Source organism: Malania oleifera, chromosome 6 (genome assembly GCF_029873635.1).
Source record: "Malania oleifera isolate guangnan ecotype guangnan chromosome 6, ASM2987363v1, whole genome shotgun sequence".
NCBI lineage: Eukaryota > Viridiplantae > Streptophyta > Magnoliopsida > Santalales > Ximeniaceae > Malania > Malania oleifera.
In genome coordinates this window covers 5,214,614-5,358,792 of record NC_080422.1, presented here as the reverse complement: position 1 = coordinate 5,358,792, position 144,179 = coordinate 5,214,614, and the positions used below count along the sequence as shown (strand labels likewise).

The following is a 144,179-nucleotide window of genomic DNA, read 5'->3' as shown; positions in this document are numbered from 1 at the left end:
TGTAAAGAGACAGGATAGTAATTCAAACATAATTTTTTTTTCCCCTTTTTGTTGGATTCTTTTTCATCTTCTTGTAGTTATTCTTTCTCTGTATAATTCATCTGTTACAACTTAAAAAAAAAAAAAAAAACTGCCACTCTCCTAAACTGTCTAGCCACGGAAGCTCATTATCTATTCAAATGATCTCAATAGATCTACCTTCAACATAGCCAACTAGATGACATTACACACAATTCAATTTCAATCCAGACAAGGGTAATAACTGGATTGAAATTAGTGAGTCAAAAACCACAAATTGAAAGGAAGATAGAAAAAGACTCAGAAGTCGTCATTCCTAAAATCCAAAAATACAAGTAACACAGGAGCCACTACAGAGATAGGGACACCTCCACTAGTTTCCTGCTGTTAATTTACCATTGTTACAGAAGCCAGGTGGCCTGAAAAAGATGTGAAAATGCAGCTGCGGGCTGAGCAACAGCGGCAGTTGACACCATGATATTGAAGGAGGCATGAATCCCCTTGTGACACAATGTAAGATCCAAAACCTTAAAAAGAACCATGCCCCTGACCTTGGGATGGGTTTAAGGCGCTAGAGGATGGCCTGAGATGAAGGGACTCGCGGAATAGCCCTAAAATCTGGCTATAGTGCATACGGATAATAAAAAAAAAATTAATCTAATCATGCAAACCCTATTTACGTGATTAGGATTATACCTAAGAGATATGTCTGGTTTGATCCCGAATCTGCAAGTACCAAAACAAGCTCTTGAAGACAACCAGGAATCTTCTACTGTATTCCTTGAACACACCTTGCTCCTGAGAGAGTTGGCTTATAAGCGGCTGCTAGGGTTTTCTTCTCTCACAAAAACGTCTGCCTTTGTGAGAGTTTTTTTCGTCTCTCCTAGCTGCTGAATGGAATGTGTGTATATAGGCTACAGCAGGGACCTCTGAGCAAATATGACTAGGGCTCCCCATGTAATTAAGAATTCCTAATTCGACTCAAATTTATCCTTAATTACGTTAATTATAATTCATACCACTAAATAATTATAATTGCACTCCCTATTATATTCAAAATTAAATTTCGAACTAATATTATTAAATGCTTATTTATCTCTCCACGTAAAGATTACAAATACCCGTCTATTAAATTGAATTACTGACAATTTAATTAATTGACATATTAATTCCCTGAGACTTTCCACTTAACTTATTTGATGTGTGGATTCAAAATCCACCTGCAGGGTTTGACACAATCAAAACTTATAAGTTTCCTCAAGGGGGTATCATCAATCCCAATACCAAGACGTGGATTCCATCAATAATTAATGTTCACCATACACATAATGTCATCACCCAACTCACTGAGTATTTTGACCCATAAAGAATTTCACTCTTCTATGAATCAAAGTAATAAACACTATATGCACGTGTCCAATAATCATATCAGGATTAAGAGCATAAGCACTCATAATAACCAAGAGGTATTCATTGTTTTATATAATCAGTATAAAAACAATTACCTCAAGACGGTCCTGCTCAATACACACAAGGTGTACTAGCACAAGGAGTTGGAACTATACCATTCTCAATAGTCAAGACAAACCTATTAAAATCTTGTGCTACAGTCCTACCAATGGTGTGTCCAATTTCATTTAAGACTGTGAACAATAAACTTATATTCTATAAGAACAGATGATCTAATCTTCTGTGTATAAGTCATACTCTACACACTAGATCACCTACTATATAGAATAAAAGACACACATGCATAATCACTAAATAAATAATGTCAGGCAAATATTGCTCGCAAAGATTCTCTTTAAAATAGAATAACTAAAGTTATTAATAAATACTAAAACCGATTACATAAAGCATGTCTTTCAGTATAAATACCTAACATGAGATTGGTCCACAAGTAGAGGGAGTAGAAGAGAGTGATAGAGAGATCTTGGTTTTGATGGCTATGATGCCCCTGATAAAGGAAGCCATACGGCCCATACCTCACATAAAGAACATATCCATGGAAGTATAGAATCTCAATCATATTTTCCTTGTTTATTCACTAGTTAACATAGTAAAGCCATTCAAACCACTACCCACCTTTACAAACTTGTTCTAATATTTACTAATACCAAGTGTTCAGTTCCACATTCATAAAAATCTCATCTTCCATCTTATGGTATGCCAAACTGATAACTATTTTTCAACTACGACTGCAGATATTCCAGCATGAAATGTTTTAGGTCTGAAAAGGATTTCTAAGGAAAATGTTCTACATGCCAACTAACAAGGTAATCCTTTTCTTTACCACAAGAACATAATAAAAATAGCTAATGAATGAAACATATCACCATTACAAACTTATTCTAATATTCACTTATACCAGGCGTTCAGTTCCACATTCATAAAAATCTTGTCTTCTATCTTATGGTATGCCAAATTGATGATATATTTTGACTACAACTGTAAATGTTCCAGCATGAAATGTTTTAGGTCTGAAAAAAATTTCTAAGGAAAAGGTTCTACATTGAAATAATTTCTAAGAACAAAGTAAAAACGATTTTTATTGATAAAAAAGATAACTTGATTAAGGGCAAAGGTCAATGTACACATGAGGTATGCACCAATAGGAAGAGAGGACAGGCCCAAAAGGAAGGTACTGAAAGCTATCTCTAGAAATAGTTTCTGCTAAAACGAAGTGAGCCTGCATAGAAAACTATTTCATCACCCAACCTATATGTTAGAAAAATCGAAAATTGTAAGGGAACTACAACTCAGAACGAACTCCTATCATAAGGAGAAATTGATAATAAAAACTAAGTTACAGTAAAACATACCAATGTTTGGTCCTTTCGGGTAGAGCTGACGAACTCCCTGCTCCTCCAAGCTTGGAAGCACATCATCAGTCTAAATTAAAGATCCACAAGGTGTAATAATCATAGATCAAAGAAGACAATACAAATTGGACAAATGCAATTATTTTAAAAAAATCTTATTTGTATATGTACTAAAAATAAATTTCAGCACTCATATTTCAAAATGCTAAATTTATTTTAAGTGATCTTTACTCAAAAAGAAAAAATTGTTTAAAAACACAATTCAACATAAACCTGTCTATATTTTCACTAACATTCAGAATTTTCAAACTTATTTTTCATGCCAAGTAGAGATTCAAAAAATAAGAAAACAAACATAGGGAGAGAGAGAGAGAGAGAGAAGGAATATTGGGAAATCTCACCGTGTAACTGCCACCAAAGAGGACATAGGTGCCTTCAATAGGAGGTGGTGGCTCTGGTGCAGATTTGGGGTTATCAATGTAATCCTTGTATAGTTTATAGTACGGAGGGGGAGGTGGGTATGTAGCCGTTGCTGCCATTACTAAAGTCCTCTCCAACCAACAAAACAAAACCTAAACCTCAAATTTCAAGAAAACAAGACAATTCAGGTAACAGAACAATTTGATACTAGTGCTCTTCATTCAACAAGTGTTTACAAATTCTACAAAGCCCTAATGGCCTGTTTGGTTCCTAAGTAAAAAATGTAACTAGACATGCAGAGACATGTATACTGGTCAGGTTCCCATGTGTTGCACAGGTTTGAAATTATTTTATAGATTTAAATGACCCTATGGCAAAGTTCATTATAATGGTAAAATATAATATGCCTGAAGTTGGTATATCTTTAAGTATGATCTTTACTACTAGGCACTCAAACCTTGCTACATCTGATTATTATAAACTAATCCTATTTTCATTATGACATTTTTGTGTCCCTGGTGCAGCAGGGCTATCTTGGGATGCAATTGGCAAGCGAAAATTGATTTCTTTTTGGGTAATTGAAATTGAAAATAAACTCCATCAAGAAAAGCTTTTTCACAATAATTTAGAGGCCAAATCCAGAAGACAATAAATTGACTAGAAGGCAGTATTTTGCAGCATAATGTATTTTATCCAAATTAAAACTGTTAAAATAAAGCATATTTAAGTTAGTTATCCCCAAATCAAGATCATAATAATAGGAAGATAGGGTTAACCAATTTATTTGCTGATGACCTATTAATCCTGGCTCAAGGTGACCTTAATTCTGCCATCAGCATTAAGAGTACCCCACATATAGTCTATTAGCGAACTGGTCAGAAGTGTAAACCCTGAAAAATCTGAAGTTTTCTGTTCTGGGATCTCTGAAGATGTGAAAAAAGATATATTGCACAATGAATTTTTCTCAAGGTGGACTCCCTGTAAAATACTTGGGACTCCCTTTGGTAACAAAGAGAAAATCAAGAGCAGATTGTGTTAGTGGAAAGGGTTCAGCTAGAATCCACACATGGACTCATAAGTATATTTCATATGCTGGTAGATTGCAATTAATTGAATCCATGTTGCAAAACACATGGATACTGGATGGGTAATGATTCAAATTCCCAGAGTTCTAAAGTAAAATTGGGAAAATGTGTGTAACCCTTCGAAAGAAGGAGACCTTGGTATCAAATTGTTATCAGAGTGGAGAACAGTCTCAGCAATTAAACTTTTCTGGGTTTTATGCTTTTCAAAGTATTTCCTTTGGGTGATTTGTATTCATGCTTATAAGCTTAAGGGGAGGAGTCTATGGGAAGAAAAAGCTTCAACAGAGAGCTCATGGACATGGAGGCAAATCCTCAGAACCAGACCTCAAGGTTTTTTTTTTTTTTTTTTAATCAGTAAAGAGAAATTACATTAAAAATAGGCATCAAGAGGATGCCATCCAAGTACAAAGGAGAACAACAGGAGAGAAACATCCCTTACAGAAAGCTGTCAAGAAAATCAAGGATTACAAAGGGATCCCTTCCAACCGGCCAATAATGCCAGCTACAGATCATAGCCATCCGTTGGTCCATGACAGACTGAATAGGAGAGTAGTTCCTTCGAAGCCTCTTCTTTTCCTTTCTCTCAGCACCACCCAAAAAATAGCAAGGGGGATGAGGGAGAGAGATCTTCCTTCCTCATTTGATCTGATCCCTTTCGAAGCCCACAACTAATCTTCCACCATAGCTGCAGTGACCCACTTCTGATTTACGAAGGAGATGGCTAAGTTCCACAATTTCTTAGTCCATGAAAAATGCAGAAGGACGTGACTAACTGATTCCTCCTACATGAAACATAAAAAGCATCTATTGTCAAGAGAGAGACTTTTTTTCTGAAGATTGCCAATGGTAAGGATTCTTCCAAGAGTAGTGAAAAAGACAACCTTTGAAGGGGCTTCCATTTTCAAAATCCTCCTCTTAGCTGAGAAACAAGGGTGTTTTAGAAAGAGCTGACAGTGAAGGTGTTAGTGCTGCTCAAAGCCCATTTGTACTCATTTGAATTAGCCTGACAATGTGTCTTATAAAGGCTGCTGAAAAAAATCTGTAAGAAAATCAAATTCCCAATTGAAAGCATTCCTATTCATAGGAATATCCCAAACAATCTCTTCACTAGTGAGTTCCATGTGTTTGCAAATAAGGGCATCTTTGTCATGTGCAAATCTGAGGATGGAAAGGAAAGAGGATCTGAGTTGGAACTTGCCACATCAAATGTCATGCCCGAAGAATCCTCTCCATTGCCCACTGAAAGTAGATAAGACGGAAGAAAATCTCCAGTCCTTTCCTAAAATATCTCCAAAAACCTGTATGGTGAGCTTCCTCGAGGCTTTTGGGGTTCAACCATTGTGATGGAGGCCATACTTGACAGCAATAACATCCCTCCAGAAGTAATTTTTCTCTATCATGAATCTCCAAAGCCATTTCCTTAAAAGGGCCTTATTAAAGACAAGAAGAGATATGAGGTCAAGGCTGCCCTTTGTAAAGGTTGTTTAACCACTCCCATTTAACAAGATGATATTTGAAAAACTGTTTCACCAAAAAAATCTTCTTTGGATGCCCTCCAATTCTCTTGGCAACTGTGCAAGGGATGGGGAAAAGAGACATCAGTGAACCAGGAGTTGGATAGAGCACTTTTAATGAGAGTGAGTTTTCCACCTTTTGACAAAAAGTTCCTTTTCCAACCAGTGAGTTTCTTTTCAAACCTACTGACAATGGGATATTTTGAGCCATAATATTGCAATTATTTTGCACGATAATTCACATCAACTACAGGTTTGCTCACTTGTAATTGATGAAATTAGGCTGTGAAGAGAAAAAGCATGTTTAAATCTGGGTCTTAAGAAATAACTGTGATTTCCCTTTATTGTTTGTGTTTCTTGGAGTTTGAACTGGTTATAAAATGTCTGGCACTTGTGTGATCGTGAAACACAGTTTAATGCTTAATTTGCCAGTGTATTTTATTTTATTTCATTGTCCACAAATACAGTTTACCATTTTATTTTCTTCTCTTCACATTAAAATGGCAGCAAAATAGTGAAAATGGAAATTGGAGCCCCTTGCAACATTTCAGGAAATTGGAGGCTTCCCCTGCGCATATGCCCCAACAAATTGGGAGGAATCTTGGCTAATGGCAGCATGGAAAGGGGAAGCATGTGCAATCGGTTTCTTTTTTGGGGGGGGGGGGGGGGGGGGGGGGCGGGGGGTGGGCGTGGGTGGATTCAGCTGGAGGGGGAGAAAAGGAGAGGGGAGCAGCAGATTCATTTCGATTTTTTATGTTTGTAGACTCCTCCAGCCGAACAGCAGTGCCCACTCCATCTTCTTCCTTCATTCTTTCATTTTTTATTTCATTTTGGGTGGTCCTTGCTGGTTCGCAGACTCCTCCAGCCGAACAGCAGCGTTCACCCCTTCTTCTTCCTTCATTCTTTTATTTTTGAGTTTAATTTGGTTTCAATCTGGCCATGGATTCACTATACAGCAGCTGCCAAGAGTCTCCTTGCTGTTCATAGACTCCTCCAGCCGAACAGCAACCTGAGAGAATAGCAGCAATCCGAAGGCCCTTTCTGCAGATTTCTTCCAGCAGAACAGCTGCACCCAAGAGTTCCCTTTCTGCGCAGAAAACATACAGCACAGCAACACAGCAGCAGCACCAAGCCCCTGCTGTTCACAACACAGCAGCAGCATACAGCAGCACCAAGGCCTTCTGTTCGCAGCACAGCAGCTGCCGAGAGACACTCTTCGTTGCAGTTTGCTTCCAGAAAAACAGCGACAAACCAAGTCCTCTTTATTGCATCTCCCCTGGCTGAATCCGAACCCCATTTAATTTTCCAATTCTTGCTTTGATAGTTTCATTTTCTGCAATTCCTTGGTGATTATACTTAAGACTCATGATTGTGGATTCTGCTGGAATTAGTTCAAGATTTATTGTTTTTGTTCTTGTTGCAATTGCTGATTTAAGTTGTGTTTGTGGGCTGTTTTGAAACTCAAAGAGAATGGAACCTAACTTAGTTTCAAAGTACAGACAAGGTGTTTGAAAAAATGCTCCTCAGAGCATAAGCATTATAATTTGCTGTTTATTGTTGAGAATAGGTGGATTAGATGATGTTGGTGATCATGGTATAGATCCTTGAGTAAAGATAGCCATAATTCATTCAACACACGTCCGCAAATTCCTCCAATTTATGGAAAAGAGTAATGTTAGTGCCAAGGTGTATTGGAGCATAAATCTTAATTAGGTACATAGCTATTTTCCAATTCTACATTGAGTTCATTAACACGCTGCATTTAAATTTCTTTTAGCTCACTTAGTATACATTTTACCATTCATACAAAAGAAGAACAAACCATTTTTGGTTATGCCCAAAAACCCATTTTCATTGTAAATAACATTGTAATTAGTAGTAGTACATAATTCTCCTTTATTTTTTATAGTAGTTAAATTTGGGATTTAAGCAACCCATTCCTTGAGGAAATGACTTGGAGACTCCCCTAATACTACTTGGTGACACTCTTATACTTGGGAATTATTCTCTAATGTTTTTCAAGTGAATCAAGTTTTTAGCACCATTGCCGAGGAACGGTTAGCTTAATTCAAATTTTCCTATTATCTTTTCTTTTGATTCCTTTCTTTAGTCTTCCTTGTTTAAATTTCGTGTTGCACTCATTGTGGGTATGATATTCTTGCCCTGTGACTCTTCCGTGTGTTATTCACTTGCTTGTTTTCATCATTATTATTAGTATTTTCTTATTTTTCTTCTATTATTCCAATTTTTTCTGCCTAAGTTGTTTTGAATCATTTTTTATTTTTGGCACTCATGTTTGATGTCGTGAGCTAGGGATGACACAAATAGGTTGTATCGCATGAATCATAGTACAAGTAGTAGTGTGTCAAGTGTTGAATTGAATTCTAGCCTTAATTTTGGTTCTGAGACTGATTTAGAAAATCCTTTTTTTTTTTTGTGGATGTCATGGTTGAACAAGCTCCTAGGACACTTATAGGATTACCTACAACCCACACGAACCACACAACCATCTTGCATCATATTTCCTAAGAATGCATAGAATTTTAATACTAAGCATGGTATGATGTCTATGATACCTCAGTTTCTTGGAATGGAATCTGAAAATCCATATCAGCACTTAATTGATTTGGAACTTGCTTGCACTACATTCATGAATAGGGGTGTCACTGATGAGATGATTAGATTGCGTCTTTTTCCTTTTTCGTTGAAAGACAAGAATAAGGCGTGGTTTAATTCTCTGAGGCCAAATTCTATTGCTAGCTGGTCTGACATGCGAAAAGAGTTTCTGCATAAGTTTTTTCCCTTACAAAGAACTCAATCTTTGCTGGAACAAATCAGCCAATTCATGCAGAGAACTTATGAGACCTTTCATGCAAGCTGGGAAAGATTTAAAGAGTTAGTCAGCATGTGTCCTCATCATGGGTTTAAGTCATGGCGATTGGTGAATTATTTAATACATTGCTTTTGTTGACCTTATTGGTCACACCCGGTTTTGATTATGACAAATACTCATAATATCTAATGGGTATTTGAAGTTATGTGCAGGAACTTAAATTGGCAAATCATAATGCACAAAGAGAAAGTGAAGATGAAGACCCGTTTTACGATTATATTGTATTTCATTTATATGCAAAGGGTCTGTAATAGTAAATAGGAGTTGGTTTGTAAATAGCTCACACACATCACATGCATGATATAATACGTAAGCTCAAACAAACCATAAACTAAAAGTGACCTTAGAATGACCTTAGGGTTTACCCTTCGGTCGACTGAAATTCGACCGACACCGGACTTTTTCGATGTCTATTAATTGGACATAAATGACCCTAGGACACTCACCTTTGCACCTATGTATGTTAGACACTTGATTAGGGTTTGTGTGATTCAAAACAGGACCGAAATGCACACATTATGCACTTTCGGTCAACCGACCTTGGCAGTTCATTCTGCCCCAATCGACCGAAACAGGCCTTGGTCAACAGTTGACCAAAGTCCTGGTCGACCGAACCAGTAAAGTTCAAATCTCCCGGTCGACTGAAACCCCCTGAGGTCAACAAACTGACCATCTGGCCGACTGAGCCAAAAATGAATACCAACTACCTGGTCGACCGAGGGTCCTCGGGAGAAATCCCAACTATCTGGTCGACCGAACCAGTCAGTTCAAAATGACCTGGTTGATCGAACCTTGGTAAAATGAAAAATCGCCCTTTGGATAGGCCTTTCGGTCGACCGACCATACAGTTCATTTCTTGCCCGATCGACCGAACCATATGAACTATGGTCGACCGAAATGGTTCTAGTCGGCTAGATCTCTCGGGTTGCCCTGATTTTTACAGCGGTTAAACATTTTTTAAATAGGGTTAAAACATTTGAAATGTCATTAAATTTTCCTAATAATTCCTAATAGGTCCCCAACGGTCATAAATCATAGGGTGTCTATATATACCCCTTCATTTGGGAGAATTAGGAACTTGATTAGCAAACTAACATCCACAATTTTCTCTCAAGCAAAGTATATCCTACTACTCATACTCTTTCTAAAACCACTCAAGCTTACCTCCTTCATTTCTCTATATCATATGTAAGCGTATTGAGTGATATTATTTAAAGGTTTGCTCTCTCATTTGTTGAGTGTTTGAATCGATTTTTTACGAGAGCATAACCTAAGTATTCTTAGGAGGCTTTGCTAATAAGTCTACCCTAAGAAGACTTGTGTTGAACTTCCGAGTGTTGCATTCTCATTGCAATAACTTAGGAAGTTTGTATTTGTTTTTGGCTTGCAAAAATATTTTCAAACTTACTCAAATATCTTGTGGTATTCATATTGACATTTTTGTGAAAAGATATTTGTGTTTGTTATATTAATCTTTGTGGCAATATTTATTCAAGTATATATCATTTGCTGAATACAAAGATTGCATAGCTTTTGCAAACCAAGCATATACATTATATTCGTGATTGAGACATCCTATTGATTGACATACTTGAATCTCGCTCGATATTCTGTGTGAATACGTTTGATTGAATATTTTGAAATACACAGATTGTTCTTGACGCTCTCACGTACGCATTACACTGATAGAAAATACATTTGAGAGTTGAACTATTTAGACCACACTGAGCTTACATATTAAATCATTTGTGGTGTATGTGATTGAACGCATTTGGGTACAAATCTACTTTACGTGAAAGCACTTTTATATTATACCATTTGATTGCAAATCTGAGTGATTCCAGGCGTGGCCTGAGGGGGCGGTAATCCAACCCGGTAAGGATTGTTGTAAAGGTTGAGGTCAGCCGTGTGCTAATTGACCTGATTTGTATAGGTGCCGCTCCACCCGATTAAGTGAGCAAGTTATAGTGGTAATCCTTGTGCTTGTTAGCCAAGGCGAGGACATAGGCAATTGGCCGAACCTCGATAACATATCTGCGTGTCACCCTCTCTTTACTGCTTCCTGGTGCTTGTGTGATTGATTAAATTGCTTTATTTAATTTCTGGTATACATTTACTTTACTTGCACTGGATTGACCATAGGGTTGTGAATATACTGGTGTTAGGAGATTGACCTAGGGATTAAATTTTAAAAAATACCAATTCACCCCCCCCCCCCTCTCTTGGGATCACGGTAAAGCTAACAGCTTTGACCCTTGAATCGAAGCAATTCGTTCATACAACGTGTACTGGGGATTTCTTTAATAAGGAGTCTGACGAAGCACTCGGTTTTCTTGATTATTTAGCTGAAAATGCTCAGCAGTAGACTATAAGGATCAACAGGAAACCAATTGCAACTTAACCATTGAGAGCAAAAACTGGCGGAGGGCGATATGAATTGAAAGATGCCATTGATGTTCAGGCACGTCTTAACCGATGGCCTCGATACAACCTGATCAATTTGCTTACCACACCTAAGTATGATAACAGCTTTCACTTGTCTAACGTCTTCATTCTCAACTGAATGCCTCTATGACTTCTTGTACACTTGCGGGGTTGGGTTAAGCTTGAGCTGGAAATTTACCCTTCTCCAAAGTGTTCAGAGTAGTCGTCATTTTGCTAAGCGTGCCTCTGATTTCACTGATGGCCTAAGAATTCTAAATTGTGGTTGCATTTTGGCTTGCCATAAATTGCTGAAAAGTGGCGGCCATCTAAGCAACTGTATCATCTAGTGATTTCTTAGGAGTTTGAAAAGGCTGATGATATTGAGCCACGGGGAACTGCTAAAAATGACTCTGAGGAGGTGCAGTTGGCTGACTTGATTGTCCTTGATCATTTCTCCATGAAAAATTAGGGTGATTCCACCATGCGGGAGTATAAGTGTTTGATAATGGTGGATTCTGATGTCGACCCACCCAACTTACACTTTGAGGTTGCTCTATACCATTCTCCTGATACATTAGCAAAGCAAGGCATTCCAAAATTTTATAACTTGTATTAGCACACACTTCTTGAGCTTTATTTACTACCTACACTTTTTCTGACTCCATAAGATCCAACCTTTCTAGTGATAGCAGCCAAACGTGCCTGAAAATCAATGTCATCTTACAATTCATATTGCCCTCCACCAATTATTGCTCTCAATGGTTGAGCTACAATTGGTTTCCTATCAATCCTTATAGTCCACTGCTGAGCATTTTTAGCTAAATAATCAAGAAAACCGAGTGCTTCATCAGGCTCCTTATTAAAGAAATCTCCAGTACACATTGTATGAACAAATTGTTTCGATTCAGGAGTCAAAGCAATGTAAAAATAATTCACTAATAGCCATGACTCGAACCCATGATGAGGACATATGCTAACTAACGCCTTATGTTCGGTTGCCCGAAGTGGTAAAAAGTCAATACTTTGACTTGGCTTGGGTGACCGGTCCAAATTTGAACTAAAATTCCAAGGTCGACCGAACCTTGAATGCTGACACTTTTTACCAGCCCCGGCCACCCGAACTTATATTTCAAAATCACCCCGGGCGACCGAATTGTAAGGTTCGGCAAACTAAACCACTCACCAAGCGACCGAAAGCACGAATGATTGGGAAATCGCCTTGACTTCAGCCAACCGGTTCTCCCCATAGTCACCCGAACCCAAAAACAGCTCTGTCTATTCAAGCAACTGGCCCTAAGGACCGGGCGACCGAAACTCTCGGGTTGCCAAAAAATAACCACAGTAATTGGGGTTAAAACTTAATTAAACCTTTTCCAAAATTCCAAATGAGTCCCCAACGGTTATATTTTGTGGAGTTCCTATATATACCACTTCATTTTCCCTAATTAGCAGGAGATTAACAAATATATTAAGGAAAAACCCTCTCAAATTCTTATACTTCCATTTGCCAATACAACATTTTTTCAAGCCTAATTTTTCATACTCTCTCTCATATTCTTTGCTAAAATCATTTTGAAATAGAGAGTATCATTTTATTAAACTCCTCACTTGCAAATTAATTGCAAGTTGTAGGGAAATTGATTATTACAATTGTGTGTGTTATCTTACATCATTTCCCTTGGCATATACTCTCAAACAAATACATATTTGATAAAATCTTCTTTGAGAGTTCTGCTAGTGTGATTATTCCCATAGTATTTCATATATAAATATTGATTGGAAAAATCATTTCTTTACTTCTGAGTCTTGACATCCTAATTGCAAGACTTGAAAGCTTGCATATTATCTCAGATATTTTCTTTGCAAGTTTTTTTAACCCAAGATATCTATTGTGGTTGTCATTTAAAAATATCTTTGAGATATTTAATTTGGGTTGTTTAGATTCTTTGATTGCTTACATTGTGAATATATCTTCTAGAATCAAAGACCTCACTCACTCACACATATACATAGATATATATACATATCTTGTTGTGAGTAGATACATTGTTACCAAATCTCACTTGAGCATTAATTCTCTATCATACTTGAATGCATTGGTTGTATTGTGCTTATTGTGGTACATATCTGCTTAGTGTAAGAAGCATCTTGATTGTACACAAATTTTATATTATCTGATTATATTCCAAGCGTGGCCTGAGGGGGTGTTGATCTAACCTGTAAGGATCGGTTGTAATTCAGGCGTGGCCTAAGGCAGGTCTTCTCCGCCCCTTAAGGAGAGGTTGTAAAGGTTGGGCTTAGCCCTGTTAATCTGACCCGAGGTATTCCCTTGCCTAGTGAGGAGAGGGAGGTTGTAAACGGTGTCGCTCCACCCGCAAGTGAGCAACTTAGTGGAATCCTCTTACTTGTTAGCTTGACGCGGGGACGTAGGCAAATTTAGCTGAACCCTGATAACATTTCTTGTGCCTGATTTTAATTTCCGTAATTCATTTTCTGCACTGGAATGTTTATGTTTTTATTATTGTGAATGATTGAGAAATATTGAGATTGCTTTAATTGTTTAAATATTTGCTCAATTATTTACCAGTATGATTGGGATTGGATAGACAGACCCTAGGTTGCGTAATACTATCGTCATATGGTTTAACCTAGGCATAAATTTTTAAACACCCATTTCACCCCCCCTCTTAGGAATACACCAATTCCAACATTCCCTTCTCCCCCCCCCCCCCCCTTCTTTTCCCAAAAAAACCGATTGCACATGCTTCCCCTTTCCATGCTGCCATTAGCCAAGATTCCTCCCAATTTGTTGGGGCATATGCGCAGGGAAGCCTCCAATTTCCTGAAATGTTGCAAAAGCCCCCATTTCCTGAAATGTTGCAAGGGGCTCCAATTTCCAATTTCACAATTTTGCTGCCATTTTAATGTAAAGAGAAAAAAATAAAATGGTAAACTATATTTGTGGACAATGAAATAAAATAAAATACACGGGCAAATTAAGCACTAAACTGTGTTTTAAGATCACACAAGCGCCAAACATTTTATAACCAGTTCAAACTCTAAGAAACACCAACAATAAAGGGAAATCACAGTTATTTCTTAAGACCTAAATTTAAACATGTTTTTTCTCTTCACAGCCTAATTTCATCAATTACAAGTGAGCAAAATAGTGATTGATGTGAAATATTACAATGGGATCCCAATACCCTTATCCATAAACTTGGCTCCTAAAGGGAGGCCAAGATAGGAAATAGGGAAGGCTCCAAGCTTACAACCAAGGATACTTGCAAGTAAAGGACCACGATCGCAAGTCCCCATTGGAATTATTTCACTTTCGCCCAAATTCACTTTTAAGTCCGAAACCACTTCGAAACCAAGGAGGATGCATCTTAAATTAAGAATTTGCTCTAACTCATCCTCACAAAAGATGATACTATCATCTGCAAAAAGGAGGTGGGTGATTTCAATAGAGTCATTGGGCCTTCCAATGCTAGGTCCCCTAAGAAGATTGCCTTCATTTGCATTAGTTATCATAAGATTCAACACTTCAATGACCATGATAAATAAAAAGGGGGAAAAGGGGTCACCTTGTCTTAGACCATGAGATCATATGAAGAAACCAGAGGGCAGCCATCCACCAAAACCAAAAAAGATGAGGTTAAGATACATTGACAGGTCCATCAACGCCAAGATTCCCCAAAACCCATTCTTCTAAGAATGTACAAAAGAAAGCTCCAATTAGCATGGTCAAAAGCCTTCTCCATATCCAACTTGCACACCACTCCTTTCCCACCCTTCATGTGGGCATCAACAACTTCATGGGCAATCAAAGCAACATCCATGATTTGCCTACTTGCAATGAAGGCTTGCTAGTGCTTTCCAACAACTTCCAAAATTGCACGTTTGAGCTAGACGGTCGGGACTTTGGATTATAAAGGCAAACAATTAAGGTAACTGAGAAAAATTTTTTGACTTTGCAAGCCCCTAGGTTCTTAGGAATCAAGGAGATAAAATTTGAGTTGATCTTAGACACAAAATTGCCAATTCTATGGCAATCTTCAAAAACCCCAAAGATATCCTACTTGAGAAAGTCCCAGCTCCTCTGGTTCAAAGCATATTAAGCCATCAAAATCTGGGGCTTTATCCCCATTGCAACTCTTAAGGGCTCAAACAATTTCCTCCATCGTGCTATGGAGAGGCTTAGGTTTCTAAACATAATAACATCAACTATTGGTCTCCATGACTCTGGTTCGGTGTACAAGGCTTTCAAAGAGCTGTAAATGCCATTCTTGATTTCTACCTCATCCACCAACATCTCCCTCCACTTCTACTTTGGTAATCATATTAAATCTATGGTGAAAATTAGCTGCACGATGGAAGAAATTGGGTATTTCTATTCCCCTCAACCAAACACCTCTAGATTTTTGCCTCCAAGCCATTTCTTCTAAAGTGATGACATGGGCAAGATCTTTTTTAGGGCTATCCTTTTGAATCTGTTTTTGGCATTGAGAACCTCAGATTTCCTTGTCATCCAACTCGTTCTTGTTGTCAAGAAACTCCTTTTTCCTTAGAGTGATGTTGCCAAAAACTTTTTTGTTCCCCCATTTCAATTTTTATTTGAGCAATTTCAGCTTTAAGGCAACCACAAAGCTGGACTTCTCTTCAATTTGCAGCTCAAACCACCATTTTTTGACTTGCTCATCAAACCCATCATGTTTAAACCATATGTTCTCAAAATGGAAAGGGGTTGGCTCCCATGTGATTCCCCCCGTGTTAATGAGGGTTGGAAAGTGGTATACGAGAAGGAGTGGAAGCAAGGATTGAGTAATCTTCAGGAAGTGTTCCTCCTAATCATAGGAAATTAAGAATCGATCAATTCCTGAGTGAGACTGTAACGCCCCAGTCCCAACTTACGGCCCGGGTGTTACTGTAGTAACGTCTGTGTACCTGATCTACTTCTCAACAGATATATATGCAATGGAAAACATAAACACCCATCAAACTATTACCAGAGTTCTAAATGCCTGATAGATACATACAGCTATTCCAACATCCATATACAATATTGCATGATACTCGACACATCCTCGAGTCTTACAACATTTTACAAGTTCTAAAAACCTATAACATAACCTACAAAATCGAGCTCGTGGAGACGCTCACTCAAAAACAGATCGCTGCCCTGCCCTAGTCCTTGCTAATCTCAACCTCGATAAGGACCTGAAAAGACAGTTTGTATGATAGGGTGGGACACCTCTCAGTAAGGGACGATTAAGCTAATAATAGTGCGTGGCTAGCATGCTTTAAGTGTTTAATAAAAACATAAACATATATAATCATCGTTTCCGTAATTGTAAAATACGTAGCCCATTTTCATCATATGAACAGCCCCATAGTATATAACAACAACTACTTAAATGTACAGATATGTAGGATAGAACACGCCCTCAAACTCTATACCATGTATAAATCCCCACAATCGGGGTTGACCGCCCCTACTGTCTCAATACAGCCTGAGTACACGATCAAGGGCAAACTCACACTAAGACCACCCCTACTGTCTCAATACAGCCTGGGTTCATATAGATCAAAAATATGGTGCCCTCACTGGCAATGAATCCGTGCCTACACCATCAGTCCCCAGGGTTCCTAAAGCATATCATGCAATTTAAGCAATTTAAACACTCTTTTGAAATCATTTCATAAAACACATCATCACGTGAAATCCGGCTCGTAGCCGTCAAATAAACTTCCTGCATTTTCACAATAGTTCTAGTATTTCACAACATCAACACCTACCACACAGTTTTCCACATTCGAAAACAACCCAAAAGTAAATATAAATAGTTAATATCACAATACAAGTTCTAAATAACGAAAACAACATTTCCAACTAGTGAAAAGGTCCAGAATGACAAGTACAATATTCTAAAAATATAACATTTGAATTTGACCGGTTGGTTTTGAAAAAAAATCCAGTTTACCGAACTGAGGCCCGGAAACCCTAAAACCGTCATAACTTGATATCTAAAAGTTATTTCAACATTTCAATCGATTCATATAGTATAAATCACTATATTAACATAACCCCCTTACTTGCGTGAGAATCGGAGTCTGAAATGACCTAGAACTCAAGCCCTAGCTTTCCGAACCCCGAACCTAAACGGTTCAAAACAATAGCACGAAAACCCCGAAACCTAATACTCGAAGAACAACACTTCAGTATAATCTCGTATACTACAGATCTACTAGACCAAAAGCAAAAACCGACCCTTACCTCGATTTTTGGGAAAAACTTGAAAATCTCCGAAATGAAATTGTGATCCGTAGAACCTGTAGAGATTCCTTCCCAAATCTACATAGCGACGTCGGATCGTCGATTCCAGAAACACACAGCCCGAAAATCTTAGAGAGAGAGAGAGAGAGAGAGAGAGAGAGAGAAAGAGAATGAGAGTATATAAAGAAAAGCCTAACTTAGCCTATAAGTAATCAAAATAAATATCTCCTCCAAGATATTTATATATAAATATCTCAAAATATCTCCTTTCAAAATATCTTCTCCAAAATATCTCCTCCAAAATATCTCTTTATTTATTTATTTATTATATAAATATATATATATTTCCGATCAGGTTACTACAGAAACATCAAGTTTGACCACATGAAAGGACCTCCAATTTGTGGGGAGTCAATGAGAGGGTAAGCATTGATGAAATTATGGAAATCCTGCATGCAAATAGATTCAGAAGAAGTCTCATTCCTTTCATAAGGATAACGGATCAAGTTGAAATCACCCCCAATGACCTGCGGATTATCCCATTTGTTTTTAATTTTTGCCAATTCTTTCCATGAAAGATGTCTGGAAGGCCCTTCAGCTGGGCCCTAGACAGCAATAAAGTTCCAAAAGGAATTATCTTCCAAATTCTCAAACAGACAAGAGACCAAGAAGGCATCGATGGATCGTTCCAGCAATTCCACAACCAAATCATTCCAAATAATGTGAACACCTCCCGCATTATCCGTCGCACTCAGCACAACCCATTTACAATTCTTAATGCCCCTATCCGTGGAATTCACCTTTGTTTCCTAAAAACAAATAACATCCCCTTTCCAGTCATTGAGAAATGATCGGATCACTGATCTTGTTTTATCATTAGGTCCCCTCACATTCCATGAGATTAATTTCCTCAACATGGGATTAGCCAACCAACCCGGCTGCTTCCAGCCTCTGCCGAATCAGAGTGTCGTCCCAGCTAGTCATAGTTTACCAAGCATTCCAATCTCTTCAATCCCCTACTTGTTCCTTTCAAGCAGCTGCTACCTTGCTGTTTTTTTCCTAGAAATAGTGCTTTCCTCTCTTCTTTTCTTCTCTATTTCCACAAATAATTGCCTCGCTCTTTCCTCAAAGCCACTGAAAGATATCCTGATAGTTCTACTCACCAAATTCACTTTGCAAAGCACCCAGTTAGACACCTACAGATTGAAATTGGTGCTATCAAGTCCTTCAAACTCCTTCAAAGAGGGAGAGTAGAGATTGTAATCAGCAACCAAAGGGTCTAAGGCTGCTGCAAGGATGATAGCCAGAGTATCCACCTTAGAAACTTGATTGAGAGGCACACAAGAGTGGTCATCAGCCAGGACAGGGCAGTCCTGCTCCATTGAGCCTTGCTGGACCTGCTGAGAGTAAGAAGACCCAAAGAATACCTGCTGCGAGTCCAAAGAAACAAAATGGCCACCACAGGAGGGGAAAAGGGTGAAATAAGCAGACTTAACAAGTGAAGCGGGGGAGGGGAGGGGGATTTGGAAAGTGGGAGGCTGAATGAGAAACCACATGGGCTTGAACAAGAGGGGCTCACAGCAAGACTAGCTCCCAACTCCTTGATGCTTGTGCAAAGTAAGATACAAACAGAGTTGAGCTCAAAAGATTCGGATGGAAGAGCCTGGGCAGCCTCATGGAGTACAGGCGCGAAGGATGGAGTGTCTCCACACATCTTGTCCACCAACTTTGACTGTGACTTGGTGACGGAAACCTTGATGCATCCCGCGCAGTGATGGCACGCGCACTCTCCTACTGGGTTAGACAAAAATGCAGCTCTACTGGGAACAACAGGGTGGCTCAAACAATACAGCATGAATATCTTACGATAGGCCGGATGGCTTGGGATCATTTTATGACCTAACTCCTCCCCAGCAAAGCAGAACTTAAAAACTGGCCTTTCATCCCAAATGGCGATGACCCTCCAACTTCCTCCATTAATTTCGGTAAGGGAAAGGAACTTTCCAAAACAATTCTCTTTAAGTTGGAGCAGCAAAGACCTCCTCGACCTCAAGTGTTGAAGCCAAGAGGAAGGCCTAACACCGAGTGAACTCTTGAAATCATCTAGGACAGCCACGAGCCATTTGGTTTCACCCACGTCAAGAAAATAGAGAACCGCCTACATTTGCAATTTTCAATAACCCTGAGTAGGTTGACCTTCTTGCCATCCAGAGCAAGCTCGAAGGACTTCCTTTCAATGATGATAGCCAACCTGCCACAGACAATCTCTCATCCATAGCTCGGGTTTCAACCCCATATAACTTCACAAAACTAGCAGATATAAACGAATGGGTTGCTCCTGAATCAAATAAAACGACAGCTCTATTCGAAAGCAGTAACATAGTACCTGTCACCACATTCCCAGTGTGTTTCGCATTTGCTGGAATAAGTGAATATACCCTCGCAGGAGCCGTGGTTGCCTGGTAGTTCCCCTAAGGCATCTGATTACTTCCATGGTTCTGGCTCTGTGCAAGCGTATCTCTCCTCGATGCCTAACAGCTCCGTGACATGTGGCCCAGCTTGCCACAGTTGTAGCAGTTACCCTAGAACGGCTGACATTCGCCATCGTGCCATTTACGGCACTTGGCGCACGGTGCGGAGGATGGATCCCCCTGATAACTCTGCCGCTCGGTGTTCTGCCAATAACCTGAACTGTAATTTATTTTCTTCTTCCACTGTCCCTGTCGAGGACCAATCTGAGAACCAGAAGATACCGGCCTCTTCCCCTGATCCTGCACCACCTCATCTCCCCAAAGGTCGGTCTCAACTATGGTGGCTTTATCCACCAAAACAGAGAACTCACAGATCTACAGCATCCCCATAAGACGGCGGATGTCTTTCCTCAGACCCCTCTAAAACCTCCGAGCCTTCTTGTACTCATTCGGGACCAAGTACAGCGCAAACCGAGATAACTCGATAAATCTCGCGGCATACCTTTGTAGCGTCAGAGTTCCCTGCGTCAGGCCCGAGAACTCATCGGCCTTCACATCCCGAGTGGAGACCGAAAAGTATCTCTCAAAAAATACCACCTTGAAGCGGCCCCACGTCATACCAAATGGACCAGCTCTCTGCTTCTCAAGCAAACTCACTACAATCCACCAACGCCCTACCTCCCTAGTCAGTTGGAAGGTAGCGTACAAAACCTTCTGCCTCTCAGTGCAGTGGAGGACTTCCAAAATCCTCTCAGTCTTCTTGACCCAATCCTTCGCCACAATCGGATCGGGTTCTCCTGTAAATGTCGGAGGGTGCATGCATGTGAACCTCTCGATGGTACACCCTGTATCAGTAGGAGAGCATTCGCGTCTCCTAACACTCCGCCCGATCTCTCGGATAACCTGCCTCACCAAACCACGAGACACAGAAGGAGACTCATCGCTCGCCGTCTCCTCGAAGCCACTTTCCAAGTTATTATCCTTAGGCTTCATTCTGAAAACAATAGGAATCGGTTAGAATTCCTATATTGTACACAGTTAACACAATCATTAGAACTAATCATGTCAACTACTACTCTCACGGCCTAGGTCTGTCCTACCACACCGACACGAAAATCATAAATGGTTTGCCGTGATCTTTCTGAAATCGTCAATCCAGGAAGAACATAGAACACCGCCAACAAGTTCCTGTCTAGCAACAACACAAACCTCAACTTACTCTACCCATTTCTACATCCTATACTCTGGTATGTACACATAAATACACCTAACCAACTCTACAAGACCTAACAACCTGGTTAGCTCTAAGACCAAGTTGTCATGCCCCGAACCCGCAGGTGGGTCCCAAGTGTGAAAATAGTAACCTAACATGTCTCTGTATCAATTAAAACATACATGATACAATACAATAAGAGGGTCCGACCCCATGGGGTATACAGATGCCCTATACACATACACATACACATTCATACTCATCAAATACGCAGTGGAAAATGTTTCATCTATCCATATAACATACCATACCAGAGTCTACACCACACTAGGATATACAAACCCATACAACACTACGATATAAAATCTCATAATTACAATACATACTCCGGGTGTCTACAAAATCTATCACGACAACCCAGTTACAAAACTCGTACCTAATCAAACACTAAATGTAGCTAAACGACACCCCCACTTCTGAATGCTACGATACTAGTTTCGGCTACCCGAAAAACCTGAAAACATTTGTACGTACATTCGGGGTGAGACACCTCTCAGTAAGGAAGAAAACAGATTATATCAGTATGTGACATACCAGTGTTATTTTACGTAAAACATAACACCATACAATACGATACAATTCGAAAACATCTCCATACAGTTCCAGTATTTTCACAAATTCATTCCAGTACATATGATACCCAAACATACGGTTAGTGTAGTCACACTAATACACAACTACTCTATGAAACTCGAAGCTTCATAGCAGTTACGTTACCAATACGGTGTAACTCACACCCATCGGTGACCAGCCGGAACATACTGGTGATATTTCACACCCTCGGATATAGAGTAGGACACTCTCGCCCACGGTTTTGACACTGGTACATGGCACAGTGTACGGTAATTAGCCGCCACATAACTATTTCAGCGTACGGTAATTAGCCGCCACTAACCGATTTCACAAAACCTTGAATCATTTTGGAGCTCACACTCCTATACATATCAGCGTACAATAATTAGCCGTCACATAGCTGTTTTACAAAATACGTGGAACAATTACATACAACCATACATTCCACACTTATTTGGTTTACGGCAAATCATATCGTTTTCCAATTCAAGCATACAGTTTTATACAAATATGGATAACAATCATCTCAATAATACAGTTTAAACAAAGCAAACAGTTTTCCAAACAAAGCAGAGATGATACCCAAAATCCCCAAATTTTTCCGAAATCTATAACCCGAAAATCCCGTATTTTACCCGATAGATTTCCCAAAATAAGTTACCAAAACATACATACGATCGTAACCTACAGATTTACCGATCCCGATTTTAAAAAGTAACTGATATAAATTGAATCTCCTTACCTTAACCCGAATTCCAACTACGAACTCTACGGTCCCCAAAACTACAAATCGGGACTCCAAAACCTATAAACCACAGTACAATACATGCTTACAACTCATATTACTATACATATTCGAATCAGAAAAGAAAACCGAGCCTTATTACGATTTTGGCCCGAAACCCGAAACTACTCGAAACGAGTTTCCGATCCGCTAGAAACGTAGAGAATCATTCCTTGATCCCCGCAGTAACGTCAAATTTATGAATCAGGCGACAAACGGCGAAGAAATCGAGAGAGAGAGAGAGAGCTTAGAGTTCTAGAGAGAGAGTAAGAGGATATTTAGCTAACTTAGCTTGGAAGCAACTCATTTGGATATTTATAGCCCTTTGACTCGGCCGCCATCATCGACGAATTGGCGTCCTCTTCGACGAGTCCGCCATTACCACCGCCTCGTCAACGAGTCCGAGGTTCCAGATTTTCCAAAATCCCTCAAGATCTCCTCATCAACGAGACACTGAATTTCGTCGCCAAGAACAAAAGGGACTTCGTCGACGAACTCTGACTTCATAGACGAAGCTTGCCCAAATTACCACTTTACCCTTCTTTCGAATACTTAATCCACATATTACGGTTCGGGTTCTTACACTCAATGATCTTGTAAAGAGAATTAACATTTCCATTTCCAACAACAAAATCCACATGTCGCCAAAAATTATTTCATCCATTTCTAATCCATCTCCAAATCCCTGCAAGATCCCTTAACTTCGACTATGAGTCACCAATTCCACTTCCAAAGAGAGCCTTGTTGAAACTAACATGATATTTAATGCCTATGCCCCCCCACCATCACCTCTTCCCCACCCCCCCCCCCCCCTTCAAAAAAAAAATAAATAAATAAATAAATAATTGACATTGTTGAGCAACTCCCATTTGACCAAGTCATACTTGAAATCATCTTTGATGTTTTTCCTTCTAAGAATATTTTTTGAATATCTACTAGTCTCTAAGTTCCCATTACGTCCAACCCTCCCTTCTCTTGAGTCCTAATTTCGAAAACTTTCTTAAGCTTTTACAGTTTTTCCCCCAAAAAAATCCATATATATATAAACACACGCACACACACATACATGCATATATATATATTAGGAGGAAAAAACTGAAGAAGATGCTCAAACCAAAACGTCACAATTTTAACTCACCAAAACCACCTCTCCAAAAGTAAAATATGACAGCATGGACATGCCTTCTTTAGACCTATGATATTGCACACAAGCTTTGAGCATTGGATGTTACATTTAGAATACATGCAAAGTGCAAGCATGAGACTAGTCATATTTATTTATTTATTTACTTATTTGATGGCAGAGCTAAATTCCCTCAAGGAGACTGCTGTGGAAGACAGAAAGAGCTCAGCATATGTCCCTTCAAGCTATTCCTTGATTTTGAACACTTGAGAGATAGCAAGAGAGAAAAAGCAATCAAAATTGACCACAAAACCCAACAATCATCAGTCATGAAGCAACCTCCCTCTACATGAATTGTTGCAATTCGCAACTTTCAACTTGCAGCTACAAAAATCAAGCAATGATCTCAAGTGAAAACAAATTCTAGAGAAAAGTGAAAACAAAGACAGATTATAAAAACCGAAGTATTGAAATTATATCTCAAGCTCATAATTAATACAATTTTAATCCATAATATCTCCTGAAATGCTGGAAACTAAGATCAAGGAATCCACAAAGACATGGAGAATAAGATCGAGACTGGCTAGAATTTTGGTAATCGGCGCATTAAGGACCTCTCCTCAAAGGGTGCAATCACTTGTATTTTAAAGTATTCGATGCAACATTAAAATCAATGTTTTTTAATAAAATACAACAACGATAGTTCCCATTCTATACAAATCAAATATATGTCAACCACAATAACATTGTTATGTCGTGTTCAGCTTGCATAATGGAATGGAATGAAAATTTGAATGGAGTATACAATGAAATCAAGTGATAAATTTGATTCCATTCCACTCCTATGTACTTGGTGATGTCGAATAATGGATTGTCACTCCAAATATTAACTGGAGGGTGCTTATCTGAGTGGTCCATGAAGAATTGTGGTAACTTTTGAGATGAAAAACAAAACAAAGCTCTTGGGAGGTGTTGGTGGCCTCCGGGAGATCTCTCCAATGCCTAAGATTATTGTTCTAGAGAATTGAGGAAAGGAAGGACTCTTGGGAGGATATTCCTCTCATAACCTAGTTTCTTCCTTGTGTTTTATTCCTATAGGGACGCACACCTGTCATGTGAACATTGGCCTCCCACCCCAAATGCGAATGCTTATTCATGAGCCTTTAACCGATCATATTTGGAAGTTTCGAGTACATGGACCCGTATGTGGTCACAATTGCCTTGGATATGGCTAATGGATGGTTTTTCCTTGCCTTGGTTTGGGCACGGCCGACCTGCCCAGAGCAGCTCTGAATCTTATGCGACCTACACGTGGCAAACCTATCAAGAGCAGGTTTGGAGTTTACATGACCTGCACGCAGCCAACCTACCCATAATGGGTATGTACCTCACATGACATGCATGCGGACACCAAAGCAAGTCTACAACTCATGTGATTTGCACGTGGGGGACCTGCATGGCTAACTTACCCAGAGCAAGTTCAGCCCCACATGGCCGTCACGAGCCAAGCTTATTCGGGGCATTATGCTTGCTTGTGACCACTTGTCTCGTGCGTTTGTGATGAGTTTTCATCATGTAAATACTATTGTACAGTTATTTTTCAAAGATAGTTTTTCCCTAGGCTAAAAAAAGGGGTATGACTCCTCGGTCATATTGATGTTTCCTAGTGCTAGAGTGAGAATAGCATAGAAAGCTCTTTAGGGAAGGGTGAGTGTTCTTCAACTTGTAAAACTCACTAACTATTGTAAACATGTTTAGGCTACTTGCCTCCCTCACTAGACACACATTGTTAACAGAGGTGTTAATAATGAATAACGTTACTTCAATGTTTACTGCTTAAGTACCATTGTTTTCATAAGTTGCTTATTGTTTCCACTTGTATTTGCTTGAATGACAATGAAAGTGTTTTGTTGGTGAATTGTAGTAAACACTAGGCTAACTAGTTAAACAAGAGGGCTTCGCTAGCGCCGCATGGCCCTTTCACAAAGGTGTGAAATATTCAGCCCGTGACACATGGTATCAGAGGTCGACTTGTTGCTATGTGAATTCATTTGCCTTCGTTTTGGGATTGGTAAAGTTTTGGTAAGTGACCATGCCAACCAATGCCCATAGAATTAATGCGCTAGGAGCACAGGCTGAGTCGTCAACCAACAAAGTGTCCGAAGTAAGGGCCCAACTGAGGGAACATGTTGATTAATTGGAGGGATCCTAAAGAGATCAGTAAAGTTCGATGGTGGAGTTGTCGGAGGACTTCCATCACACTATAGAGAAAGGGTAATGGTTCACACCAAGCACCAAAAGGTAGGTAGGGTGAATGTTGCATGCTCTGGTAGTTAACACTGCGGAGAAAGGGAAATGGTTTACGCCAAGCGCCTAGGAGAGTATGCAAGGTGTCATGCCAAGCACCAAAAGGTAGGCAAGGTGAATGCTGCACGCTTTGGTAAGTTAATATTGAGGAGAAAGGGTAATGGTTTACGCTAAGAACCCAAGAGGGTATGCATGGTGCCATGCCAAGTGCCCAAGAGGGGTAGGCAGGGTGGTATGCCAAGCGCCAAAAGGTAGGCAGGATGAACGTTGCACACTCTGATAGGTTAACCATGCAGAAAAAGGAAATGGCATTCCTGAGGGAGACTAAGGCAACGCCGATACCTTTTGTTGGTTCCTTGCGTCTAATGAGAGATCACCCTCGCATGGTGCAAGTCGTTGCAAGGAAAGGATACGATGAGAAGTTCCTTTCAGCCATGCAACTCAAGAAGGGATTGAGAAGGGGTGAACAAACGTATCTCGCCACGATGGTGGTGAAGGAAGAAGTAGCCAAAGAGTTGGTACCTACGATCATCCAAATTGTGTTGGATGTGTAGAAAGATAAGTGCTCTTTTGCTCAGCGGAGGATCAAATTCCTTGGTCATGTGATTGAATAAGGTCATATCAGGATAGATATGAAGAAGGTGAGAGCAATTCAAGAATGGAAGATCCCAGACAGTGAAGGAGTTGCGTTCCTTTCTTGGTCTTGCCAACTATTACAAGAAGTTCGTAGAGGGGTGCTCAAGGAGAACTGCTCCTTTGACAGAACTACTGAAGAAGGGTCAGAGGTGGAACTAGACAGAGAAGTGTCAGGGAGCCTTTGATGACTTGAAGGATGTCATGATGAGAGATCCAGTTCTTACTCTTCCAGACATCATGAAACCCTTCGAGGTGCAAACAGATGCATCGGACTATGCCCTTATAGGAGTCTTGTTATAGCAAGGACATCCTGTGGCATATGAGAGACGTAAGCTTAGTGAAGCGGAACAAAAGTACACAGCTCAATAGAAAGAAATGCTAGCGGTGATACATTGTCTCTGCATGTGGCGACATTACTTACTTGGGTCAAGGTTTGTGGTGAAAACGGATAAATCGGGTGTTAGCCACTTCTTTCACACATCTGAAGTTGACGCCCAAGCAATGCCAGTGGCAAGAATTTTTGGCAGAATTTGATTTCTCATTTGAGCACAAGGCAGGGAGCCAGAACCATGTTGCTGATGCACTGAGTAGGAAGGCCAAGCTAGCAACCTTACAAATGCTAACACACTTGACAGTGAGTACTTGTTACCATGACAATGCAGGAGAGTATCAAGGACAATTTATCCAAACATCCAATTTCGCAGAACCTCATAAAGCTGACAGAAGAGGGGCAAGCACGTTAGTTCTAGAAGGAATATGGATTGCTGATGACTCAAGGTAACTAGCTCTTTGTACCACGAGCTGGAGATATGAGGAAGACGCTGCTGAGAGAGTGTCATGATATCATGTGGGTCGAACATCCAGGATGATAGCGCACTCTAGCATTAATAAAGCAGAGGTATTATTGGTCACACATGCGTAATGATGTGGTTGATTATATCTCGACTTGTCTCACCTGCCAACAAGACAAGGTGGAGCAGAAGAAGATTGCAAGGCTACTAGAGCCCCTTCCAGTACCTTCCAGACCATGGGAAAGTGTCTCACTAGACTTCATCACCAACCTGCCCAGAGTGGGAGATGCAGGGTCTATACTTATGGTTATACACAGGTTTACAAAGTATGGTACGTTCATACCCACACCAAAGTACTGTTCGGCAAAAGAGACGGCACAACTATCCTTCAAAAATATGGTGAAGTATTGGAGTGTTCCCCAAGATATTGTTAGTGACTGAGACTCAGGATTCATCGGCAACTTCTGGATAGAACTTTTCAAAATCCTCGATTCATAACTTGACATCTTTTCTAGCTACCATCCACAAACAAACGGACAAACGAAGAGATTCAACGGGCTACTAGAAGAATACTTGCGCCATTTCGTCAACGCCAACTAGAAGGAATTGGGTGCAACTACTTGCTGTGGCTCAATTCTGTTTCAATGGCCAAAAAAGCCCAAAAATAAATAAGAGTCCTTTTGAACTTGTTATAGGCCTGCAGCTGCTGTTATCTCACACGGTGGACACGTCGTACAAAGGAAAAAATCCCATAGCATACATCTTCACCAAAGAATGGAGACAGAATGCAGAGATTGCCCAAGACAACCTGGAGAAAGCTTCTAAGTGGATGAAGAAGTGGACAAATCAAGGGAAAAACCGCAGCACTTCAACATAGATGACTTGATGCTTGTTAAGCTCAATCCTAAACATATTAGGTCACTACGGGGACGAGATAGGAGACTAGTTCATAAATATGAAGGACCAGTCCCCATATTGGCAGAATTGGTAAGGGGCTCTTACAAAATTAGCCCTTCGGCTTGAATGAAAGTGCATTCTGTGTTTCACGTCAGCTGCCTCAAGTTGTTCAACGCCAACATCGAAGATCCAAGCAAAAGTCAGTCAACTAGAACAAAATTGAAGACAATGCAACCCAACAAACGAGAGGTTGAAGACATCCTTGCAGACAAAGAGTTCACATCCCCAAGGAAGAAGCAGCAGGAGTTGTTAGTGAAGTGGAAAGGCGTTGGTGACCAAAAAATCAGTGGGGCTTCTGCAGAAGATATGCAACCATTCATGGACAAAGTTCAAGTGTACCTAGTGTCAAAATCTATGAGGACGTCGATCGCATAAGTAGGAGAGCATCACGAGCCAAGCTTGTTCAAGGCATTATGCTTTCCTGTGATCGCTTGTCTCATGCTCCATCATGTAAATACTAGTGTAGGGTTATTTTTCGGAAATAATTTTCCCCTAGGCAAAAAAGGGGAGTATGAATCCTCGGCCATTTTGATGTTTCCTAGTGCTAGAGTGAGAATAGCGTAGAAAGCTCTTTAGGGGAGGATGAGTGTTCATCAAATTATAAAACTCACTAGCTATTGTAAACATGTTTAGCCTACTTGCCTCATCTCGCTAGACACACATTGTTAATGGAGGTGTTAATAATGAATTACATTACTTCAATGTTTACTGCTTAAGTGTCATTGCTTTTATAAGTTGATTTTTTTTTTTTTTTTTATCGAAAAGGTAAATATATTAATCAAATTGAATATTTACAAGTACACTGGGCATACCCAGGCATAGGGGCAATATAACAACCCCCTCACAAAAACATCTCAAATACTAAGGTTTCATCAAGCTAGAAAGCTTACATCATAACACTATCTCCATAGCCACATATTATAGATACAAAAAAATTCATAATACAAAAGGAACTACAAAGAGTACAATCCAAATCTATCATAGACCACTCTATAGGTATGTATCTGGATTACCCCAACCAACTCCTTTGGATAATGACTTTGTCTTCAAACCTCTTCCTATTCCTGAAATGCCAAATGAAGTAAACCGTTGAGGCCAATCCAATTTTCTTTGCAACCGATTTAATTCCCTTACCCTTCGCCTCCTTATGTAGCCATTTTGTCGCTGCTTCCAAGGAAGACATAGCCCTTGCTAATCCTAACCAGCTCCTTATACAATTCCATACACTAGCAAAGAACTCACATTTAAAATAAATATGGTCAATTGTCTCATTCATATCATTACATAATACACATTTGGAATCATCAACAAACCCCACTAAGTTGTCACAAGTGGGAAGCTTTCCTTTAATACAAGCCACAAAGTGAAAGCGTGTTTAGTGGTACTTCTAGCTTTCCACACCACATTATACCACGACACCCTATCAGCTTTAGTTCTCCAGAAATTGTAACATTGTGCCAAGCCTTTGCATTCCAATTCCCATCCTTCTATCATCCTTTCTGCCATACCAACCTGGTTACCCCATTTCATCAAGATCTGATCCTTTATAACTATCATTTTCTTAAATAGTGGGGAGTCATCATGTTTAGAAGAAGAGTCCCACAAGTTAGCACCTCTCAAATACACATGGTGGATCCATCTCGACCAAAGGGAATCTTTTTTAGCTTGAACATTCCACATAGCTTTAGTAAGAAGTGTCATGTTCCAAGCTTTTAGATCAAGCCAAGGACCCCTAGGCCACCTTCCTCTTTTGGTAAGCATACCTCCTTCCAAGCCACTAATGGTTTTCTTCAACCACCCCAAAGGAATGCTCTACATATCTTAACTATGTGCTCCACGACATTATTAGGTATGGGGAATATCGCCAGCCAAAAACATTCAATACCCTAGATAATGGAATTAATGATCTACAGCTTACCTGCATAAGATAATGTATGCCCAGGCCAACTCTTAAACAGATTTGCAATTCTATTGATCAGAGGGGAGTAGTGGCTAGAATTCAATCTGGAGGCAGCTAACGGTATTCCCAGATATCGAAATGGAAAGTCCCCAACTCTGAACCCTGTGATCTGCAATATTCCTTCCAGCTCCAACTCCTTTACTCCAGCATGGTATAGATTTGACTTGAGGCAATTAGCAGCCAGTCCAGAGCAATTCAAGAATTCCTTTAAAGCCCACTAATTTACAATCCCCTCATGAGAAAAGGATAAGATCATCAGCAAAGACCAAGTGGGTAATTTTGAGGGCTTCACATTTAGGGTGAAACTTAAAATCTGAGTTAGCCTCCAGCCTCCTTAACAACCTTGATAAGTATTCTAGGCAAATCACAAACAGCATTGGAGAGAGAGGATCACCTTGTCGCAAACCCTTTCTACCTTTAAAGAACCCATGAAACCTTCCATTTAATGAAATGGAAAATGAGGTCGTGGTGACATATTCCATGATCCAATTAATCATTAAAACTGGAAAATTTAACTTTACCAGCATTTGTCTCAAAAAGCTCCAAGAAATAGAATCATAAGCTTTTTTTAGGTCAACCTTCAACATACATCTCGGGGATATCCACTTTCTTGCATATTTCCTCACTAACTCTTGTACCAAATATATATTTTCAACCATACTTCTATTCTCCACAAATGCTGATTGAGCTGGGCTGATAATCTCATTAAGGCCAGGCTTGATTCTCGAAGCAATAATCATGGCAATTACTTTATACATAACATTACAGCAGGATATGGATCTATAGTCCCCCACAGATGATGCATGGCTGGATTTTGGGATTAATGCAATCGCTGTGAGGTTTAGTTGTTTCAGTAATTTGCCAGTAGCAAAAAATTCCTTCATTGCATTAATGAAATCTTTGCTAACAATATTCCATGACTTCTTAAGGAAACGTGCAGTATAACCATCCGGCCCTGGTGATTTATCATCTCCAATATCAAAAAGAGCCCTCTTCACCTCTTCATCAGATATGGGAGATATCATAGTCTGCTTATGGGTGTCCTTCAGTATGGCATCACAAGTAATGACATCATCTTTAATATCAGACCTCATAGAATCAGTTCCCAGAAGCTGAGTATAAAATTCCAAGAATTCATCAACTACCTGTGATATGGAATTTGTCTGTTCCCCATAGCCTTTAGTAACAGATGAAATATGGTTCCTGCATAAGTTCCTTCTCAGTAAACCATGGAAGTAGGAAGTACCTCTATCACTCTCCCTTAGGAATTTAAACTTTGCCAACTGAGAGCAAAACATTTGATTCGCCTCAACAAGCCTAAGAGTTTCCAGTTTCTTCTCCTTTAGCTCCATTTGAAGATCATTATCTGATGGAGAGTCATGAAATTTCTTCTGTAACTCCAACAAATCAGATTCAGCTCTCTCAGCTCTGGAGGATATATGCGAGAAGTGAGTAGCATTCATAGTCTTTAATGGCCTCTTTAATAATTTCAGTTTCTTCACAAATCTGAACAGAGCACAGCCCCATATCTGCACATCCCAACCCTCCTTAATTACTTCCTGAAATCTATAATGGGTACTCCACATATTAAAGAACTTAAAAGGCTTCCTTCCCAAAGGTTCCACCATAAACAGTGATACAATGCAGACAGAATGGTCAGATACACTATCAGGAAACTGGAAGTCAGTGTGAGCATTAACCCATTCTGATGCCATCTTTGATTGACAACCGCTCGATCAAGTTTACACCACACTCTTCCATTCATCCAGGTTGAACAACAACCTGAGGAATTCAGATCAGTGAGCCCTGCGGTTAAAAAGCATTTGCGTTTTTTGTTTCATATATAGAAACTGGCAGGCCATTCTCCTTCTCATCAGAGGGACATTACACATTTAAAGTTCCCCAAGAGAAGCCAAGGTCTTGGATAACTCCCCTCAGTCTGTACAATGTCCTGCCACAGTGGTTTTCTAGCCTGGATAGAATTGAAGCCATATACAAACCTCACATTAAAACAGTTAGCAGAAATCAAACACACAATAGAACAATGCAGCACCTGGGCATTCATTCCAATGACCTGCAACAAGACTTTGAGAGGGTTCCAAACCACCAATATTCTGCCCCCCTGGTGATACTCAAAATTGTTAACCTACTTCCAGTTTTTAAACTTCTTCCTCATCAGTTCTTCCATGTTTTCTGTTGATAGTTTAGTCTCCAGTAAACCAACCAAATCCAAATTGTTTTTCCTAATGAGGTTAGCAACCCCATTTTGCTTCAGGGGTTTGTTCAGACCCCTGATGTTCCAACTGGCAATCTTCATTTGGATTTAGTAAGGGCCTTTAACCCCTTACCAAACACCAAAGGATTGTATTGTGCACCTTTCCCTTTTTTCTTCTTTGTGACTGGGATGAAGCCATCAGTCTTTTCTTTCCCCATTGTGATCTGTTTCTGTTTCCGTTTCTGTTGTGCCATCTGATTGTGATCTTTCATTTCAGCTCTTTTGCCCTGTTCATTCACCTCATCAGAACCATCATCCGGGATCCTCACATCACTTCCTCCTCTTTCAGTACTCTCTGCTTCCCCATTCCCTTTTTTCTTATCTACCCTGCCTCACTGCACCTCCTCATTTTTGGGGTTACCTTCAATATTAGCTTTAGATCTCAGCTGATCATCAGAAATATTAAACATGATAGGGTTTTCACCACTATTAGTGATTTTTTCAGACACCATCAGATCACCCTTAGAGGCAACATCCCCAACCCTAGCCTCCTCAATATCTTCAGAGGGATCCTCTTCAACAGAATCTGAAATGCCAACATCTGTATCAGGCCTTCCATTACGACACTTAGTATCTCCAGTTTGGAGCCCTTTGCTGCTGCAGTTACCCTCATCCATCATATTGTTATCAACCCTTACTTCCTTACTCTCCCTTTCCATCTGCACATGCTTTTTGGGTTTATACTGAGGCCCTGCAAATTTTTTTAGCTCACAAAAGGCATCAGAGTGACCAATAGCCATGCATTTGGAACAAAACCTTGGTAATCCTTCATCACCTCATTGTCTGTTTCAGTTTCATCTGGAAGCATAACTCTTACACTGTATTTAATTTCTTTAGCAATATCCACTTCCACCATTGCCCTAGCATAAGATATTCTAGCCCTGTTAGTTGTGAGTTTATCCATACATAGGGGCCTTCCAATCTGAGAACAAATTCTTCCTATTGCATGTGGGTGCCACAGCTCAAAAGGAAGGTCTTTCAATTCGACCCAAACTGGCACTACAGTTCTCTGCTCTATTCCAAATTGAAAAAATCTGGGCATTCTCTTAAGAATAAGAATTCTTCCATACACATTATAAGGCCCATTCATGAGGACCTCGTTAAGATCTTCTTCTCTGAGGAATTTGAAAACTATCCAGCCCTTATCATGTTGTGCAGAAACTACTTTGACATTCCATGAACTCATCAAATTTTTAAGCGCCACCTTACCAGGAAATTTTCCAGTTAAGTACCCCACTAAATGCTTGTTTACAATTCCATCAAAGCTATACATTTCAGCTTCTGAAATTCTAACTTTATCTTCACAGGCATTGAACACTGGTTAGAGGTCCACAGTGGGCAGGATCCCTATTGTTTGCAAACAATTCTGACCAAGGGACCTTTTTATTATTTCTTATAATCATTTCACCTTCATGGTTATCAGGCTTCTTCAGACCACTCACCTCAGAAACAGGGGGGTTTTGATCAAGATCTTTGCTAGATACAGGAATCTGAGCACATGCTCGAGCCATGGCCACAGCATTACTAGTACCCATTGAATCCACTTCATCTGACTCAGAAGCTACGTCATCAGCCAACTAAATCCTCTTTCCATTCCCCTCCCCACGACTCTTCTCTTCAACACATCAAAAGGAGTCTGTATCTGATGAACCCATTACCTCCATCAGGACTCTGTTTACCATGAGTGAACTCCCAGTCCTTCCCTCTTGTGTAACCTCTACACCTGTTCCATGAGTCTGATTAACCCGCATGCCCCTCAGTTCTCGCAGAGGCTCAAGCATCATCCCAGATGATTCCAACTCACTCGAAGGAGTCTTGGCCCTCTGCGAAGCCATTTTCGAAAGCCTTTCGAATTCTGACACAATTTCCCCATGATTCTTTTTATTCCACTCATTCCAGTTTCCACCTTTGATTACTATAAATTTCAATGCTAGGTCCCTCTCTTCCTTCCTCTCATCTTCTCGGGAAGCCTTAGCTGCAACCCTAGAGTTATTGCGATGACCCATAGTTTCACAGAACCATTCAAAATTCAAAATAACACATGGGCGGGAAAATGAGGGAAGTAAATCCTCAAGACTCCCGAATCGATTTAGGCGTTAAAATCCTTCTTTAATTAGTCAAGAGACTTCAAAAATTGCAACAATGACCAGATTAAACCTCAAGAACCAGCAGATTCCTGAATCTTGAAGCTTCACGAAGGGACATTCTCGTTCCACTTTCTCGAGTATAGCAAATCTGCACTAACCGTTTGTAGTGAATCCACTGCCTTGGGTTAATCCTCAACAAGCTAGGCTGGCTAGTTAAACAATAGGGGCTTTAGCTAGTGTCGCACGGTCCTCTCACAAAGGTGTGAAATATTCATCTCATGACACCTGCACATGGCTAACCTGTCCAGAGCAAGTTCGTATTCCACGTGGTGACCCGCCTAAAGCAAGTCCACACCCATGTGGGCGACCTGCCTAGAGCAAATTTACACCCCAATCACCTACACGACTTGCCCGGAGTCGGTCTACACCCTATGTGACCTACATGACCTGCTTGGAGCAGGTCCACACCCCATGTGACCTTGTAATGGTCCTAGGCCCAATTCTAATAAGGTATTGTCGGCTTTGGCTCACTGGTCTCGCAAGTTTGTCCTATAAAAGGTGTTTCACTTAGTTGGAACCCAAACCCTCCTTACAAACCCAAGATCTCCCTAGTACACATCCGATGTGGGATCGTGCCAAGCTCACCCATCCAATCTTTGACATCCTCGTAAGCGTGATTTTCCTAATACATATCCGATGTGAGACCATGACAAGCTCTACCTTCTGATTTCTGACGTCCTCGTCAATGTGATTTCCCTAGTATGCATCCGATTTGAGACCATGACAGGCTCTCACATCTGATCTCTGACGTCCTCGTCAAAGTGATTTACGCCTCTTTATAGGATCCACTCACATGATAGTACCCCTAGGTGGCTCTGATACCAAATGTAACGGTCCTGAGCCCAACTCCAGTGAGGTATTGTCCGCTTTGAACCACTGGTCTCGCATGTTTGTATTATAAAAGGCGTCTCACACTTAGTTAGAACCCAAACCCTCCTTATAAGCCTAAGATCTCCCTAGTACACATCTGATACGAGACCATGACAGACGTGCACGTGGCCGCCCTACCAAAGGGACATCTCATGTGACCTACACATAGCCAACCTACTTAGAATAGGTCTGCACTCCTCATGACTGCACACACTTGCCAAAGGCTTTGATGAGTTCTATTCCCAATAGTACTAAATAATATATATATATATATATATATGTAATGTTTAAAAGAAAATCACACTTATAGTAATAGAAAATGTGGTTAGTGTTAACAAAATCGCAGCAACTATGTTTTTAAGAACAAATCTATTGTGAACAACATAAATTATGTAACGCACCAATAATTCATCCTACACATCAAAAACAACATCATATGATAGAACCCCCTCGGGGTTCCTAGGTGGTAAGGTTAGGACCTTGTCTAACACATGGTCGAGGGTTTGAGCCTGCTGCCCCTGAGATCATACTCAAGAATTTACTAGGATGTTAGTGGTGGGGTGATGGGGTCCACTAAACATCCCTGGGTTTGGTGCCCACCATGAGGTCCAATGTGGCATCGTGGTGGTCTGGAGTTCCCGGGTCATCAAAAAAAAAAAAAGACATCATATGATAGATTATCATTTTATATAGCAAAAAAAATCATACAATGAACATTTTCAGAAATAGTCAGAATAGAAAACATAAAACCGTCTTATCAAAATATAATATAAAAAGGAATAAATATGATCAGTTGGTCCAAAATTCAATCCTGCTCTTTAATAAAATTTATGCATAAATATCAGTTTTTACCTCCTTCTGCCTATCCTCTCAGTTCACAAATTCAGACTTTAGTAGAGTGCCCGACTAGACTTTCAGCTCAGACAAAGTAGGGCCACAACTGCTCCATAAGTGATAAAGAATTTGAAGGCTCTTTTTCCGAAAAAAAAAGTGGAGAACGAAGAAGAAGATGATGACGGATTCAAGTCCCAAACTCAGTTTACCTGAGACAAAGTTAGGGAATTTAGGGCAACCGATCTGCTAAATGCTGAATCAAACCGACACGAACCAATTCCTCAAAATCTCATCCATAACGCAATTGAGAGCTATGAACAGTCAGAACTCGTGAATTCAGAATCATAACATAGCATGCTCGGCGGGCTCGCAGCACAGCAGGTTTCTGTTCACTCTGCAAGCCAGTCAAGAAGAGCCTGCAAACCAATCAAGGCTCATTTCTCATTCGTTTTGTCCATAATTCATAATTAAAATTAAATATCCGTAGTATCCCTAAAAAAAATTTAAAACTAATAATTTATTTTTAAAAATGATTTTGTCATTTTTAATTGTCATGTACACTATTTTTTATAAAGTTTCTAAAATATAATAATTAAATAAAATAATTATATTTTATTATTTCTTATAATATTTTAAATTTAAATTTTTTATATTTTTTTAATCATATTCTTTAATTTTTATTTGATTAAGGACAAAGATGAGAATTTTTGTTCAACTAATATTTTATTTTGTTTTAATTTTCAAAATATATAAGTTGCTTAAAAAAATTCTCTTTTCTTTTTTTTTATTTTTTTATTTTCATAATTTTTAAAAGTAACATTAAACAATCCCAACATGTAGTACATAGGAACGGAATAGAATTATCTTATTCTATTCCATTTTAAATTTTATTAGTGTATGAGCATTAATTTTTATTTCATACAACAAAAAAAAGATAATTAGGTATAACATGTGTCACAAAAAGACTTTACCTTATTCATAGAATAAGTTTTATTAATTATACTTTTTTAAATGCAAGGGAATGATTTAAAAAATATGAATCCCCATGTATATGATAAATGATTTAATATGTTAGACTTAACAATTATGTTAATAAAAGTGGTATTTTATAATTAAATAGATTAATTAAGACATCTTAGTATCACATTTATAAGTTAAATGGGTGGTCAGTAAATGCTTGGGTCGGTAGATCTTTCAATCTTTTTTTTTTTTTAAATGAAAGAAAGAAAGAAATACATTTTTATTGTGTTTGTATTCAATATTGAAAATTACAAAAAAAAAAAAAAAAAGAGATTGTTCAACTAAGAACTAAGAAAAATAAAATATTAAATAGCAAATAAACTTAAAATTTTTATTAGATGCTACATATTTTATTTTTTTTCCTTTACTTTTTTTTATAAAAATATCTTCTAAGAAAGTAATTCAAGATTGAGAAAATAGATTAACGTGAAATTTTTTAACAAAAATCAATATAAGCTTGAGTCGTGACTTGTCCAAATTCACTCAATTGTATCGAAGATGTGAAATTGATGTTTAAGGTCAAGGATCCCTTGAAAAACTTGACCATTTCATTAATTATGTATATAGGCAATTAAAAAGGTAATTCAAGATGGAGAAATTAAATTTTTAAGAAGAAAGAAACTTTATATGCTAACTTATTTATTAATTGTTGAATCAATTGATATAAAAAATGAAAATTTTATAATGGGTAGGTGGCAATGTTTTTATCCTCTAGTTTATTGCCATTTGGGTGAACTGCTTACCCAGGTTAAAATTCCAGGTCTAAAAAAATAAGAAGAGGGAAACTTTCACACAATCTAGGGATCCCGAAGCCGTGAATGAGTGACTATTGTTCTCCATTGGTTCAGAGATTTAGGTTTGGTTTGAATCAATGATTTCATTTAGGGAAAGAAAAAAGATGAGGAAACTCATTTTTCATTATATTTTCCTTCTATATTAAGGTTTTGTTTTGAGTTTGGAAAATACTAATGATTTTACGTTTAGTTACTAAGGAAAATCAAAAAGAAAATAAGAAATATACCAAATATATGAACAATATTTTGATTATATACCACTACGAGCGCAATGGAAAGGCATCGGCACGTAAGAAAAAGTATTTGGGGTTTAATTCCAGATAGATATACTCACGGAGTCAGTGGTACCTCTCGATGATGAGAGTTTACTCTATGAGCCAACAGGAACCGTGGATGGTAAGAATTCGCTCTGTGAGCCAGCGGGAACCGTGGATGGTGAAAGTTCTCTGTAAGCCAACGGGGACCGTGGATGGTAATGGAGATGTGACCCGGGGGTCAGGTTGGCTAAGCGTCCAATTGATGCATGGAAGTCGTGTCCGCATCTGAACTTTACTCTGATTAGCGAGACCTGAGGGCAGAGGACGTTGATCTGTAGGTTTGGTGCCACACCAGGGGGTCCGAAGGGCTCGTTGGTGACTGGAGTTCCTATGTAATCAAATATATATATATTAATTCTATTCAGTATTAATAATTGAATTTTTCAAATTTTTAATCATATTAAAATAGTTTTTTATTTTCAATAGTGCTTAAAATAGAAGAAAGATATAATGAAAAATGAATTTCCTCCTCTTTTTCTTTTCCTTTCCTTTTCCAAGTAAAATTTTTGATTCAAACACACCCTAAATACTATTGAAAATAAAAATTTGTCTTAATATGATTAAAAATATGAAAAAATCAAATATTAATGATATAGGTAATCAAAATTTTGTTCATAGATTTGGCGTACTTTTTATTCATTTTTTTTTTTTTTACCTTTCCTGATAACCAAATACAAAAATGTGAATTTCTTGAAAATTTTCTTTCCTTTAATTTTCTTAATATTTTTTGAGCTCCAAACCGAACCTTAAGAAAATAGAAGAAATTTTGGAATCCTGTAAGCCCCCAAAAATTATATTGACGTGGAACATTTTTGGCAGTGAATAAAAATTTTAAGGTCACATTGTGAAATTCTTTTCTCTAGTGTTAGAACTTAATTATTGTTATATTTTAAAAAAATTGAAGACAAAATACAAACAAAATAACCAAAAAAATATGGTTGTTCGAAAGTTTTGGCCACTTGGGAACTCCTTCAACGTTTATCGTAGTTTATACCCAATATTTTTTGCCATTGTACATGTGAAGATCAATTTGACAGTTCAATTTCTATTAGTGGCGAATTTAGAAATTTTAATCAAAAAGGGAAAAATTTATGTATATGTGCAAGAAAAATAAAAATAAAAAATAGAAAAATATGGAAAACATAATTTACATGGAATAAATAATTTTACTTTAGTAAGAATAAATTTTCTTATTAGGTGAAATCTTCTATTTGGAAATTTTTTATCGCATTAAGGAATTTACTTAACCACCCTCACTTCGTAGTGTTACTATGAGGGCATGGCCATATTTTTAACTTGGGGAATTTTGTAATTTAGTATAAATCCTATTGTTTTTTAAAATTCCCCCACCAAAGTGAACTTGAGTCCACCCCTTGGTTTCTATTTAGAATCCTTGGAACTCAATTATCTAAAAAATAAATTGTGAATATATATATATATATATATATATATTTCTATTTTTTAGTTTTTCAAAGAATTATAAAAATTTTAATATATTTTTAAACAAGATTTTTATTAAAAAGGTAGAAAATAAATAATTGTTTGTATGAGAAAAATAAATTTTCATTTTTTGTTTTTAGATTTCAAAATAAATAAAAAAAGATAATATGTTTTTTAATTTTTTAAAATTTATATAAAGTTCTTGAAATTTTGGAACTTGAATTTTGATTGGTGTGGATTTGAAAGAAACTACATAAATAATCCACACAAATTAAATTCCAATGTGAATTTCAAGCTCGTGTACATAAAGTAAGAGTTAGAAATTTAGAAAAATAATAAAAAAAATATTTTTTAAATTTTTCTATTTAAATTTAAAAAATTTTAAAATAAGTTGACATTTTTGCAATTTAAAAAAAAACTAAAAAATAAAAAATAAAATTATTTCATAAGCAAATGATGAGTTTATTATTGTTTATTTATTTCATACAAACATGTCTTCAAACAACAATATAATTCTAATTTTACACATGACCAATTCCTTGAATTAAAAATTTAAGTCCATAGAAACAAACATTCCCCATCTCCAAAGTCCCTTCACCTGAAAAAATAAGGGCTTATTTGGATCAAAGATTGTGGTTAGGAAAAGGAAAGGAAATGAACAAGAAAAAAACTCATTTTCTACTATATTTTTCTATTATACCAAATACTACTAAAAATGAAAATTTATTTTTAAATGGTTAAAAATTAAATCAAATATAAATGATTCATATAAACATATTTTTATTCATTGATTTGGTATATTTTTTGTTTTATTTCTTACTTTCCTTGATAACCAAATGTGATGACCCCAAAAATATGTATACTTAATATAGTAATATAATATGTATAGGAGCAGGATAATAATAATAATAATAATAATAATAATAATAATAATAATAATAATAATAATAATAATATAAAAATGATATTTTTATTAAAAGCTCATTCTCGTTTCCAATTTTTCACGCACCATTTTAAGAAAATAATAAAATAATAAAAATTTATATAATATATATATATATACATATATAATCCACACATTTTGTTTTTTAGTTTTTCCCCAAGTTTTCCTCATAGCCCCCCTCTTGACTTTTTGAGTCCTATCTCGTTTTTTATAATGACAAATACGAGGTATTTAATGTTTATCAAATCTATGTACAGGTTCATACTAGTAAGATCATTTGTTGGCATGCGAAGACTTGAAGAATAAAGACCCAGAAGATTCAATTATTGTAATTTATATTATGATTAATTCGGGTCTGTAATAGTAATATAGGAAAGGTCTGTAATAATCTGTATATCATGCATTTACGAACTACAAACTCAAAGGCCTTAGACAAGACTTCGGTCGACCGACGCCAGGTTTTTCGGGTTAAGTTAAAAAAGCCTAAAAACCTTAGAAAAAATCTTAGGTCATATAGTTACACGTAAGAAGTCCCCAATATCACATATATTATCAGGGGAATTAATAGAGGGATTATTCTGTGAGGCTTCAAGCGACCAAACTGTGGTGTTCAGAACACCTCGGGCGACCGAACCTTTGACCAGTCAGCGGACTGACCTGATGTAACACCCTGGCCAGATATACGGCCCCAGAGTGCTACTACACCTATATAATACACTTGCCTCTAATAAACATACATATACAACCCGCCTTAAATAGGGACATATAAAAGTTTCATTCTGAATTGTAATCTCATGCACAGCAGAAAACATTAACATTCATATGGAATCTATAAGACAAACCATACTTAAAACATAACCTGTTCTTACAATTCCCAAAAAGACGTTCTGAACTAAGTCTATTACATATACAAAACACTTACGTAAGCTAAACACAATACGACCCTCCAAGTCCCTCTATCAACTAGGACTCACGTCCTACAAGACTTGAAAGAAAGGTTGTATGTTGGGGTGAGACACTTCTCAGTAAGGTGGAAGATATTACATCAGTGTGTGACCATACATATTCAAACTAGTAGAAAGCAATTACATATATATAGCATATTCTCAACACTGTAATATAGGAGATATATAGACATAATTCCTACAATAGATGGTTTAGCATCATAACAAACGAGAGTTCCCGAGGTTAGGGTAGGGTACAGGCCCATACATTGTACAATCCCTCCGCCTAGTACTCAAACCTGTGACATTGCCCATTTTAGTTTTTAAATCATGTATATACATATTTAGAACATCGTCCAACTTAGAAACAATAATAATTATGCCAGTACTACCCCATGGCGCGGGTTGTGCGATTTACTATAGTCCGACGGAATCCACCTGGTCCATTAATCCACTAGTGGCACATTCCAACCCAACCAACTATCTCGATACCCACACTGAAAATTAGATGTGTGGCTGCACTGTATCCAGAATATAGCAATGGAACCGTGCATAAGCTTTTTAAGGCTCTCATATAACATTGAGCTTTTTAAGGCTCTCATGGTAATAAGCTGTAGTCCCAATATCATATATACAATTTATGATAAAACAAAATTAACTTGTTTCCAATTAATAAATCACTTGTACAATTTCAGTATTTTCATAAACTCATTCATTCATACTATAGTATAAACTGGTGCACACATTCTCGATTTAACCCTTTTAACATACAATGCTCAGTATATAACTGACACTTATTTTCCATATTTTCAGATAGCAGAATAGAACTCCAGTTCCTATAGTTCATATACGTATTTAAACAGATTCACATATTCCATTTTATATCATATGTCACACTCGTTTGGACAAAATCCGCGCTATAGTACATAACTCAACAAATAGCATTCAAACGGAAAACAAAAAGGGGTCCAAGCATCTCCTACGTAAGTTTAGTGCAAGTAAAGAAGTTTTGAAAAGTTTGGAGATCATACGCCAAAACCCTCATTTTTACCAAAACCGTAAAATCAAAAAACTGACATTTTTACTCGATAAAACTTTGCAAATATGCAGTCAATATGTGCATATAAACATAAGCTAACTTTTTAGCAGTTTAGTTTTCTATAAGGACTGATGTAAACAAATCCTCTTACCTATTTTTCTGACTACTGAAACACGAGCTACCTGGCTCCAAAATAACAAACCGAGTTCTCAAATCCTAAAAACCAAAGAACAATACTTTATTACAATCTTATTTACTACAGATCTACCGAACCAAAAACAAACTTAGACCCTTACCTCAATTTTGGGATAAAACCCGGAATTCCTCAAAACGAAGATCCAATCCGCTATATAATCGTAGAGATTTTCCCCCTGATGCATGTAGTAATGTTGGATCATGGATTCGGGTGACGAACAACGAAGGATCGAAGAGAAAAAGAGAGAGAGAGAGAGAGAGAGAGAGAGAGAGTTCGTTGGTTCTAGAGAGAGAGAGTTCGCCAGTTCTAGAGAGAGAGAGAGAGTTTTGAGTTTCTTAACCATGAAGCACCTAAAAATGATATTAATAAACCCCTTGACTCAGTCAAACTCGTCGACGAATGGTGCCTTCGTTGACGAGCCACAGAAGGCCTCTTCCTTCGTCGACGAACCCTTATCTGATATTTTTCCTGTCAGTCAGGATCTCTTCATCGCCGAGGCTCTAAATTTTGGCGACGAAGCACAAAAGGGCCTTCATCGACAAGAACCTTGGCTTCGTCGACAAACCCTGCCAAAATTACCTTTTTACCCTTTTTTAATTTATTTCCTTATTTTATTGGTTCGGATCTCTACAATCTCTCATCCTTATAAAAATTTCGTCCTCGAAATTTATTAACTGTTTCTAAGTTTAACCTTACCTCACAACTCAGTTCTACAGAAGAGTCGGGAGTCACCCACATAGTGGCTCCGGCCCAAGTTTATTACACACCCTCACATATGGCAGAGGAATACCGTGGTTACAATGTGATGCTTCGGGAGATTACAATACATACAAAACTCTCTCGAAGACCATATCTAAAATAATTTGAACCACCTATTCTACCATATATACATACCTTCTTACTTACTTGTCTAACTCTAACTATCTCCGAATAACTGAGTGTACCTCTGGCTTATCTCTGACTCTAATTCCCATAAAACTTCCTCAACTGCGTGATTACGTCATAATATCTTCACTAACAGTATCTCCTTAGTCCATAACTACTGCACCTTTTGATCTAATATATATACCAGAACTTCTTTGTATGCTAATGCATCATTGATCTCTAGAGGCTCATAACTCAACACGTGCGAAGGATCTTGCACGTACTTCCTTAACAGTGACACGTGAAATACGTCATGAACTCTAGATAGTGCTGGGGGTAATGTCACTTGATAAGCAATCAGACCTATCCTTATAGGATCTCAAATGGTCCAATGTACCGAGGGCTTAGTTTCCCTTTATTCCCAAACCTCATTACTCTTTTCATCGGAGCAATCTTCAAGAATACCATATCTCTTACTTTGAACTCTAGTTCTCATCAACAAGCATCTGCATAACTCTTTTGCCGACTTTGAGCTACCCTGATTCTCTCTCTAATCAACTCGACCTTTGTAGAGGTCCGCTAAATCAATTCTGATCCTAGTATCTATCGCTCGCCTACTTAATCCCAGTATAACAGAGATCGACACCAACAACCATACAATGCCTCATATGGTACCATCTCTATACTATCCTGGTAACTGTTATTATACGCAAATTCCACAAGCGGTAGATACCGTATCCAACTGTCCCCAAAATCTAGTACGCATGCCCGCAGCATATTTTCTAACGTCTGAATAGTCGTCTCAGATTGTCCATCTGTTTTCGGGTGAAAGGACGTACTGAATGTGAGTTGCGATCCCAAGGCATCCTATAGACTCTTCCAGAATCGAGAAGTAAAGCGTGGGTCTCAATCTGAAACGATAAAAATCGGGATACCATGGAGTCATATAATCTCTTGCACATATAGCTCTGCCAGCCTATTCAGAGAATAGCTGACTCTGATTAGAATGAAATGTGCAGTCTTTGTCAGTCGATCTACCACAACCTATACAACATTCTGCCCATGCACCACCGTAGGTAACCCTGATATGAAATCCATTGAGATATATTCCATTTCCACTTGGGAATGTCAAGTGGCTGAAGGGGTCTTGCTGGCCTCTAGTGCTCTGCCTTGAACTGCTGATAAGTTAGGCACTGCTTTACAAAATGGGCAATCTCTCTTTTCATGTTCGACCACCAAAAAGATTCCCTAAGGTTTCGGTACATCTGCGTACTTTCAGGATGTATAGTGTACAACGAATGATGTGCCTCCTCTAGAATGACTCATTTAATCTTGGCATCATTTGGTACACAGACTCTACTAAAGAATCTCAATATCCCATCATTAGAGATATTGAAATCCGGCTTTAAACCACTCTATACCCCTTCCATAACCTATACCAGCTCTTCATCTTCCTTCTGAACTTTTAGATCCTTTCTTGTAAGGTCGACTGTACCACCAAGCTAGCAAGAAGAGCCTGGTGATTTCCCTCCACAACCTCTAAGCTTAACCTTTCCAGGTCCATACAGATCTAATGTTGAACTCCCACTGCTGATACTGACACATCAACGGACTTCCGCTAGGTACCCTTGGCATCCCTCTAAGAGCCTCCTAACTTGCATAGTTGAAAGGATCCGTGGTGTTAAATGCACACACAACCCTAAGAACTTGAATTCCTGCTCCCCTGGCGGTCTAAATACCACCTCTCTCTTATGGATATCGATACTGGCATAACTTGTAGAGACCTAGATAATTTTCATAATTTAATAATAGGGGAAGGAGAGAAAAAGAATTAAAATTGGGGAATTAAACAGGGTCTTGTCGACGAACACAAGGGATTTGTCGACGAGCACATATGTGGGTCTCGTCAACGGGGATGTGTCTCGTCGACAAGAAAATACTAAGAGGCTATTTTCCCTTCTCTGAATTTTGTCGATGAGAAACAAATGTTCGTCGACGAACTTCCTTCATAACCTCGTCGACGAGGTGATGTGGCTAGTCGACAAATGTCAGTGTATAAATAGCCCTAAACTCATATTTCAGTGCAGAAACTTGCAAACCTCACTTTCTTTTACTACATTTTCATCCTCCACCCCTTCTCTCTAAGTTTCTTGGCCGGATTCTCATCGGTTCGATGTTCTGAGGCCACCACGACACTCCTAGAAAAGTTCTCTTCAATCTACTAGAGTGGATTTTTGGTGAGGCTAGCTTGAATTCCATCCCAGATTCGGGGTAAGGCTTTCTATTCAATATTTGACTTTTCCGCTATTGTAGAAAATGTTATAGTCGAAAAAATACTGAATTTCTGTTGTGGGAGATGTTGTTTTCAGGGTGTTGAACGAGGAACCTTGCAGGTGCAGGATTGGTATATTTTAGGGGCTTTTCAGGAATCAAGTTAGGGGATAAACTAAGCTAGTTGTTTTTATGAAAATATATGTATAATCTTTCAACATTTAATTTCAAGAAAATAAATATATATTAGCATTATGTTTGGGGAAATACTGTAGTAAATGACGATATGTTTTAAATATGTGTAATACCCATTTTGTGTGGCATGAGTAGAATTTATTATGGATTACTGTTTCTGAGAAAATGTTAAATGATACAAAGTTTTACTATGATATACTAGTGTACAGGTTGAAAGTTTTTATATGGTATATCGGCGTACGGGCCGAGAATTTTATATAATATACTGACATACGGGCTGAGGATGTTCTCACATGATATGTCGGCATACAAACCGAGCTTTTTATATGATATGCCAGCGTACGGGCTGAGCCTTTTATTTGGTATGTGTTACGGCGTACGGGCCGTGATTAATAAAATACGAAATGTCGGCGTAAGGGCCGATGATTTTCATACTATGCTATGAAATGTGATATGATAATATTGATTTGACTATCGTAAGGGCCGATGATTTTCATACTACGCAATGAAATGTGATATAATAATATTGATTTGACTATTATTATTTTGGAATAACAATGTATCACAATTTGAAATATGTTATATGTTATAAGAACCTGGTTGGCTTGGTTTAGGCTTACACGAGCACGATACTGTAGCTATGTGATCATGATCATTATGATGTTAGTGTTATAGTTGTCGTACGGAGCAGCGTGAGGATAGATATTCGATGCGGTTTATTGAAGTGTTGGCGTCCCTGGTGTACGGACCAAGTCTGGCAGACCCATCATACTTACAGACTTTTTTTTTGACTTGGTAGTGGTCGACCAGCCATTGTCAGGTCCCGCCTTCGGGCCACACAACCCAGTCATGTGGGGGTAAGACATGACACCAGCCAACTAACCTTCTAGGTTTGTTTTTTTATTACTATTATATGAGATGAATTATGTTTATGGAAATCCAACATGTTCTATCATGATATGATTATATATGTTTTTCCCATATATGATGCAGACAGTTTCACTAAAAATGTTTATATATTGTTATATGTATAACACGGAAATACTCATGTTGCCACACATTGGTATTAGTTTATTTCCCTTAATGAGAGGTGTCTCATCCCAAATTATATGAACATTTTAGGAGCCCCAAATAGGAGAATAGATAAAGCTCTGCAATGCTAGAGTTCATTAATCCTATCCTATCTGAAGGGTAAGTACTTGCTAGGGTCAGATGGATTTTGGGTGGCGACTCTAGGACTATTTTGGATACATTGAGATGTGTGTATCTATATGACGATTTTAGTAAACCCTGGTATTGTGTTGAATGGTAATATGAGATGTATATGATTTTATGTTTCTTACGGCTTAAGCTTCCGTGTTGTATTTCTGATGTATTCCTAATACCCACGGGTTCAAGTTGATTATGATCTGCTAGGTTTTTTATATCAGTTTTTATTATCATGGAAAAAAAAATGGTAAAATAAGCAGGTCGTTACATAACTGAAAAATAACCAGTCCATTCCTAGGATAATATCGAAGCCATGCATGTCAAATAGAATAAGGCTCACTAGTAGTACCCTTTCTTGAATTTCTACTGGAAAGTCACGGACTACTTTACTACATATGACTGCAGACCCAGATGATGTAGCCACTACCAGTTCATGATCTAGTTGTTGAACCTCTAATCCACACAATTTAACGAATCCTCGAGAGATAAAAGAATGTGTTGCCCCTGAATCGAATAATATAACAGTTTTATAAGAAAGCATGTAAATGGTACCTCTGACTACATCACCGGCATTCTCTGTGTCGCCTGGAATCAGGGAATACACTCTAACCTAGGTTGTACCCCCCTATTGACCACCATGCTGCGCTTGCGTACCTCCTGTGTATGGTTGTTATGGGGCTCTGTTGTTCCCCTGCATGCGACAATTTTTCACCAGATGTCCCTATTCACCACATCGCAAACAAGCCCCTATAGTCCTCCAACACTACCCAGAGTGCTCCTTACCATACGTAGGGCAACCACGATAGGATGTGGTGCTCTGAGAAGTACCACTATTGTTCTTCTTCTAGTTGCCCTGCCTTGCACCAGAAGAAGAACTGGGAGGCGCTGGCCTCTTTTTCGAAACTTGGACCTCTACGTCCTCTAATAGACTCTCCTCTGCTACAGTGGCCTTGTCTAACAGTGTAGCAAAGTCCTGCAATTGCAAAATCGTTGTCTGCCAAACCTTTGGATCTCCTTCTTTAGACCCTTCTAAAACTTCCAAACCTTCGCCACATCCGGTATCATGAATGGAGCAAATCGGGATAACTCCTAGAATCTGGCAGCGTACTGCTGCACTGTCAGCGACTCCTGTGTCAAACTCATGAATTCCTCTATCTTCGTGTTTCTGACCGTGGCCGGAAGATACCGTTCAAAGAATAATTCTTTGAAATAAACCCACGTCATTGCTACTGGTATCGGTCGATGCTCCTCCATTTTATTTACCGAAACCCACCATCTCTCTGCCTCCCCTGACAACTTGAATATGCAAAGGTTACTTTCTGCTTCTCTATGTAGTTTAGAACATCCAAAATCTTCTCAATCTTCTGGATCCAATTCTCAGCTCGAATCGAATCTACACTTCCTATGAAAACAGAAGGCTTCAGTCTAGTGAACTGGTCGATGGAGCATCCTATCTCAATTGTGGGACAGTCGTGCCCTTTATTCGTTCGCACCACCTTAGCTATAAACTGTTGTGCGAAATCCCGCAATATACTCGTGGAGTCACAGCTAGCCTCAGTGCCGGCTCCCTCACTACTACTGCTTCCAACGTTGGCAGTAATATCCCTGGACTCCATACCGAAGAAGCAATTAAGAAAATCAATAAGAAGCTTAATAACCTAAGTATCAACTAGTACTACAATACTATAGACTCATTTCCCTAAATTCACATTCCTAATATTGACATACTCCAATGATTTAACATGCTCATTCTAACTCAAGTTTGGCCCCTTCACTCGGAAACAAAACCGTCGATGGATTGCTGCGATTTTCTAAACCTTTCGATTGATCTAGAAAAACACAAAATTCTGTCAATGGATTTCTGTCTCTAGGTATACTAAGCAAAACTCAAATGTCTTATCGTGAACCATATTATACTTTCGGCTAGCTAAGGGCTCTGATACCAACTATAATGCCTTGGCTCGATATACAACCCCAGAGTGCTACTATACCTGTATAATACACCTGCCTCTAATAAACATACATATACAACCTGCCTTGAATAGGGACATACGGGAATTTCATTCTAAACTGTAATCTCATGCATAGCGGAAAACATAAACATTCACATGGAATCTATAAGGCAAACCATACTTAAAACATAATCTGTTCTTACAACCCCTAAAAAGATGTTCTGAACTAAGTCGATTACATATACAAAATACTTAAATAAGTTAAACACAATACGACCCTCCAAGTCCCTCTATCAACTAGGACAGACGTCCTACGGGACCTGAAAGAAAGGTTGTATGTTGGGGTGAGACACTTCTCAGTAAGGTGGAAGATATTACATCAGTGTGTGACTATAAATATTCAAACTAGTAGAAAGTAGTTACATATATATAGCATATTCTCAACACTGTAATATAGGAGATATATAGACATAATTCCTATAATAGATGGTTTAGCATCATAACAAGCAAGAGTTCCCGAGGTTAGGGTGAGGTACATGCCCATACACTGTACAATCCCTCCGCTTGATACTCAAACCTGTGACATTGCCCATTTTAGTTTTTAAATCATGTATATGCATATTTAGAAAATCGTACAGCTTAGAAACAATAATAACTATGCCAATACTGCCCCGTGGCGCGAGTTGTGCGATTTACTATAGTCCGACTGAATCCACCTGGTCCATTAATCCACTAGTGGCACACTCCAATCCAACCAACTATCTCGATACCCACACTAAAAATCATATGTGTGGTTGCACTGTATCCAGAATATAGCAACGGAACTGCGCTTAAGCTTTTTAAGGCTCTTATATAACATTGAGCTTTTTAAGGCTCTTATAGTAACAAGCTGCGGTCCCATTATCATATATACAATTTACGATAAAACCAAATTAACTTGTTTCCAATTCATAAATCACCTGTAAAGTTCCAGTATTTTCACAAACTCATTCATTCATACTATGGTATAAACTGGCGCACACATTCTCGGTTTAACCCTTTTAACATACAAAGCTCCGTATATAACTGGCACCTATTTTCCACATTTTCATATAGTAAAATGTAACTCCAGTTCCTATAGTTCATATACGTATATAAACAAATTCACATATTCCATTTCATATCATATGTCACACTCGTTTGGTCAAAATCCGCTATATAGTATATAACTTGAAAAATAGCATTTAAACGGAAAACAAAAAGGGTCCAAGCACCTCCTACATAAGTTTAGTGCAAGTAAAGAAGTTTTGAAAAGTTTGGAGATCATATGCCAAAACCCTCATTTTTACTAAAACCATAAAACTGAAAAACCAATATTTTTACCTGGGTAAAACTTTGTAAATAAGTAGTCAATACGTGCATATAAACATAAGCTAACTTTTTAGCAGTTTAGTTTTCTATAAAGACTGATGTAAACAAATCCCCTTACCTATTTTCTAACTACTGAAACACGAGCTACCCGACTCCAAAACAACGAACCGAATTCTCAAAACCTAAAAACCAAAGAACAATACTTTATTACAATCTTATTTACTACAGATCTACCGAACCAAAAACGAACTTAGACCCTTACCTCGATTTTGGGATAAAACTAGGAAATCCTCAAAACGAAGATACAATTAGGGGTGGCAAAACGGTTCATAACCCGTTGGGTCACCCGGACCCGTCCATTTTAAACGGGCTCGGGTTTAAGAAAGTCAATCCGTTTAATAAACGGGCGGGTCACGGGTTGACCCGTTTATAAACGGATCAACCGGGTTCGAGCCGGGTCACCCATTGGGTGACCCGTTTATTTTGCTCATATTCCTATATATATATTATACATTAACTTTACTCCACGAAACCCTAAATTTCCTTGTGGTCGAAGCCGCCTCCCGCTGGCTATCACTACCTTCGTTCCTTCTGCTTCGTCGCGTGGGAGATTGGCGGCCATCTTCATCAATCATCGCAGTTGCAGAGTTGCAGTATCCTTCCCTCTCCCACAAAATCCCAACCCCGACTCCACGGGTCCGCCTCTCTCTCGCAAATAACCTCCTCTCATGCGGCATATCCTCTCGCCTCTTAAGCCCTCGACTCTTGCAATTTCAACCTCGTAGCCTCACAGGTCAGTTTGAACTTTGACTTCGCAGTTCTCCACTCATGTTTGGTCTGATCTGCCAGAACAAATCTGGTCATTCTTGGTGCTCGCTGCCGTCTTCGTCCCAGTTTCCGTCTCCGTCTCCAGCTGACTCGTGGTCATTCAGGCTTACTGGCTTAATGGTATACTGATTTTGTTTGAATCTGATAAGTGAGGAAGCCGAGAGAGAGAGAGAGAGAGAGAAAGAGAGAGAGAGAAAGAGAGAGAGAGATGCGACAAGTGAGGAAGCTTAATTCCCCTTCAACCATGAGAGAGAGAGAGAGATGTGCTGTAATTTGGGGCTTTAATTTTTTAAATAAATAAGAGAGAGATGTGCTGTAATTTGGGGTTTTAAAATTTTAAAATAATATATTTTTTTAAATGGGTAACCCGCGACCCGCCCGTTTATTAAACGGGCGGGTTAGGGTTTATATGATTGGCACCCATTTAACCTCGACCTGTTAAAGACCCGATCCGTTTACGACCCAGCCCGTTGGCGACCCGCCCAAACCCGGCCCACTCGCCCGTTTTGCCACCCCTAGATACAATCCACTATAATCGCAGAGATTTTCCCCTTGATCCACGTAGTAACGTCGGATCATGGATTCAGGTGACGAACAACGAAGGATTGAAAAGAGAGAGAGAGAGAGAGAGAGAGAGAGAGAGAGAGAGAGAGAGAGAGAGTTTTGAGTTTCTTAACCATGAAGCAACTTAAAATGATATTTATAGACCCCTTGACTTGGTCAAACTTGTCGATGAATGGTGCCTTCATCGATGAGCCACAGAAGGCTCTTCGTCAATGAACCTCTTCCTTCGTTGACGAACCCTCATCCGATATTTTTCCTGTCGGTAAAGATCTCTTCATCGCTAAGGCTCTGAATTTCGGTGACGAAGCATAGAAAAGCCTTCATCGACGAGAACCTTGGCTTCGTTGACGAAGCTTACCAAAATTACCTTTTACCCTTTTTCTTATTTATTTCCTCATTTTATGGGTTTGGGTCTCTACACCTTACTTCAAGAGATCGAACCCAAAAGGACTTCACCATCCATGGTCAACCGAACTTGTACCCTGTACCTTTCTAACAACTCAAGCACCTGAGCTTTACGTTCAAAATACCCTCGGGCGATTGAACATATGAGTTCGATAAACCAAACTCAGGACCAGGTGACCGAACGTCGGACAGAATGAAAATCGCCTTTGGTCAGCAAACCGAGCCATAATTTAGGCACCCGCAATTCAAAAATCACTTTTTCTGTTGTGTCTGTTTCGAGTGAACGAATCGAGGGTCAAGCACCTGAAACTTTTGGGCTGTCTTAATTTTTACCGTGGTTATTTTAACTTAAACAGGGTTAATTTTTCCTAAATGGTTTTTAAATAAATTTAATAATACCCTACATATCCCCAACGGTTATAATTTTAACCTTCTCTATATATAGGGGTTCATTTGCTTGGATTAGCAAGCAATTAGTACATTGATTAGGGAAAAAATCCTTTGAAATTTCCTAAGCCCTATACACTCATATACTACCATTCATTTGAGAAATCTAGCTTTGTGAGTGTCTTATCCATTGTGTTCTATTGCTAGAAATCCTCATTTGTTCATTACTTTGTTGATTTTTGGATTGAGGGTTGAACTTAGTTTTCCCTCCAGATTTAATTTAATAAATCTTTTGAGTGGGAAAACTTAGAGCTCGTGGGTCTTTGCACTCATATTGCAAGACACCTTAGCTCATATTTTTATGTGTGCAAAAATATTTTTACGAGCCTATTTTTGAATATCTCTTTGTGCTTTGATATTAAGAAAATATTTTTGAGATATTCTGATTATTCTTGGTACAAATCATTGAAACACTAAACTGTGATTGAAATATTAATCTTTACATAGTTTCAAAGATTAGTTTGTTGATACACTCTTGTACTTGTATTGAGAAAGTCATTACTTAGAGCGTTGATTGCACATATACACCATTGAGCTTATTGTTCTTACATTATTGGTGTGCATTAATTATACTATGCTAAATTGTTGTACAAATTTGCTTATGTTAGAAGCACTTTTCATTGTACAAAAATTATATTGATTATTGTATTCCAGGCGTGGGCTTGAAGAGGGAGATTAGCCCTGTTGAATAGTCCTAAATTAGTTTAGACCCAGTTGGGAAAGTTAGGTGCACCATCCTGGTAAGGTGCGGATATAGGTTAAGGTCAGCCCCATTAATTGACCTGATTGTAATCGGTGTCACCCTACCCGTTAAGTGAGCCATAGTAGAATCCTCAAGCTTGCGAGATAGAGGCGAGGATGTAGGCAGTATTGGTCAAATCCCGATAACATATCGTGTGTGCACTTTACATTTTCGCTATTTATATTCCTGCACATGTATGTTATAGTGTGAATGTTGCGTATGATTTAATTTCCGCATCTTATATTTATCTATGCATTTGGAATTGCATAGATAGACTCTAGGTCGTGTATATACTACTGCTGGATAGTTTAACCTAAGAAAAAAGTTTAAATTTCCAATTCACCTCCCCTCTTGAGAATACACCAAAGTCACCAATTGGTATCAGAGTCTCATAACATTGACTTAAATGTTTTTGTTAAAGATCAGGATGACTCACATTGGTGTATCCCCATTCGGAGAGGGACGATCACCTTCAAGTCCTCCATTGTTTTGTGGTGTTAACTACACCCGTTAAAAAATTTGAATGAGCATTTTTATAAAATCTATGGACTGGAGGGCCTGACAGGTGATTGATAAAGAAATTCGTATGCCAATTGAAAATGATAATAGTATAATGCATGCAAATTCATATGCCATGGATTTATTATATTGTGCTTTAGATTCTCCTATTTTTCATGAAATTATGGCATGTAAAAATGTGAGAAAGATCTGGGTTGAACTCGAAAAGAAGTATGGAGAGACCCAGAAAAAGGAGACCACCACTTCAGAAATGTCAAGCTCAAAGGAACTAGAAGTGGTAAATCACGAGGTGATTGCGTTAACAGAAAAAGGAGGTATATAATTCTCACTCTAGCTCAATTGATGATTCTTGTGCCAAATCCTGTGATATGTCAAATGCTGAATCATGTGTTGAATATCATGATAAATCTGTTGATGATGCATGCAATGATTTATGTGAAAATTATAGTGTTAATTCTTATGATGAATCATGTGCTTAATGGAATAATGAAAGCATGTTGTCGTATGAAAAACTAGAAAAGACTTTATTGAAAATGAATAAATTTCTAGTTAAGTTATCTAAGTAGAAAAATATTTTTAAGAATGGAAATAAGAAGGTGACAACACAGTTCAAAAAATTGAAAGAATATCATGTTGTCTTAGAAAAGAAAACGATTGAGAAGATATTGAAAAGTGTCTACTTGGAAGGAAGTGAAAAGAAGATCCATAATAAACCCTTAGGAATCAAAAATAAAAATCACTTTAAAAAGGGCTTAGGCTTGATTGATAATGCCCATAGTCATTCAACTGCCTTATCAAATGAAAATAGGAGATGTAAGCAAAATTCTTTACATGCATATAATACTTGCTCATCCAAAAGTACTAGAGGCTTACAAAAAGAAGTGAAATGGACAATCAGCGAAGCAAACCCCGTAGGACCTAAGGAAAAAAGGATTTAAATTAAATTGATCAAACTAATTAATTTTTCCTTAGACCCCAGGATTAGATTTAGGGGTTAGTAATGTCAATAGACTAGTGAGGTGGTTTTGGCCTACCATCTCCTTCATAGGAAATCTTTACCATACCACGATCACATCAGATAAAAATCCATCATCTGATTGGTTTATATCCTTTCTCCAAAAAATTGTAATCATATTCAAAGCATACATTCCAATCTCCAAAGAGCATTGATAAAAAATATTCATATTCTCCTATATGCTCTATGACCAAGCCTGGACATGATTACTATCACGAAAATATTTTGGAAGATGTCCAGTGTCTCCTAAATACTCTTCTAAACTTAATGAAAATGTTATTATTTAAGAGTATTTTTCAAAATTCCCCTTTACTTGCTCTTAAACTTTATATAAAATCATTTAGAGCTTCATCCTCATGAATTAAGTTAAATGGCTAAAATGATTGATATAGGGTTCAATCTAGATGATATAACGAAATTCATAGAAACCTATGCATGAACCTTAAAATTCAAAGCCATTTGAACTTATGTCTCTCACTCATTAGGATTCATAATGAAAAGAGGTAATGTAGGCTTAGTTCACTTAAAGAAATATCATTGTGACTTTTTGGTCTGATAAGCCTAAGAACTCAAAGCCAAGCTAAAATCATTGAAAATATTATAACTCTTGGTTATTGAACTTGAAGATGAAAGAAAGACATAAAATGAGTCAAGTGCATAACTCAGGGGGAGCATTTGTCTTTCATGGTTATAAATTGAAATGCTCTCTTGATATCATATCATTTATACTCATATATTTTTCTGAACAGCATTACAAATTGCTATCCATAATGCATTAAACAATTGAATCTTTTTTATGGATGATTTATATATTACATCATTTTTTTTAGCTACCTGATTGCATGCTTGTGTTGAATGTCTTCTGCATGGCGGATGTAGTGATGTGTATTGCATGTTGGTAGTAGATATAGCTTCTTGTGTGCCTTGAACTGAATTATAAATTGCTTATTTGAACCTATCAGGTACAAGTTTTATGGGAAAAACGTCCAATTTACAGACGACATGCTGCTGAAATTTCGGTAGATTTTTCCCAAAGTAAAACCTTGTACAATGATGATTATGTTAAAATAAATTATAAAAATATTTTTGAAAAGATGAGTGAAAACTAATTGAATATTAAACTTTATCCTTGCATAATCATCGAACTTTTAGGGGAGCCCAGCTCCATCCCTATAGAAAGAACTTAAAAGACTCAAATGCATCACTTCGCTTTTTGAAATATTGAGGGTCTTCTAGAAACCTTGAGCATAATATCTAGCTTTCATGGTTTTATGATTGTGATATGGATTACTCTTGGTAATGAGCATTATAGAATGCCTTAATATCAATTTCCGATGCACTTGTTGCCTATAGGGACAACTATACTGATAAGGATAAATATAGTTGATTACTAATTAGTATGGTTGGTTTAAAGTTTCAAAATGATGGCTTATACTACTAGGCATAATGAAATAATTTTTTATCTGGTATAAGCAATTTATTGCATCTAATTTAGAATTCAAATTGATAGGGGGAGCATATAAAATTAAAATGCCAATCATATTATGCTCACGAACTTCTTAGCTTAGATCTGTCATTGAATCAAGTGTGGCATGTGCTTGAATAAAATGATTATATTGAAAATCTTAAGTTGAAATATGTAATTTCACCACAGTCATCCATTTTTGTCATATGATCTTGTTTTTATCTTCGAATATATCTTTAAGTTGCATATGGTTGTATTTTTCTGGTCATGAGATGTTTTATACTTAAATATTCATCAGAAAAATTCTGTTTGCATGTGCTATAAATTAAAGTTTCTTTTTCAACAAGCACCCCTAGTATTTCTTGAAAACATCAAAAGGGGGATATATATTTATTATTATATACATATATATGTTACAAAATTGCATAACTGGTTCAGTAACTACACATGAAAATGCATACGAACTAGTTAGATTGTTTTATGCTCAAACCTTCTACCTGTTATCATATGTCGTATGTTTTAAAATCAAATCTTTTATGGGTCTTATGACATGACTTAAATTTCTATGGTTTGTGGATGATCCTAGTCTAATCATGTTTGTTATGTCATTTCAAATGTAAATGATCAGTTATATTGTTTGTGTTCTCAAATTGTTATATTTTTCAAAAATAGTTATATTTTTTTACGCCAATTTTGCTGATGCCAAAGGGGGAGAAATATACTTTGCAAAAATTGGTATGCATATTCTTAGGGGGAGCTTTATTTGGCTTTATCCATTTTTGCATTTGTATTTGTCATCATAAAAAAATGGGGTGATTGTTGATTTTTTGAGTCTTATCTCATTTTTGATAATGACAAATACAAGGTATTTAATGTCTATCAAGTTTGTGTGTAGGTCCATACTAGCAAGATCATTTGATGACATGCGAAAACTTGAAGAATAAAGACCCAGAAGATTCAATTATTGTAATTTATATTATGATTAATTCCGATCTGTAATAGTAATATAGGAAAGGTCTGTAATAATCTGCATATCATGCATGTAGGAACTACAAACTCAAAAGTCTTAGAACGACCATAGGTCCCTACACATCACTTGGAAATCGAAAGACCTTAGACAAGACTTCGATCGACCAACGCTAGGTTTTTCAGGATAAGTTAAAATGCCTAAAAACCTTAGAAAAGATCCTAGGTCCTTGCACTTACACGTAAGATAGTCCCCAATATCACATATATTATTAGGGGAATTAATTGAAGCCTCACAGAATTATCCCTCTAAGTCCTATTTTACTTCAATTAAACAGGGTTAAGTTAAACAGGATTAATTTTCCTAAATGGTTTTTTAAACAAATTTAATAATACCCTACTTATCCCCAATGGTTATAATTTTAACCTTCTCTATATATAGGGATTCATTTGCTTGGATTAGCAAGCAATTAACACATTGATTAGGGAAGAAATTCTTTGAAATTTCCTAAGGCCTATTTCTTCATACAAGCCCTATACACTCATACACTACCATTCCTTTGAAAAATCTAGCTTTGTGAGTGTGTTATCCATTATGTTATATTGCTAGAAACCCTCATCTGGTCATTACTTTGTTGATTTTTGGAATGAGGGTTGAACTTAGTTTTCCCTCTAGATTTAATTTAATAAATCTTTTGAGTGGGAAAACTTAGTGCTTGTGGGTCTTTGCACTCATATTGTAAGACACCTTAGCTCATATTTTTATGTGTGCAAAAATATTTTTACGAACTTATTTTTGAATATCTCTTTGTGTTTTGATATTGAGAAAATATTTTTGAGATATTCTGATTATTCTTGGTACAAATCATTGAAACCCTAAACTGTGATTGAGATTTTAGTCTTTACATAGTTTCAAAGATTAACTTGTTGATACACTCTTGTGCTTGTATTGAGAAAGTCATTACTTAGAGCGTTGATTGCACAAATACACCATTGAGCTTATTGTTCTTACATTATTGGTGTGCATTAATTATACTATGCTGAATTGTTGTGCAAATCTACTTGTGTTAGAAGCACTTTTCATTGTACGAAAATTATATTAATTATTGTATTCTAGGCGTGGGCCTGAAGAGGGAGACTAGCCTTTTTGAATAGTTTCAGATTGACTTAGACCCGGTTAGGAAAGTTAGGTGCACCATCCTAGTAAGGTGCGGCATTAGGTTGAGGTCAACCCTATTAATTGGTCTGATTGTAATCGGTGCCGCTCCACCTGTCAAGTAAGCCATAGTGGAATCCTCGAGCTTGCGAGATAGAGGTGGGGACATAGGCAATATTGGTCGAATCCCGATAACATATCATGTGTGCACTTTACATTTCCACTATTTATATTCCTGCACATGTATGTTATAGTGTGAATGCTGCGTATGATTTAATTTCTACATCTTATATTTATCTGCATATTTGGAATTGCATAGACAAACTCTAGGTTGTATATATATTGCTGCTGGATAGTTTAACCTAGGAAGAAAATTTAAATTTCCAATTCACCCCCCTCTTAGGAATACACCAAAGTCAACACCTCCACTCCCTTTCCCACTAGCTTTCCCTTTCCTCATTATTTTTTCTTTTCCTTCCCCTTATGTTCTTCCCATGCTAGCCTCCTCCCCAATTAATTCTCCCCCAAATAATCTCTCTCTCTCCCTCTCTTTCTCTCTCTCTTCCTCCACAGCCCCTTTATTTATTTATTTTCTCTCACTTCTCTCTTTCCTTTTCCCCTTTTATTCTTGCGTAGCGACCAACCCCCCATTTGTTTTTATTTTCTCTCTCATTCTCTCTTCCTTCCCCCTCTTTTTCTCCTGCAGCCTTCTCCCCCATTATTTGTGTTTCTTTTCTCTCTCTTCCTCTCTCTTTCCTTCTCTCATGTATAACTTCTGCAACCTTATTTTCCCTACCCTCCTTTCCCTATAAATATGAGAGTTCTCTCTATTGAAATCTCACAACTTTTATGTGAAAATTTTTCCAGAATAAGAGAAAGAAAAGTGAGTAAAAGAATTAGTGGTGGAAAGAGAATTTTTATTTTTTATACACTTAAAATTTTCACTCTTCCACTCTTTCCAATCTCATTTCTTAAGAGATAAAAACTCATTGTGACCGTTTCATAGGGTTAAGTTAGGATAAGTAGTTTGATTATATCAGTTTTTTATAAAATATGTACCAAAGTTTAATGGTAAGTGAGTTTGATTATGTTAGTTTTTTTTAAAATATATATGATTTTATTTTTTTAAGAAAATATTATGAATCTCTCAAGTAATTTACGACATTATGATATTCTGTTAAAAATAAATATTTTTAACATGAAAATTGTGTAGCATGAGTTTATTTTTATTAAATTACGCTGCATGTTTTATGAAACAATTAGATATGGTAAAATTTTATGATATTTTTTTAATTGCATAAAATATATATTAGTATATTTTTAAAATCTCTTATGGTTCAGAGATCACAAAATTACAGATGTTTGGTATCGTAACTTATAGTTTATAGTTTACAGAATGGACCCACACTATTTTACAAAGTGGTTTTACAGAACAATGAATTTCTCCTAATGCACACCTAGTTTCGGATCAGGACTTAATGAGAAATCTCAATTATAGTTACAATTTGATTTAGTTTAGTCGGTCAACCAATTAAGTCCAATATTCGGACCACACAACCCTGTCATGGGAGTAAACATGACTTACAATTAACAGACCTAAGAAAAGTTTTTACAGTATAAGTAAGTATATATATTAATGTGAACATGGCTACATTTAGTAAACCTAAATGATGATTTAAAATAAAAACATAAAAGAAAGTATATTACATATATAAAAGTATTATAGGTACAGTTTACAGTTAATAATTATTGTATACGGTTATGAATTTTAGAGCTATTGTTTGATGAAAATATTTTTATACAGAAATTTATAAATGTTTTACAATTTTTCAAATGTAGTTTTGAAGCTACAGTATTAAATGTTATTATTACAAAATTATGGTATAGTAATTTTCATCTTAGCCACACACTGATATATAATCTCTCTTACTTACTAACCATCATCTCACCTAAATATTATCTCATATTACAGATAACTTTGAAGAGCATATCGAAAATCAGGTGTAGCAAGCGCGTGGGTGGGATTAGAAAGAGCAATTTAGAATAAACATTAAATTAGATATGTTTTTATATTTTGAAATTTTTAAGGCAGTAAAATTTGATTTTGGAGATAGTTTTGCAACGCAATTATTTAGTACTTCGGTATAATAATATTCAAGGTTTATTTACTTTTGCTATAAAATATTAATGTAGAAAGTAGAATATTTTACAACGACAGTAAATAAACCTAGAATATTATTATACCGAAGTATTAAATAACTGCATTTCAAAACTATCTCCAATGTTAAAATTTACATTCTTAAAAATTTCAAGATATAAAAATATTAACTTTGGTGCAATCCCAAGAGGGGGGTGAATTGGAAAAATTAAAACTTCCTAAGTTGATTTCAATTCCACAAATAGTATTTCCCAACCTAGGGTCTTTCTATGTAGTATCCAACTCAATAAAAATCAAACTAAGTAAACTGAGTAGAAATGTAAAGCAATTAAAGCAATCTCAGTATTTCTCAACCAAACACTGTAATTAAAATAACAACATTCAAGTGTGTAAATTTAAGTGCGAAAATCAAAAGTAGGCACAAGAAATGTTATCGGGGTCGACCAATACTGCCTATGTCCCCGCCTTAACTCGCAAACCCGATGATTACCACTATTGGTCACTTAACTGGTGGAGCAACATTGGTTACAACCAGGTCAAATTACACCAGGGCTGACCTTAACCTTTACATACTCTCCTTGCAGGGCGAAGAAGGCTCTACCGATCCTTATGGGTTAGATCAACCACCCCTCAGGCTACGCCTGGAATACAACCAACAAATACAAATTTGCGTACAAATAAGGATGCTTCTAATACAAACAAATTTGTACTACATTTCAACACAGTATAATCAATGCATTTCAATATGATAAGAACTCTAAGTTCAGTGCAAAATATGTGCAATAACACTCAATGTAATGTCAATAAGCAATCAAGAACAGGAGTGTATTGTCATTCGATCTTTGAAACAATATATATATATATATATAAATATATCTCAATCACAAATAGGGTTTCAAAGATTTTCAAGAGTATGATCAAATCTCTCAAAATGATATTCAAAAGTCTAAGCATAAGAGATTTTTCAAAGCAAGCTTGTCAAAAATTGTTTTCTCCACAAACACAATATAAGCTCAAGAGTCTTGCAATAATAGTACAAAGACTCAGAAGCTCACAAAATTTCCCCCACAAATGAATATATGGATTAAATCAATGGGAAAATTTTTGACTTACTCTCACAAGAAAATCAATACTCAATCAAAACCAAGAGAGTATAAGCTTGTATAAGGAATGTAGGTAATCTCAATATGCTCTCACTCACTAAGATTTTTCAAAGGAATGAGCAAAGGATGAGAGCTTTGGCTTGTATGTGAATAAAAGGCTCTCAAAAAATTTAGAGGATATTTTCTTAATCAAATCACTAATCTTCTCTTAATTTTTTGTAAATGAGCTCATATATATAGACATACTCAAAATTTTGATCATTGGGATATAGTGGGAATTATTAAAAATATTTTAAACAAATTTAACCCAAAATAACCCTGTTTTTCCCTTAATAACCTGTGGTAAAAATAGGCCAACCTGAGATTTTCGGTCGCCCGATCCATAAGGTCAGTTACCCAAACAGACATAGATGGAAAATGTGTTTTTCCAGTTCAAGTGCCTAAGAGAATGGTTGGGTGGCTGAACCTAAGGCAATTTTCCAAACGCTCAAGGTTCGGTCGCCCGGTTCTAAGTTCGGTTGCCCAAACTTATCATTTGTCGCCCGACCAAAGTCAACTATTTTGACTTTTTTCCTATTCGGTCAATCGAAGAATTTTCAACATACACGGTTCGGTCACCCGAAACCCTTTCAAATTAAGTTCTAAGTCTTATTTTTGAATATAAATTTCCCTTGTCTGCATAGATAGTATTTGTACAATTGATGGGATTTATCAAAGTGATGTGCAGGGACCTATGGTTAGTCTACGACCTAGGCTTTTTAATTTAGCCTAAAAACCTGGCGTTGGTCGACCGAAGTCTTTTCTATGGTCATTGATTTCTTGTGGTCATTTGAGCTTATAGTCCTACCATGCATGTCATGCATTAATTATTACAGATCAAGGATTATAACAAACCCAAAGAAAATATAACACAATACAATACAACTTGAATGAAAAGTGAAAGAATTTCATGCTCTGCTCCTTTGCTATAGCATGGATTGCACCGAAATATATGCTTGTTTAAGTGCTTCTTGGCTTCCATTTCTTATCTGTTATCCGTGCTTAGAAAAGTAAACTTGTTCATACACACGGATGAGATACTGTGGTTTGTCATAATCAAAACAGGAGACGAACTCAAAAAGTCAACAAAAAACATATCCAATTTAATATTTATTCTAAATTACTCTTTCTAATCCCGCCTACGCATTTGCTACACCTGATTTTCGATACGCTCTTCAAAGCTATCGATAATTTGAGATAATATTTGGGTGAGACAACACTCAGTAAGTAAGAGATATTTTATCAGTGTTTGGTTAAGATGAGTTTTACTGTACCATAATTTGTAACAATAACATTTAATACTATAGTTTCAAAACTATAAAACATTTATAAACTTTTGCATAAAATTATTTTCATCAAACTACAATTGTAAAATTCATAACTATATACTGTAACTATTAATTGTTAACTATACCTATAATAGTTGTATATATATACTTTCTTTCATGCTTTTCTTTCAAAACATCATTTAGGCCTACTAAATATGACCATGTTCACATAAATATATATTTACTTATATTGTAAAAACTTTTTTTAGGTCCGTTAACTGTAAGTTATGTTTACCCTCATGATAAAGTTGTGCAGTCTGAAAACTAAACTTAATTGGCTGGCCGACCAAACTAAATCAAACTGTAACTATAAGTGAGATTTTTCCTATGAAATCCTGATCCAAAATCAGGTGTGCACTTAGGAGAACAAAACTACTATGTAAAACAGTGTGGGCACACTCCGCAAACTATAAACTGTAAGCTACGGTACCGAACATCTATAATTCTGTGATCTCTGAACCATAAGGGATTTTAAAAACATACTAGTATATACTTTATTCAATTAAAAACAATATCATAAAATTTTACCATATCTTATTGCTTCATAAAACATGTAATGTAATTTAATAAAAATAAATGTTACACGATTTTCGTAATAAAAATATTTATTTTTAACAGAATATCATAATGCTAAAAATTACTTGAGAGATTTAAAATATTTTCTTAAAAAAAATAAACTTGGGTGTATATATATATATATATATATATATATATATATATATATTAAAAAAACTACAATAATCAAACTCACTATTAAACTTGGATATATATTTTATACAAAACTGATATAATCAAACTATTTACCCTGACTTAACCCTATGAAACGGTCACAACAAATTTTTATCTCTTAAAAATGAGATTGAAAAGAGCAGAGGAGTGAGAATTTTAAGTGTATAAAAATTCTTTTCTATCGCTAATTCTTTCACTCACTTTTCCTTCTCTTCCTCTAGAAAATTTTTCACATAAAAGTTGTGAGATTTCAGTAAAGAGAACTCTCCTATTTATAGGGAAATGAGGGCAAGCGAAATGGGGTTGTAGAAGAAATATAAGGGAGAAGGATAAAGAGAGGAAGAGATAGAAAAGAAACAAAAATAATGGGGGTTGGGGCTGTAGGAGAAAAAGAGGGGGAAGGAAAGAGAGAGGGAGAGAGAGAAAATAAAAACAAAGATGGGGGGTTGGTGGCTACGGGAGAAGGAGAGGAGAGAAGTAAAGAGAGAAGAGAGAGAAGATAATAAAAAATAGGGGGTGGGGGTTGCGGGGAGAGAGAGAGAGAGAGAGAGAGGGATTATTTTGGGGAGAATTAATTGAGGATAAAATTATTTGGGGAGGAGGCTAGCATGAGAAGAAGATGTTGGAAAAAAATATTATATATGAACTAATTCCCATAAGTAAATCAATGGAGTAATGCAAATAAATAAATAAAATGAGACTCGCAAAATTTAACGTGGTTCTCTCAAATGTTGAGGTACGTCCACGGGGCACGGTGGTCCAAATTCACTATCACCAAATATGTTGTACAAAATGGATACAAAAGACATAAGCCTTACAAATACACAAGAGTGTATAAACAAATGTAGCAAGATGGAAATGCCTGACCAAATATTCTGAACAAAGCTCCAAAGAACCAACCAAAATGAGCACAACCAGAAAAATACCAATATGTTGATAATACACAGCCAGAATAGTAGGTTGCTGCAACAGAAGATGACCGACACTAGTGCTAACTGCAAGCGTGAGGAAGCTACAGACGTGAGTGAAAACATAATGGAGAGGCTGCTGTAATAAAAATGGAGAAAGAAAGACGAAGGGGTAGCTTGCGGCTGCTACACCGCGTGGCTTGGTTTTTAATTCCAAAGCATGTTGCAAAAATTTTGCTTTTACTGGGAAGCCAACAAACATTAAAGTGATAAAGCTTTTTCAAGGCATTGGGCCCCACAAGGAGGGAAACCCAATAAATCTCCCCCTCTCGACTTATGAGGATGACTCCATCAATCCGGTCAAAAATCTACACTTCACATGCTTGTCCCTAGACAATGCTTTCGTCATCATATCTGAACCATTATCATCAGTGTGAATTTTTTCAAGTTCCAACAATTTCTTATCCAACACATCTCAAATCCAATGATATCTAACATCAATATGTTTTGACTTTGAATGGAAGATAAAATTTTTATTCAAATGAATTGCACTTTGGCTATCACAATAAAGAACATACCTTTCCTGTTCCATCCCCAACTCTTTTTTAAGAATCTCTTCAACCAAAACAATTCTTTGCAAGCTTCCGTAATGACAATAAACTCAGCTTCCGTAGTAGATAGAGCAACACATTTATGTAATTTAGATTGCCATGCCATAGCCCCCCTTGCAAAAGTCATCAAATAACCCAAAGTTGATTTTCTAGAATCAACATCACCAGCCATGTCGGCATCCATGAATCCATGGAGCATAGATTTACCATTTCCAAAACACAAACACACCTTCAAAGTGCCTCTAAGGTATCAGAGAATCCATTTTACCGCTAACCAATGCTATTTCCCAGATTAGAGAGAAATTGACTAACAACTCCAATAGGGTGAGCTAAATCTGGTCTTGTGCAAACCATTGCATACATTAAAGAACCAACGGCCGAAGCATAAGGAATTTTCTTCATCTCTTCCTTATCTTTCTCACTTGTAGGACTTTGTTTTGTACTAAGCTTGAAGTGATTGGCAAGTGGGCAACCAACGGGTTTTGCTTTATCCATATTAAACCTCTCAAACACTTTTTCAATGTAGCTTTATTGAGACAACCAAATTTGTCCTTTTTCTCGATCATGAACAATTCTCATGCCAAGGATTTGCTTTGTCAGTCCCAAGTCTTTCATAGCAAAAGACTTACTCAACTCCAACTTCAACTTGTCAATCTTGGACAAGCCTTGTCCTACAATGAGCAAATCATCAACAAAGAGTAAGAGAATAATATAAGTACCATCCAGAAATTTTTTCACAAACACACAATCGTCCGAAAAGGTTTTTGAGTAATTATGATTATAAGAACCCGAACCGTGATAAATGGGTTTAAATATTTAAAGAGAGGGACATTTTGGTAAAGACCAAGATTCGTCGACGAAGCCAGATTTCGTCGATAAAGCCTTTGTTCTTCTCGTCGACGAAATTCAGAGACTCATCGACGAGGAGAAGCCGAGGAGTCTCGGAAAAATTGGTGATCTTAGATTCGTCGACGAGGCCACCGATTCGTCAACGAAGGTAGTGGAAGATTCATCGACGAAGGCACCATTTCGTCGATGAGTTGGGCCGGGTCAAAGGGCTATAAATAGGAATTTTCATTTCTTCTAAGCTAAGAAACTTCAATCCTATCTCTCTCTCTTTCTAGAACTCTCTCTACACTCTCTCTTTCTAGATTTCTTTGTCGATCGTTGATGGAATCGGAAATCTGAAGTTACCATGAGGATCGTGGAAGGATTCTCTACAACTTCTATAGATCGCAATCTTGATTCAGAGATTTTCGGGTTTTAGTGAAAAATTGAGGTAAGGCTCGGTTTTCATTTATGATCCGATAGTTTTGTAGGTAATAGTCTTGTGAACATATTCTGTACTGTGACTTGTAGGTTTTGGAACTTGATTCGCTGTTTAGGGGCCTTGGAGTTCGGGATTTGCTATATGGGGAAAAGGTAAGGGGAACTGTGTTTATATCGGTTATTTTTGAAATCGGACTTGGTGGAACTGTGGTCCACCATCTTGTGTGTGTTTTGGCTACTCATTTGGGGGGGATCTAATGAGGAAAACTATGGGTTTTTCATTATTACAGTTTTGGGAAAAGGGGGCGATGGGCTGCATCCCTGGTTTTGTTGAAAACCGTGGGTATATGTTGATTTATACTATGATATTGGGATGGACGTGCCTTGACTTGTTTAAACCGTATTTTTTTGGAAAACCATAAATTAGATTACCAAATGGGTGTGGTTTGTTTGGTTATATGAGCATGCATATGTTGTATTTTGGTGAAATAGGAACGGTGTTCCGAATTGTTCTAGGTTTGAAAATTTGGCTTTTACCGAAGAGTGCGCAATACCACTAGATTGGTCAGCTTTCGAGTCGAAGGGTGTGTGAACACCAGATCTGCACCGGTTCAACGCTGATGCTATGCCAGGTTACCGGGGGCACCAACGTTTGCCGAAGGGTGTGAAATATCACCAGACTGTGAGCGTTGGCCGAAGGGTGTGAAATATCACCAGATCACCAGTTTTTACCGAAGGGTGTGAAATACCACCAGGCAATCTGACTTCGAGTCGAAGGGTGTGACGACACCAAATTGTATTGCTTGGATTATGAAATTACTGGAACTATTTTGATTGTTTTGACTATTGATTCATGCATGTTAGCGTACCATGATAACACTCAAATGCCACACACTGATATAACCTGTGTTCTTCCTTACTGATAAGTGTCTCACCCTAGTTGTACGTACATTTTTACAGGTCCTTTGAGTTTTGATTGTTTTGACTATTGATTCATGCATGTTAGCGTATCATGATAACACTCAAATGTCACACACCGATATAACTTGTGTTCTTCCTTACTAAGAGGTGTCTCACCCCTACTGTACGTACATTTTTACAGGTCCTTTGAGTAACCGGAACTAGCGTCCTAGTGTAAAGAGCGTAGTGGCCGATGTACTGCGTTTAGCACTTGGGTAAGTGCTAGGACTGTAGTTTTGATGGGTTGCCATTTTGAGATGTATTTGGGCACCCATTTGTACGTTTTGATAGAGTTGTGTTTTGCTCGTGTATAGACTCTGGTATGGTACTGTATATTTTGTTATAGAATGACTTTTTTTTCGCTGCGTATATGATTGTGATTGGATGTGTTTAGGGTGCCTGGGAACCCCACGGGGTTGGACCCTCATCCATTGTACTGTATCTTTGGATGTTTTATCGGATATAGGGACAGGTTAGTTACATTTTCACCCTTGGGTCCCATTTCGGGGTTCGGGGATTGACAGCTTGGTATCAAAGCTAATCAGGTTGTTAGATCTTGTAGACTTGGTTAGGCTTAGTTATGAGTACATACCAGAGTATAGGACATGGATATGGGTAGAGTTGGTTGTGGGTTGTTCGATTACTAGATCGGGATTTATCGATGGTATTTCGTGTTTTTCCTGGGATGACGATTCCAATAAAAGCAGGGCAGATCATTGATGACCTTTGTGTCAGTGTGACAGGACATACCTAGACCTCGCAGGGAGTAGTTAACACGATTAGTGTAGATCATTGCATTAACTATATGTTTTGTAGGGATACTGATAGATTCCTATTGTGTTGCAGAATGGACCCCAAGGATAATAACCTGGGAAGTGGCTCCGAGGAGACTGCAAATGATGAGTCTCCTTCTATGCCTCAAGGTTTGGCGAGGCAGGTATTGCGGGAGATCAAGTAGAGTGTGAGGAGACGTGAGTGCTCTCCTATTGCTGCAGGGTGCTCCATTGAGAGGTTCACACGCATGCATCCTTCGATGTTCTCTAGAGGACCTGACTCGACGATAACAGAGGACTGGGTGGAGAAGACTGAGAGGATCTTGGAGGTCCTGCACTGCACGGATAGGCAGCGAGTCCTTTATGCTACCTTCCAGCTGTATGGGGACGTAGGTCGATGGTGGACTGTGGTGAATCTACTGGAGAAGCAGAGGGTTGGTCCTGAGGAGATAACGTGGAGCCGTTTCAAGGAGGTGTTCTTCGACAGATACTTCCCGGTTTCTATACGTGATGCAAAGGTAGATGAGTTTTCTGCTTTGACTCAGGGGAGTATGACAGTGCAGGGTTATGCAACTCGGTATATAGAGTTGTCCCGCTTTGCACCATGTATGATCTCGAGCGAGTATGAAAAGACTCGGAGGTTCGAGAAGGGTTTAAGGAAGAATATCCGCAGACTGGTGGGTATGCTTCAGATCCGCGAGTTCTCAATGTTGGTGGATAAGGCCACGGTGATTGAGACTGGTATCCGAGAGGATGGGGCGAATCAGGAATCGAGGAAGAGAACAGTACCATCTGGTTCTTAGACAGGATCTCGTCATGGATTGTGGAAGAAGAGGAGTAAGGGCTCGGGCTACTGCCAGAATACCGAGTGCCAGGATTCTCAAGGGAGTCAGACTCGTGGACGTTGTGCCAGATTCCATAAATGGCACGAGGGTGAGTGCCAGTCATTTGGAGGTAACTGCTATAACTGTGACTAGCCAGGTCACATGTTTCGTGATTGTCGTGCACCGAAGCGAGATGTGCCTGCAACCAGTGGGAGCCGAGGGAGCAACCAGATACCTCGGGGAACCGTTCAGATGAATACAGCTCCGGCTAGAGTATACTCTCTTACTCCAGTGGAAGCTGAGCATACAGGTAATGTGGTGACAAGTAACTTAATATTGCTTTCAAATAAAGCTTCTATGTTGTTTGATTCAAGTGCAACCCATTCCTTGGCGTCTGTGAATTTTGTGGGATGGTGTGGAGTGGGGACCTGAGACATGAATGAAGTGTTATCTGTTACTACGCCATCTGTGAGTGTATCTTTCTGTAGGAGGATGTTGGTAGACTACCCAGTGGAAATTCAGGGAAAGCTACTACCGGTGAATCTCATGGTATACGACATGTCGGGGTTCGATGTCATTCTGGGGATGAATTGTTTGTTCTCCAGTTATGCTGTGATCGACTGTCGTAGGAAGGTGGTAGTTTTTAAACCTCCTGGGGAGCAGGGGTATGAATTCGTGGGATCGTGTGTGCGTCCAGCGCCACAAATTCTGTTGGCACTACAGGCGAGGAGGCTACTCTTAGACGGATGTCAGGGATACCCAGCTTGTATGAGGGAACCGCCGCGGGATGAGTTGAAACTCGAGGACATTTGGGTAGTTAGCGAGTTCCCAGATGTGTTTCCAGATGATTTACCTGATTTACCTCCAGATCATGAGGTGGAGTTTACGATAGAGTTGCTACTTGGTAAGGCACCGCTCTCTAAAGCTCTATACCAGATGGCTCCAGCAGAACTTCGGGAGTTGAAGGAGCAGTTGCAAGAATTACTAGACAGGGGTTTCATTTGACCTAGTGTTTCGCCCTGGGGAGCTCCAGTACTATTTGTGAACAAGAAGGACGGGTCGATGCGGATGTACATTGATTACTGTGAGATTAATAAGGTAACTGTCAAGAATCGCTATCCTTTACCTCGTATAGATGATCTTTTTGACCAGTTGCAGGGAACGCGGGTCTTTTTGAAATTCGACTTGCGGTCAGGATATCAATAGGTGAGGGTTATAGCGGAGGATGTAGCGAAGACAGCTTTCCAAACCAGATATGGCCACTATGAGTTCTTAGTCATGCCATTTGGGTTAACGAATGCTTCGGCAGTGTTCATGGATCTGATGAACAAGGTTTTCCATAAGTACTTGGATCGATTCGTGGTGGTATTCATTGACGATATTCTGGTATACTCGAGGAGTACGGAAGAGCACGTGGAACATTTGAGGTTAGTGTTACAAATTCTACCGGAGAAGAAGTTGTATGCTAAGTTGAAGAAGTGTGAATTCTGGTTGAGTCAAATTGCGTTCTTAGGCCATGTGGTTACTGGGGATGGTAAATTAGTTGATCTTAGCAAAATTGAAGCTAAGGTCAACTAGGTAAGGCCGAAGAATGTGTAGGAGGTTTGGGGTTTTCTGGGACTGGCGGGTTACTATCGTCAATTCGTAGAGGGATTATCTAAACTGTCTGGACCTTTGACACGATTGACCAGGAAGGGAGTTCAATTTGAGTGGACTAGTGCTTGCGAGCAGTGCTTTCAGGAGTTGAAGCACCGGCTAGTTACTGCTCCAGTGTTGACCATTCCTTCGGGGGATGGTGGGTTTGTGATTTATAGCGACGCGTCTCTAAAAGGCTTGAGATGTGTGCTCATGTAGCAGGGTAAGGTAGTAGCATATGCCTCTCGACAATTGAAAAAGTATGAGAAGAATTACCCTACGCACAATTTGCTATTGTGTATGCACTGAAGATCTGGTGACACTATCTGTACGGGGTGCAGTATGAGATCTTCACTGACCATAAGAGCCTCAGGTATTTCTTCACGTAGAAGGAGTTGAACATGAGCCAGAGGCGGTGGCTAAAGTTGATTAAAGATTACGATTGCACGATTAGTTATCACCCAGGGAAGGCTAATGTGGTAGCTGATGCGTTGAGTCGGAAGTCAAGGCCTACAGCTATATCTACGGTTGTAACTCAGTGTCACATTAGATGGGATTTGGAAAGCTCAGGTATAGAGTTGGTGGTTGGTGATCATCAGGATTATCTTGCTGGTTTGGTGGTCCAACCGACCTTGTTTGAGCATATAAAAGCCGCACAGGCTTGTGATGCAGAGTTGGCAGAGGTTAGGGAAAAGGTACAACAGGGATTGGCTACAGAGTTTAACATCTCTGAGGGAGGTGTGCTGAGATTTGGAACTAGACTGTGTGTTCTGAACGATGATGAGATCAGAAGGACGATCTTAGAGGAGGCGCATTGTTCTATGTTGACGGTACATCCTAGTAGTACGAAGATGTATCGAGACTTGCGCGATACCTTCTGGTGGTCTGGTATGAAAAGGCAGATTGCTCAGTTCGTGGAGCAGTGTCTGATGTGTTAAGAGGTGAAATTTGAACATCAGAGGCCGATAGGGCCATTGCAACCTTTACCTATTCCGGTGTGGAAATGAGAGCATATTTCTATGGATTTTGTGACCGGTTTGCCACCAGCGCTTCACGGGCAGAATGCTATTTGGGTGATCGTGGATAAATTGACTAAATCTGCTTATTTCATACCGATGAAAGTTGGCTATCCTTTGAGTAGGCTAGCAAATTTGTATGTGCAAGATATTGTGAGAATGCACGGGGTACCAGTGTCCATTGTGTCAGATCGAGATCCAAGGTTTACTTCTTGATTCTGGATGAGCTTGTAGGTGGCATTAGGGATGAAGCTTACTTTCAGTATAGCGTTCCACCCCTAGACTGATGGATAATCGGAGAGGACGATACAGATATCGGAAGATATGTAGCGAGCTTGTGTGTTAGACTTCGGTGGTAGCTAGATATAGTTTATGCCACTTGTGGAGTTCGCTTATAACAACAGCTTCCAGTCTAGTATCGGGATGGCATCGTTCGAGGCTTTGTATGGTCAGAGGTGTCAATCTCCGTTGTGTTGGGATGAGGTTGGTGAACGTCAAGTGTTAGGACCTGAACTCGTGCAGCAGGCGTCTGAGAAGGTGGGTTTGATCCGGAAGAGGATTAGATCAGCTCAGAGTCGGTAGACGAGTTACGCAGATGTTCACCGTGTGAGTTAGAGTTTGAGGTGGGAGGTAAGGTATTTCTGCGTATCGCTCTGATGAAAGGGGTGATGAGATTTGGGGGGAAGGGCAAGCTGAGCTTGAGGTATATCAGACCATTCAAGGTACTTGAGCGAGTGGGTTCGGTAGCCTACAGGATTGCATTACCTCCAGCACTTTCGAGGGTCCACGATGTGTTTCACATATCCGTGTTGAGGAAGTACGTGTTGGATCCTTTACATGTTATTAACTATGATGAGTTGGAAATTGGGGATACTTTAACATATGAGGAGATACCTGTTCAGGTTCTGGACCGTAAAATTCAGAAGTTTCGTACCAAAAAGATACCATTAGTGAAGGTATTGTGGCAAAACCACGAGGTTGAGGAAGCTTCTTGGGAACTGGAAACGGAGATACGCCGGAAGTATCCACAGTTGTTTTGAGCACTTGTACATGATCCTAATGTGGGCTGGGATAGGTGGTTAGTCGTCGAGAGTATGTGTGTATTGTGAACTCCTGAGACCGTTGTATATGTAACCATGGTATTTCTCCGCTATAAGTGAGGGTATGTATGTGTATGTGTATGATGGGACTTCGCTGTAGTAGTCACTAGTTTCTTGTTGGTAGTTTGTATATGTGTATTCCGGACATTATTTTATGAATGAGAGATGGCAAATGTCGAGGACAAAATTTTTGTAAGGATGGGAGATTGTAAGAACCCAAACCGTGATAAATTGGTTTAAATATTTAAAGAAAGGGACATTTTGGTAAAGACCAAGATTCGTCGACGAAGCCAAACTTCGTCGATGACCCCTTTGTTCTTTTCATCAACGAAATTCAAAGACTCGTCGACGAGGACAAGCCGAGGAGTCTCGGAAAAATTGGTGATCTTAGATTCATCAACGAGGCCTCCGATTCGTCGATGAAGGTAGTGGAAGATTCGTCGACGAAGGCACCATTTCGTCGACAAGTTGGGCCGGGTAAAAGCGCTATAAATAGGATTTTTCATTTCTTCCAAGCTAAGAAACTTCAATCCTCTCCCTCTCTCTCTCTCTCTCTCTCTCTAGAACTCTCTCTACACACACACTCTCTCTCTCTCTAGATTTTATTGCCGATCGTTGATGGAATCAAAAATCTGAAGTTACCACGAGGATCGTGGAAGGATTCTCTACAACTTCTACGGATCGGAATCTCGATTCAGAGATTTTTGGGTTTTGGTGAAAAATTGAGGTAAGACTCGATTTTCATTTCTAATCTGGTAGTTTTGTAGGTAACGGTCTTGTGAACATATTCTGTACTGTGATTTGTTGGTTTTGGAACTCAGTTCGCTATTTAGGGGCCTTGGAGTTCGGGATTTGCTTTACGGGGAAAAGGTAAGGGGAACTGTGTTTATATCGGTTATTTTTTAAATCGGACTTGGTGGAACTGTGGTCCATGGTCTTGTGTGTGTTTTGGCTACTCATTTGGGGGGGATCTAATGGGGAAAACTATGGGTTTTTCATTATTACAGTTTTGGGAAAAGGGAACGACGGGCTGCATCCTTGGTTTTGTTGAAAACCGTGGGTAATGTTGATTTATTCTGTGATATTGGGATGACCGCGCCTTGACTTGTTTAAACTGTATTTGTTTGGAAAACCATAAATTATATTACCAAATGGGTGTGGTTTGTTTGGTTATATGAGCATGCATATGTTGTATTTTGGTGAAATAGGAACGGGGTTCCGAATTATTCCAGGTTTGAAAATCCAGCTTTTGTCGAAGAGTGCACAATACCACTAGATTGGCCGGCTTTCGAGCCGAAGGGTGTGCGAACACCAGATCTGCACCGGTTCAACGCTGATGCTATGCTAGGTTACCGGGGGCACCGGTGTTTTTCGAAGGGTGTGAAATATCACCAAATCACCGGTTTTTACCGAAGGGTGTGAAATACCACCAGACAGTCCGGTTTCGAGCTGAAGGGTGTGACGACACCAGATTGTATTGCTTGGATTGTGAAAATACTAGAACTGTTTTGATTGTTTTGACTATTGATTCATGCATGTTAGCGTATCATGATAACACTCAAATGCCACACACCGATATAACCTATGTTTTTCCTTACTGAGAGGTGTCTCACCCCTGTTGTACGTACATTTTTACAGGTCCTTCGAGTAACCGGAACTAGCATCTTAGTGTAGGGAGCGTAATGGCCAGTGTACTGTGTTTAGCTCTTGGGTAAGTGTTAGGATTGTAGTTTTGATGGGTTGCCATTTTGAGATGTATTTGGGCACCCGTTTGTACGTTTTGATAGAGCCGTGTTTTGCTCATGTATAGACTCTGGTATGGTATTGTATATGTTGTTATAGAATGACCTTTTTCCGCTGCATATATGATTGTGATTGGATGTGTTTAGGGTGCCTAGGAACCCCACAGGGTTGGACCCTCATCCATTGTACTATATCTTTGGATGTTTTATTAGATACAGGGACAGGTTAGTTACATTTCACCCTTGGGTCCCATTTCGGGGTTCAGGGCGTGGCAATGATCAATCATGAAAGAATCAAATTTCTTGTGCCATCTCCGTGGTGCTTGCTTCAACCCATACAAACTTTTCTTTAATTTTCACACTAAATTCTCTTTCCTTTTTGTTTGAAACCTTCCGGTTGTTCCATGTAAATGTCATTTTCCAAGTCACCATGTAAGAAAACAGTTTTCATATCTAATTGCTCAACTTCTAAATTCAAGTATGCTGTCATGCCAAGAACAGAACAGCACGAATAGATGACATCTTCACAATCGGTTAGAATATTTCATTAAAGTCAATTCCCTTTTTTTGACCAAAGTCTTTTACCACAAGCTTAGCCTTATATTGAAGATTCTTTCCATCATCTTTCAACCTAAACACCCTTTTTTTTTTCCAAAGTTTTCTTTTCAGGAGGAAGTTTAACCAAATCATAAGTGTGATTATCAACTATGGAATTCATTTCCTCTTGCATAGCCTCCATCCATTCAACTTTGTTTTCATAGTTCTTGGATTCTTGATAGCTTTCGAGCTCCCCTTGATCTGTTAGAGTAACATAATCACTTGATGGATATTTAGTTGAATGTCTTGGCTCTCTTGAAGATCTTCTCAACGGAATTTGCTCTTGAACTTGTTGCTCCCCAACAAAATCATTCCCATTAGATCGTGGTTGCTCAACCGCGCCAAAATATTCAATTGTTTGATCTTCAAAAAATACAACTTCTCGGCTTCTAACAATTTTATTTTCAACCGGATCCCACAATCTATATCCAAATTCATCATGCCCATAGCCAAGAAAAATACATTGCATTGTCTTATCAACAAGTTTGGATCTTTCATCTTTTGGAATGTGAAGAAATGCACGACAACCAAGCACTTTCAAGTGATCATAAGTGACATCCTTACCTTTCCAAATTTTTTCGAGAACTTCACCACGTAAAGGAGTTGAAGGAGACAAATTAATCAAGTCCATTGCGGTCCTCATTGCTTCACCCTAAAATGATTTTGGCAACTTTGCATAAGAGAGCATACATCTCATTCTCTCCAGTATGGTGTCGTTCATCCTTTCGGCAATACCATTTTGTTGAGGGGTTTTCTTGATGGTCTTTTGATGTCTAATGCCTTGATTGTAACAATATGCATCAAATGGGTCAATGTACTCTCCACCATTATCCGAGTGCACACATTTCACCTTCTTTTTAGTCTCCTTTTAGGCTTTAACCTGAAAAATGCTTAAACATATCTAAAACTTGATTTAGTCTTCAAAGTGTAAGCCCAAACTTTTCTTGAACAATCATCAATAAAAGTAATAAAATAAAGTGCACCACCATGAGATTTAACTTTCAAAGGACCACATACATTAGAATGTATTAAATCTAAAACATTAGATTTTTTAGTAACAAGCTTTGTACGAAAAGGAGTTCTGTGTTGCTTACTGACCAAACAATGAATACAAGCTTTAAGAAAAGTACCTTTCATTCCGGGCATAAGCTTCTTTTTGAAAAAAAAACTGCATTCATTTTTCACTCATGTGCCCAAGCCGCTTATGCCACAAATCGGTGGAAGAGTGACTCTCAGTTGCATTCACAACACAATTACCAATTTTACGTTGCATCGTGTAAAATGTATTAGTCTTCTTGCCTTTAGCCACCACCAAATTACCCTTTGTGAGCTTCCATTTTCCATTACCAAAATGGTTGTCAAACCCTTCATCATCAAGCTTTCCGGTAGATATCAAATTAGCCGAATGTCGGGTACATGTTTCACATCTTTGAGCACCAACTTGCATCCCAGATTTATTTCCAAACAAACATTTCCCATGCCAACAATTTTTGACAAACCTTCATTTCCCATCCGAATAACTCCATAATTTCATTTGGAATAAGAAGTGAAGAAATCTTCCCGAGAAGTGACATGGAATGACACACCAGAATCAATTACCCAATCAGTCTCTTGACTCATCAAATTAATGTAACTTTCATCATAAACAACCATAAGATCACCATCAGATGCAACTAAAGTTGTGTCTTCATGCTTTTTCTCAAAAATTTTCTCTTTGTTTTGCTCCTTGAATTTCAATTTTTTACACTCCCGCTTCATATGCCCTTTCTTATGACAATAGTGACACTCAATATCTTTTTCGAAGCTGAGCTAGACTGGCCTCTTGATTTATCATTATGGTGAGAATACCTGCTTTTGCTTCTGCCTCTCTCCTGCTTTTCTATCACAAGTGCCTTTGAATGAGAAAAGCCAACTGATTTTCTTCTAATTTATTCATTCAACAAGCTGCTAGTTACTTGGTTCATAGTAACAATTCCATCGGGAGCCGAATTACTAACCGTCACAACCAAAGTCTCCTAACTTTCCAGCAAAGAGTTAAGAAGCATTAAGGCCTGCAATTCATCATCAAAAACTATTTTCATAGTAACAAGCTAATTGATAATATTTTTCATCTCATTCAAATGCTCGGTAATAAGACCGCCATCTTTATATTTCAAGTTCACCAATTTCGGAAAAGAAAAACTTTATTTGTAGCCGACTTTCTATCATAAAGACCCTCTAATTTTTCCACAATTGATGTGCCGAAGTTTTGGTAGAGACATGATAAAAAACACTATCATCAATCCATTGCCAAATGACACCAACAATTTTTCTATTAAGCCTATTCCACTCATCATCACTTGTGTCTTTAGGCTTTCGACTATCACCCTCAATAGGTCCATCCAAATCTTTACAAAATAAAAGGTCTTGCATTTTTTTTTTCCAAGTTACCCAATTGCTTCCATTGAAGCTAATCATACGACCAACATTACCATCCATGATTTACACTAAACTAATGAGTTCAAATAACACGGCTCTGATACCACTTGTTGGAAAAAATATTATAAATGAACTAATTCCCACAAGTAAATCAATGAAGTAATGCAAATAAATAAATAAATTGAGACACGCAAAATTTAACGTGGTTCCCTCAAATGTTGAGGTAAGTCCACGGGGCACGGTGGTCCAAATCCACTATCACCAAATATGTTGTACAAAGTGGATACAAAAGACATAAGTCTTACAAATATACATGAGTGTATAAACAAATGTAGTAAGATGGAAATGCCTCACCAAATATTCTGAACAAAGCTCCAAAGAACTAACCAAAATGAGCACAACTAGAAAAATACCAATACGTTGATAATACGCAGCCGGAACAGCAGGTTGCTGCAGCAGAAGATGACCGGCACTGGTGCTGACTGCAAGCGTGAGGAAGCTGCAGACATGAGTGAAAACAGAATGGAGAGGCTGCTGTAAGAAAAATGGAGAAAGAAAGACGAAGGGGCTGCTCGCGGCTGCTGTAGCGCGTGGCTTGGTTTTTAATTCATAAGCATGCTGCAACAATTTTGCTTTTACCGGAAAGCCAACAAACATTAAAGTGATACAACTTTTTCAAGGCATTGGGCCCCAAGGAGGGAAACCCAACAGAAGATAAGGGGAAGGAAGAGAAAAAATAATGGGGAAGGGGAAAGCTAGTGGGAAAAGAACAAAAAACAAAATGTGTTGAGGACGGGGGGGTGGCGTGGGGGAGGGAAAGGGCTTAGTCCCCTTCCAATTTATTTTATATATATATATATATATATATATATTATTTATATAAATTATTATTTTATTATTTTATTGCAGTGAAAAATGGAATCTAGAAATTTTACTATTTTATATAAATTATTATTATTTTATTAAAATGGTGCATGAAAAATTAGAAATGAGAATGGGCTTTTAATAAAAATATTATTATTATTATTATTATTATTATTATTATTATCCTGCTCCTATACATATTATATTACTATATTGAGTATACATATTTTTGGGTCATCAAAATATGAAAGAGTAGATTCTTTTCATATTTTCCTTTCCTTCCGTTTAAGATTTCCTTCCCTTTAAGATTTTCAAGTTCCAAACATGGCCTAAAAGTGATAAACTCCTTTATCTCATGTCTTTGGTGTGGACTGTGGAGCAGAAACTAGAATTCTTGTAGTTGAAAGGAAAAATATACATACATACATATAGGTGGAGTTGGAAAGTATAAACCGTGTACCAAGCAAGGTCTTGTATTTCAATTTCGACTAAACTTTCGAAACTCCAAAAGTGCAGAAATTTTGACGAAAATTTCGATTTTGATGTTAATTTTTATTTTGATTTTTTTAAAAAAAAAATGAAGATTAGTAATATAATATGAATTTTTTTATGAAACTTTAAAAAATGATTAATAGACAAAATTATGTAAGTTTTATGACTAATATATTACAAATTAAATTTATCTATATTATGTATGAGATACAATAGTTGTAATATACTACGTGCATTAAACATATTCGTAAATATGATATGTGTGTTAAGCATATTCAATTAATATAAATGAAGTTCATAAATTAAGAAAGAAATTTCACTTTGCATCTAATCTCACATTTGAATTCTAAAAAAATTTCGTTTTATAGTTAAAAATTTCAATAAGTTACTAAAATTTTGACAAATTTCATTAACATTTTGAGATTTCAATAAGTTTGGGATGATTAATTGAAATTTTCAAGAAAAGTATGCAAAATAGAAATCAACTAATTTCTATTTTGAGGGTGATTGAAAGCACTATCACCAAAATGCTTGAATAAAGATATTTTATGTTATTCACACTCCATTATTTATACTTCAAATTGTAACCTAAAGCACCCTTTTGAAACCTAAAAAATATTATGGGAAGAAAAAAATATGAAAATATATATTCTTCATGTTTGATTATTGAGGACAATGAGAAAGAAAATAAAATATATTGTAAATTACAATAACAACAAAATCAAACCTTAAGTCCCACTAAGTAGGATTAGTTATATGAATCGTTTTCCGTCAATTTATGTGATCATGAACAATTTATATTTGCAAAAATTTAGAACTATTAAATCCTTATTATCTCATGCCAAGTTATTTAGGTCACATTAACTAACTCACTTTACCTCACTAGCGCACTACGTAGCTTACGTTGCAAGTGTCAAAACCATTTGAGTCGTTTCTCCCTTATCTTTATTTTTACAGGAGTTATGCCTAACTTACCGCGAATATGTTCATTTCTCAATTAATCTTTTAACGTTATACCCCTTATCCATTTAAGTATTCTCATCTCGACAACTTTTACTTTTTGGATATTTAGTCACCCTACATTTTAGTTCATATAGCATAGCTGTTGGGCTTTTGTGGAGCCTAATTTGGATGACGACTCGACCTCTATTTAATTAGAGATTTCTATCCTAAAGCTTAGTCCATGAGCGCTACGACTTGGGCCTTTTTTTGGAGCCCATTCGGAACGGAACCCTAGGTGCAACATATAAAAAGGATTGCTTTCGGGTGATTAGGGTTGGCATGGTTATACCTGAGAGAGAGAGAGAGAGGGAGAGCATTGTATCACTGCACTCTCTGTATTTTCTTCCTAATAATATTGAAATCCCTGCAACTCCGTGGACGTAGGCAAAATTGCTGAACCACGTAAATATTGTCTTGTGCGTGTGATTGATTTTTCTTTGGCGTTATTTTTCTTCTATTTTGTTTCTCACAGGTTTCGGGAATTTGTTCTTTATTCCCAACAATAGCTAGTCTTATAACCATCCTATAAAACTTTTCTTCTAATTTTTTTAAGGATATTCTACGATAACAAAATACACTTGAAGAACTTATGCATTTTACCCAACCTGTTTTACTAAACAAAAATTCATTTTTGCACGTTATTAACCTTTGATCTTAATTTTTAATTATTCATAACAAATTTTCATCCTTGAACTGTATTTGATATTGAGAGAAAAAGTAATATAAAATAGATTTCCTTACTATTTTTCCTTCCTTTGTTTTTCAAACAAAACCCTTGATCTGAACAGAAGCTAAAAGAGGAAACTATTCTACACAAAAAAAACTCTGGCAAGAATGCAAGATGAAAAAAATTTCAATGCACAGAAAGATGAGAAGGAAACCGGAAAAGGAAAAAGAAAACTCTCTGCAGTGCACAAATTTTTAACCTTAACCAATGTATGCGCAGGCTCATAGCAGCAGTGCATAAATTTTGAACTCTAATCATTTATATACAGAAGCTCATATGCAGTCGGGCGGGGAATACAAGAATACATGAGACAGGGCAGCCATATGGGGAGACCTTCAAGCTGTGAGTTTGTTTAATCTTCAGGCAATGGGCTTACGTGTGCTTCTGTACATGTCATCTACCACATCCTGTCAAACAGGTTTTAGTCAGTTTCTGGACTGTTACAAAAATAATGCAGACTGATACATAAAAAAGGGCAGCCCGGTGCACAAAGCTCCAGTGTATGCAGGATCTGGGGAACGGGCAGACCACAATAGGTCTATAGTATTAACTTGAAAATAAACTAAGAATCACTATGGCCAGTTTGCTTTATGATCAATCTGTGGCATGCAAAAGAGGGTCTCCTCTGTTAACAACAATAGCTATTTGAATCCTTGCGTGTGTGTGTGATGTTAAGCTTATGGACACACCTGATAATATTTGAGCAACTGGGGCCTCTTCTTCTTGTATGAAGGAGTCAGAAGATTGCGGTCCATGTCAAATGGCACAGGATCAAGGTGGACAGATTTGATAAACTCATAACCTTTCAGCTGTCAAATAATGATAACCAGGATCATATAAATTTCAAGCAATTTTGGGAGGTTTACTTTTTCTAGGTGAAAATTTTAGTTCTAGAGGGAACAACCTTTCTTTCTTTCGCAATCTTTGTTAGCTGTCCAAGTATATATTCTTTTGCCCTGGGATTTTTGCAAAGGGAATTAAAATCCCTGTCTTCGTTGTTCTCTTCAGCCCAACATTCAAGTGCTTGCTTGTTCAGGTTGACGACAGCAACAAGGAATGACTCAAAGCTGTTCCCATAAATCCATATCTGAAATTGAAGGACAAGATGAATTCCTCAGAGATAAGCAGATCTCCATTTGATTGAGCAAGAACTGGAATAAACAGGGCAGCTCATTCACATGTCCCTACCAAACAAATTAATCATTACAGTGGAGAACTTTGTAGTGTAACTCGCAATATGTATATGAGCACACACAACATCGAAAGAAAAACTGGGAAAAAAAGAAGGGAGCATAACAATTTACAAGGTTCAGCAGTGTGCTTATATCCACAGAACCTCTATATGAAAGCACACTATATCATCATTGAAATTGCCTTCGGGTTTCAACCTTTGACTACAACTCACAAGTATACATACAGCCGCTATGTGAAAAATCCTAAAATATCCTCATATAATAATATAATAATACTATGTCCTCACCTAAAATACCTAAAATACTGTGCCGTGGGGACTAGGGTGGGGGGGGGGGGGGGGGGTTTCCTATTGGGAAGGTTTTGCACAGAGGGCTCTTACTTATTTACAGGCTTCAAGTCAATAACCCCTGTCACAAAACTTTTCCATTCTAGTTAGTCACATGACTGACCATCTCCAAATGAAAAAGGCAGCTATCTCTAACCTATAAATATTTTACACAGCATTGTCATCAAACTTTTCTAAAGATGGACTGACCCACATATATGTCCGTGATCATTAGCTTCTTTATCTATTTTAGAAATAATGATTTACAATTTTATGCTGTGGGGACAAGAAAACAGGACAAGTTCACATTATGCAATCACATGCACGTGAATAATTTTTAGAAAAGAATTACGGTTCAAAGATAAGGGTGTGTTTCTGTAGTTTATTACTTCTATTCACTTCATGTCCAATTATCAATGCCTTTGGAACTTGAATTTTATAATGTTGCCATAAAAACATTTATTGTGTTTTAAGTTTTAACCCTACACAATTATAAAAATTCCTGCCAAGAAAGGCTAGGCAAGTTGAATTTGTATCTATGTCAAGTGACTCAAGTCTGCATTGTACACATAAGGGGCTCCTCCATTTGAAGCGTTCATGTTCCTTAATACAGTCTTATCAGTTGACAACTTACTGAGTCAATATCAGAAACCAGACTGTAAATGGTCTCCAAGTTTTCAACAGCAACATATTCTCCTTGTGAAAGCTTGAAAATATTCTTCTTACGGTCAATAATTTTCATGCTCCCATCAGGTTGCCACTCGCCAATATCGCCTGGTGCAAAGATTGTTATGAGCAGGATCAACTAGAAAATAAAATCTGTGACGAAGTGCAAAGTTAGGAAGAGACAATAATTTGGGCTAACCTGTGTGAAACCATCCATCAACCATGACCTCTTTGGTAAGATCATCACGTTTGTAGTATCCTGAGAATAAGGTCTTCCCTCTCACACATATTTCTCCTCTTGGTGTGCTTGAAAGGGCATCATATCCCATTTCAGGAACAGATTCAAGATGTATGTCCACATTTGGTAATGGAGGGCCCACAGTACCCAACATTTCTAATTCATTTGCTACTGCGGTAAATGTTCCCCCACATGTTTCTGTCAGACCTACATCAACAATGATGTAAAACAAATTGCCTGAAGTTAGGATGCAGAAACTTATGAAGATTTTATTCATATTCTTTTTTGGCCTCATTAATCATGAAGGACCAGTACGAACACCTGGCAAGTCTCTCAAATCTCAATTCAAAACAGACTGATCATAGCAATACACATGATAAAATGGATTAACTATTGATTCAAAACAATCCAAAAAAAAAAGAAGCATTGGAATACATGATTACGAATCCTATGATCATTTTATAGAGTTTCCAAACAAGGCAACAGTTACATATTCCCCATAACAGCACCTACAGTATATAGAAAATAGTAGAAATGCAAGGACATTTTACATGAATGGTTAAAGTAAAGAAATACTTTATTTGATCATCTTGTTCATTAGAGTGATTCATTTTAGTCCTACTAAAATGCAGGAGGCCCTTGGTGCTGCTCATTAGAAAGGTTAATATTAGTTGTATTAAAATGCACAAAACCCTTCTTGCCAACTAATGCTACAAATATAGGATTTTTAAACAGTGTGGTAATCAGCTCAAACAAAGGGAGTTTTCCAACCCTTATAATTTTCAACAAGAGAACTACTTGCCATCTAATGCTGCAACCTGGCACTCTAGCGGCATTTTCTGAGAGGCAAGACTTTTACACCCTCGTTCCCCACCCCAAAAGAAAGAGGAGGAAAAGGTGGCTTCTGTGTTTTTTTTTTTTTTTTTATAATAAAAAAAATAAAAATAAAAACAATTAGAGCATATAAGCTGTATACACTCATTTCAAAGGACAGCGTACCATATCCTTGTAGAACATTGGCGCATGTCACTACTCGTAGATAAGTTTCTACATGGTTAGCAAGAGGTGCAGCTCCAGATAGTATAAGTCGAACATTGCCCCCTAGTCTTTGCTTTACCTGAGGAAGCCAGAAAAAATAAGAATAACTAAAGATTGCTTTTTAGGTATGATGACTGTATTACAACTAAAAGGTTTCTAAATGAAGCACAAAAGCTGCTTCCACCACCTTGCTGAAAATGATTTTGTCGCAAATCGGAGCTGCATCAAAATGTTTGTGCCCCTTCTTCAAGTTATTTAATTTGCTACAGAAATTTTAACATAGTAATTAATTAAGTCAGACAATACGTATATAAGATAATTACCTCCAAAGAAAGAACAAAAACAGTACCAATAAAATCCAATGATGTGGTGAGTTGTGCATAATGAACATAAGCACGGAAAATTTAGTAAAAGAAATACATGGGCACAAAAGTTAATGGCTACATCTGTGTATCATGCCTGGGCAGAACAAAATTGCAGAATTTTTAGAAATAATAGCAGTGATATGAAGGAAGTTGTGAAAAACATCATTGAGGAGGGGAGGCTAAGGTTTGAGGAAATGTAATATAATGGGATGGTGGTTGTATGGCATTTGCATTGACCTATTCCATTGTTCTTTAGTGCTGGTGATCATAATAGTGTACTGCTGTATTCTTCTGGCTCTGTGTGTTCTGCGTCTTGTTTTGTTTCCATTACAACATCATTCACCATAAAAAAAAGGGCACAAAAGTTCATACTTGATACCATTGCTATCTGTGTAAACTTGTAATATATGAGGTGTGCATTCATTTGTCAACCAATGTTACGAGGATTGGATTTAAAAATCAGAAAGGATGGTGTAAATGCATGATAAAGATAGCTATTAGATGAAACCAACACTTGCATTTCCAAAATTTCCATTTCTATTCAAATTTTTTAAACAAGAAATGTATAATGTAAGTTATATAACTTACTAGTAGTAGGCAGCATTAAACAATGCTTGTTTCAAGAAACCTTCCGAAGAGATCTTCTGTGTCAAACCTGAAAATATGCACCACAATAAGTGACAACAACATTTGGTAATGGTTGAAGGAGAAGCAAAATCTTAAATATGTTTAGTCTGCAAATTGTTGCATTAAAATTTTCTACCCTCACCAAATAGGCAGAAAATATGGGAATCACAATACCAGAGTTTTGTCTCCTTGAGGACATCACAGAAGATTGTGACTTCCATGTTGGAGTTATTAGATTCAAATCCTGGGAGGGGTGAGAAGTGGCACAAGACGGGAGATGAGCTTCCTCTCATTGTCTAGTCAAGGACCAGCATGGGCTTCACATTGACAACCCCCCCCCCACCCCCCCCCAAAACACCAAAAAAAAAAAAAATAGGGGCGTTTCATGACAGACCCCAGAACCTATGACAAATTTAAACAGATTCAACAACATAATCATTTGCATGCATCTTATAATACTCTTGGAATTGTAGAAAGGACCTGCCAACTTAAACATTTGAATCATTTACTTGACTACCTTCCCTGAATATGTAATCATGGCAGATCTGCTGCTGATGACCCAAGCAACTGTTAGCCCACAAGGATCACCCGCACGACAATTGGAGAAGACACAAGATAAAATTGCAAGAAATAAAAGAAAATTAAACAACTACACACACAGAAAATTATATGGTTCTGCACTAGGCCTAATGTCCATGGGTCATCTAACATGAGTCTATTTACACGCAAGGTGTAAAGAAATACAATAACCGAGCTTCACACTTCTCTCCCCTCAATCTGTAAAAAGCCACAAACCCTTTCACAACCCAAGAAAAGAAATCCGTACAAGCAAAAGCCCAAGGTAAACCTCTTAGAAACTCCCTCTCCTCGGCTTAAACTTAGAACTCCAAAAAACACACCAATTTCTTTTATTCTATCATTCTATGTCTTCTTCTTCTTCTTCTTCTTATCATCACATGTCCATGAGACACTACTCCTTTTATAGACCTGACAGGCATATACAATGACCAACCACACATTAAATAAGCATGCAATAATATCTATGAATTTGTCAACAAAGCGAACGCATGGCTTTTAAAATATGCCTGTGCCAGCCAAGAATTTAAGTATTTTGTGCATTCACCATTCAAGGTTCAACTTTCCACGTAGCTACCCCTCCCCCCTCCCCCCTCCCCTCTTTTTATGTTTCATTTTATTTGAATAAGTTGGGTCCTGCCACATGGGCGAAACCAACCTAACATCCACACCATGTGCGTAGTGCAAAGGCATCAACACATCCTGATGCAAGTATTTCTCAAATTTGACATGTGCGTCAAATATGCAAATAATCCAACTCATAGAGCACATTAATGCATAAGATATAAACAAACCTGAATAAATTTTATCCAGCACACGTGGAACGGCGCATAAAGTAGTTGGTTTTAGCTCTTCAATGTCTTCGATCAATAATCTGACATCCTGAGGATGTAATAAGTGGATGTGTTAGAAAGAGTTCATTAATGACGTCTTAATTGGTGAAAGAAGAATTAGTCATCTCACCCCGCGCCAAAATCCTATTGAGGCACCATAAAAAATAAATAACTCCTCCATCACCCGATCAAAGATATGAGCTAAAGGAAGATATGAAATGTACACATCCTTCTCACTTAACTGCAGAGTTTCAACAGAGACATCAAATTAAGAAAATTTAAGACAAAATGACTAGAGCAAGCAATTCAGGCTTTTCCATCTGTGAACCAAAAAAGCTCAAGCACAAGCTTGCTTTTTTTAATCTGGTTTACATAAATTTTATGCAGTGCCCTGAAATCAAAGGAACTGACCGCTTCATTTACACTCTCTAGTTGGCGCTTTGCACCAACTAAAATAGTTAAAATGCTATCATTGGAAATCATTACACCCTTGGGGTCACCAGTTGTTCCGCTAGTATACATGATTGTACAAATTTCATTTTTCTTTTTCACTGGAAGATCAACACACATATCATCTCCCTGCACATATCAATTCTCATATCAGGGTTAATAATCATCAAGTCATAGAAGCAAGAAAAATAAAAACATTTGCCCAAAGTTCAATTAACAATCATCATAAAAAGAACAATATGAGATCCTAGCAATAACATCAGCACAGCAAGTTTCCTTTTCTTTTTTTTCCTTAGGCATTTCATGCACTAAAAGGAATTTCATGTCATATCACATCTATTTACAGAACAATGAAGCATGAGAAAAAGTTACAGATCAAAGGAAGCAGCATACCAGCTTCAAAAACTCCTCCCATGAATATATTTTCAAGCCAAACTTTTCCACTTTTAAGCTTTGATCTGGTGTAACCTTCCCAAAGCTGACAATTGCTACATAATGAAAAAAACAAAGGTTATTTTTCTCCCTTCATACTCTGCATATTGATAAGAAATTTTATGAAGACAAGAGCTGCTTACTTTTCAAGTATGTTGCTGTGTTCGGAAATGTTTTCAACATCTAAAAAATCGGAAGATGAAGTGGATAAGAAATTACATTTTAACACATAAGAACATCAAACATCAAAGTTACCACACCACAAGCTTGCCCTAAAGTATATCTATTGCACACATGCATATAAAATCACAAACTAAAGCAGAGCCAAATTTTGTCAGTAATTAAAAATAACTTCATATAAATATAATAATTAATTAAGAAAACTTTTATACTAGTTAATCATATTTCCTTAATCATCCAAGTCTATAATCCCTAACGTAAATAAAAGCAAACATACCTCAGGAATCTTATTCTATTCTACCACTCTCCAATAAGATTTTCGCGAATTAATGATATTTCCAAAACCATCTTTGTCCATAATACAAGCTGTAAACTAAAGACACGTACCTCAGGAATCTTCTTCTCTTCGACAAATGCAATTGAAACCTCTGCATGGCAAATGATGAATTCTACAGCACCCGAACCTAAATTAACAAAGAAGCAGCCAAACCTCCATTAGTATGTAGCATGCTACTAGGTAGACGTAGGATCAATAGGCACCAATAATAAAATATCTAGAAAGTAGTTCAAACACCTAAACCATAACAGGCAATTGGTCACAGTTTCTTCAATGCCATATCATATGTAGAACAGAACTCAAAAATTGTGTTCAACAAGAATCCACTATACATCTCCAGAAAGAAGATTAAACTTGTAATAACAAATCACAATCGGCCATTGGGTCATAATCTTGCTCAATACCATAAAACTTGAGAAATTACATAGATCTATGTTATAAAAGACATCATTGCATACTTATGCAGTGCAGGCCTGTGGAAAAGAAGGAATACATACCTAAGCTGTCATATAAAGGAACGCAATATAGCCCGTGAGCATTGCAAGCCTGCATTTTGGAGTGTTAAAAGCCAAGAATTACAGGAATAATAACAAATAATGACAACTAGGCACCAATAAATGTTCACCAAAAGCACGTGCACCTCAAGGATGCGTGGAAGGAACAACACTAAAACTAATGTAATGATTTTGAAAGGAAAACTTAACAGAAAGCAAAACCATAAGTATTTCTAAATCAGAAAACAGTGGAAAATGTTGCTTTTTATGTGCTTTGTAACTAACTAACCAGTAATGAGTAAAGGCAAGTATAAATAATTACTTTACTGATGGGCATGAAAATGAGGCCCAAAACTTCTTTATGTTACTCATTAATCATTATAAACCATAAATTTTCAGATGGAAAATTTCCACTGACAAAGAGGGAAACATATCTTTTTTTCCTTTAGGCAAGCTAGCAAAACAAATAGTCTTAAGATATATATCCCCACTGTCTCCCGGCATAACAAAGCTTAAATACTACAGCAAATTGTTGCTTAAATATTATTGATGATTTCTAGAGCCATCCTGCCCTGGAGGTCAAGACACTAAGAGCAGTGAGATGGGTCTGGGCTTTGATACTTGACAAAAAGAAATGAAAGGTTAGTTTCCTTGGAAGTAACAATGCAATGCGAGATTGAAATTCATAAGATTACAATACAGACTAGAACCATGAAAAAAATTACACCCAACATGTACGCATGGAAGAATGGTAGAGAGAAGTCATAGAACCAATGATGACCATTCGCAGTCATGAAAGAAGCCACATGAAGATAGTCTGTGGTTTGATAAGGTGAGAAATGAGAATTGAGTCAAAAACAAGAAGAATTGATAGAATTCATTCCTTGGAGTCTTCCAGACTGTCCATGAGCCAAAATAATTTTGAGGGAACAGTTAAAAGGAATAGTAATGGTGGTGCAGAAACATTAGTACTGAAAGGGTTGACTTTAGAGGCTTGGTTTTAACCACAAAAATGAAGTCTAAGGTAAACACCAAGCAGAAAGATTATCCCTCTCGTGGTAATCTATATGCAAAAAAATGGATTTAAGCACACTTGATTGAAAGACATTCAAAATTCTCATTATAAAAAATTTTCAATTACTGAGATAAAAATGTATTTTCTTCTAAAGAATTCAAACAATTGTGAGGTTAATAAATGATATATAGGTCAGGAGTTTAAAGACATCATATATATAGGAAGATAAATAAAGCATTGTTTATCAAGTCAGTATCATAGTAGTCAACAAATGCAAAAAAGATGAACAAAATGTAATCTTAAGGAATTTTGTTAATTGTAGGATAAAATAATAATATTTTAACACGTTTTGCCTCTTGGATTTTTTTATTGTTATGTAAATTTTGAATGCAACAAAAAAATAATAAAAGAAAATACTAGATAAATGAAAGAGAAATAAAAAAAAAATAGAAAAAAAAAAAAAGACAAAGGAAAAAAGGAATAAGAGAAAGTACCTCCATACTCATCACCCACTCTGGGCAATTGGCACCATAAATGCCACATCGTCCTTCCTAGAACCCAGCAATTGATAACCTGACCGTTAAATAATTGAATTTCAAAGCCCACAAATTGACAAAAATATCAGATAGAGGCTTACTTCCCCAACACCACAAGCTCGGATGGCATTCCCAATTTTCATCACCAAGCCATAAACTTGTTTGTAAGTTAACCATACATATTTACCAGGCTGCAAAGAAAAGCAATAATCATAAGCCCTGGCTAGTGGTCATGGCAAGAAAATGAATGGCAGCAAGCCATAGAGTCATACTGAAACACTCATGAATATAAGAATACCTTTCCATTTTCATTCTCACGGCGACCAAGCATTGGATTATTAGGATATTTTTCTACAGACATGCTGCAACAAGAACACAAAAATGTTGTTCATGATAATCCACGAGGAATCATTTTTTACTTTCATCACTTTTTAAAATGAAAATTGGCCATTACATTTTGTAGCCAACAAGCCTAGAACAGGATGCAAATATGCTTTGATTATGCAGAAGTGATAAAGCATTTGGAAATGTAACTGTGGTGACTGCTGAACAATTGGCTTACTGACTAGGGGTGGCAAACAACTGGGTTGGGCAGGTCAAATAAGTATTGGGTATGACGGGTCCTGGCCCATAATCAGCCCAATGATCAAATGCTTCATCTGGCCATTGATTGATTCAAGCTCACCAGCACTCTTGACCCACTTTGAAAATCTTTCCATTTTAATCCATTGTTTTCCCGTTGTCCATTGATCAGTAATACTGACCAAAGGTTTTACGTGAAGTAAATCTCAACTCTTAATACTTTAGCACTGTCAAGTTGCAGCTCAGGATTACAATTTCTGAGCTTTTGGAAGCTAAAATGGCCCAAGAAAGGTGGGGAAAAGGGGGAGGGGGGAAGAGGATGGTTATCATCAATCACTGGAAAACAGGGTCAATTCAAAAATTCCCAAACTAATTACAGGCACTAACTTTACAAACAGTTTAAAGACTAAATTGAAGCAAAACCATGTTTAAAAATATCGAAAATTCATTAAGGAACAGAAGATTAATACCCCCCATTGTTTGAAACAAATCTACAAACACTTAAGGAGCAAAACGAAGCAAACCCATCACAGAAAATATCCGAAGTTCATTTAAAAAGACTAAAAAGTACCGAAATACATCCCAGCAGCTTTCTACTCCTTCCAAAGGAGGAGGAAAACCGTTCATGGCGGCAATATTGCGATAAACAGGACCAACCGAAGGCCTTCCATTTCTGGCTTCCTTCGCCTTCTCCACCTCTACTATGAAACTCTTCTTCTGCGCCATTATTAAGCTTCTCTACCTCCTCTCTCTCCATCCTCAACCTTCCACCTTATATATATAAAACTATCTCAGATATAATTCTCTCTCTCTCTTTGTGAAATCAAGAAATTAGGTGGCTGCTGATTACCAAAGTGGGAAAAATTGAAGCAAGACTGCGAGAGAGAGAGAGAGGGAAGAGTCTTGAGGAGATGATGGAGTTATGTTTGAGTGAATTACGTCGTTGAGATATGGTTGAAATCTGATAAACGGTTTTCAGGAATAAATTCGGACCGTCTGATCTGTTGAGCATGACGGTTGGTGCCATAGGCGGGAGCCTGGTCTGACCACTTGCTAGATCCCAAATGTGAAATACTACATTTGCCCCTGAGGACGCTATTTAGAAGTCTGACAACATTAGGCTGCATGAGAATTTTGCTTAGGAAAAGAAAAGAAAGGAGAATTAGGAAAAAAATTATTTTCTTTTATACTTTTTTTCTCTATTAAATATTATAAAAATAAAAATTTATTTTAATAAGACTAATAATTAAAAAACTTTAAATATTAATTATATGTAAAAAAATTATTATTTTTTATGTTTGATCATAAAAAAAAAAGTCCTGTTTGCATTAAATATTTTGTTTGAAAAGAAAAATGAAAAAGAAAATAAGAAAATGAAAAAGAAAATAAGAAAAAAATTTGTTTTTTCTATTATATTTTCTCTTGGTGTATGTTGTTTGCAGATGATATTATATTAATTGACGAAACTAGAGATGGAGTAGAGGCTGAGTTAAAATTATGGAGAGAAACTTTGGAATCTAGAGGCTTTAAGATAAGTAGAAATAAAACAGAATATATGAAATGTAATTTTAGTAATGATTGGAGGAATATTAGAGATAAAGTATTAAGTAGTACTAAAAATATAAATTTACTCTAATATAATTAAAAATTAAGAAAAAATCAAGTCCTACTAATGTGTAAAAATAAAATATAAATTATTAATTATATATATATATATATATTCATTTTTTCTTCATAACCAAACATAAGATGGTGAATTCTTTCAAATTTTTTTTTTTTTCAATTGGAACCTAATGTGGTGTTTGGATTAAAGGTTTTGTTTGAGAAAAGAAAAATAAGAAGAAATTTATTTTTCATTACATTTTCTCTTTATATCAAATGCTATTAAAAATAAAAACTTATTCTAATATGATTAAAAATTAAATATTAATAATGTGTAAAATCAAATTTTTGTTATTTGATTCAATATATATTTTATTTTTTTCTTACTTTACTTGATAACCAAACATGAAAAAGAAGAATCTTTCATATTTTCCTTTCCTTTCCTCAATGTTTTTCAAGGTCCAAACGAGCCCTAAGAGAATAAAATCTATAATATATTAGTACATCTCGATAGTTAACGTTTCAGAATTCTCTATTAAAGGTCCCCAAGAGAGGTGTGCAAGAATACGGGATGGAAGATGGACTTTTTCCTCTTATGTAGCTCATGTCTAGTGTAGGCATCCAACTAAACAAAAATAATAACTTCTTCTAAAAGAATAGTTTATATAATATATTAGTGAATAAGATAGTTAATTTATTTTTTTGGATGAGAAATTAGAAGTTGCTACATGTTTGATTAATTGTCAGAACCCATTTGGATCAAAATTTTATTTGAGAAAATAAAAGGAAAGAAAAATGAGAAAGAAGCTCATTTTCCGTTATATTTTCCTTCTCTATTAAATACTATTAAAAATAAAAATTTATTTTAATATGACTAAAAAATTAAGAAAAACTAAATATTAATTATGCGTAAAATCAAAATTTTATTGATAAACTTCATATATTTTTTATTTTCTTTCTCACTTTTCTTGGTAACCAAACATGAAAATGTGGATTTCTTAATATTTTTTTTTCCTTTCAATAATATTTTCCGAAGTCCAAATGGAGCTTTAGTATTTGAAGATGGAATTTAAGCTTCCAAGAACACCAATTTCATCTTGCAATTAAAACTATGTAGTAGGACACTTCATCTACAACAAGAATTTTATACAGACAAAAAGGACTTTTAACTTGGTAAAGGCGTAGTATTGGACCCTTTTGTTCAGATAGCATATGAAGTCTCCTGGAAATGCTCAAGGTTGCAACATAAATGATTATTGGAATCTTCAAAGAGTGCTTGGAGATTGTAAGGAGCTGTGAGATTGGCAGTGCCACTCCACATTAGCTCAGCGAATTGGGATGATCAGAATCAAAGAACACATGCTCACTAGCATTCCCACATGACTCATACTCTTCTCCTTTCTTTCCTCCACAGCTGAGTACTCCCCTGAATGGACCCGTGCTGCAGCAGGCCGTCTTCCCTTCCTTGAAACCTTCACATTTAAGAACATGATCGCTAAGAACTTCCATTACTGGAATTTTAAGATTCTAGTGAAGTTTTACGTTTCTAGGATCCTTACTTAGCATAAGTTCACATGTGAATGAAACATAGGTAGTTTGAAGGGTTACAATTAGCATACTATATTTTGAAGACCTCAAGAAGAGCTCATTTGTGTAGTTGTGCAAGCTCTGTGGGTTCTTCGTTGCGTTCACCAATGTTTCCAGTTGGAGTACCCTCATGCTTGTTAAATATCCCAAAGGTGCTATCTATTGAGAATTTCACTTGTGAGTTTGTCCCACATTGAAAAATTTGAGTACATGATGGGTGCTTATATACATGGTTGGACCCAAGACCCAACATGCTTAGGCTTTTGGATCAAGTTGGTATTCATCTATGTGTATCAAGCCCGTCCATGTGTTCCTCCGGTCCAAGTAAGTGGTATCAGAGCCAACGGATCGTAACGTGAAACTAATTCTTCTGACGTACTAACAGTTGGAGGACCAAGTGTGTGACTGAGGCCAATAAGAATCACCTAGGTTGCGGATAGATTCGAATAGAGTCAAGACGTGAGAGGTAGGATTGGTTCGGAGTGCAATCTGATGCACGTAAGGCGCCAGTGGTAAGGCCCACTTGAGCAACTGTTGGAGAATTGGACTTACTTCTAGAAGGGAGGATGATTTCCGTTCAAGAGAGAGCAGTTAAAACTCACAATTTGAATGGATGATGGGTGCTTATATACATGGTCAAGTTGTTCACCATGTGTATCAAGCCCACCCATGCCCTCCGGTCCTAACACTATCCCAAGAAACCCAAGTTTTCTTCCTCCTCCCTCATATATTTCCTGGCAGAACAATACATGAATGACGACAACAAAGAAACACCCCCAAAAATGATAAAACTAAAAAAAGAAGAGAGATTTCAAAAAATGACAGATCTATTTACTCTATCAATAATGGAGCCACCATGCAAGATTCAATATCATCAAGAGAAAGGGTTTACCCCCAGGGTGTGGTTCAGGTGGTAGTGCGGGCTGCGGGAGTGCCTTTCACGAGATCAGGTGTTCAAACCCTTTCGGGCTCGTTTCCGCCCCTAGACTCCTGAATTTACCCTCTCTTTGAAATTGTAGGGTCAACTTCAAGGGGCGCAGGATTAGTCACGTGGACCGTAAAATGGACACGTGGATACCCAGTGCGTACTCCAAAAAAATAAAAAAATAAAAAGAGAAAGGGTTTCACAAATTGGGTTTGTGGTTATAACTGCGATCACGGATGTCAAGTATTCACTATCTACACGTATTCTCCATGAGAGTAGGACTGAAGCGTGGTACAGTCTGTTGAGAAAGGGCTGAAGAAGTCGTTGCTTCGAATGCTAATAAAGAAAACAGCTCTGGACAGCATGATTTTGGTAAAGGGTTTCAGAAATTGGGTTTGTGGTTATAACTGTGATCACGGATGTCAAGTTCCCAATCACTATCTACACGTATTCTCCATGAGAGTAGGACTGAAGCATGGTACAGTCTGTTGAGAAAGGGCTGAAAAAGTCATAGCTTCGAATGCTAATAAAGAAAACAGCTCTGGACAGCATGATTTTGGTTTCTGCACTGCCCACCTCCTTCCGCAAAACCTCGGCTAAATACTTAAAATAGCTCAGCTGTGTTTTAAGATTTATCACCTGTAGAAAAAAAATAAAATAAAATAAAAGAATCCATCCAAGCAATAAACAGAAAAGGTTCAGTGATTTGAAGAGCTTGATCTGCATACATTGCATGAAAGTGTAAGGTAGCTTAGAACTGCAAATGACTTCAAATTCTATAGAAGCAGAATCAACATATATTTAATCTCAAGTTAGAGAGAGAAACTCTCTTCCCCTCTTTAGGAGGGACGCTTGGGATGGGTTGGGAAATGCTCGATTCTTGAGATTGATCTTGATTTTGAGTTTGTAACCTCTACTACTAAGATGAAATCTTTGCTTATCAAGAGTGAACGGGAATCTAATCTGGATTTTATAGGAGACCACGGTGGAAATCGTGGGTTTTGGGTGAGGAAGAGTGTGCAGCAGATTCGATCGGAGGTAGCGCGAAAATCTGATGAAGCATATAATGAACAGGAAGAGGGGGGCTATCATTCGGCCTGGGTGAAGAGGAACCCCCCATCGAAGCCCTTCTGGTCAAGATCTACAACAAACCCAGAGTGGTACGACTGTTCATGTCTTTCAAGGATTACAGAGGGGGAAAGCTACGGTTTACAGTAGCAAAACAGGGACGGATGAGGATGTTTGTGAACAATCTGTTGCATAATCGAATTCTAAAATCGATTTCGATATGACAACACGAATGAGGAATCTGATGGTGATTGCGAAACGTTTAGCGTTCGTCGACGATGTTGATTTCAACGACATCAATGATGTTGCATTTTCGTCGACGATGTTGATTTCAACGACATCAATGATGTTGCATTTTCGTCGACGATGTTGATTTCGACGACATCAATGATGTTGCATTTTGGAAAGGATAATCCTGATGAATTTTTCAGCTCCTCGTTGACGAATACAGAGAACTCGTCGACGAGGGTATAACAAGAGTTCGTTGACGAGGATAGGATTCGTTAACGAGAAGATACCGAGAGAGGATTTTTGAAAACCTAAAATTCGTCAATGAGGGTTAAAGTTCGTCGACGAACTTTCTACAGGACTCATCGACGAGGTGACGTGACTCGTCGACGAATCCTGTAGTATAAATAGAGTTAAACGTGATTTTCACTTCATTTTCTTGCGCAGAATCTCTCTCTCTCTCTCTCTCTCCTCATACGGTTTCTCCTCCTTCTCACTAAGATTTTGGGCTGGATTTCCGCCGGTTCGATGATTTGAAGCCACCACGACGCTCCTGGAAAAGTTCTCTGCAAGTCTGTCGGAGCGGATCGTCGGTGGGGCTGAGTTGGAAACCATCCCAAATCCAGGGTAAGACTTTCTACTCAGTATTTGGTTATTTGACAGTTGTAGGAAATGTTACACGCATAGAAATACTAAACTTTAGTTCTGGGGAATGTTATTTCGAGGGTGTTGAGTTGGGAATTCTACGAGTGCGGGACAGATTTTCTTAAGGGCTTTCAAGAATCAAGTAAGGGGATAAGTTAAGTTCGTATTTTATGAAAAATATGTATATTGTTATAGCATTTGATTTTAGGAAAATAAATATATTTTTATATGATTTATATTTGGGAAAATATTATTGAAAATGATGGTATGTTGAATATGCGAAAAACCTGTTAGTGTGACATGAGTAGACAATGTTATAAAATACTATTTTCTGGAAATATGTTAATGATATAGATTTTTATAATGAAAAACCGGCATATGTGCCGAGATTTTGATATATTTGCCGGCGTACGGGCCGAGTTATGTGTATGATTTGCCGGTATACGAGCTGAACTATGTGTATGATTTTCCGACGTACGGGGCGAGCTATGGAAATGATTTGCCAGTGTACGGGCTGTGCTATGATTTGCCGGCATACGGGCCAAACTATGGTAAAATGTGAAATACTAGCGTACGGGCCGATGATTTTTCATGATATACGTATATATGTAAAATGATATGATTGATCTGATAATTAATGATATGCGATATCTATATATCACAGTTTCAGTATATGTTATATGATATCAGAACCTGATTGACTTGGTCTAGGTTAGCACTTGCACGGTATCGTTGCTATGTGTCCATGGTCATCATGATAATGATATCTGTGTTAACGCCGCTATACAAAGTGGTGTGAGATTTGATGGTCGATGTGGTTTTTAAGAAGTGTGTGAGCGCCCTTGGTGTACGGACCAGGTCTGACAGACCTATTAGACTTACAGACTATACTTTTGACTTGGCAGTGGTCGGCCAACTATTGTCAGGTCCCGCCTTCGACACAACCTAGTCATATGGGAGTAATACATGACAACAGCCAGCTAACCTACCAAGAATGTTTTTGTATTATTATTATATGAGATGAAATGTGTTTATAAAAATGCAGTATGTTCTGCTATGTTTTGATGATATATATGTTTTCCTAGATTTGACAAAACAGTTACTAAATATGTTCTGTATGGTATATGTATAGCATGGAATACTCATGTTGCCACACACTGGTATTAGTTTATTTCCCTTACTAAGAGGTGTCTCACCCCAAAATTTTATAAACTTTTCAGGAGCCCCAAATAGGAGAGCGGGAAAAGCTTCGCTGATCTAATGCTATTTGTCTACCCTCTTTGAAGGGTAAGTTTTAGTAGGGACAGTTGGATTTTGTGGGAAATGTCCCTAAATCTTGTTTTTGGGATGTATATACTGAAATACAGTGGATATAGTGACTCTGGTATTTATGGTAATATGATGGATGCTTTCGTATTTATAATATTGTGATTGTATATTTCCTGCTACTTAGGCTTCCGTTATGTGTTCTGTTGTATCCCTTGTACCCACGGGTCCAGGTGGATTATGATCTGCTGAGTTGAGAGTTGTAATTTTGTAATATGGAAAAAAAAATATGGAAATTAAGCAGGTTGTTACAGTTTGATATCAGAGCCTAGGTTGCTAGGTTCTGTGGACTTTAGAATGCAGCGGAAACAATTCCAGATTTTAGGAAATGATTTAAGGTTGTTCTATAGTCTGGAGGCAGGACTTCCGTGGTAGTTTTTGTGTTTTTCCTAGGGTGACGATTTCAAGGAAACTATAGCAAGCTATTGTCGGGTTATGTTCCTAGAATGTAGGACTTGGGATTAGAAATGAGTTAGAAATGTTGAGATAAGTGGTGAGGATAGGTGGGTAAATTATAAGGATAGAATTTCTAAGTTGTGATTGTTGTTTCCAAGATGGATGTAGGATGAAGTAGTGCCCATGCGAGTGGCAGTGATGGAGCAGGACCATCAGGTGCAGCTGGGACCGACTCTGACGCGGTATTACATAGCGTGGCTCAGCAGGTTATGGCTGAGATCGCTAGGAGCTCGAGGGAGCAGAGTGGTCCATCTGTAGGCCATGGGTGCACTATAGAAAAGTTTACGAAGATGAATCCTCCAGCGTTCTCAGGTGGAATTGATCCTGCAGCCGCTGAGAACTGGATGCAGAAGATAAAGAAAGTCTTGATTGTGTTGCAGTGTACTAAGAAACAGAGGGTTCTCTTTGCCACTTATAAACTGACAGGAGAGGCCGAGAGGTGGTGGACTGCTGTAAGACTATTGGAGCAGTAGAGGGTGACTCTGATAGCCATGACATGGGACCGGTTTAAAGAATTGTTCTTCGATAGATATTTTCTAGCTATTGTTAGGGAGGTTAAAGTAGAAGAGTTCCTGAATTTGAAGCAGGGACAGCTATCCATCCAGCAGTATGCGGCGCGTTTCATCGAGCTCTCTCGTTCGCCCCGTACATTGTTCCTGATGAAGTGAAGAAGGTGAGGCAGTTTAAGAGAGGCTTAAGGCGGAGTATATTCAAGCAGGTGGTGGTGCTACGAATCCAGGACTTTGCTAAGTTAGTCGACAGGGCAGCCTTGGTAGAGATTGGTGAGCATCTCGATGCAGAGGAGCAGGGACAAAGGAAGAGATCAGCATCTACGGGCTACCAGAAGGGTCATAGACCGGGTCAGTGGAGGAGAGGAAATCATGACAGAGGGAGGAGGCTGGAGACGGGAGGACGCGAGATGCAGATAGGGCAGGGTCCTCCAGTCTGTCAAACTTGTGGTAGAAGGCACTAGGAAGAGTGTCGAGCTGATGGTGTGGTGTGCTATCGTTGCGGTAGATCGGGGCACATGGTATGAGACTGCCCTACCCCACCAGATGCAATTCCAACTCCCAGACCATACCGGGGAGGTTATCAAGCACCACGTAGGGGCCAACAGAGGAATACGGCTCCAGCCACGGTGTTTACTCTGACGCTGGGTGAGGCTGAAATGACAGGTGACATGGTGACAGGTATGGTTATTATGCTTTCTTTTAAAGTTATTGCATTGTTTGATTGAGGAGCTACACACTCGTTCGTGTCTTTGGGGTGTGTTAAATTATGTGGGGCTGAAACACAATCATTAAATGTTGAGTTGTTGATATCTACACCGACTGGGTCAGTAGTGAGGTGTAGTAGGATGCTTCGAGGTTGTCCAATTGATATTCAAGGAAAGACTTTGTTTGCTAATCTGATAGTGCTAGACATGCATGAGTTTGAAGTTATATTTGGCATGGATTGGCTAGCAGCTAATTTTACCAGCATAGATTGCCGAGCACGAGAAGTGATATTCAGATCTTCGGGGGAAGCAAAATTCAATTTCGTACGGTCTCGAGTGCAATCCCCGCCTCAGTTAGTTTAAGCTATTCAGGTCAGAAGACTATTGCTGAGTGGTTGTCAGGGGTTTGTGGCTGTTGTGAAGGAGATGTTAGAGAATGAATTGAAACTTGCTAGCACGCCTGTAGTAAAGGAGTTTACAGATGTTTTCCTAGACGAGTTACCAGGCTTGCCACTCGATGGTGAGGTAGATTTTCCTATTGATCTACCTTCCGGTACAACGTCGATTTCTAAAGTACCTTATCAGATGGCTCCAGCAGTATTGGTAGAATTGAAGAATCAGTTGCAAGATCTGCTTGATAAGGGCTTCATACGACCCAGTGTATCTCCGTGGGGAGCTCCAGTTTTATTTGTGAAGAAGAAAGACGGGACTATGAGGATGTGTATAGACTATAGGGAGATTAATAAAGTGATAATCAAGAACAAGTATCCTCTACCTCGTATCGACGATTTGTTTGACCAGCTCCAGGGTATACGGGTGAATTTGAAGATTGACCTCAATCCGGCTACCATCAAGTAAAAGTGAAAGTAGAAGACGTCTCGAAGACGGCCTTCAGGACCAGGTACGGGCATTACAAGTTTCTTATTATGCCATTTGGTTTGACGAATGCTCCTGCGATATTTATGGACTTGATGAACAGAGTCTTCCACCAATACTTAGACCAGTTTGTTGTTGTTTTTATTGATCATGTACTGGTCTATTCGAGGAGCTATGAGAAGTATGAGACACACTTGAGGCAGGTTTTTGGGGCATGTTGTATCTGGAGACGGTATTTCTGTGGATCCTAACAAGATTGAGGCGGTAGTGAATTGGGCTAGACCGAGAAATGTTCAGGAGATCAGGAGTTTCTTGGGGCTAGTTGGCTATTACCATCATTTCATTGAGGGATTCTCAATTTTGTCAAGACCTTTGACACGATTGACGAGGAAGAATGTCAGATTTGAGTGCGACGACAACTGTGAGCAGAGTTTTCAAGAACTAAAGCAAAGATTAGTCACAGCACCAATATTGGTTATCCCATCAGGGGGTGAGGGGTATGTCATTTACAGTGATGCATCCTTAAAGGGACTTGACTGTGTATTGATGCAGCATGGCAGGGTAGTGGCGTATGCGTCCAGGCAGTTGAAAGAATATGAAAAGAACTACCCTACACATGATCTTGAATTGGCTGCAGTGGTACACGCATTGAAAATTTGGAGGCATTACCTGTACGGCGATCAGTACGAGATTTTCTCTTACCACAAGAGCTTAAAGTATTTCTTCATGCAGAAGGAACTGAATATGAGGCAAAGAAAGTGGTTAGAGTTAATTAAGGATTTTGATTGTACCATCAGTTATCACCCGGGGAAAGCAAACGTGGTAGCTGATGCGTTGAGCAGGAAGTACAGGGAATCAACGTTGGTGACTATGGAGATCCAGTATCCGATTATAATGGATCTGGAGAGATTCAACATTGAATTAGTTAAGAGTGGTTCTCAACCTCACATTGCCAGTTTAGTGGTGCAGCCTATTCTGTAGAAGAGAATTAAAGCCGTCCAGAAGGAAGACCCAGAATTAGCAAAGGTAATAGACAGAGTACAGAGTGGTCAGGGGGAGGAATTCAGTATTACTGATGACGGAGTTTTGTGGTTCCGTTCCATATTATGCGTTCCTGCCGATACTGAGATCGGGAAGACTATTTTAGAGGAGGCTCACAGATCTTTGTATAGAGTTCATCTCCGCAATACGAAGATGTACAGGGATCTGTGAGAGTCGTACGGGTGGAGTGGTATGAAGAGAGAGATTGTCGAGTATGTAACACAGTGTCTAACGTGCTAGCAGGTAAAGGCTAAGCACCAGAGGCCGGCAGGGCAATTGCAGCCATTATTTATCCCAAAGTGGAAGTGGGATCATATATCTATGGACTTCGTGTCAGGACTGCCGACGACATTATATAGGCAGAATGTCATCTGGGTGATTGTTGATCGTTTGACTAAGACCGTCCACTTTATACGTATCAAGATCAGCTACTCCCTCAACCATTTAGCGAAGATCTACATTCAGGAGATAGTCCATTCTCATGGGGTGCCAGTATCAATTGTGTCAGAACGAGACCTGCGTTTTATGTCATGTTTTTGGAAGAGTCTGCAGGAAGCACTAGGGTCTCAATTGTCATTTAGCACGGCATTTCATCCTTAGTCAGATGGGCAGACTGAGAGGATGATACAGACATTAGAGGATATGCTCCGTGCGTGCGTATTGGATTTTGGGGGTAGTTGGACTCAGTTCATGCCACTAGTAGAATTTGCGTATAATAACAATTATCAAACCAGCATTGACATGACACCATTTGAGGCTTTATATGGTAGGAGATGTCATTCTTCTTTATTTTGGGATGAAATGAGTGAGCGGCAAGTAGTGAGGCCAGAGCTTATGCAGCAAGCGCGTGATAAGGTTCGGCTTATCAGAGACAGGATTAGGGTAGCTCAGAACCGACAGAAAAGTTATGCTGATAATCGCTGCAGGAATCTGGAATTTGATGTGGGTAATCATGTGTTTTTGAAGATAGTTTCGATGAGTTATGTGATTTGGGAAGAAGGGTAAACTTAGTCCTAAGTTTATCGGTCCATTTGAGATTCTAGATAAAGTGGGGTCAGTAGCCTATAGGCTAGCTTTACCACTTGTGTTATCCAAGATCCACGACGTATTCCATGTTACTATGTTGAGGAAATACGTCCCAGATCCTCCTCATATCATCAGTTATGATGAATTAGAGTTTAGTGATTCACTGGTGTTTGAAGAGGTACCAATACAGATTCTGGATAGGAAAGTACAGGAGTCACGTAACAAAAAGATTCCTCAAGTAAAAGTTTTGTGGAAGAATCATGCAATTGAAGAGGCTTCTTGGGAATCCAAAGAGCAGATGAGGCAGAGGTATCCGCATTTATTCCAAGAAGTTTAATTAGGTAAAATGTAAGTAGTTAGATAATATTTCTTTTGCAAGTACATGTAATGGTTTAATTAGTATAGCATTTTAGTTTTGGGAGAATTTGTTTTTTTTTATATGTAATCTCCCAAGACTCAGAATGTAACCACGGTATTCCTCCACCATAAGTGAGGGTAAGTAATAAAATAAGTAGACCATTTTCTTGTTAAGGGATGACGAGTTACGTGAAAAGTAAATTTCGAGGACAAAATTTTATAAGGAGGAGAGAATGTAACGACCAGAAGAATAATGGTATTTAAATAATAAAAAGAAAGGGAAATGGAAACCGGAACAGAAAGAGGCAATCGATGAAGTTGCATTTTGGAAAGGATAATCCCGAGGAATTTTTCAGCTCCTCGTCGACGAATACAAGGGACTCGTCGACGAGAAGATACCGAGAGATGATTTTTGGAAGCCTGGAATTCATCGACAAGGGTTAAAGTTCATCGACGAACTTTCTACAGGACTCGTCAACGAGGTGACGTGGCTCGTCGACGAATCCCGCAGTATAAATAGGGTTAAACGTGATTTGCACTTCATTTTCCAACACAAAATCTCTCTCTCTCTCTCTCCTAATACGGTTTCTCCTCCTTCTCACTAAGATTTTGGACCGGATTTCCACTGGTTCGACTATTTGAAGCCACCACGACGCTATTGGGAAAGTTCTCTGCAAGTCTGCCGGAGCAGATCGTCAATGGGGCTGAGTTGGAAACCATCCCAAATCCAAGATAAGACTTTCTACTCAATATTTGATTATTTGACAGTTGTAGGAAATGTTATACGCATAGAAATACTGAACTTTAGTTCTAGGGAATGTTGTTTCCAAGGTGTTGAGTTGAGAACCTCACGGGTGCGGGACAGATTTTCTTAAGGGCTTTCAAGAATCAAGTAAGGGGATAAATTAAGCTAGTATTTTATGAAAAATATGTATATTGTTATAACATTTGATTTCAGGAAAATAAATATATTTATATATGATTCATATTTGGGAAAATACTGTTGAAAATGATGGTATGTAAAATATGCTAAAAACCTGTTAGTGTGGCATGAGTAGAAAATGTTATGAAATACTATTTTTTGAGAATGTGTTAATGATACGGATTTTTATAATGGAAAATCGGCGTATGAGCTGAGATTTTGATATATTTGCCGAGGTACGAGCCGAGCTATGTGTATGATTTGTCGGCATACGGGCCAAGCTATGTGTATGATTTGCCGGCGTACGGGCTGAACTATGGAAATGATTTGCCAGCGTACGAGCTGAGCTATGGATATGTTTGTCGGCGTACAGGCTGAGCTATGAAAATGATTTGTCAGCGTACGGGCTGTGCTATGATTTGCTAGCGTACGGGTCGAGCTATGGTAAAAAGTGAAATACTGGCGTACGAGCCGATGATTTTTCATGATATACGTATATATGTAAAATGATATGATTGATCTGATAATTAATGATATGAAATATCCATGTATCACAGTTTAAGTATATGTTATATGATATCAGAACCTGGTTGGCTTGGTCTAGGCTAGCACTTGCACGGTACTGTTGCTATGTGTCCATGGTCATCATGATCATGATATATGTGTTAACGCCGCTGTATGGAGTGGTGTGAAATTGGATGGTCGATGTGGTTTTTAAGAAGTGTGTGAGCGCCCCTAGTATACGGACTAGGTCTAGTAGACCCATTAGACTTACAGACTGTACTTTTGACTTGGCAGTGGTCGGCCAACCATTGTTAGGTCCCGCCTTCGGGCCACACAACCCAGTCATGTAGGGGTAATACATGACAATATCCAGCTAACCTAACGGGAATGTTTTTGTATTATTATTATATGAGATGAAATGTGTTTATGAAAATGCAATATGTTCTGATATGTTTTGAAGATATATATGTTTTCTTAGATTTCAAAAAACGGTTACTAAATATGTTCTGTATGGTATATGTATAACATGGAATACTCATGTTGCCACACACTGGTATTAGTTTATTTAACTTACTAAGAGGTGTCTCACCCCAAAATTTTATAAACTTTTCAAGAGCCCTAGATAGGAGAGCGGGAAAAGCCCCGCTGATCTAGTGATGTTTGTCTGCCCTCTTTGAATGATAAGTTTTAGTAGGGACAGTTGGATTTTGTGGGAAATGTCCTTAGATCTTATTTTTGGGATGTATATATTGAAATACAGTGGATATAGTGACTCTGGTATTTATGGTAATGTGATGGATGTTTTGTATTTATAATATTGTGATTGTATGTTTCCTGCTGCTTAGGCTTCCGTTATGTGTTCTGTTGTATCTCCGGTACCCACAGGTCTAGGTGGATTATGATCTGCTGAGTTGAGGGTTGTGATTTTGTAACATGGGAAAAAAAAATATATGGAAATTAAGCAGGTCATCGCAATAGGGGCTTGTCAGAATTCGGTAAAAAAACTGGAATCAGAGGGTGATTGTGAACAACACACAGGGAAATCAAATCTGGATTCTGAGATGGAGGAGATTAAAGATGCCCTAAAATTCATTGAAATTAAAGGTGGTATCCAGAATGATTGGGTTAAAAAGAAGCATTTTGAGATTATGGCTGAGTTTGAGAGGTTGTATAAGATGGTGCTTCAAGGGATTCAAGGTGGAAATAATGAAGAACAGTTGGATGGAAAGTCTTCAGAAGGTGATTGTGACTTGGATTGTGATGAATGTCTCGTGTCAAAATCGTTGGTTACAAAAGACATGATCGAGGTGGAGGATGATTCTGATTGTGATGAGTTTGCTAGATTGGTGGGTAACAGTACACGAATTGTTGTTAACTCAATTAATGATGAAGCTTGCATACAAGGTACTCGATTATATATCTCAATGGACATGCATGAGATAAATGGGGATCAAAGGGCAAATATGAGTGTTGATGCTGGAGATTGCACTCAAGGTGCTCGATTAAATGTCTTAATGGGACATTCATGGAAAAGGTAGGCAACGATGGGCAGTAAAAGATTCTGGGCGTTACTCCGATTGTTAAGTAGTGCAAAGGACTGCAAACAAAGATGATAACACTACCTGCACTCAAGGTGTTCAACATAATCCCACAAAGTAGCAAAAGAAGTTCTTTATGAAATGGGATAAGAATGTGCCTTGGGCTAATTTATTTGCTAAAAATAGGCACCAAAAACACTGTGAAGCTATCCCTAGTTTTGTTTCAAGTGGTTCAAAAGCTCATTTTGAAGCTGAGATTTAGCACATGTTGCTGAACTATGGAAGAACTACTTGGTTGATCGCTTCGTGGGTAAGTTCCCAGGTGAAGCAGCCCTTGATTATATTGTTGGAAAATGGAAGGTTAAGGTTGAAATATTTCACCATGAGAGTGGTTGGATTGTTTTCAAACTGGGAAAAGAGGAGGAATTGATCAATGTGCTACAAGGTGGCCCTTATCATACATATGGACAACTTCTTATGCTCAAAAGGATTCCAAATTTTTTCCAATTTGAGAAAGAGAGTTTTAGTGTTTGTCCAATTTGGGTTAAGCTTAAAGATCTGCCCCTTGAATTTTGGTCTCCATATGCTTTGGGTAAGATTTGTTCGGAGTTGGGAAGGCCCGTGTGCGCCGATAAACTCAGCACTAATATGGAGAGATTATATTATGCTAGAGTTTTGGTTGAGATAGATGTTGCCAAAGAGATTAAAGGCTCCGTCAAGATCATGCTTCCTAATGAACAGGTAATTTCACAGGAGGTTATTTATGAGCATATGCCCAATTTCTGCAAAATTTGCTCGAGTTTGGGCCATGTTGAAGAAAATTGTACTGCTAATGAACATGTTCGGAGAAAGATGAATGAAGAATAAGTAGGTGTCATTCCTGTTGACTTTCCTTCCTGGAATGTCATAACTATCCAGCGTAAAGAATTACATGGGCAGGAAGATTTATTTATGGTAGAGAGAGCTATTCAAAATAATACGAGTGTTGCACAGGGAGAGATTGTAATGCCTCGAACCCCTCGCAGGCTCGGGGTGCTACTTTAGTGACATTTGTGTACCTGATACCATCTCATAATATAAAATATGCAGCGAAATAAATGAAACATTCTCCACAATCTATTACTAGAGTCTAAATATCAATATACTTCCAGGTCTTTCCATTCTCATATTACATCTCAAACTAGAAAGTCAACTAACTCAGTCCATATGACCATAATACAAGCCCAGAGGTGTACAACAAAAACATCTCACATCGGAGTTCTTGCAGACACTCACAAAAAGAAACTATACTAGTCTCCACCCCCTGGTTCTGCTAAACTCGATCTCTGTGATTCCTTAAAAAGATATGTTGTATACGAGGTGAGACACCTCTCGGTAAGGAAGATTAAGTTAATGACAATGTGTGGTCAGCATGCGTTTCAGTGTATACAAAATCATACATCTCTCACTTTTACTGAAAATAGTATGTATACTCCTCATTTCTCATAGTATAAAACAGTACTGAAAACAATTACATCATTTACATAAATATACTAATTTGCATAAAAGACTCCCCCTGGAACTATATGTCATGTATAACCCCTCGTGGTCAGGGTTGTGCTGCCCGAAGGCTGCACTAAAACCTGGGGTATCAACCCAGACCAAGTCACTCCCTACTAACTACGTCTGCAAGCTTCTGCAACTCGCTTGCAGGTCCGATTGTCTTACCACTTCCTGTACGTACTTCCAAGGAAGGTAACACCTCTATTTGGGTCAATCGGCTAGGACCACCTAACACCACACGGTTAAATGGTGAAACTCTCTTTAGCTACGTTATCATGCTCATAACAACTAGGTCCTCAGGGTTCCTAGAGCATATCACGCAATTTAAGTAATTTAAACTATACTTAAAAACTCATTTCACATAAAACATGTCATTTTATAAAACCCAGCCTTGCTTCATTCAATACAACCTCGAGCCTCGACCCTCTGTTACAACTCGGCTATCAGCCACTGAATAAAATTCGGTCATTTTATAAACCCTGGCTTCGCGTCGTTTAATACAACCTCGGGCCTCAGCCCTCTCAATAAGTCCCTGCATTTCTCAAACAGTTCCAGCATATTTCACAAACAGTTCAGTATTACACAAACATTGTAACACCCCAACCCCGAAGAGCTTGGAATATTAACTTTTTACTATTGATTTACAGCGGAAGCAAATAAACTCAATTATTATTAAACCAAATGGCTAATTTATCCATATTACAATCATTTATTTCAAAAAAAAAAAAAGTACACAAGCATAAATATCTGACATCATACTAATATTTCTAGTCAGTCCTTATTTTTTTTATCCCACCCGCATACTTGCTATGTCTGATTTCCAATATATCCTTCAGAGTCATCTGAAATGTAAAACATGATTAGAGTGAGACGACGCTCAGTAAGTAAATAAGATTATTATTAGTGTGTGGCCAAAATGAGCTTGTTAAAAATTTCGTAAAACAATATTTAATATTATAACTTTAAACTGCTTCTAGAATAAATATAAATTTAAAATTTTCTGTATAAAACTTTTACCATCAACTATAACAGTAGAATTTTATAATCATATACTATAACTGTTAAATTAAACTTTTAACTTTAAAACTGTATAAATATTTAATGATAAACATACATATACTTTTTCTTATACGTTTTTTTTATATCGTCATTTAAGCACTAGAATGATCATTTTCATGTAAACTTACATTTTTCCTTCAAATCATCAGTAACTTTTTACACGTAATTAAATATGTATAAATATATATTGTAAAAATCACTCTTAGGCCTGTTTGTCATAAGTCATGTTTACCCCCATGACTGGGTTGTGCGGTCCGAAGATTGGACTTAGCTGGCTGGCCGACTAAACTAAACCAATGTACGTAAACATTAAGTAAAATTTTCCTTATTAAGTCTTGGTTCGGAACCAGGTGTGCACTCAAGAGAAATCCACTAACATAAATAACCACTCTGTAAACAGTGTGGGTGCACTCTGATCCGTATAAACTTCAAGCTGCGGTACCGAACATCTGTAACTTCGAACTTTCGTTGCCATAAAGGGTTTTAAAATTATCTTATTATAATTTATGTAATTTAAAATAATATCGTAAAAATATCATCTTTATTCATATTTTCATAAATAAAATAAAAATGCAACGTAAAAATAAACTCATGCCACACAATTTTTGTGTTAAAAATATATATAATTTTATTTTTGAATAGAAAGAAATGCTGAAAGTTTACCCGAGGGGATTAGAACATTTGTTAACCCAAAAATAGATGCATGTATATTAAAGATAGAACTGATATAATTAAATATGCATAAAATAAACTCATGAAAATTTTGTGGAACTAATTAATATAATTGAAATTTACTTATAAAATAAACTCGGGTATAAATTTTAAATAAAAAAAAAACTAACATAATCAGAATTTACTTATCTTCTTCTTTTACCTTGTGCTACGAACACAAAATTATCTCTAAGAAATGGGATCGGAAAGAGTGAGTGAGTGAGAACTTACTCAAAAATTCTCTCCACCACAAATTCTTTCATTCACTAATCATTCTCTTCCTTGGAAAAATTGTTGTGAAAAACGAAAGTTGAGAGCTTACTATTTATAGGAAAATTTTGGGGAAGAAATGAAATTTATAAAAGTGTGGGGAAATCGGTGAAATTATAATTTTTTTAAAATTAAAGAATGGGCAAGATATAGGTTGAGTATGAGATGGGGATGGAGGTCATGTGGGAGTGCTTGCCACCATTCCTATTAAATAAATTTTTAATTAATCACTTACCTAATTAATTAATTAATTAGTTAATTAATTATTTTATTATTTTTATTAATCATTATTATCATTATTATTACTTTTAAACTATTTTTAGTATTTATTTATTTTTGAACAAGAATTAAATTTAAATTTTGAAAACTCTGTGGTCCCCTACATGATCTTATGGGCCCCACACAACTTCAAGACCCAAATGGATCCTATGTAACTCTAATAATTCTCATACGATTTTATGAGCCTTACACAGTTTCGAGACTTGTCTAAACCTCCGCACGGCTTCGGGACTCATGTGGACCCCACACAGTCTTGTGGGCTCCGCATAGGATACTTATATTATTATTATTTTATCATATATTTCTACAAATTATGTTTGTCAAAACATTATTTTATGTACTTATTTACGTATATAAACAATGTCTACTCTATTTATCCTATGAAATTCAATTTTGACCGGGCCGACCTCCAGGGAGCAACTGAGTCGCAATGGTCTCTAAACACTCGCTAAGACAAGGTCTTTCTTAGGCATCAAATATAGAATCAAGGATCCTACAGAAAAACACTTTTGTATTAATATTAACTTCACGACCATTTTTATTATTTTATTATTATTGTGTTTTAATCGTATATATATTTTTGGGTCATCACAAACATACTCATTCTGGTATTTTCATAACTCTCAAAATAATATACACCTGCCACATAGTTTTCCATATTTAAAACATAGCCCGTAAGCAACCATAAAAACATAACATTAACGGTTTAAAAATACAAAATCAATCTTCCCACCGTTCATTATACTTAAAAATAGAATATTGTATATCCTAAGTTTGAAAAACGGGACTTTTGAATGGTTGGTTTAGAAACCTCAATTGAAAACATAAATATAACTACTCCATAAACATTTCCATCGGTTCAAAATCATAAAAATGATGCATTAACATAATCTTCTTACCTATTTTCGAAACAGAAACCGAAACAAACTGAAAAACCGAAAAAACCTAGCTTTTCGAATTGATGAAACTACGAGATCCCACGATCTGGAAGAAGAGAGACTAATCCTGGAGCACTAGGGGCCCGTAGGAGTCTTTTAATGAAGAAATCCCGAAACCCTACCAAAGCTCAAAAGAGGAGTTTTTGAATTTTTTAAAAAAATGAGCTCACTTCTATTTATAAGTGGGCAGTTAGGAGAAAATCGGCTTCGGTTTCCCCTGTTCCCACAAAATCGTCGCCGATTTTGTGGTTGATTGATCCAATTGACCCAACACCGAGGTCGGTTTTCCTCCAGCTTGGAAAACTGTCACCGGTTTTGGCCCTAACTTGCCCGATTCCTTCTTTTTCTTTTATTTCTCTCTTTTATATTCATTTTTATTTATTTTTCGGGTTCGAGTTCCTATAGAGATATTTGTTGAATCTGAAGTCACTAAGGAAGCTATGGTTCAGAGCATTCAGCCAGGTAAAGCTTCTGTAGTGGATAGTGATTTTGATAAAGGATTTGATGTAAGAGCTCCTCTTGTTTGCACTAGGAGTGGCTTGAATCATGGAGAGGGTAGCCAACCCGAAATTGGGAAGAAGGTGCAGGGACACATTGTACTAGCCTTGACTACACCTACGACGAGTAAGAAAAGGAACAAGGGCACTCGGCCTCCTTGAGGTTTAGTTATTCTTTTCCCATTTTGTTCCTGAATGTATCTTATTGGATTGGCCTCTGTGCCTTTAGGAATGCCCAGCTTTTTGTGTTACTTTGAGTAGGAGCTTAGGTCTCTTTTCTTGATGTAGGTGGCCTTTTGGCTAGCTTTTTTATTATATTGCTTAGCAATTGTGTTGGAGACTTGTTTTGTAACAACCCGAAGAATAATGTTATTTAAATAATCAAGAAAAAGGGAAATGAGAATAGAAACGAAAGGAGGCAGCAAACTTCATTGACGAACACTTCGCGTTCGTCGATGACATTGCATTTTGGATATGATAACCCAAGGAATTTTCTAATGGCCTCATTGACGAACACAGGGGATTCGTTGACAAGGGTACAAGAGAGTCTCGTCGACGAGGGCATGTTTCGTCGATGAGAAGATACCGAGAGAATGTTTTAGGCGATTTTGAATTTCGTTGACGAATGGGAGAGTTCGTCGACGAATTGCCTATTAAACTCGTCGATGAGATAACATGGCTTGTCGATGAAGGCCGCAGTATAAATAGCCCAAAATTTGGTTTAATCGCAGAAATTCGACGAAATTCTTCCTCTCTATCTCTCTTCTACGGTCTCTCCTCCATTTTTCTTTGATTTCGGCCCCGTTGTTCGCCAGATCGACGATCTGAGGCCACCACGACGCTCCTGGCGGAGTTCTCTTCAAGTCTGCTGGGGCGGATCGTTGGTGGGATCGAGTCGAATTTCTCCCCAGAATCAGGGAAAGACCTTTTATTCAGTTTTTTGCCTTCTAGCAGCTGTAGGAAATGATGGAGACAAAAAAATAATTATATTCTGTTATAGCGAATGTTGTTTTCAAGCTGTTGAGTAGGAAGCCCTGCGGGTGTTGAACCAGTATACCATAGGGGCTTTCCAGTAGTCAGTTAAGGGAAACATGCTATGTTCGGAAACTTCATTATGATTTCAGTACAAAATATAGGTTGTTATCAAATTATTATTTAAATTATATATATACGATTTTCAGAGCCTGATTATGATAATATTTATTAGTGTGGCTTGAGTTGATTAGAGTACAATACCGTATTTATACAAACTATGAAAACTTTGTTTACATTTTATGAACAGAAATACCATGATATTTACATGCTTATAGAATAAAAAATTTTCAGTATATAGTATACTCAAAAAAAGGTATTTCCAGTAATTTCAGAACAATCTGTTTCAGTACCATAACACCCCAATATTCAGTTATACATATAACAGTTCAGTTATATAGAAATCATATTTTCAATCAGTTAATTTAGAATTTCAGATAAATTCTATGAGGTTATGGTTATTTTAGAAATGATGGTAAAACAGTATGTTAAAGATATCAGTTACCTATATAGTATCAGACCTTGATGGATCAAATTCAGCAGAGCACGGTACCGTAGTTACAGATATTCAATTCAGAGTGCAACCACTTTACTCAGATAGTAAGTGGTATAAGGTCGATCGTGCCCACGTCGGGACAGACTCTCCATCAGATATGGATTGAGGGGGCCGATCAGACTGTCGGAGTTCAGTTGACTTACCCTGGTCGACCAGCCAAGATAGGTCTCGCCTTCGAGCCACACAACCTTGTCATGAGGGGTTAAATCATGACATACAGCCATCTAGGGAAATTTTCTCAGATATTATAAGTATGAGTAGATTTTTTCAGAAATAGTGTCAGTATTATGAAAAGTAAATTTGTATAGTTTTAATATATGTTGTTTATACTAGCATTTACAAATTTAGTTATCCACGATATTATTTTTAAATCAGATTATTTATACAAAAATATAACTCGGTAGTCACACACTAGTAATAGCATGTTTCGTCTTACTGAACGTTGGCTCATCCCAATGTTGAATTATTTTTCAAGAGAACCAGCTAGGCGAGCAGAGCAGACTCGCAGGTAGAGGGGCTGTTGTACTGCCCTTTTTGAGAGTGAGTATTATTTTTGGATGACATGTTTTGTAAACCTTGATATCAGTAAGGGTAGTTTCGAGAGAACAATGATGTTTATACATTGTGGGATGATTTGACACTCTGGTATTGTATTATGTGTGGATTTATTTTTATATGATTGGCCTTCCGCTGTTTAGGTTACTAATTGAATTTAAAATTTAGAAAAAAGATTTTATTTTATTTTCAGGGCGTTACATGTTCCCCCCCCCCCTCCCTCTTTCTCGGTGTATGTCCGGAGTTTTCCATACATATTCCATTTGATCAATATAACTTATCAAAAAAAAAAAAAAAGAATCAACATATAATTAGTACAGGTGAGGAAATTCTACTACATGCAAGTCTTAATTGAGAAGCCTTCATACCAATCCTGGATGAGTTTCAGCGAGAACAACTGCGCCTGCAGATGCAACATTCGCCCCACCCATAAAAAGTTGATGATCACCCAGTTGAAGATATGGCAAAAACAGTGGCAGTTTTGCATACTCAGCTGCAAAAAGACTTAAACAGTCGGTTTAAGCAATCACTCGCACAGTAAAGAAAAGTAAGAAAACAGCAGAATAACCGATAAAATCAGGGATCAAACCGTCATTGGAGAATCTCCCAGTGGGAGGCTTGAAGAAGGTTTCACCATAAGGCCGGAAATTTGCTCGGTAATATGGGGTAGTGTTGATGTAGTTATTGTTTCTGGGATCAAAGAATGAATCTCCAAACACAAACTAGGCAACAGTTTGTTCTTGGCAGCTGGGGATGATGAGAAGGCTTCATGCACAGATAACTAACACACAAAGTTGGAAGCCTGAACATGCCATAGGAACTCTGTTTCACTCAATGCCATCGCATCCCTGCTTCGGTATTTATACAACTTTAAGCCTATTGTTTTGGAATTTCAATTTGTCAGCGAGAGTTGCAGAATTGTGTTTTTATTTATTCATAGTTAAGTTGGTTTGTGGAGTAGCTTTTGCCTATGTTAAATTTATGAGGTGCATATTTTGATGGCATGATTTTTTCCCAATACAAAATATTTATTTTATCTCTCTATTCTGGTTTGAACAGGCAGGAAACCTAAATTTTTCGCATTACTTGTGTTAAAGCTTGGGCAGCAAGATGTTTACCAAGAACATCCTGTGAACTTTTCATGTACCTGTCAAAGTTTCAAAACAATAAATGGCTTTCTTTCAGATGTTGGGGTGTGGTTGGTAGCAGTCACTGAATTCCTCAAAGCATGGTAAAATATTTCCATTGAGATTTCAACTCTTGGATTCTTGTAACTTTTGATTCTGTTTTATAAATTCCGAAAACAACATTATGATGGCTGCTAACTTATTCAAACTACTCATGGTTATGTTTGCCTAAAGGGACAAATTGGTAAAGTTCCTTGAGGTTGTTTTTGGAGCATGGATAAACTTAATACAAATGCAAATACAAATCCAAGATTTGAACTCCAAGCGAGCAAATAAGCACATTTTGTGCTACCTAGTCCGTGATTAAAGCATGAGATATGAATTGGAGGAATGGAACTTTGAAAAAATGGTAAACCATGGTGCCACAAAGTTTGCTTGTATTGAAATTTTTAAGCATGTCTTGAATTCTTATGCTACATGGGGCCTTAAAACCCCTGAAGTTATAATTTTTATACTCTTCTCCTTGTTTGATACTTGTAGACCCATCACTCAAAGTAAAGGTAGGATTGAAACCCTAAAAAATCTATACTGTACACTTAGAGGTTCACCATCAAAATTGCATCAACTTGAATTATATGCCTTGGTGCACTGATGTTGGTTTTATAGTGTGTTCATGCCAAGAAAACTTGCAAGTGGAAGGCAGTGCCAAAAGAGTTATGCATACAATTTTCACACTACCATTGAATGCATGGTTTTCAATCACAATTTTACAAAATATGTTTGAAAATAAGTATTTGGGGCCCTGAAATTTGAAATTGTCTCGATTTAGACAAACTTCATCATATATTGTTTTTGGTTTAGTATATATATACACATTCAAATCTGAAGTCTCAATTCTATGTTCCCATCTGTAGCAAAAAGTTAAGACATCAGATTTCAATTTCTATGAAACTGAGTAGAATGCAATTCAATATGTTTTGTCCAACTCCGCACAATTTTAGTTACAATGCCTCAATTCTATGCTCACGAATGAAAAGCAACTGAAAAAATAGAAGAAATCCAAGCTGAGATCTCATAAGACATTGTTAATTACAAGAAGAGTGCTAAATCCATACACATTGTTTGAAACATGTAAATAAAATTCCAGTTCAAACGTACTCATTCTGCAAGCAATCTTTGTGTTTGAAGGTAGAATATCATTTTCCAAAACTGTGAGGACTTGGAAATCCATGAACAGAAAGCATAAACTGCACAATGCATATCCCAAAAAGAACAACATTTTAAACATCTACCAGTATTAACACACAAATAGCTCATAAATCACCACCATCAAAACCCCAAATCCTTTCTACTAAAAATTCCTTAATTTCAAAATGCTACTGAAACAATTTCTATAACTTGTAGGCCTGGGCATTAACCAGTACAGCTTCCTTTGCATCAATGATTATGAGAACTTCCTTTAACAGGAAAAAATGGTTAAAACTCATGATGGCAGCCAACTGCAGTACGCTCCAAATGAAAACTTCCTTATCTCCTCTTGCCTTTTTTTGTCTTCCTTCTCAACTTATTTTTCTAGACTCCTAAGCCTATGACTGATAACTGAAGATGAAGCTATTTTTGCACTTAAAACAATCTTCAAATGTTGAACTTGTGACAAAGAAGGCTCTAGCATTACTGCCGAAGAACATTAGATAATGCAGGGTAAGATAAGGGAGGCTGTGTCGGTGGTAGCCCATGCAATAGGTATTTGTTAAGCAACACCAGAAAAATTGTCTTCGAAGGTAAGTTGTAAAGAAGGCTTCTGCATCGCTGCGGTAGAACGTTTAAGTAGTGCAGACCAAGAGAATGGAGGCTGTAGTCTTCCGTAACCCGTGCAATACATATTTGAGGAACACCCAAGAACTTCTGTACCTTGGGACTGTTGGGAATTAATAACAAATTCCCGAAACCTGTGAGAAACAAAATAGAGAAAGAATACACGCCAAAGAAAAATCAATCACACGCACAAGACAGTATTTACGTGGTTCGACAATTTTGCCTACGTCCACGGAGTTGCAGAGATTTCACTATTATCAGGAATAAAAATACAAAGAGTACGGCGGTACAAGACTCTCTCTCTCGCTCTCTCGCGAAGTGTGACCACTTACCCTAATCATCCAAAAAACAATCATTTTATATGCGGTGCACAGGGTTCCGAATGGGCTACAAAATGGGCCCAAAAAATTTTCCAGATTTTTTGCTCCTTCACTCCATGGACTAAGCCTTAGGATAGAAATCTCTCATTAAAGAAAGGTCGGGTCATCATCCAGATTTAACGCAACTAGGCTCCACAAAAGCCCAACAAATCTCCCACTTGGAGACTAGTTCAATCACCAATATCGACTGCAATCCTCCAAATGAACAATCCTTCATCCATGCAACTCATCCTCCTGTCCTCAAGCTAGAAGACCAACTGAAGTTGCACACAACTTCAGCTTCTCAATAGTAACACCCTTAGTCAACATATCTACCGGGTTCTTAGATCCTCAAATCTTCTTAAGTATTACCAACTTATCTTCAACAAGGTAACGGATAAAGTGATATTTTGTCTGTATGTGTTTCGACTTTGAATGAAAAGCCGAATTTTTGACAAGAAAAATTGCACTCTGACTGTCACTGTATAGAATGTTCATCTTTTGCTTCTTACCCAATTCATCTAAGAAACCATGTAGCCAAATCATCTCCTTTCCAGTTTCAGTAGCTGCAACATACTCAGCTTCTATAGTAGATAAAGTAACAATCTTTTGTAAATTTGAAGCCCAAGATATAGCTGTACCACCCAGAGTAAATACAAACCTAGTAGTACTCTTTCTACTATCATTATCACCAGCAAAATCAGTGTCTACATAACCCTACAGTTTCAAACTTGCACCTGTGAAGCAAAGACGTGTATCTGATGAACCCCTCAGATATCTCAGAATCCATTTGACTGCCTCCCAATGTTGCTTTTCTGGCCTATTCATGAATCTGCTCACAACTCCCACTGCATGTGCAATGTCTGGCCTTGTACACACCATAGCATACATCAAGCTGCCAATAGCTGAGGCATAGGGCACCTTGCTCATATGGTCCCTTTCTTCTTCTGCCTTCGGTGACTGTTCCTTGCTTAGTTTGAAATGACTACCCAGGGTGTGCTCACTAGTTTAGCTTCATTCATGTTGAACCTGCTGAGAATTTTCTTCATATACTCTGACTGTGAAAGCTTTAATGTACCATTAGCCTTGTCTCTAATAATTCTCATTCCAAGGATTTGCATTGCAGCTCCCAAATCCTTCATTACAAACTGCTTTGACAATTGCTTCTTCAGATTATTAATTTCCTCAATGTTAGATCCTACGATGAGCATATCATCTACATATAACAGTAAAATGATGTAAGAATTGTCAAAGAACTTAACATAACAACAGTGATCAGCTTCACATCTCTTGAACCCAATTTTATGCATAAATAAAACTATCAACTTTCTTATATCACTGTCTTGGGGGTTGTTTTAGACCATACAAGCTCTTTCTCAGTTTGCAGACTAAATTCTCCTGTCCTTAGACAATAAACCCTTCTGGCTGACTCATATAGATGTCTTCATCTAAGTCACCATGAAGGAATGTCGTTTTCACATCTAACTGCTCAAGATATAGATTTTCTGCAGCCACCATTCCCAGTACCAGTCTAATTGTCAACATCTTCACAACTGAAGAAAATATTTCTGTGAAGTCAATGCCTTCCTTTTGTTGGAACCCTTTGACAACTAATCTGGCTTTGTAGCGCTTGCTACCATCATGTTCGTTCTTTATTCTATATACCCACTTGTTGTGCAAAGCCTTCTTCCCTACTGGCAATTCCGTCAGTTCCCATGTCTGATTCCCCAACAAGGAATCCATCTCATCCTTCATGGCTAACTCCCACTTGCTTGAACTTTCATCCTACAAGGCTTCATCATAACACTCTGGCTCACCACCATCAGTTAGCAGGAGATAATTTAGAGCAGGTGAATAACGCTGTGGAGGTCTAATGGTCCTGGAAGTTCTACGAACCGCAGCTACAGGTGTATTCTGATTTGCCTGTGATTCTACATTCTCCTTATCATCTTTACCCCTTTCCTGAACAGTACTTTCAGTCAACTCATCTAAGTTAACAACCTCATATTTCTTCTGATCTATCGCTGTGACATCTGACACTACAGTTGACTTATCCTTGTACATAACCTGTTCATTAAATATCATATTTCTACTTCTAATGATTTTCCTGTTTTGTTCATCCCAAAAACCGATAGCCAAATTTCTCATCACCATAGCCAATGAAATAGCATATTTTGGACTTTGCATCAAGTTTACTACGAGCATCAGAATCAATATGAACATAAGAAACACAACCAAAATCTTTTAAGTGAGAAAACTTTACCTCTTTGTCGCTCCAAACCTCTTCAGGAAGTCTGAACTCCATGGGAACTAAAGGTCCTCGATTTATCAGATAAGCTGCAGTACTAACAGCATCAACCCAGAAAGTTTTTGGTAGTCCAGCTTGCAACCTCATACTCCTAGCACACTCATTGAGAGTTCTTTTCATGCGCTCAGCCACACCATTCTGCTGTGGTGTCCCAAGAATAGTCTTTTCCATTCTGATTCTATGCGCAGCACAATACTCTTTGAACCCTCCATCTATGTACTCTCCTCCATTGTCCGACCTCAAACACTTTACTTTCAAACCTGTCTCTATCTCAACCATAGCCTTCCACTTCTTAAAAGTTTCAAATACATCATATTTATTTTTCAGAAAATAAACCCATACCTTTCTGGCTGAGTCATCAATGAAAGTAACGTAGTACCTTGAACCCCCAAGGGATGCAATGGGAGAAGGCCCCCACAAATCTGTGTGCCCTAACTCCAATTTTTCAGCCTTCGGTATTCTGCCACTTTTCAAGAAACTCACCATTTTCTGCTTTCCTAAGATGCAACTTTCACACAAGTCAAAATCAACAGACTTCAATTCCGATAGTTTCCCTTTTGACAGCAGTATCTTCATCCCTTTCTCATTCATGTGACCAAGTCTGCGGTGCCATAAGCTTGTATCAGTACTTGATTTAACAACTGCAATTGTGTCTCTTGTACTTGAGGCCATGTATAGAGTACCAAATTTCTTTCCACGAGCTAATACTCTAGCTCCCTTTGTAACCTTCCAAGTGCTACCAGCAAACAACATTGCATGTCCTTCATCATCAAGCTATCCGACAGAAATCAAATTCCTTCTCAGGTCAGGAATATGTCGTGCCTTCTCTAGTAACCAAACAGACCCATTGGGCAATGACATATGGACGTTCCCCATACCCACAACATCCAAGGTTGTACCATCAGCCATATACACCTTACCAAAATCTCCTACTACATAGTTCTGTATGATTTCATGGTGTGAAGTGGTATGAAACGAAGCTCCTGAGTCCGAAACCCAATCATCAAGTGGACTATCTACTGCAAGAAGTATTGCATCATGTACCGCTTCTGTTACAGCATTAGCAGAATCATCCTCATTCTTCTACTTAAGACTTTTGCATTGTCTCCTAAAGTGACCCGTTTTCTCGCAATTCTAGTATTGTCCCTTTTGGCCAGATCTAGATTTACTTCTATTTCGATTATAGTTTCTGGATTTTGATCTACCCCGATCTGAATTTCGGTCATTACCTCTGCTTCTTGTCTCAAGGTTTAGGGCAGAACCAAATCCTGAGGTTTCACCCGCATCTCTTCTGCGAATCTCCTCAGCCAGAATTAAATCTCGTATATCATTATACTTCAGTTTTTCTTTTCCAATAGAGTTGTTTACTGCCATCATCATTGCCTCCCAACTGTTTGGCAACGAAGCCAAAACGATCAGTGCACGAATCTCATCATCAAAATCAACTTCTACAGATGATAATTGATTTGTGATAGTATTAAACTCATTCAGATGTTGTGCTACTGATCATGGTTTTAAATAACGGCCGTTACGTAACGTAACGGCCGATACGTAACGTAAATCAAGGACTCCGAAACCGATCCGGGCCGATAATGCGGTTCGGAAAAAATTCACAGCCGTAACGGCCGTTACGGCTCCGTAACGGTCCGTAACAGCCGTTACCCCTACGTTACACTCCGTAACAGTCCGTTACGGACCGTTACATACCGACAACTTGCAGAATCTGCTTTCTGCTGCGCAGCGTTCCTTTCCCCCTTTCCCGAGTCCCAAGCACCCATCTACCATTCAATCTACCTAAATCTAACATTCAAAAACAAAAATACTTACTTGCAGTTTTGTTGGCCGAGCCGCTGAAGCTATAAGATGGCTTCACGCCTTCACTCCTTTGAAGCCTGAGTTACTCATCTTCGTAGCCTTCGTTTCCTGAATCCTGAACCTAACAAAGTTCTTCGAAGCTTGAGAGTGGCCGAACGAAGGCAGCTTCATCCGCCACCGCCAGTCGTCGCACTCGCCGCCACCAGCCAGCCCTCTACCAGTCGTCGGCGTCGTCGCACTCGCAGCCACCAGCCAGCCCTCCGCCAGTCGTCGCACGAAGCTTCGAGGCTTCGAGGCTCCTCCATCCTCCGAGTCGCCTCCCCTCTCTCGGTCTCACTCAGAGTCTCAGACTCTCTGCCCTCTGCTCATCTCGCGTATGAGATAAGCTTTATTTCAATAACACTCAACACCCACAACCACATTTTAAATATTTTATTATGTTTTTTTTTTAATTATAATTTATTGTAAGTAATGTTTGTTAAATTAAATTAAAAAAAAAAAAAGTAATTTAATAGAGTAAAAAGCTTTAAAATTTCAGATTCATTTAATATGCAAATTGGTTCCTAAACAATTTAAGCATGTCATATTCTGTTTTGATTAACATACTTTTATTCATTCTTTACGTATTCTTTCTTTCCTTTTGGTTTCATTGCATATAAAATATATATTATTTTAAAATAAATGACTATGACATGGCATTCCAAAAATATGGAGTGGACAATTTCTCATGTTCTATTTCTATGCAATTTTATATTTGTGAGTAAAACAACATTTTGCATAATTATTTCCCCTAACAGCATTTTTTTGTTGTAAATTATTATATTCATATACAATATCAATTTCATTTATATGGTATCGCATTAACATTTTGAAAGCTGACACCATTAGAAATAGACTAATAGTATTATGGTTACATACTTCCAAGATACAACATTAGTACAAAAAATACTCTTTTCTAGTCTTATGCCTTGCCTATAGATGCAGCTCTTGTTTTTTTTTTCTTTTCAAAGATCAGAATCTCCCACATCTTAAACTTTTTATTATGTTTTTTTTTTAATTATAATTTGTTGTAAATTATGTTTGTTAAATTGAATTAAAAAAAGAGTAATTTAATAGAGTAAAAAATCAAAAAATAGTAATAATTATGTAAAATAAAATTTTCTTAATTTATAAATATTTTAATTGTCTTATATTTTTTGAAAGGTAATTAGGAAAATTTAGTTTTATCACATATTTCCTATTTATAAATATTTTTTAAGTTTTAAAATATCATTTTGACGTTAAATTTAAAATTAGGTAAAATAAATCGTTACATGATCTATTTTTTGTTTTTCAGTTATCAAATAAAGTAAAAATTGATAACTTAATAAAAAACATTTTAACCTAATAGTTAATATATTAATAATTCAGATTTTTGCTAATTACTAGTTTACTACTGGAATTTGTAGAAAAATTTTATTTTAATCCATAAATTGAGAAAATGCTTAAAAAATTAAATAGAAAATTTATACTGTATGGATCTCTATTAGTGATGCTGTGATGTATATAAAAGTAGAGCAAGTTTTTTCCACCTTTAAAATTACAATGTTAATTTCTTATAGTTATAAATAAAAATAAAATCAAGTTAAAAAAATAATGAAAATACCTTTTTAAAGATAAAGGAATATATTTTTTTGTAATAAAATATCTAATATTTTAATCCATATACTGAGAAAATGTTTAAAAAATTAAATAGTCAATTTGTAATGTATGGATCTCTATTTGTGATGCTATGATGTATATGAAAGTAGAGCAAAAATCTTTTTCACCTGTTAATTTCTTATAGTTATAAATGAAAATAAAATCAAGCTATAAAAAATAATGAAAATATCTTTTTAAAGATAAGGAATATATTTTTTTGTAATAAAATATCTAATATTTTATAATTTTGTTTATTTATATATAAAAATAATAAACATTACTTATTATTTTTAATCAAATATTATACTTATTTTTACGTAATAAGTATTTAAAATTAGGACTATTTAGTACTTATTATTTAATATTTACTAAATTACTAATTATATTATTCCTGTCATTGTAGGAAGGTTGTAACTTTGTATTTTCTTTATATTTTGTGTAGAGATCATCAAATTAAGTCTATCAATATGTCACGTGATAGAGGAAATGAAAACTTACCTAGTGAAGATATTGGATGGCATTTTGGTACTGCGGTAGACGGTAATAGACATGTCTATTATGTGTAAGTTATGTGGGAAGATAATCAAAGGGGGCATTACACGCTTGAAACAACACTTGGCACATAAAAAGGGTCAAGTAGCTGGATGCTCAAATGTGACCACACAAGTAAGAGAACAAATGATGAAACATCTACAACAGTATGCTGAGAAGAAAAGAGATAAACAAAAAAGGCAAGAAGAAGCAGAAGCCCAAATTAGAGGAGATTTTGAGAATTTCAGCGATGAAGAAGACTTGGAAGAAGAAAGTATGAGATTCGCTCGACAAGAAAGCATGCGATCACAACAACAATGGGAAGAGAGACAAAGATTTCGAGCAAGAACAACTGGAAGGGGTAATATTTATGAAGAGGGAGGTGGCTCTGGCAGTGGTGCTACCAGTGGTTTCAATAGAGCAGGAGCTCGATCTTATAGTGGTCGAGAAGCTGGAGGTAGTGGACGACAATGGATCAATCCTGATGCCCCTGAAGCTAGACTAAAGGCAAGTGATCCAATGTTAGAAAGAAGCAGAGTGCGAAACAACCAAAACTCAACACAAAGTTACTGAAAGGTTTAAGAAGTAAATTAGGAAAAGCGGTTGGAAAATTCCTAATTTATAATCGGATTCCAGCGAATGTAGCTGACTCTCCATTTATGCAGCCTATGCTTGATATTGCTGCAGAGGTTGGAAAGGGGGTGAAGGGTCCATCACCCTATGAGATATCTGAAATTTATTTGGAGCAAGAGTATCAAGAAATGAAAAATTATATAGCTTCTTTTGCTGGAATTTGGAAGGAAAGAGGTGTAACACTTATGTGTGATGGTTGGTCAGGACCAACTAGAAAACACATTATAAACTGTTAGTTTATTGCGATAGAGGCACCGTGTTTCACAAATCAGTTGATGCCTCTGATGAGCCAAGCAGAACAGCTGAATATTATTTCAGGTAATTTCTAATTTTAATTGTATATGCAAATAGTATTATGGACTTGCATGTTTTTAATTAAATAGTAGTAATTATTGAATTTATAATTTCATTTCAGATTAATGGATGAGGTGGTTGAAGAAATTGGAGAGGAGAATGTTGTCCAAGTAGTGACTGATAATGAAGCTGCAATGAGGCAGGAGGAAAATTATTAATGCAGAAGAGGCCCAATCTCTATTGGACAGCATGTGCAGCTCATTGCATAGACCTTATTCTTGAAGATATTGGTAAGAAAAGTAACGTGAAGAAGGTCTTAGAAGATGCAAGAACAATAACCTCATTTATTTACAACCACACATGGACAGTGAATTTCATGAAGAAATTCACAAATAATAGAGAGTTACTTCGCCCTGCCATCACTCGATTTTGCCATAAATTTCATTGCTTTGGAGACTATTGTCAGGCATAAACAAGCACTAAGGGAAATGTTTACATCTGATGCTTGGAAAAACTCAAGGTTTGGAAGGGGTCAAAACAGAAAGCGGAATACTTTTTCAGGTTGGTAATTTTAAGTTACTTGATATTGCAAATCAGTATTTGTGATTGCATGTTTTAATTTACAATGAGTAGTAATATTGGAATTATAAGGCCAATTTCAGATTAATGATCCGAGTGGTTGCAAGAAATGGAGAGGACCGAATGTTGCCCACCCAGTAGTACTGATAATGAAGCCTGCAATGAACGGACCAGTGAGGAAAATTATCTAACTGCAACGAGGACCCAATCTCGAGGACAGTTTCTATGTGATGCTCATTGACATAGCACCTTTATTCTTTGACAGAGCATTGGTACCCAGACCAACAGGAACCGTGAGACCCAGGTCTCTAGAAGATTTGCTTAAGACACATAACCCATCATTTACCGTTAACAACCCCACACATGGGACCAGTGAATTTCCTGAAGAATACATCACAAATAATAGATCCGATGTCTACTTCCGTCTTTTCCCTGCCATTCACCACTCCCATTTTTGCCAAGTATATGAGGCGAAAGAAGTATCTTAGGCAGAGTTTGGCAAAAGGCCTCTGATATAATTAAAAAGTGTCAAGAACCCTTGGTGAAGAGTTCTTAAATTGGTTGATGGTGATGAAAAAACCAACCATAGGGCTTCATATACGAGGGCAATTGATAGGGCGAAGTTGGCCATTCAAAAAGATTGCCGGTTTTACAAAGACTATTGGAAATTATTGACAACACGGTGGAGTTTTCAGTTGCACCAAGATTTGCACGCTGCTGGTAAGTGTAAATCAAATACATTTCTTATTATTTTAAACTTTTAAATTATGCATGGTTGCATTAGAAACTATTGATTAATATGTTCTAAATTTAATTGTAGGGTATTTTTTGAACCCACAATTTCTTTATGGTGCCCCACCCTCTCCTGAAGTTGCTAGAGAAGTCATGGATGGAGTTAAAAAAGTGATAACCAAGTTGGTACCCGATATAGATACTCAAATTCGGGCTATTAATCAAGTAAGTATTGGTTCCATTAAATTGAATAATGAATTGTTCTAGTATTTAATAATACTTTAAGAATAATTATTAATATATCTAATTAATTAATTATATTTCACAATCATCCTTTTTTAGTTGTTGCTATATCGAGATAGGCAAGAGACTTTTGGAACCCCGTTGGCTCAAAGGGCAGTAAAACAAACAAATCCTGGTAAAATATGGGCTATATAGCTAATAATAGAGAATTACTCTATTTTCTCTCTTTGTGTTCAAATTTGACTTTTGAAATACGCTATACTAACATAAAACTCTTTTTAATTATTCATGCAGCTGAATGGTGGATTCATTATGGCTTGTGTGCTCCTGAGCTCCAAAGAATAGCAATTAGAGTTCTTAGCCAGACCACATCAGCTTCGAACTGTGAGCGTAATTGGAGCACCTTTAGCCTCATCCATACGAAAACAAGAAATAGATTAAAGTACATGAGACTACAAAAAACTTGTTTTCGTACATTACAACATGAGGTTAAAGTTAAGACGTACAATGAGAAGAAGCCAACGAGAAATTGAAGAGGGTTTCAATCCTATCAATTTGGATTACATTTTCGAAGAAGATGATCCTTTAAGTCAATGGTTAGAGGAGAGAGAGACACCACTACTCGACGGTCAGGACAATTCAAATTGGTTAAATGAAGAGGTTGGTGGTACTACAGAAGGAGGTGATCAACCACCAATAAACGCGCATGATGATTCAAGTTCAAGTCCTGAACACACACAAAGTGATGACAATCTTGGTTTGAGCCCACCAAGTGATGATGATGGTAATAGTGGTGCTGGAGCTGGGGTTGGGGGGGGTGGCAGTGGTGGTGGTGGAGGCGGCGGTGTAGAATATAATTATGGATATGATACAGGGACATCATTTGGAAGGGATATATATCCTTCTGATCCTTATGGACTACATGACATACCTGAAAATTATGACTTGGGTATTCCTCCAGGGAACCAATCTTCACAACCCAGGAGAAGGAGTGCTCGTGGTGACCCTAGCGATTCTACTGAAGATTCATATGGTGTGGTTCGTAGTTTTGGCGACTTTGGTTTAGATGGTTCATCATCACAATCATATGGATCTCATCCAGCATATCCACATTATGCATCTCGTGACTCACATTTTTATCCCAGTGGATCAGGAATCTCAGGATCTAGTGAGTCTTCTTCTACACACTACCCAAAGCCAGCCCCTGCCCCAACTTATAGACATTATTCAGGGAGAATTTTCAATCACCAGTACATTTTCAAGAGCAACAACAAAATGACGCAAACTTGGGTTCATTTAACTATGTATTTCCACAAGGATGGGGAGATAATTTCCCATCCCAATCTCAAGATACAGATGCAAATTATGAAGACCCTCCACGTCATTCTTTTTGGTGGTGACATGAGTTATGTTATAAATTTGTAATATTGTATTCATGTATTTTCAACTATTTATTGATATTTGATATTAATCACTTTTTAAATTCATGTATATGTAATCACTGTAATGTGTATATTGAGTATTAAGTCTATTGAGTATTGATTCATTTTTAGTAACTTTATGACTTTAATTAATTGATTCTTACATTTCTACATCTTTTTACTCATTAAACTAATGTAAACTAAAAAAAAATATGATTTTTTTTTTAAACAGCGCACTAAAATTAATATAAAAATCATAATGCCTATTAAAAAGCATTTGTAGAGTGAATGAAAGCCTGCAAAATTCATTAAAAATCATGTATTAATGGATTTCATGCTTATTTTTTAAATTTGGCATGGTTGTGCATGTGTGAAAAAAATTCACGACCGTTACGCCCGCTTCCCGTTACGTAACACCCGCGTCTCCCGCGACCCGCGACACCCGCGACCGTTTCGCGACGTTACCCGCGACCGCGATTTCGAACCATGCTACTGATGCATTCTCTACCATCTTCAAATTAAGCAATTTCTTCATCAGATGTACCTTGTTATTTGCTGACGGTTTTTCATACTTACCAGACAAAGCCTTCATCAGATCTGCTATAGTCTTCTCCTTCACAACGTTGTGTGCAACAGACCTAGACATAACTCCCAGTACCTGTCTGTCAAGGAGAGTCCATTCCTTGTCCTTCATAGTAGCAGGTTTTTCTCCTAAAAACAGCAGATGTAACTTCTTCCCATAGAGATAATCCTCAATTTGCATCCTCCAGAATCCAAAGTTTATGCCATCAAACTTTTCTATTCCAGACACCTTTCCTGCTTCCTCTGCCATTGCTCCCACTCGAACCTAACCCTAGGCTCTGAAACCAGTTGTTGGGAATTAACAACAAATTCCCGAAACCTGTGAGAAACAAAATAGAAAAAGAATACACGCCAAAGAAAAATCAATCACACACACAAGATAGTATTTACGTGGTTCGGCAATTTTGCCTACGTCCAAGCCGCGCTCATGGACTAAGTCTTAGGATAAAAATCTCTCATTAAAGAAAGGTCAGGTCAGGTCATCATCCAAATTTAACGCAACTAGGCTCCACAAAAGCCCAATAGGGACGCTTGTTTAATATAAGAATTTGAATATATAATCAATTAGGACACTTGTTTAATATAAGAATTTGAATATAAAATCAAATGTTCGAGAATGGAAGGGATAGTTTGACAATATCAAAACCTGGTGTCCTTTGGTATTATTTTCCAAATTTGTTTTTGAGAAATCATGTCCACTTTGAAAAATACAAAAAAAAAAAATATGGAAATGTAAAATTGTGTTCAATCATTGGTGGATTCCATTCATGACTAGGAACACAGGAGTTTATTTGTTCCGAAATTTTCTCTTTTCTTTTTCTTTTCAAGAGAACTCTTGAAAAGTGATTCTCAAAGATGCCCTTGGACATGAGAAGATATTTTTTCTTAAAATTGTACCAAACAGGCCCAAATCCGACTTAAAAAAGAAACTGAGAGAAAATGCTGGAAAAGCATGCACTGTTCCTAGCCAGAAATGGTAGAAAGACAGCAATAAATGGGGAAAAAATACTCACCTATGCCATACATATAAGCGAGAGCAAGTTGGGAGTAATTGAGTTTTCACTTAATTTTCTAACATTTTATTGCTGATTCTATTTTGTCAATTGATCCTGCATCAACAACCCAATAACAAAATATTGCCTGAAGAAATGAAAACCCAATCGAAAGTAAAAAGTAGTCTTGCATCAAAACATGATCAGTGTTTACATGAAAACCAGTCACGTACTTGTAGATAGTATATAACTTAAAATAACCATCAAGACAAACGATAGCAACTACAAGAAAACCAACCAATGTTTACACAACTACAACAAGAATTTTCCATCCTTTTTATGCAGAAGGAAAAATATAAAGTCGCCAACTTAGATGATCATCTAAATTTAGTTAGAGAAACAGCAGTGATTGAAGATATTGAACTTTTGAGAGGGGCCAAAACCTGCATTGCCAATAAGAACCCCTCTTTTCACGTTCCACATGCAACTTCAGACTTTGAAGCCTCGTATAATGAGAAAATTATGGGAAATTACAATTAAGTAAAATATGAGCATCGTGATATGACACCTGTCCAGCCAATTAGAAGGACCAGCCATTGATGCACCAACAGTTATTATTACTTTAAAAATAGAAGTTATGCACAAATGTACTTCAGGGAAATTTTGGGTAAAAAGAACAGTGGTAAGGACAAGGCCCCTTGAAACTTTTTCCACAGTACCCACTACATGATTTCTTTCCAGACCTTATTGCACATTGCACTGACAAAATAGATGTGAAGGATAAAGAAACTGAAGGCACATCAGGGAGATTTTGGGTAAGAAGAAACAGTAGCAAGGCAAGGCCCCTTGAAATGTTTTTCATGGTACCTGCTACAGGACTTATTCCCAGAACTAATTGCAAATTGCACTGAGGCAAATTTAAAATTAGGTATTCTAAACTGATACACAATGAAGTGATAAGATGCAAAAGTGAGAGAAACCAGATACAAATCATGTTACATATGATAGGCATCAAGCCCATGTGAAAAAATAAAACAAAATTAATTAAAGGACCTGTTCAAGGGATTTACTTACGAAGACATTATGGAATATACACAACAAGAAAGAAACGCTGTGGTCCAAATGGGTTAATCAGGTTTACCTCAGGAATGGCAGTATATGGGAAGCTACTTCAAAACATGAGGACTCCCCTCTTTTCAAGAAAATTGTGGAGATTAAAAATATGTTATTGCAGTAGTGCAGAAATAGTGTAGAAGCAGAACAGCAAATATTACAGAGGACAGTTGGGGACCAATTGAAATGCTCGAAAGCTTATCAATATTGGAGAGAAAAAGGTATGATGAAGCCATGTTTTCCCCTTATATGGAGAAGTGGCTGTACCCCAAAACACTCATTCATTTTGTGGCTGAGTGTTAGAGATAAATTGATGACGAATGACAAATTTCAGGTCAATGAAAGGGAAAATCCTTGTGTTTTATGTAATTCAGAAAGGGAAATAGTAGATCACTTGTTCTTTAGGTGCAAAGTTACCGCAGAGGTTTGGAACCATTTAAGGGGTTGGCTAGGATGGTCAAGAACGATGACAACACTTAAAGCTGCCCTCAAATGGTTGAAAAAGGAAGTAAGAGGCACTGGAATCCAATCTGTAGCTAAGAGGGCTTGTCTAGCTACAACAGTGTACTGCTTATGGCACTTTAGAAACAAGAAGAAATTCGAGAACAAAGACACACCGATGGAAGCAATCGTAAAGTTTATTCAGATGCATGTATATAGAACTTTGTATGAAAAATTCCTTTACATGCTTCAGTAGAGGGATCACCTGGGAATGCCCAGGGTTGTTTTTGTATTGAGTATGTTTCTTTTCTGATGTCCTTTGAGAAAGTGGAATATCTTTTGAGATCCTGAGGGATATATTTCCTCGGTATGCCCAGTGTAGTATGTACATATTCTGATGATTAATATAATACAGATAAAAAAAAAAGAAGATGAATCTCTTTTCCTCATCAGAGCAGAGAGGGGAGCATCGAGTAAAAAGATAAAATACAGCTTCTAAAAAAATAATCTCAATAGAAATATGCATAAAATGTTAACTCAGCAATGGCGCATCATCTAAAACTCCTATGCAATAGACAAAGAAGTTCTTTAGTCAGCTTTCTCACACATGAAATTTGATTGCTCTAACTGGTCATGTTCCAGAGAAAATCACAGCAAGAAATATATATATATATATATACATATATATATATATATATATATATAACAATAATATAAAAAAAAAAAAAGGGGACATTGCCCTTTAATCACAACACTCCATTTCAATACTTTAGGTACAGCGGTAGTCAAGGATTTTATCCATCACAAACTTCCTAGAAAGCAATTGGGTGTATATGAATCAATAACTACAGTTGGGAAATAAACTTGGGTTACTGGCTAGATTTTTGGTGCTGTCAATTTAAAATTATTTTAATAGAAATCTCTGACAGAAAGTCGAAGATCAAACAATATATCAAGATTACAAAATCTGAAAGAAATCATAAAATTATGCATCTAAGAGAGGTCAACAACCCTCACCCTGACACCCACCCCCCACCCCACCCCCCCACCACAATCTGATTGTCCATTTGCCTTTTCTAATAAATCTGCATATCAAATGAAGGGACCAATGAGAAAAAGATATTCAGAGGAAATTCAACACCTTCACTCCCTTGCTTACTCCCTCTGTGTGGAAGTAAGCAATTGAAAGATCAATGATAATGAGATATCCATATGAAAGATGATGTCCGAAATCTCTACCGAGATCAATGGAAAGTAATATTTAACTGGTAATGAAGTTCAAATATCGAAGAACCGTTTCATTGATATTGTGGAGATCGAGTCTACTTGCCTTACAGCAATCCCGAAACCGACGATTGTAGGACCTTGTATAGAGAATCCCATGAATGGAGTAAATGGAGTCACAGCGTATCTGCAGTTTCCAGATAGTAGCCAAAAATGAAGACAAGAAGATAAAAAAAGATCAAAAGGGTTACAACTTACATCAACTTTGGCAATGGTTTTCCTAACGTCAAATGATGATCCTTACCTCTGCGCATGATCTTATCAAAAACAGGTAATTTTAAAATCCCCCACTTCTCTTAAATTTAAACACATTTAATTCACAAAAGCTCAGATCATGGAAACAAATCAAATGCAAGTTTCAGCAGATGCATTAATTACATGAATCAGTTAAGTCCAACATTTAAATGGTCTTTAAAAAATAAAGCCATATTTTTTACAACTAGCTTTCCTCTTGCCTCTCCTAGATATTGTCTGCCCAACATTCAATTAAATAAATAAATAAAGGAGCAAATTTATGGAAAGTGGCAAAAATGCAAAAGGAGAAAGGTTAATAAAATAGAAGAGGAAAAAAAACGATAATATTATTATTCCAAAATTCATAGTATAAAGTAATTCTTCCATTTATTATTGCATATTGACCTATTAGTAAACCATTGTAGAACCAAAGTAGGATCCAAAAACTAATTAATTATTAACTGTTATTAATTTATTATTATATATCCATCATTAGACAGTCAGTTTTAGGTGAATACGCCATGTGCCATGATATAATAACCAAGATAACTGTTTTATCAAATTATGGTAAAATTTTCAATTAGAGAATAATAAAAGCAAACTAGCATACATAAGCAATCCATAAACTAAAAACTTAAACAGAAAGGAAAAAAAGAAAGGGGAAGAATCAACAAAGCAACATACAATAGGTTTGAATTGATTTGACAGAAAAGGAACTGTTGCTCCTGAATCAAAATAGTTGTTATGGCTATGGAAGCCCACTTGCAATGACAAAACCAAAAAGGTAAAAAAGTGCTCTTATAATATGACAAATCATAGGTACTTATCTAGTGGTAATTGCAACATCTTTGTTTGCAAACAATGACCAAATCCCATTGTGGAGAAATTTTTTTAGTTTCCCATTTCCAATTTCCCAAAAAAAAAAAAAACAATAAAATACCAGCTTATTTTCTAGTTTTCCAATGCTTGAATAGGAGTTTTCCAAGTTACCTATAAAAAACTTTAGAAAACTATAAAACAAGGTGGCCTTTTTGTTATTCTTTGAAAACTTAAAAATGGAAAATGAACACAGTTTTCCATGACTGAATGTGCCCTTAAGAACTTTACACAATTTTTTTTGCAAATTATATTAATTTAACCATTAAACAGGAGATTAAACAACAAGAAATAACAATAGGCAATGCTTCCTTTAAAACATGTAAAAGCATGTACACAATTTAACAAAATCATCTTTATGGCCTACAAGAGTTTGACTATGTCAAAAGGCAAGCCCCCTCATCTTTCTTTTTACCAGTGATCGGCAGTGCTGATAAACATTTGTTGCTGCAAGTGAGCGTATTTTCAAGCAATGTGAAAGCAAATTTTTCCCTGTGCTCACATTTGAGTTCAGATGGGGATAGAACCCAAAGCTGGAAAAGATATTTTTATTTATTATTTTTTAAAAAAATCTCTAGAAACTTAGAGAAAAGGTATCCCTCCCCTATATGCAATACATATTACAGTTTTCTAGTTCCATTTTCTTTCACTTCTTTGCCACTACTATTATAGTAGACAACAATCTGAGCTATATATATGTGTATATAAATGACTTTGGGCTTAACCTGGGTTGGTGACAAATGAGGCCTGCCCAGCTGGCCACTGGATATGACCTGCTGAGGGCTTCAAAGCCGGAAGCCTGGCACTAGTTTATACCAAACATGTTTTGTCAAATATTGAATGGGACTGTATCTGTGTGTATACCTAATACATACATACATATATATATATATATATATATATATATATATGGATTTCATGAAGAGAGGCTGAATCAATGAGCTATATATATGTGTGTGTGTGTGTGTATGAGAGACTGAATCAATGAGCCATGCAATCTACACCATTTATCCATTTCAGTCAATTTCTGATTTTAGACAGCACCAAAATGCAGAAACACATGAAGAAGAAAATCAAAATTACCATGGTCAGATGGGAGGAATGTTCACATTACAAACCTATGTCCTGACTTATATTGGTTTTGAATTTGTATGTCTTTTTCAGTTCTTTCTGATTTTTAGACTCCACGACTTTGGGTATGCCACAGATTAAATGCAGAATGGAATCAGGTCTTAAATAGTGTGCATGTGTAAACAACCTCAACTAGATTGCAGTGTGGTGACAGAAACACAATAAAAGTAAAAGAATACCGAGACAGCTCATGCAATGTGTTGTAGAGCTTAGGATGCAGTGGATTGCAAAAGGTTAACTATGATCATCATATGTTGGTATATTATTGAAGAATTGAAGATAACAGTTCAGATCATGGTGGACTTGAAATGAGAACCTGAAATATTAAAAACATAGAGATACCTAAGAAACCAAATTATTATGCCAAATTAACATTTTTTTTCTGAAACAAAGACTTTCATAAAGATTCCCCCTGGAGAAACAAGGCTCAAATCTAAGATGCAAAGATAATTTTTTGATGGGTAAATTATAGAACGAGTCCCTTAGATTTTTGCACAACTACACATAACTCCTGAAATTTCAATTTTAATAATTTGAGTCCTGAAATCTCTTGTTCAGATCTATTTTAGAACCTGTATCATTTCAGTTGAGTCAAATTGTTATTAAAACATTACAAACTATGCATAATTATAATAGGACACAACGACAACAATCAAGCTTTAAGTCCCTCTAGGTGGCTCAGCTACTTGAAACCGCTTCTATCATTAGGCACAATTTAATGCAATACCCTTTCACAATTGGAGAGCTGTCAAATCCCTATTATCTCAATCCAAGTAAGTCTAGAGCTGTCACATCCTTGCCATCGCAATCCAAGTTAGTCTAGGTCTGCCTCTCCCCATCCCACTACCATTAACATTAACTAGCTAACTACTCCTCAGCAGATGCATTATTTGGCCATCATTGCATGCGTCTAACTACACTTGCCTTATCTTATCTTTTACAAGTGATGCGCCTAACTTTCCACAAATGTGTTCATTCCTTAATTTATCTTTTAGAGTTTACAACTTATCCCCCTTAGCATTCTCATTTCAGCAATTTTTTTTTCCCAGACATGTTCCTTGCTGCCCAACATTTTAATCTATATAGCATAGTTGGTCTTATAGTTGTCCTATAGAACTTTCCATTTAATTTTAAGGGCATTCAATGATCACACGACACCGTTTATGAACACTCCTCCATTTTATTTAAACCTAGTTTAACTCTATGAAATACATTTCATGCATTCTGCCTTCTTTTGCTTATTATAGAATATCTAGATTCTAAATTTTCTTTAACTTAGATCTTATCCAACCTCTAGTTTCATTAATCAAGACAATATCATCTGCAAACAACATACATAATGGAAACTCATTTTGGATATTCTTAAAAAGCTCATCCATTACTAATGCAAATAGATAAGGTCTCAAGATGTACCCGTGCTGTGATTAGAAATTCCCTACACTCCACATATTTTGATAACTAATTAGAAGAGGAAAGGAAAGACTAAAGGGAATTATGAAAATTTCATTGTTACATATTACAAAATGTAAAATTCAAATTAGACAAGAGGCAAGCTCATTTTTCAAAAAGTAAAGAAAAATATGTATTAACTTGGGAGAGGAATTTGCAATTTACCCTTCTTAATTACACTTCCATCATATACAATGGCATATACACAATTGGTTCATCGACAATGATGATGGTGAGGACGACGAAGATGATGATGATCCATGGTGATGACAATGCTGGTGTCAAAACTCAATTACTCGTATTAGGAGTAACGGAAGATGCCCCCTCTATTGAAATCCTGCAGAGAGGACACGTGGCATTCTTGCTGAGCCACTCTTCTATGCAATTTGAATGGAAGTAGTGATTGCATTCAGGTATGGACCGGACTATCTCTCTGGGCCGGTACTCTGACAAACATATTGTGCAAGTGCTGTCATTGGGATTGGGTAGTCTTCGGCTCTGGCCCAACAAAGTCTTTGGGAAGGACTCTATAGTGGACCTATCAAGGCCTCTCGCAACCACAACAGTTTGTGGGGCAACTGAGGAGAATGAGAAGGGGGATAACCCCATGTCAAGGTTGCGCCGCCGGCCTTGGGCCCTGATCCTGTTGCAGATGTGACATGCAAATCCAATTATGCCAATGAGCCCAGGTATTCCAAGTCCCATGATTAGCCCATACTTGGTACTCCTTGAAAGGCCTGGAAAGGGAAAATTGGGCATGAGCAATGTAATGGATCAAAATTGAGAGGTTTATATATTGGGTCATTCAGTGGTAGAAAATTGTTTTAGTTTTTTAATTTTTTTTATTTTAAAAATACTACAAATATATCCTTTTGCATTTTACTTCTTCATGATTTGTTTAAAAAGTTTGGGGAAAAGAATGTTATTATAGTGATCTTTTTGTAATTTTTTTACAAAATTCAAAGTGAAAATGAACATTATTTTTCAATGAACAAACCATAAGCTTGCCATCTTATGATTCAGTAATTGTATACCCAATAAATTTGTGTGTTTCCAAGCAAGCAAACCCCACTGTTATAAATAAATATCAATTTAAAATTTACAGTAAAATTTTGTATGCATAGCTCAGAAAAAATGTATTTACCTGTCAACGAGAAAAATTTTTAATGCACAGCACTACTCAGAAAAATATATTTACTTGTCCACAAGAAGGTTAACAACCAAACATTATCAAAATAAAAATCAATCTCGCGCACTAAGTGTCACATTTTTTTTGTCTTTTTCAACTATGAAAAATGCTAACGGATTATTCTAAAATAATGTGAATAAAACAAAACACACAGAAAAATTACCTCTACCTTCTCTTTGTTGATAATAAAGATTAATGAAGACATTTATCACTGATCAAAAGCTCTTAAGATACACGTTCAACTATCTCTAAAAATTTCTAATATTCTATATGCGCTGAATTTTGACCAAGCTAGCATAAATCCTTTTTTAAAAAGTTGCATTTTTTTTTTTTCATCAATGTTTGTTTTAACTGTGGTACAATTATTCCAACTTTGTGAATTTTATCCATTTGTTTGCCAATCATTTTAGTCAAACCTTATTATTTCTTTCAAATGCATGAGCCTTTCTGGCTAATATTTCTTTAAGGTTTAATCCCCCAAACAGTCCACAGACTATAGAGTTGCTTCTCATCCGAATCATCATATTGGTAAATGTGATCTTCAAAGTCGGTTTTGCTAGTTCTAGTTGAATTGTTAATTTTAATAATACTCTTTTATTATTGTCGATGAAAATGATAAAAAAAGTTTAAAAAAAATCAAGAACTTTGACTTTGACTTGTTCCTTGAGATTAAAGTTGGGAAATGGAGAGAACTGCTGCATTCTAGCATGTTGAAAAAGTGATAAAATAGTACCCTATTCTTTAGGAGAATGAGAGTTATTTTTCTTTATCTATTTTTCGAAAAATAATTTAGAATAAACACGGATTCTTCTCCATTTTTATATATTGCCTAAGGATTTGAAATCGGTTTTCACTTCAATTCTTTTAGCGAACGCATTCTTTAAAATGAACTAATCTGAATATGCCATGTTTGCACTTACACCTATCATTCATGTGGTGCACAAAACTGAAAGTTTGGGAAGGATTCACTTTTAGGAGGAAAATGGAAAAAAAAACAGAAGGCACTAAAGGCATCATAAATATTGGCTTAATCAGCAGTTGTCTGTGTCTTAGGATTAATGTAACATAGAAAATTTCCAACGGCTATTAACTTGCCAACATGATAAAGTCAAAGCTCATAGGTTTAAAAGTTAGTAACTTCTAAGGTTGCATTTGTGAAGATTGGTGTCTTTGATGTGAACTAGGAAAAACTTTAACAAAAAATTTCCTCCAAACCCTAAAAAATCCCAACTCCATGAACCCTACTCACATCCACAACCCAAACAAAAACAAATATATATCACAAAAATTCAACCATAATTATATAAAAGAACAAACAAATAAATCACTAATTAAGTAATACTTTGGTCTAATGTATGTTCAAACTAATATTAACTTTACCAAAATATTAAAGTTAAAAAAAATACTGACCATGGTCAGGAACATTAGAGCACTCAATCCTGAAACCTTCACCATCCTGGAACCCACAAATCCCACCCTGCTCTTCACATATTCCGCAATTCGGATTGTCCCAAGTCAGCAAAAGGTCGTCCCCGAGACCCGGAAGATCCCCAACCGCGTATTCATAAAACGGTAGCCGACCCGGCAACAGAACCTGCGCCACCTTACCGCACAGCGCGTCCGCCACCAGAATATCCGCCACGAACTGGAACGGCGTCGCCACCACGGTGAAACCGTCGCCATCGCCGACACACGGAACCGGCACAATCTGCCGCGGGGGGATCGACGCGTTGGCGGAGCAGTTCAGGAAATTAAAGTACATGGGGTTGACCGGTTCGAACCGGGTTCCGATGAGGCTGAACCGGAGGAGCCGGCTCGGGAGGCAGTCGTCCGGATCGTTGATCCATATGTTCTGGGCGACGTAGTCTATGCTCGAGACCGCGAATGCCCCGGAGGAACCCAGCTTGAGGATCGTCCGATTGAGGGAGTCACAGAAAAGGTCGAACCCCGGGTAGCCGCACCGGTCCCGATAGAGGCCGCGGATCTGGAAGGGGAACCGGACAGGCGGACCGGTTGGGCAGCAGCGGTAGTCCACTGGGCAGGCCGGATGGGCCGCGCTTTGGGCCGGGCCGAGGAAGAGGGAGGAGAGAAAGAGGAGAGAGAAGAGAACCGGTGAGTCCATTAAATCTCATTAAATCTGTTGGAAGGATTTGAGGCCCAGTGGGATTTTATGTGGGAGAATCGATTGTGTAAAGTCAGAGGAGGTGTAAACAAATACAGTCAATGGGGGTTTGACCAATGAGGATTCGACACGTGTGCCAGCAAGACGTGGTATTGGGAATCATGCATTCGGGAATTGGACTTGAGGTGCCACGGAAATTAGAAGTCAAACCTTTTGCATATCATTTATAAAATTCCCTACTAAATCTTCATTTTTATGGAATTGAATATAACCCTAAACCCATCTTTAGTTTTTCGGAATTTCTAATATTCAAAGTTTTTATTTAGTGGCGAGAATGTAATGAAATAGTTTAATTATTTAATTTATATTGAATATTTTGAGTTATAAAGTTATATTCAAAATCTTAGAACACTAAATACCTTAAAGTCGTGTTGGAACTCATAAAATATTAGTGAAGGGATGGGAAATATTAAGGAATACATTTTCGTGTTTGATTATAAAGAAAAGTAAGAAAGAAAATAAAAAATATACTAAATTTATGAAAAAAATGATTTTAAACATCATTGATATTTAATTTTTCTTAATTTTTAATCATAGTAAAACATACTTTCATTTTATATAATATTTTATATAGAATATAAATAAAAAGAAAAATAAGTTCTCTCCTTATTTTCATTTTCTTTGCCCAAATGAATCATTAATCTAAACAGACTCAAAATATCTCTATAAATAATTGATTATATGTTTCGATAAATAAAATTGATGCTAGGTAATTAATTGCCAGTATAAAATTCGTCAGATTCGTATGATATGAATTTCACCAAATATTCATTAACACTTATATCATTTGAGTGTAACAAAAAGTGGATAATTGTGGGGTTAGGGTGGGTAATTTTAGAAGAGATACAAATTAACATAATTTGTATTCAAGAGACTAAATAAGTGACTAAGTGAGAAAGGAAGTTATGTTATGTTTGGAAATATAGATTTCAAATCTTATATTTGAAATACAATTTTATATTAGATCTTATTCAAATCCAATACAACTTTAAATCCAAACGTTCTCCAAACATGAAATTAGAGAAATCGAAAAATCAAAATTTAAAATTTGGTATATGAATAAAGAAAAAACGTAAAAATAGGGTAGGAATGATAAACAAAGATCTAAATGGTAATGTTGCGAAGGTTAAAAGAATATGGGAATGGGATCATAAAAATTAGATGGTTTTAGGCCAAGAGATAACAAATGTCATTAGTGTGTATGTTTCCTGACTAGGTTTCACAAAAAATCATAAAAGACAATTTTTTGGAAAATATGTATAGTATTATATACGAGGGATACCAGTACCTGAAAAAATATTCATATGAACATATTTGAATTAACACATTAGAAGGATAATAAAGGTTATGATAGGATGTACGGTCATTGACATGGAAATAAAAATGAGCCCAATAATACGATTTTAGATTTTTTCAAATATATTTTTACTCGACTGGAAGAGGAGATCATTTATCATATAATGATAGTAAAGTTATTCGACGTAAAAGTTTGACCATATAACGTAAAGTTTTAATATTAGATATTCGTAATAAAAAACAAAGAGAATGAGTAGCACAAATCAATGCAAGAGCCAAGAGGAATAGATGGTGGATGCTAAAAGAAGAAAATATAGTAAAATTTAAAGATGAAATTATCAAAGAAAGTGATATAACAACAAGGGGTAAGGTGGTTGGATTATGTCAAAAAGTAAAGAAAGTTAACGGTTCGACCAAAATGTCAAAAAACTATGAGGACAAAAATAATTTGGTATACAATATAGAAAGATAGTAAAAACATATAAAACCTTGAAAAGTATTTAAAAAAAAAAACAAGAAAATATGCAAAAAAAAAAAAAACACATTAATGAAGTTAAACGAAGAGTTTATGATAATTAATATGCTAGATTAGATACCAAAGAAGTAAAAAGAAACATACATAAACTTGTTAGAATTAAGAAACAAAGGGTAAAGATTTAAGTACTGTAAAATGTACGAAAGATAAGAATCATAATCTCTTGGTTAAAAAAGAAAACACAAAAGAAAGGGTGACAAAGATAATTAAATAAGTTATATAATGAAAACCAAATTGAAAGATTGAACTTGGATGTAACAAATGAGGAAAAGACAAAAAAAAAAAATTATAGAGTTACTGAAGTTAAGATGACTTTTAAAAAATATGAAAGTAAAAAATCTACGGGGCGAAATAATATCACTGTTGAAGTTTATGGTTAAAAAATTTATTCAGCACTATCATAAACAAAGGATTTGAGGAAAAGCGTGTTAATACCTGAATATAGAAACAAATAAGATATTCAAAATTATAATAACTATTGTGGAAGTAAAATTATGAGTCATGCAAGGATAATTGAACAAAGAATAAAGTTACAAATGAGGGTATAAGAGAATCAATTTTATTTTATATTTGGGAAATCAACAACATGAATTAATGGAAGAGTTTAGCAAAAAGGAAGAGGGATCTGCATATGGTTTTTATTGGCATATAAAACACATATGACAAAGTAGCTAGGTAAGTTTATGAGAAGTTTTAAAAAAAGGATTATGTAATAGACATACAAATGTCATTAATAATATAATAACTAGTGCTAGGATTGCAAGAGAAGAGTTTAGAGAATTTTCATCAAAATAGGTGTATATTAATGTTCTACTTTGAGCCTTAATATTTTCGCTTTAGTGATTGATGAGCTCATTAAAATATCCAAAACAAGATCCCATGGTGTATGTTGTCTACAAATGATATTGTTTTGTTGTTGTGAAAAATAAGGGCGACCTCTCCCAACAATGCACAGCGGAATGAATATTGTATAAAGGATCACACATACATACTTGCAACAAACAAAATGATGATAAACAGAAAACATTCAACAACCATAGCAATATAAAGAGAGTAATAATAAAGGCAACGATATCAAGAATTACGTGGTTCATCAAAGCCTACATCCACGGGAGCAATCAGCAAGAGATTCACGAAGAAAATCAAAGTCTAACAATACAATGATCTTATCTCCTTCTCTCACCCTCTCTTACTCTCTTACATGTCGAAATATGCCTAGAATGACATATATATCAACCCCTCAGAGGTTTACCTCCGAATACCCAATCACTCCAACGTTCAAATTCAAAATTTAAATTCTTTCTCGCAACTCAACAACCACTCATCGACGAGAACAGGGCACTCATCGACGAACCAGATAAGGCCACTCGTCAACGATTCTGTCCACTCATCGACAAGCCTTTGATCTCTGAGTCTTTGCTGCTGCCCTGCACCAAGACCACATCCATATGTTTTTCCCTTTATTTGTAAACTCCCGAAGTATAAGAGTCACACTATAAACAATAATCTCCACCTTGGCGATTATACGCCCTTTAGGAGAACTTAAAAAACATATCTGACTGCTCCACCTTGAATTCTGAACATTTGGTTGGGACCGTCTCCCTTCTACAACTTGGAGACATGCACCAAGTCCAAGTAACACCGCTTGAACTTGCTGATGGGAGCTTCAGCTTCTACCATCAACTCTGATACAGTTGTAGATACAACACTTGAAGACTTCACCCTAGGCTTCCAATAAGACCATCTCATAACAGTAAACGCAAAAGTTGTTGCAAGCCTTATATTACCAAAATCCCTACATAGTCTTCAACAAAACTAACAACTGGCGGTCCACTCTATTGTCTGCTGAAACACTCCATTGTACAATCATGGAGGACCTTTGACATATCCCGGACATCACAGCCCGTCCTTGGGTACCGAGTAGTAGACATTACATATAGATTATCCACAGAACTCCCCTGAGACAGCAAACAAAAGTCTCCCTGCAGTTCTGTCCATAAAGCATGTCATGGCCCGAACTTGAAAATGGGATCCAGGGTGTGATTTAGTAACCTAACCTGTCCCTATATCATACAATTGTCGTGGTGTCCCGGGAGCGCGTGTGCCCCGAGCGGCGAAATGAAAATCAATTTTTATTTTTAAGGAAAAACATGGAATGTCGGAGTCGCCACTAACCTTTAGTGCGGTTAGAACACATGATTACTACCCCGTTAGGGGTAGAATCGGTCTACATTACCAGAGTTGGGGCCGGGAGTTCGGTTACGAGAGGGGAAGGTACGAGCACCCCCTACGCGCCCGTTCTTACGAACGGTACCTAATTAATTTGAAATTATCCTTAAGTTAATCTAATAATTCTTTAAATTACTCCTTTTTTTATGAATTTATAAATACATGTGAAAATAAATAAATAAATAAATAAATAAAATAATAAATAAATAAAGATAATATATATATATATATATATATATTCCCTCAGAGCTTAGGGTACGTGATGCCCGAAGGCTCATACCCTCGCAATAAAATCATAGGAATTTAAAAATCAAGAAAATATTTTAATAAAAATAAATGCTCTGATGCATATAAGACCAAATAACAAAAAATATTAACAATAGTAATAATAATATTAATAGTGATAATAATGATAATATTAATTAATAATAATAATAATAGTGATAATAATTAATACCATATTGATACCAATATTAAAACTGATAATAATAATAGTAATAGTACTGATAATAGTAGTATTAGCAGTAATAGAAGTAATACAATAATAATAACAATATTACAATAGTAACAAAGATAATATGCATATTTTAACTATAAAAAACTTACCTTAATATGAACACACAATCAATGACCTACTAAATACATATAGAAATAATATTACTAAAACTAAGGAAATAATCTACTCATCAAATTATGGAAATCAAGTAGCCCTAAGATTAATCTGTAAATGTATACATGAATATATATATATATGGAAAACCAGTCAACCCTAAAATTAGTGTAAATACAAAAATAATAAATATGGAAATTATGGAGACAAATCGCCCTGAAAATCAACGTGTAAATATACAATAATAAATATGGAAAATAATTAATGGAATTATGGTAACAACATCAACCCTAACATTAATATGCATAAATGATAATACAATAAATCAGAATATGATATACAATGTTAAAAATATATAACAGCAATGCAATGCAATAATTTTAAATATGCAATAATATACAATATAAACACAAATACATAATAAGGATAAAGCATTAAACGATTAAACATTAATATGGACATCCT

General features: G+C 37.2%; 4 protein-coding genes and 1 pseudogene across 15 annotated transcripts in view; 1 reads left to right on the top strand and 4 right to left on the bottom strand.

Moving 5' to 3' along the window:
* The window catches only part of LOC131157983 (mediator of RNA polymerase II transcription subunit 7a-like), a 38,681-nt gene extending 1,749 nt beyond the window's left edge, over positions 1 to 36,932 (bottom strand). The window contains exons 1-5 of one of the 11 annotated variants that reach the window (XM_058112486.1): positions 36,664 to 36,919; positions 36,473 to 36,560; positions 16,340 to 16,396; positions 3,242 to 3,412; positions 2,841 to 2,910 (exon numbers count right to left, since the gene is read on the bottom strand). In XM_058112486.1, coding sequence (XP_057968469.1) covers positions 2,841 to 2,910; positions 3,242 to 3,379 — 208 coding nt within the window. In that variant the 5' untranslated portion in view covers positions 3,380 to 3,412; positions 16,340 to 16,396; positions 36,473 to 36,560; positions 36,664 to 36,919. Of the gene's footprint in view, positions 1 to 2,840; positions 2,911 to 3,241; positions 3,419 to 16,313; positions 16,397 to 36,472 lie in introns of all 11 variants that reach the window. The other 10 variants (XM_058112483.1, XM_058112490.1, XM_058112485.1 and 7 more) reach the window with 10 other exon arrangements.
* Positions 36,933 to 81,540: 44,608 nt separating this feature from the next.
* On the bottom strand, positions 81,541 to 92,276 carry LOC131157591 (long chain acyl-CoA synthetase 4-like). The gene is made up of 19 exons (XM_058111863.1): positions 91,850 to 92,276; positions 90,995 to 91,058; positions 90,798 to 90,887; positions 90,655 to 90,711; positions 89,149 to 89,197; positions 88,702 to 88,778; positions 88,278 to 88,317; positions 88,096 to 88,190; positions 87,664 to 87,831; positions 87,383 to 87,493; positions 87,214 to 87,301; positions 85,805 to 85,871; positions 85,039 to 85,114; positions 84,813 to 84,930; positions 83,775 to 84,020; positions 83,544 to 83,683; positions 82,295 to 82,477; positions 82,080 to 82,199; positions 81,541 to 81,797 (listed from the first exon to the last, which is right to left on the bottom strand). Exons 1-19 carry the CDS (start codon positions 92,002 to 92,004, stop codon positions 81,750 to 81,752), a joined length of 1,992 nt encoding a protein of 663 aa, XP_057967846.1. The 5' UTR covers positions 92,005 to 92,276; the 3' UTR covers positions 81,541 to 81,749.
* A 1,805-nt stretch (positions 92,277 to 94,081) lies between these two features.
* Positions 94,082 to 114,759, bottom strand: LOC131157814 (GDSL esterase/lipase 1-like; annotated as a pseudogene).
* LOC131157798 (uncharacterized) lies at positions 114,698 to 115,597 on the top strand. The gene is made up of 3 exons (XM_058112189.1): positions 114,698 to 114,890; positions 115,094 to 115,265; positions 115,396 to 115,597. The coding sequence occupies exons 1-3, from the start codon at positions 114,788 to 114,790 to the stop codon at positions 115,526 to 115,528; spliced, it is 408 nt and encodes a 135-aa protein (XP_057968172.1). The 5' UTR covers positions 114,698 to 114,787; the 3' UTR covers positions 115,529 to 115,597.
* A 16,174-nt stretch (positions 115,598 to 131,771) lies between these two features.
* Positions 131,772 to 139,045, bottom strand: LOC131158368 (putative RING-H2 finger protein ATL21B). Of its 2 annotated transcripts, XR_009137471.1 has the most exons (3): positions 138,273 to 139,004; positions 135,839 to 136,410; positions 131,772 to 132,110 (listed from the first exon to the last, which is right to left on the bottom strand). XR_009137471.1 is itself a non-coding variant. In XM_058113197.1 (2 exons), the coding sequence occupies exons 1-2, from the start codon at positions 138,982 to 138,984 to the stop codon at positions 135,962 to 135,964; spliced, it is 1,161 nt and encodes a 386-aa protein (XP_057969180.1). In that variant the 5' UTR covers positions 138,985 to 139,045; the 3' UTR covers positions 135,687 to 135,961. The 2 variants fall into 2 exon arrangements, 1 of the variants encoding a protein (XP_057969180.1); XM_058113197.1 differs by lacking the exon at positions 131,772 to 132,110 and having other exon boundaries at positions 135,687 to 136,410; positions 138,273 to 139,045.
* Positions 139,046 to 144,179: the final 5,134 nt, after the last annotated feature.

Excerpts from the sequence above, each read along its gene's own strand:
- LOC131158368 (XM_058113197.1), bottom strand. The coding sequence starts at position 138,984 with ATGGACTCACCGGTTCTCTTCTCTCTCCTCTTTCTCTCCTCCCTCTTC. Across the intron at positions 136,411-138,272 it reads CTCTAATGTTCCTGACCATG|GCCTTTCAAGGAGTACCAAG; the intron begins GTCAGTATTTTT and ends TTCCCTTTCCAG.
- LOC131157591 (XM_058111863.1), bottom strand. The coding sequence starts at position 92,004 with ATGGCGCAGAAGAAGAGTTTCATAGTAGAGGTGGAGAAGGCGAAGGAA. Across the intron at positions 90,712-90,797 it reads GAGCTTGTGGTGTTGGGGAA|GAAGGACGATGTGGCATTTA; the intron begins GTAAGCCTCTAT and ends GCTGGGTTCTAG. Across the intron at positions 88,779-89,148 it reads TCCTTTATATGACAGCTTAG|GTTCGGGTGCTGTAGAATTC; the intron begins GTATGTATTCCT and ends TTGTTAATTTAG.
- LOC131157798 (XM_058112189.1), top strand. The coding sequence starts at position 114,788 with ATGATGAGAAGGCTTCATGCACAGATAACTAACACACAAAGTTGGAAG. Across the intron at positions 114,891-115,093 it reads GCCATCGCATCCCTGCTTCG|GCAGGAAACCTAAATTTTTC; the intron begins GTATTTATACAA and ends TGGTTTGAACAG. Across the intron at positions 115,266-115,395 it reads ACTGAATTCCTCAAAGCATG|GGACAAATTGGTAAAGTTCC; the intron begins GTAAAATATTTC and ends GTTTGCCTAAAG.